This window comes from Aulostomus chinensis, chromosome 14 (assembly GCF_037954235.1).
Source record: "Aulostomus chinensis isolate RoL2024-O1b breed Wild chromosome 14, RoL_Achi_v1.0, whole genome shotgun sequence".
Classification (NCBI taxonomy): domain Eukaryota; kingdom Metazoa; phylum Chordata; class Actinopteri; order Syngnathiformes; family Aulostomidae; genus Aulostomus; species Aulostomus chinensis.
This window is the reverse complement of record NC_141333.1, coordinates 5,459,862-5,601,777: the sequence shown is the minus strand read 5'-3', so window position 1 is coordinate 5,601,777 and position 141,916 is coordinate 5,459,862. Positions and strand designations below refer to the sequence as shown.

The 141,916-nt window shown below is 43.0% G+C and overlaps 6 protein-coding genes and 1 long non-coding RNA gene across 23 annotated transcripts; 3 read left to right on the top strand and 4 right to left on the bottom strand.

The window, feature by feature from the left end:
* The first annotated feature begins 14,822 nt into the window (after positions 1 to 14,822).
* c14h1orf52 (chromosome 14 C1orf52 homolog) lies at positions 14,823 to 18,517 on the top strand. 2 transcript variants are annotated; one of them, XM_086223831.1, is made up of 4 exons: positions 14,823 to 15,250; positions 15,411 to 15,621; positions 16,362 to 16,520; positions 17,660 to 17,807. In XM_086223831.1, exons 1-3 carry the CDS (start codon positions 14,963 to 14,965, stop codon positions 16,517 to 16,519), a joined length of 657 nt encoding a protein of 218 aa, XP_086079957.1. In that variant the 5' UTR covers positions 14,823 to 14,962; the 3' UTR covers position 16,520; positions 17,660 to 17,807. The 2 variants fall into 2 exon arrangements, with proteins under 2 accessions (XP_086079957.1, XP_086079959.1); XM_086223833.1 differs by lacking the exon at positions 16,362 to 16,520 and having other exon boundaries at positions 17,660 to 18,517.
* Positions 18,518 to 27,459: 8,942 nt separating this feature from the next.
* Positions 27,460 to 72,855, top strand: syde2 (synapse defective 1, Rho GTPase, homolog 2 (C. elegans)). Of its 3 annotated transcripts, none has more exons than XM_086223892.1 (8): positions 27,460 to 27,628; positions 36,709 to 36,992; positions 37,434 to 37,827; positions 48,934 to 50,066; positions 55,745 to 55,871; positions 63,882 to 64,063; positions 65,095 to 65,326; positions 68,672 to 72,855. In XM_086223892.1, the coding sequence occupies exons 1-8, from the start codon at positions 27,499 to 27,501 to the stop codon at positions 69,343 to 69,345; spliced, it is 3,156 nt and encodes a 1,051-aa protein (XP_086080018.1). In that variant the 5' UTR covers positions 27,460 to 27,498; the 3' UTR covers positions 69,346 to 72,855. The 3 variants fall into 3 exon arrangements, with proteins under 3 accessions (XP_086080018.1, XP_086080016.1, XP_086080017.1); XM_086223890.1 differs by having other exon boundaries at positions 27,460 to 29,452; XM_086223891.1 differs by lacking the exons at positions 63,882 to 64,063; positions 65,095 to 65,326; positions 68,672 to 72,855 and adding an exon at positions 56,530 to 56,813 and having other exon boundaries at positions 27,460 to 29,452.
* LOC147249530 (uncharacterized) lies at positions 62,125 to 69,390 on the bottom strand. 2 transcript variants are annotated; one of them, XR_015119183.1, is made up of 3 exons: positions 67,773 to 69,390; positions 65,143 to 65,349; positions 62,125 to 63,105 (listed from the first exon to the last, which is right to left on the bottom strand). It is a non-coding gene; the product is annotated as an uncharacterized LOC147249530 (long non-coding RNA). The 2 variants fall into 2 exon arrangements; XR_015119184.1 differs by having other exon boundaries at positions 69,205 to 69,390.
* dnai3 (dynein axonemal intermediate chain 3) lies at positions 72,556 to 100,311 on the bottom strand. Of its 7 annotated transcripts, none has more exons than XR_015119182.1 (24): positions 100,171 to 100,311; positions 99,358 to 99,450; positions 99,213 to 99,251; positions 96,336 to 96,520; positions 95,577 to 95,681; positions 95,059 to 95,199; positions 94,770 to 94,969; positions 94,429 to 94,545; positions 93,112 to 93,308; positions 92,352 to 92,470; positions 91,542 to 91,631; positions 91,211 to 91,300; positions 89,048 to 89,167; positions 87,881 to 87,954; positions 87,332 to 87,485; positions 86,775 to 86,865; positions 84,710 to 84,828; positions 84,343 to 84,403; positions 83,877 to 84,019; positions 83,379 to 83,586; positions 83,064 to 83,155; positions 82,671 to 82,795; positions 81,656 to 81,801; positions 72,556 to 72,758 (listed from the first exon to the last, which is right to left on the bottom strand). XR_015119182.1 is itself a non-coding variant. In XM_086223895.1 (24 exons), exons 2-23 carry the CDS (start codon positions 99,416 to 99,418, stop codon positions 81,670 to 81,672), a joined length of 2,655 nt encoding a protein of 884 aa, XP_086080021.1. In that variant the 5' UTR covers positions 99,419 to 99,450; positions 100,171 to 100,311; the 3' UTR covers positions 72,556 to 72,758; positions 81,656 to 81,669. The 7 variants fall into 7 exon arrangements, 5 of the variants coding, with proteins under 5 accessions (XP_086080021.1, XP_086080019.1, XP_086080020.1 ...); XM_086223895.1 differs by having other exon boundaries at positions 82,679 to 82,795; XM_086223893.1 differs by lacking the exon at positions 72,556 to 72,758 and adding an exon at positions 72,857 to 75,773 and having other exon boundaries at positions 81,678 to 81,801; positions 82,679 to 82,795.
* Positions 100,312 to 100,404: 93 nt separating this feature from the next.
* On the top strand, positions 100,405 to 106,567 carry mcoln3b (mucolipin TRP cation channel 3b). 3 transcript variants are annotated; one of them, XM_086223904.1, is made up of 14 exons: positions 100,405 to 100,624; positions 101,065 to 101,288; positions 101,372 to 101,539; positions 101,892 to 102,045; positions 102,159 to 102,234; positions 102,629 to 102,725; positions 103,054 to 103,153; positions 103,240 to 103,352; positions 103,940 to 104,089; positions 104,189 to 104,290; positions 104,419 to 104,541; positions 104,669 to 104,875; positions 105,036 to 105,166; positions 106,167 to 106,567. In XM_086223904.1, exons 2-14 carry the CDS (start codon positions 101,067 to 101,069, stop codon positions 106,204 to 106,206), a joined length of 1,683 nt encoding a protein of 560 aa, XP_086080030.1. In that variant the 5' UTR covers positions 100,405 to 100,624; positions 101,065 to 101,066; the 3' UTR covers positions 106,207 to 106,567. The 3 variants fall into 3 exon arrangements, with proteins under 3 accessions (XP_086080030.1, XP_086080031.1, XP_086080032.1); XM_086223905.1 differs by having other exon boundaries at positions 100,415 to 100,506; XM_086223906.1 differs by lacking the exon at positions 100,405 to 100,624 and adding an exon at positions 100,655 to 100,760.
* Positions 106,388 to 124,279, bottom strand: LOC147249526 (G protein-signaling modulator 2-like). Of its 5 annotated transcripts, none has more exons than XM_086223899.1 (15): positions 117,936 to 118,639; positions 116,029 to 116,250; positions 115,310 to 115,445; positions 114,822 to 114,961; positions 114,015 to 114,138; positions 113,625 to 113,740; positions 112,684 to 112,839; positions 111,859 to 111,967; positions 111,161 to 111,326; positions 110,782 to 110,873; positions 110,384 to 110,569; positions 109,178 to 109,340; positions 108,061 to 108,246; positions 107,865 to 107,980; positions 106,388 to 107,456 (listed from the first exon to the last, which is right to left on the bottom strand). In XM_086223899.1, exons 1-15 carry the CDS (start codon positions 118,070 to 118,072, stop codon positions 107,289 to 107,291), a joined length of 2,217 nt encoding a protein of 738 aa, XP_086080025.1. In that variant the 5' UTR covers positions 118,073 to 118,639; the 3' UTR covers positions 106,388 to 107,288. The 5 variants fall into 5 exon arrangements, with proteins under 5 accessions (XP_086080025.1, XP_086080026.1, XP_086080027.1 ...); XM_086223900.1 differs by lacking the exon at positions 117,936 to 118,639 and adding an exon at positions 124,168 to 124,279 and having other exon boundaries at positions 106,389 to 107,456; XM_086223901.1 differs by lacking the exon at positions 117,936 to 118,639 and adding an exon at positions 124,047 to 124,269 and having other exon boundaries at positions 106,389 to 107,456.
* Positions 124,280 to 126,596: 2,317 nt separating this feature from the next.
* Positions 126,597 to 133,789, bottom strand: LOC147249525 (alpha-2-HS-glycoprotein). Its single transcript, XM_086225131.1, has 7 exons — positions 133,497 to 133,789; positions 132,508 to 132,618; positions 130,723 to 130,810; positions 130,126 to 130,292; positions 129,539 to 129,646; positions 129,001 to 129,087; positions 126,597 to 127,741 (listed from the first exon to the last, which is right to left on the bottom strand). The coding sequence occupies exons 1-7, from the start codon at positions 133,713 to 133,715 to the stop codon at positions 127,274 to 127,276; spliced, it is 1,248 nt and encodes a 415-aa protein (XP_086081257.1). The 5' UTR covers positions 133,716 to 133,789; the 3' UTR covers positions 126,597 to 127,273.
* Positions 133,790 to 141,916: the final 8,127 nt, after the last annotated feature.

The window sequence follows — 141,916 nt, the reverse complement described above, 5'->3', positions numbered from 1 at the left end:
ACTGGCTCAGAAGACTTCATCAGCATTACCTCATCTGTGTATGCTGTCCAGACTGCCAGCAGCACCGTTGCATCGACATAAAAGAGCAGCGTCTTAGGTCACCTCTTGGATTAAAAAGGACATGCGATTACGGATTTCCTACAGTATGAGTTAATAAGATGGAATTACTCCGTTCATATGCTTCTCAAATTACCCCAAATCAGAGACATCCGACAGGCGTGGGGGGATGGGGGGTGGGGTGGGGGAACAAGCACAGAACACACCAGTTGAGGTCCACAAAAATGTTGGTTTGAAGAAGAAGTGACATGTGGGGGGGGTGCCTGATCCAGTCAGGAGGGAGCCCAGGGGTGGTCTCAAGCATAGATGAGGCAATTGGCAAGCATCATAAATGATTAGTACATGTTCTCTCTCTCTCTCTCTCTCTCTCTCTCTCTCTCTCTCTCTCTCTCTCTCTAGCCTCTATAAGACAGCTTTTTTAAAAGGCGGGAGTGTTTTGCTGGCCATCTGTATGAAAGTATGCATATTTTGATGAAGCGGGGGGGAGCAAATGTTTGTGAGCCAGTAGCAGAATTTGTGTCTAAATCAAAACTCCAAACACCGATGCTGTTCAGTTTTCCACGTGGTGCTTCTATGCATCGCCACAATTTTGGTGCCATCAGTGTCGGTGGGTGCCGTGTCCTCCAGCTCGGCGTGATAATGGTGGTGCCATCTTTATTGCTGAATCTCTGCAGAACCTTGGGTTCTGTCCCTCTCACACAACCTGGCGTCACCCATTCTACACTCCTTTTCCTCCTTTTCCTCCTTAATGTCTAGTTTTTCCAAACTTGAGGCCCAGCGTGATCCTGGCCAGGGCAGCTAATGACTGAGACCGCCATGGCCAGAAACGTTCCCTTCTTGTATGGAACGAGACACCAGAACCAGTGATTGAGGCCATCAAGTTTTTAGGCAAATGTTGAATGTTTGATTGAGAAAATAAAGTGATTTTCTCATGAATGATATAGCCTTCTTTTGTCCATTGGAGTCGCCCCCTGCTGGCCATGAAAAAGCTGACGCTCTGCCCAGTTCCTCAGGTATAACTAGTTAAGTGCAGCCAGATCCGAACATGTGGAGAGTTTCATGTAATAGTTAGAAATAGAAAAACCACGTTTTGACTTGAAGACTTAGAAAACCTTACATCTCCTCTCTTGAGTCTTGAGATGGAAACAAGCTGTAACCCAACACTGACACACCACAACCTTTGAAGTGATTCGCCAAAGATGTAAGCAAACAGCTGCCTATTTACACGTCCAGCTCACAGCAGAGCAACATTAGCAGTCGCTGGGAGTCCAGTTTATAACCACCTGCCCATTCTAACTTGGTTTCTCTCTCTAAAGGTTCTGTTTCTTCAAAATTCTCCCTGACGTTCATTAGTTTAAGGCCACATTTTATCTGTTGATCATAAGCGCAGTGAGACTGCAGGAGAACTGGAGATCTGTGACTAATAAAACAACAAAACTCAGCGGAGAGATTCTCTAAAGCGTTGCAGCGTCATCTATTCTCATGAAATAGATGATTTCAACATGCCGGGCTTCTTCGAGAAGTATAAATATCTTATGGAGACATGAATCAGAGAGTAGTCCAGGCAGAGATAACCCCGGCCGAGGTCACCATCATCAGGACGTCCAGACTGTTTTGAGCTGACTGGCTCTGGTGGGCCCAGGACTGGATGGAAACCCAAACATGAAGCTGGCCAGGACAGGTTATGTGACTACATTATGTAATAAAGGAGACTGAATCAATGTGAGATTCTGTGTTTGGTGTAAAGAAAAAAACTATAGCTGTATCAAAAGCCACTTTTCAGGATGTTGAACCAGTTTGAAAAGTCCTCTGGAGGACTAGAGACTTTATCTATGTCTTTTGTTGATTGATATTTCTGTCTCGTCAAGTGCTGATTATAAATGTTCCGCAAGAAAACAGTTTCCAGAGACTGAAGGCTAGAAGAAGGTGAAAACTACTAGCCTTTCCCTAAAATAAACCTGTCTGCATAGAGTCTGAAGCCCTGTTTCACATATTACAACTTGTTCATTGTAAAAATGTTGAGGTAAGCTGTAAGCGCACATTTCTGGACAGAGATTCAAACTAAATTCTCAGCCAATAAGCACATTTTTCAAACTGTTTGAGCAGAAATAACTGCAATTAAATCAATATTTTCGACCATTTTATTTCCTCCTGCATGACTTCTTTGAAAAAGAGCCAGCAACATACATTTAGCTTGGAGCTAATGGTGACTGACTGCTAAGATGCGCGACAGCAAAAATCTAACAGAGACACTGGCTGGATTACTGAGTTTAGAGCGAGAAAAAGAAGATGTGAATTATAGCAGCTGATGTGCTTGAGAGTTTGTTTGCAGCCTTTTTCGTGGGCGTTCATTAGTTGTTGCATTAGCTACAAGCTAAGTAGACGTGGCTGGCTCTTTCTGCATCCTGGAGTCGCAAAGGATGCAAAAGTGGAAAAACATTCTCAAGTCGAGTCATATAACACGACGACAATTCACAGACACATCTGACATGAACATGTCCACACCAAAAGGAAGGAAACATGGAGTTGGTCAAGTGAAATAAAAAGAGGATCTGGGAACAATTTCCTCCAAATGAGCAGCCTGTGGCGCGAGTAAAGACGATTATCTGTGCCCACACATTCTGCACAGTGCCTGCCGGTGGATTTACACACTGACTACATGCTCTTCTGCAGATCACCAGGGGATGTGAATGCTGTGAGGGAATACACCTAAGCAAAACAAGATGGCTGTATGCAAAAGCTCTACATAATGCACATTGCAATGATGTTTATCAGTGAGTGTGTGTGTGTGTGTGTGTGTGTGTGTGTGTGTGTGTGTGTGTGTGTGTGTGTGTGTGTGTGTCACCAGTGATCTTTCAGAGCCAAATAATCATGCCGTCATTCCAGACTCTTGCTGCTTGTCTACTCTAATTCCTCTGCATTTATTTTTACAGCAAAGAGACAAGGACACTTGATCCTCCTCTTTCACGAGGCTATATCTGTGTGCTCTTTGTTGTCCAACCGCATATTTTTTTCCCTGTGAGAAAAAAAAAAAAAAGGTTCCATATAGGGTCCAAATAAGGACCAGGAGTCCAGGAATAGGTGAGACAAAGCGAGATGTTTCATCTTGTCAGCACTTTGTGTCTTGCTGTTTGTGCTCTACCTGTTGCTATGTCTGCAGGTGGTTCGAGGAGTGCCTGATCTTGTTGAACTTTTGCACGTGTGTGGATCCTAGAATGCATACATCAGCAGCAACATCACCCTCTGCAGATTTATTGACCTGTGAGTTTGTGCTGTAACATGTGTCTTCCTGTGGCAGCCAGCGTTAAGATGGTTCTTCCTGGAAATGCCCTGCAGACAAACAGGCACGGACTGAGAATGCATGAGGCCCCAAAGTACAAAATCTTATTCTCCCTTTTGTCCTGGAAAACTCCACCATTTCTGTTGATTCCTGGTCTCACATGGGTTCAGCTAGTATACAATTCAAGGATTTTTTACTCATTCTTTAAGCACAGTGTTTGGGCTACCCAGTCCTGTGGCCCCTAAGCTGTCTCTTCATGCCTCTGAGAGCTGGAATGGAGGCGTTATGTTTTTTGGGTTGTCTGTCAGGCCAGTTCTCATTCTTGTGATATAAAACCCTTCAAATATCTCTTCAAATTTGGTACAAACATCAGCTAGGACCGAGAGATGGGCTAAGGTCATGCTGACCTCACATGCATGTAATAGCTGCCTCTTTCTTGCTCTGTTGAGCGCCTTGAGGGAGTGCTCTCGTCTATCCTGCGAGACCGACTGGGACCAGGGAGGGCAGCTTCAGGTCCTGCAGCAACAGTAGGACACTGCTGGGCTGCGGCAGGTTCTCTTGGTCCAGTGGCTCACACAGTGGAGGCTGCAGCATACGTAGACTACAGTATAGAGACATTGCCTGGATAAAGTGACCTCACATGAAGAATAAGGAATGGCCAATTTCTAAACTGAAAAAAAAATTAAAACCCCAAAAAGTGAAATACATTTGTTCATCGTGGCTCTGAATCTTCAACAGTTCTGCCAGCCTTTTGTCTGCTTTGCTGCTTTTTCAAGTCAATACAGCAGTTGTTTCAATTCTGTTGCCTCATGTGTTTTTTCTTTTTTTTCCCACTCACTGCAGTGCCCACAACTCTTTCTCATTTGTGTTTAATTGAAATGATTTTTATCCTTTTTTGCTGGTTTAAATCTTGAGACTAAAGTCCCTGATTTTGCAAAGGCACTCTGGACTAGAGGGAGGACATTTAACATTTGTGTTTGAATTAGTCAAAGAGAAGTCTGCAGAAGAACTGGGATGAGCTGTGAATGTTTTGCATTTCAAATCATGTTAAATTCATTAATTTGTTTTATTTATTTATTTGTTTTTTTGTCCACATTTGGTGGTGTTTTGGAGGCCCCTAGAGGAGCGAGGGCCCCAGGCACCCAATCATCACTGGCCTGGTCTGTCATCAATAGAGGGGTGGAACCTATGAATCTCGTGGCTGATCAGAGAATTGTGGAGTTTCTATCTGTTCTCTGTAAAGTTCATAGTTTAACATTTGCTCATAGGTGGAAAAAAAAAGAAAAAAGGTTTTGACATTTTACAAAAGACAGGCTTCTCCTTCAAACTTAAATCATTGAAGGAAATATTTCACAAGAACCATTTCTTTTATCTCACTGAAAGTTTGCAGTTTGTTGCCACTGTTCTCCAAGTACCTAAATGACATTGGTCTAGATTTACTTCATGTGGCCCTGAGATTGTAACTGTGGTCATTCAGAATCAGTGACAGAAGTAGCATGATACTATTATAGCACAGCGACACGTGTTACATACGGAATGTGTGACTTGGACGGAGGAGGTTGTCAGCACAGGTTTCTTTTAAATGTGACCTTGATCCGGGCAGCGATAGCCCGGCGATACGGAGCTGGCGGGGTTCTAGTTGCCAGACTTGTGAGAAGCAGGTTTAACAAAGCTCATCACCACTGCAGAAATAGCCTGACACTTTGGAGCCTGCAATTCCTATAAACCACCACAACTCAACGGAAGACAATATGAGACTGTCCTGCATAGGTGTGTTCAGCGGTAATCATAAGTGGAGCGACAGGGGAACACATGAACGCCAAGCAGGAGCGGGATGTTCTGCACCCTCACACCGTGATGTAAAGTCATAACTAAAGGGTGCAGGCGTCATCTTGTCCTCACAGCAACATCGGACAAGAAAATGATTTTATGCGTCATTCTATGACGTAATTATGTGTTTTGATTATTAGATCAGTCGTAATTACTTCACACGATGAGTAAGATGACTTTATTGTATAAGATCTGCGCAAATAGATATGGTTTCCCAAACCCAACTAACCTTAGACGAAAAAAGGCTGATACACATGTATCAGAGAGCACGTGATGAGCGCTACAGTCATCGTTTCAGCAGTCGGGGTCAATGGAAAACCTTTGGAGAATGTTGGTGTGAAAAGGCGTTCCTCCTCTTTCCATGTTGTTCTCGCCTAGTCAGATTGAGTCCAGGTCAACAGGACATCGTCTGAACACCAGACCCAGGGTCAAACAGACACCTGCTGCCAAGACGAGCCGCTGTATAACTGACAGGCGTTAACACTCCTGTAACTATACTGCTAAGCTGTGTTAAATACGCTGCACTGCGTTAGGGTGTGGTGCTGCCCTGCTGCCTGTATCCCACTGCATCACAATCCATTTGTGGACTTGATTAGCACTCCATTGCCCCCCCAACCGCTGCCGCCGCCTGCTCTTCTTCATCCCCCTCCTCCTTGTCTCATTTCACACTAAACAAAGTCACAGTGGGGTCCAATGCCTGAAGCCCCCTCTGTGTTATCACTGCACAGTCGGAGCCACTGACTAGCTTGATGAACTTGGCTGGAAGGAATCTGCAGGCTGCTCCACTTGACTGAGCAGAGCTAATGAGTCAGAAAATCCCAGAGCCAGGCCTTCAGGGTTCACCATGGGCATCGAGGAAAACAGGTAATTCAAGCAGCAAGGATGAGGTGTGGTTCATGGAGCCCGCTTGGCAGACTTGTTGGAGAAGCAGAAGAAGCCTCTGGGGAGACAAAGCTGGAGGGTTGACAAGGACTCCAAGGAGGAAAAGGCATAAGAGGAGGAGGAGGCGGAGGAGGAGCGAATGACTGGACGAGGCAGGGATTACCTCTTTGATCAGTAAAGCATGTCTGTCTCTGGGGGAGCTCTCCTCTCGCCAGGTGCACGCTGCTCATCAAGACACTGCCAACCCCCCACCAAGCTGCCCCCAAGGTGTGAAATGTGCCCCCAATCCCTTTCATACACGGCCCATCACACAGTGGACCTACAGCAGGAGGAGGATCTCAGATACTGCCAGGAGATCATAAGCTCAGGTTATTTAAACAAAAAAAAGTTAATATTTCACATTTGTCTCAGAGACTGCAAACTGGAGTGTTCAGGAGTGAATATTGCTATAGAAGCATTTACCAGAGGAAATATTTTGCCCTGTTTCTCTCAATGAGATGTAGTTTTTTTTTTTCTCGCGAACAGAAAAAAAAAAACAGGCCCATTTTCCAGAATTAATGAGACATGATTTCATTCTAAATATTGTCTGTTTTTCTGAATTAACAACCTACTCCTGTCCTGAGTCACCAGCTAGGAGGAGTAGCCACGATGCTAATCAGCCTCAGTGCCATCACACAGCAGCTGCTGCTGGGTGGGACATGGTTGCTTCAACCAGCAAGTAGAAATGAACGGCTTGTCTCTGGATGTTGAGTTGTTTGTTGTTTCTGAAAAAACAAACCTGAAATATCTTTTTTTTTTCAGGAAAAATGCAACTTGTTATTTCATTTAAAAAAAAAACAGGGCGGTTTGTTTTTCTTTTTCTTTTTTTTTTGTTTTACATGAGAAACCAAAAAAACATGCACGCTGGACATCTTATGGACTAAAACGGCAAAGCAGACACGAATGTAATGCTTGTCTGAATTTTCCTAGCAATCAGGGAATCGACATTATTGACTGACATCATACTAACAAACTCACAAAAAACTCTCCGACTGATAAAAAAAATGATTTAGAGGTAAGCAAAATACTTTTAAGAGGTTTTTGGGAAAAGTGTGAGAACTACATCGGTATCAAAGCTTTCCCTTGTCCATCATTCCGACTCTCGTTCCAAGTGTCTGAGTTGTTTTGTTGGAAAATTGGGAGAAACCTCTCATAGAGCTAGAAGTTCTTCCATTCTCTCAAATTGCCCATTTAATTGCACCCAAAACTTTTTCAAGTATCTAGTGTTAATTTCTCTTAAACGTTTGGTCAAGTAATGGAACTTCTAATAAAAAAAAAAAGAAACGTGGAAAAGTAAATGATGAAGCCAGAAAGAGCCTGCTGAGTCTGCAGATTCCTGCCGATATGGTAAAAACCCTACATTGTATTAATTGTATTTGTAAATTAATCTTGGTCCTAACATGCGACGGTTAACCTTGACTTGCAGACATAAATCTACAAACAAATGAGCAAAGAAGCTTTGTCAGAGAATGTGCTTCGCCTGCAGGTTTTCCTCCTTGAGAGCATATCGCAAAACTTTTAGGCCTTTAGGCCTTTATCTAATTAACTTAAATAACTTGAGAAAATTTTCAGTAACTACACAAAATTAAGAGGAATTGAGGTAGATGTGAGCTGTGCTCCAGTTTCTTTACATTTACAGTTCCGGTAACTGGCCCTTCCAGCTTTTGTCATGTGGACTCAGAAGCTGACACAGCCATTCTGTGACAGCTTTACGATGCTAATTCTATATTTGCCAAAACAATGACAGCGCTGATCAATCAGAGGGACAAAATGGAACGCAACCCAACTGTAAAGCTGCAGAATTTACATCGCGGTTGAAGCTCACGCACAAGAACTGCGTCACTGTCCAGGCCTGTGAGACCTCAAGAGCTCCGGGAAAGTGGTTCTATGGGGACACGCGTGACGCTCCCGCCCAGCTGAGTGGCCGGCCTGAGTGACAGTTGGCTGGCTGCGAAATCCCCTCAGCTTCATCTCCTGTTTGCTGAGGTGACTGGCGGACAAAAATGAAAGAGACCACTTGAATTAAGCAGTTGAAAAGATGTTGCTGGCGTTAGCTCAAAGCATTCTTCTGTGGCATGTGCAGAACATACAGACGGGGAGGCTTTTCCATGGTGACCAGTCTGTTTAGCAGGCTGCACTGATTCAGCCACAAGACTCTTGATTGTTGCTGTTTTTGGCCCTCGGGGACATCTTTGTCTTCTCTTACATCTTTCTCTTGACTATCAAGAACAGATATGATGGGATTTGATGATTAACTCTGCCACCAGGAGGTCATGTGATAACTGATGTGTGTGGTAGCAGCCTTTCTGACAGTTTTAGATGAAATTTGGTGGAAAGAAAGGTGATATTACAAGGAAGGAGTGATTCCTTTTTCTTATTTTTTTTATCGAGGTGATGGGGATCAAATTATCCTGGATCCTGAATTTATGAAATGGACAAAAGAAGAATATTCTGCTCCCTGAAATCAGTTCTGGTCCAACAATTTGATGGTATGTATTATATTCTGGATCTTTGAGGATGTCTTTTTGTTCATTTGGAAGAAAATTTGGATGTATAATGATAAAGTACATAAATGAATACAGCTGCCATCATGATACCGTACTGATGCTAGAGGGGGGGAATATCAATACAGTATCATGAAAAAAAAATTGCAATATTTTGCTGTATTTCTTGTTGCTTTTTAGTTGGTGTTGTATTATTTTTGTGTGTCGAAAAGTGGACTTTTCAGGGTTACGTGCTCTGTAGCGCCCCGCACAACATCTTAACTCTGCTTCTTTAAAGAACATCGACATCTGGTGAAGAAAATCACGGAGAAACTGAGACCACCACCGACAGCTCATCCAAGAAAAAAGCTCGCTGGGGGCGAGGAGCCCAACTGCCGGAAAATATATCATCTGACAATCAGGACTTCAAATTGGAACTGATGGCAGCGCTTTACCGTAGAGAGCCACAACAAAGAGGGGGTTTGTTTTGAGAGTATCTATGCAGCAGTTCTTTATATGTTAACAAGCTGTGAATGCAACTTGAATGCGGTTAGGCTTTTTTTTTCTGTACAAACATGGAAACAATGAAGAGCCATAATCAAACGCTGACAGTGTGGTTACCTCATCCAGTATACATTTATCACTCTGACATTCATCTCTTAGTAGCACAGTCAAAAAAAAAAAAGAGGAGATGCCACTCACTCGAGTCACTATCTACGTATCTGAAGGTTTTGTGTGTGTGTGGGCATGTTGTGGAGGTTACAGGGAGCGGAGAGAATCAAAGCGTGAGGAAAGGAATCCACGCTGCAGGACTCCACGGAACATGTGACCGGGATGATCACCTTCAACAACCCACCCGACTCACCCACAAACTGTCCCTTTGACCCAGATCTCCCACATCTATGACCAGGAACAACCCCCCCCCCCTCTCTCTCTCCTCTCAATCCTTCACTTTCTCTCCCCTTTGCTGCATCGGTTAGATCCTCCTCGTGCCTCCAGCCATGAGCCCCAACAGATCCTCCAGTTAATGTAATGAGCCAAAGAATGTCACCTCTCAGGTTTGGAATCACTCCGTTAAGTAACCAGAGCAAACACAGAGGTAGAAAGTATGTGTGCACATGTCTGTGGGGTCTGTGAACGCCTGATAAATAGAAATACGGGAAAAGGTGGGGGGTGGGGGGTGCAGGTCATAGAATGGAGGGGAGAAAAAAAAAGGTTGGATGAAAGTCTGAAAGAATAAAAAAGGAAGAAAGCTGTTGCTGCGGTGTCACTTGACTTCTAATTTAAAGAAATTGCCTCCTGTCTGGAAAATACGGAGGCAAAAAGCCCGGTCATGACTTTTCCACCTCAGTCTTCATACAGTTAATTGAGCGTATACCTCCGCCAGCGTGATCCAAACCCAATTTAGTGAGCCCTTGCCCCTCACGTACGTCACCGTTTCTCGAGAATGAAAGGGAGGTGAAACCCAGTGTTTGAATTCTGCGTGAATGGGCAGAGTGGTACTGTACTGTACAGTACTGTGGCAGTATTACTTCCTGCATCCAATAGGGTGCACTAGAAAACACACACTTACAATGTATGAGGTTGCTGAACATCATGGGAAGAAAAAAACCCGGTATAATTTAGTTAGAAATCATCACCTTTTCTTTCTGTAACCACTAGGTGGCACTATGACTTGAGTTCAGCTTATATACACGCTCAGGCCAGGACTTGTATGGAACAGGTGAAGTTCGGAAAAAAATCTTACCATGTGGAGTCCAGTCACAACACGGTTTAGTGAACAGGCAATGATCTTGACATAAGTGTGTCTGTTCTCCCGATGAACTGTTCTGAGGTCACTAATTCAACCTCGCCCCAATATGTCAACAGAGCTTAGGGTCAAAGGTCACCCAAGTGTCATCAGCCAGAGGTTGACTGGACTTCGTTTGAAGTCTGGTTTTTGGATAAAACTAGAAAACGGGATTCATTTGAGGAAAAAAAAAAAAAAGTCCCTCTTGTTGACTGTAGAAAATTAAAAAAGCAAAACAAACACGTAAGACTCCATCCATCCATTTTCTTCTGGACAGTTATATATATATATATATATATATATATATATATATATATATATATATATATATATTTATATATAAAATACACACACACACACATTTTAAAGTTCTGACCTGTGTTAACCAAATGGAAAGAAAACAAGGACATTCAGAAAATGATGAACAGCTCGATTAAGCGGGGAAGCGGAGAGGTGTGGCTTTCCACCTTCATGGGGAATTTCTCACAACGCGGCCGTGCTCTCTTCAGACAGAAGGGGAGAAGTAAACTGAAGCAAATGCCATTTTACCAACTTGAGGCCAGTAACATGGCTGATGGGTTGCTCATCATACAACGAGATTATGAATCTGGGATTAAGATTGTTTCCCATTTTATCAGCGGCTTTACGGGGCTGAGGTTACTGTGGTTATGTTGGTCAACCGAAAAACGAAGATGAGGAGGAAGAAATTATTAAAAGTAGCTATCAAGCACAGAGGAATTGAGGGAGAGGGGAAAAAAAAACAATGTTTCAATCCGTCTCATTTTCTTGCCACCAACTGTGCAACAATCTGCCTTGGCTTGTCTTCTTTCATTCCAAGAAACATGTTCGTTGTTCTGGGAACAAGAAGAATTACCTCTGAGCTTTTCACTTTTCTACTGAATGTTGACACTGACAACAGCTGATTGATTATGCATCTATTTCCTTGCACAGCAGCTGAAGGAAGCAGTTATAGAAGGTTTTATGTCCTGTTGACGTTTGGCTGCAAGTTTTTTTTTTCTCACATTCGTTATGTTTATTAAGAACTTCCATAAGAACACGATCGCTACTTTTAAGCAGTGGCTCCAGATGAGGGATCAATCTCACTGGATGAGACGAAATCAATGTTGAGTTCATAAAATGATTTTTTTCTTGTACTGTCATTATGAAAATGTTTATTTGTTAAAGGAACATACACACCAACTTTTTTGAAAATGCACTTATTACCCATCCTTCCTGGAGACACCCTTCTCTCTACTAGCTGACCGCTGGTTAGCTTTGCACAATGAATGGCGGTGAATGGAAAGTGTTAGCCAAATGCTGTCAAAAGTCATCAAATACATCAGGCTCCAGGTCTTGATTTGCTCAGCAATGATCATCCTCATCCTCGCTTACAAAGTCGGCCATTACTACTTATTGTGCTAAGCTAACTAGCGATCAGCTAGTCTATGTGGGTTCCAGCTCCCTAACGCACACACAGGGGAGAGAAGTGTATAAATGTACAATACGCACATTTGCCCCAAAAGGTGGAATGTTCCTTTAAGGCCTGAGACAGTGTCTCGTGAGTCCAACGTGATCTCCCTGTCAGAAGGGAAGATATGTGCTTATGACCTGAAGCCTTTAGCTTACGCAGAAGTTACAACTTGACACAGTGTCATTAGCTGCCAAAAACATAATGATCTGTGTAAAAGCACCAGTGGTAATCAGGGGCTGTAATGATTTGAAATATACATGAGCAGAAAACACTCATTTCTCTCTCGGTGCCTTTTGTATTCTAATGACTCTTTTTTTTAAAAGGCTGTCTAAGGCTGTGGCCACTTCAAAGTTGTGGTTATATTTTGTGAAGTATATTATATTTTGTCTTCCATTAACCACTCCTAAAAGTAAACTATTTCTCAAAAATGCATTTATTCTCCTCCTAGTATTACTATTTCTGCAGTTTACTGCTACCACTACCTCTGCTGAGAAGAGAGAGACGCAGAATAATCAATCACACAAGTCAACGCTGAGACAAAGGAGACAAGCAAGCTCCTGCCCTGCAGTGCAAAAAGCCAAATATTTTCCTGTAAATGCACTTGCACCTTTAGGATCTGTTCAGACTGGACTTTCAGTAAATCTTGATCCGTAACTGACCTGCACTCAGGCGACTCACCTAAAAATGCAGAACACTTCATTTGAAGCGTCTGCGTTGCTATTATTGAGCATAGAGAGTGGAGGGGTGATATATCTAGAAGATTTATGTTTCCTTGTCGCCGTGCACTTTAGTTGGTGTTTGACCTGTGCACAAGGTCAAAGGCTGGCCCCTCTCAGTCTAGCGGGCTTTAAAAAACCACAAGTCAGACCTGTAATGCTCCAGGTTATTAACTTTCTTTATCATCAGAGGTAGCAAAGTGTACAGGAGGGGGGGCGGCAAAAATTTAGCAGAGGAAGCTGTGGGGAGCTTCAGAGGATCTTCATCGTGAACATTCAAGCTCATCAAAATATGACATTAGTCACTGTTCATTTCGTGTGACGGTCAATGCCACTACAGCTGTAAAAAAAAAAAGGGGGGGGGGTGTTCATTCAAAAGTCAACCTGAAATGTGGGAGTGTGGGTGAACAATGTTAACACTCCTTTTCGATTCCCCACCCCTTCATTTCAGGATGTAGTTTTCTCATTGGTGTGGCAGTGCTGTACTCTGGTGGTCAAAGGGCACAGGTGCATTCATTTCCTCACGCGTGTGGTCCTTGGCCACCACCGACGTGAGAGGAAGCAGGAAGTAAAAAACAGAAAAGAAAGAACAGGGGCAAGCTGGAGGAGGGCGTATGTATTAGTGCATAAAAATACAAAACGGCCATTCCGCAGCTTAGCATGAATACTTCAACATTTGTCCAAGATCCAAATGGTTCAACGTTGCCCTTCTAAGTAGACTAATTAGCTCGAATGAAACTACAGTTCAGTTCTTCAGATGTTGTAAGAATTGTGCAGCATTTCTTTTCTCCTACTACAGCTGTACAGGCTAAAATTGGGAAAGCAGGCGAGAGTTGTTTAAATCCTGTCCCTGACATCTGCTATGTGTCCGTGACACTGTCCAGATTTCTCCCATCCTCACATACCAGATGTTTTGGAAATAAAGGATGATAAATCATACACTACTTAATCCTCGAATAATTACTGGATGACTCATTTATCAGGATGCATTTACGTGCCTCTGTAAAATCCTGTTCAGCAATAAATCAACCAGAGAGAGCATTTAAATTTGGAGTTGAAGCGTGATGCGAGTAGACCCCACCGATGCAACCCCTCAAGACAAAAATCTGTTTTTCTTCATGCTCCTACTGATGAATATTTGCGCTTCTGCATAGTGTGATGCTAATGCAGTGTTAGGAGGCTGTCTTCACTTTGAAAGTGTATATTTTCTGTATTTTTTGAAAAGCATACCCTGCTTTATTGTCTGTTTTACTTGCAAAATGAACATCATGTTGGATTGATGGAGATGTTAAACTCGGGATTAAGACCATCAACTCAGAGGGGAATTTTTTTTATGGAGGTCAAGTCAGAAGTTTAATCATTTTCACACAGATTTCTCAACAATCTGACTTCTTTATCCAATCACCGAAGTTTCCCCTGCAGGCAATTAGAAAGAGATGATTGGGGTGTAATGGTAACTAGACAAACCATTGCAAGATATGGAATGTTCAGTCCATCCATCCATCCATTTTTTACTGCTTATCCTGTTAAGGGTCGCGGGGGGGTGGAGCCTATCCCAGCTGCCTACGAGCGAGAGGCAGGGTTCACCCTGGACAGGTCACCAGTCCATGGCAGGACCAACACATAGAGACAGACAACCATTCACACTCACAGTCACACCTACGGTCAATTTAGAGTATCAATCAGCCTCGTCCCCTCTTGATGTCTTTGGACTGTGGGAGGAAGCTGGAGTACCAGAGAGAACCCACACAGGAACAGGGAGAACATGGAGACTGCACACAGAGAGATCCTGTGCCCGAGCCAGCTCTTGAACCTCGAACCTTCTTGCTGTGAGGCGACAGTGCTGACCACTGGACCACCGTGCCACCCATAAATAAAACCCACTCAACTAATTTACTGTGCAACATTAGTTTCCATATGCATGTGCATTGTGTAGTGGTCTCTCTGTACTTTTATTGTTTTGCCCCCCCCCCCCCAAAATAAAAAGTATACAAAATACAGTATCAGCAGTTCAGTAATACAGGATCCTGAAATTAACTTGTTTGTTAGCCTTATTCTTCACTTTAAATACACAAACAAAGTCATGTGTATAATGACACACCAGGATACTTACCTAAGGATACTTACTTAATGAAATAGCTAAGATGTAAGAGAGATTTAGAAATTTATAGGCCGTTGCCTATTATTTGTTGCCGTTGTTTTCTCGGACCTGCTCCTTTAATGACACCACTTCACGACAATCGCTGCGACTCTACTACCTTCTTTACGACTGTTTTGGAGGCTGATTCAAAATGGAGTAGAAGTGGTATTAAGGTTTCAGTCCAAATGCTATTCCTTCGTTAAATATCCACATTTTTGTTGTTGTTTTGATTTACCAAATTTCTTACACACAAGAAAATAACTATTTTAAACACAATGACTGAAGAGAAGAAGTCCGGCTCTTTAGGTTTCTTTTCGAGCTACGACGATTTGAGCGACAGCAGCGACTCAGACGAGGAGGCTGAAGAGCGGAGAAAGACGAGCCAGACACCTGGGACGAGTGCACCGGGAAACGGAGACCAAGGAAGCCAACGAGCCGGCAGTGGTGCTCCGTTACCCAAACCCGACGAGCTCTTCAACTCCGTCTCCAAACCCGCTTTCCTCTACAATCCCCTGAACAAGCAGATCGACTGGGACAGCCTGACGGTTAAAGCGCCCGAAGAGGTGAAGCTATTTTTATTAGCTTACAACGAATTAACGTGCGATGTGAAAACATTTTACATCAGTAAACATTCATTGGTTAAACCGGTCTCAAGGATTCGCTTGAGTAACCCCTCGATAGAAAGCAATGATCCTCCATGTTGTCTCGTCTGCTGTTCTGCAGCCTCCCAGGGAGTTCAAGCCATGGAAGACAAACGCTGTACCACCTCCAGAGAGCTACGCTGCAGAGCCCGAGAAGAAGAAAGGACCCCCTCCAGGCATGGACATGGCTATCAAGTGGTCCAGCGTGTATGAGGACAACGGGGAAGATGCTCCGAAGGCTTACACTGGCAAAGCCCAGTTCCTCCCCACGGAGGAGCAGCTGTCTGACTCAGGTTAGTTCAGTCGGAATATCTGAGGTACAGGTGGGTGTCCAATCAGAGGAAAAGCCCGAATAGATGAATGCAGGTACTTCTGCACAGAACAGAGAGGTAACTGAAGAAGATGGGAGCATTAAAATTGGAGTTTCCTTTATTTATTTTCATCCGTCTTTAATGAGAACAAATTAATCAATGACACAAAAGAAGAGAGGGCAGGTACACGGAAACACGGACACCACTGTTCATTATAATTTTCTGTGCATCCTGTTGCAGATGTCTCTTAGCAACAGGACTACTGAAGTAACTTCGTAGTCAGAGTCTGCTTGTACTTTAGGAGTGTACTGCTCCACATGCAGGACAATTTTTGTAGTATCTTTTTTTCAGCCCGACATGCATGTACATGAATGCAGTGGTACTTTTACCACTGAACATGCTGAACGTTTGTGTGCAAAATGGAATTCAAATCTCCCTCAACCATAACTTAGACAGACTACTCTTGAGTTTGCATCTGATTTTAATGTATCTTATTTTATTTGATAAGGTAAAAACAGTGGAGAGGTAATTGAGATGTACGATCGTGCAGTGAGAGTGCCACGTACGCACAGTACAACACAACACTGCAATGGAAGCTCAACAAATTTTCTTGGTTGAAATGTTGGTTATCACTTGCGTCACGATGAATGGTGCTCTATTGATTCTTTCCACGGCATTCATCCATGTTGTCCCTCCCAACCCCCGACCCATCTACTGATTAGATGATGACGATGCTGACAAACAACAGCTGTCTGCCAAGAAACGCCGAGTGGAGACCTTCCAGCAGAAGGAGAAGAGGAAGAGGGACTTGGGACAAGCCACATCTGACAAGAATTTTGTAGAAGAGGAGAAAAGGATCCTCAGACAAAAAATAGAATAAGGTCCAAACAACATGGGACTGGTTTCAGAATAAATCAGGGCAGCACACCACCTATATTGGACATTTTAGCTGTTTCCTATCCTCAGTAGAGCTGCTGCCATGATGTGTTTTTGGAAGGTAGCATTGCCACGGTTCCCTAAACAAAATACCGGTGGGATTGTTTCTGCCGGTTTCGGATTATTGCTGAAAATCGTCCCTGTGGCGAACACAAGATTACGAGACAGACACATTTTGCGAGATAATCTTTAAAAAGCAACACCACGTATTTCGCACAACACAAAAGCTGTAGTCCAAATCCCAGGACCCACTTCCTGTTCTGTCCTGCTCCCGCGGCAGACACGTCTGACCAGTGAAGAGAGTGAACTCTCTCACCCAATGCATTTAGGGTCACTTGGATTTTTTTTTCCTCTTGTGTGAAAAACAAAATGAGCCCAGGGGGAAATGCTCCAAGTTATAGCACCATATGATCTGGACCATTACAAACAAACCTTAGGTGTAAAAAGACACTGAAACATCATATTTCCTTTAAGTATTCTGTATAAATTAGCTTTATAAGATGTAATAATCAGGCATGGGATTGACAGCCAGTAAGGGCAGTGTCAACCCAAAAGCCTTGAGGGAAGTCAAGTGATTTAGTAGTTTCATCTTCTTCTTTTTTTTTTTTTAAATCATCCCTCTGCTCTGTTTTTGTGTGCTGAGAGACACAGCCATGTGAGCTTTACTCTCCATAGATTTCACACGGTGTTCCTAAATAAGCCATCACCTTCACTTTACTTCCAAATATCTAGTTTAAGTTTTTTTCAGACACTGCAGCGTAATTTGACGAGTTTATTCTTCTCTCAGTTTTGCCAAGAAACTTTTGAATAAATGGAGGTCACAGCGGCAAAAAAAATATTTATCTATAATGTTATTAAGGTGGTTCATCAGCTTTCCCTCCCACCTGCTGCGTATTGAATATTAAGTGTGCGCTCCTGCCTCCCTGATGTTTTAGTTTATTTGCTGAAATTTCACCCGGCTGTCGTGTTTTGTCTTGTATGATAATATTCACGTCTGAATTTGCCGTGCTTGTATTGTGTTATTGCAGTAGCTGTATATAACAAGCAGTGTAATCTATTAAAATGTTGTGTTTCCCGCTTACAGGCACTAGATGGCGCCCTGAAGCAGCACTAGTAGCTACTCCCCTCATGGTCGTGTCACGCTGTCCAACTGTTTATCACACAACTTACAGCCGGAGTCTTCGTGTAGATGTTGTGTTCTGCTCCGGAACGGAGTTTTAATCTTCAGCCTGGGAGTTTGTTTCATCTCTGTTGAGATAATGAATACATAGAGGCTGTTCAGTCTCATGTACTTTCTATCGCTCCTCAAATCTGTGCTGGAAAACATAATGTACAAGGTTAAACGACACAGTACACTTTTATGGACTCTGTGTCTGTCGCCAGATCTGTTCATTGATGTAAACATTTGTATACGGGTGATTTTATAGCTAGTTCTCAAGTGTGTCCTCTGTGAATCATAAAACCACTTTTATTTTCCCGAACAAAAAAAACAAAGTGTTTCTGTCAGTCATTCTTATTCTGTTCAATTTGACACATGTGGCTGTTAAAATTTTCTACAATCGCTGCACTACAACAAAAATACTTATCTACCTTTTAGAATCTACAAATAAATACAATTCAGTCAAGAGATTCCTGTCAAAGAAGGACTGCGCGGCAGCATCACACACCAACTGCAAAATTAAGTGCCTTCGACTGTAATCGGAATTTGTCATCCTGACAATTGTCAACTGGGTGGCAGCTGAGCCCAGACCTCATACCCGTCACTGCGCCTCCCTCAGGCACACACACACACACACACACACACACACACACACACACACACACAAACACACGCCAGGTTTTACAGTCATCAGATGAACGGTCGTTGAGATGTTTGAGTCCCAGACATCCAGACACACACATTTCCTGCATTCTTAGTAAGAAGATTTGTAGTAAGATTCTGAATAAATCCAGGCTATACATTCCAAAATTCTTCTTTTTTTTGGGGGGGGGGGGGCAGTATTTCTGTTACCACTTAAGCAGATACTGTACATTTTTAAGAAAAAGGGAGATAAAAGGTTTCCACTTTGGAACAGTTTAGCGATCACAGGAATTCTTCAGGCCTATCTGTCATCACGGGCTGACAGGAAATGGCGGTAAATATGTTTTTGATAAAATTCCAGCTTCCAGGTATGTGCCTGTCCTTGTTTGAAACATGTACCTGATCCTGCACAACAGCAGCAGACTGATTTTATCAGTCATATTTACAAAAAAAAGAAAAAGTATCAAATGGTTGTGTAGCAGCTGTACCAGCAATGGCCAGGAGGTCACATCCATACCTGTTATGGAGTTACTCCTCTCCCTGTCAGTCTTGTGGCTGCGAATCCCTCAGAAAATAGATGTTTGGAACTTTCTGGGAATTGTGTTGATAAGATACACACACTGTTGTATCGGTCATCAGGGTCCTGCTGGATCTCTCAAGGATGATCTTCCTGATCGCTTCGCTCATCTACATGTTACAAAAGCTGACTGGTCTCATATTACACTCGTGACTGTCAGATAAACGTTTTCTTTAATAAAGATGCGGTCTTTATTGTGATGATAGACAGATACAAAAAACAAACAAACGCTGTCCTCTCCCTTCAACCCCGTCCTCTATGGGGCGTTCAGGGACCAACTCCTGATCTCCTCAGCATTCACCTAACTGACAACCAACGGCGTATTCGTCGGGGTTATTTATTTATAATTACACCTTGTATTTAGTTTTTGGGATCACATGGGTTCCATCCATCATTGGTGTTTTATGTTACGACAACTCCAGAGGGCACATCAGCAACACCTGAGGCAACAGGACCCCCCGCTTGTGACCTTCTACTCCTGCTGCTGTTGGTTTCATTCCTCCAGAGCCATGGAACTGCCTCTTAGCACCGAGAGGGCTTTGATGGCCTGCCGTTGGGCTCAGCCTCAGATTTCTATGCCCTGTATCCTTATGGAGCCTGGTTTCTGACATTCCCGCAAAGCCTCTGCATCCGACCTCAGCTGGGCAAACCTTGGCTTTCCAGACATGTCGTTCAGCCTCGGCAACTATCTCGGCCTACTCGAGGCTCTCCCGCACCCAGAAAAGAACCGCCTGAAGCTGCAGCTCTTGGGCTGTCTTACTATGTGTGTTTTGGAAGGAACATGGAGGGGTGATGCACCGGTCACCACGAAAATCCTCCGTTCACGTCAAAAATACCACGGCCTCTACACAGCTCTGTGGGCCAATCGGATCTTTAAAAGCAGCCCTGTCCAGGGTTTTTGGGGTGGTTTCTTGATTGTTTCACACTGTCAGGCAAAGTCACAATCAATGCAAAGTGCTTTCTCCCAAAAGTGTTAAAGACTTAAGATAAGGATTTCATGTCAACACACAGACATGCAGGCCTCTTGAAAACTCTTTCATGGATGTTTCCTAGGAACAAACAGTTGTTTTTCACACCCGTGATCTCACCGATGGTGTGAAACAGATGTAGAGCAGAAAAACAGAACCTCTGGAGCTGGAGACAAACAGAAACCTTTCCATTCCTTGATTTCAGTTTCCATTGGAGATGAAGAACGATATTACACACAGAGTTTGTTATTGAGGTGTGGGGTTGCTGTTGCAACTGAAAATAAAAATTCAGGGGAGGGTGGTGTCTTTTACTAGCAGTGTATTTGTATTCGCCCCTGAACCTTTGAGTTAAACAACATCATTTGAGGATGTTTCATAAAGTCTAGGTTTGAATCTAAAGGATTATTATGATACAGATTATTGCTACAAACTTTCAAGCAAGACTGAACATCAGATATATTTGATTTTTAAAAGGGAAATCTTGATATTCGAAACAAAAAAAGCTGCATTAAAAGAGAAAAGATTCTGATATTGATTCTGAGGATGGGTGTGAAAAGTGTTCAGCATATTTTCCAGATGCGTGGAGGTAATGAGCTGTAACTTGGAACAAAGTGAAATCTAGCGAATGAAGTGATACCTCTGACACACATGGTGTGAACCTGAAGCTCAGCTTGTAAAGAAGAAGCAATAATGAATGTCAGTCAGAGACAAAAGGAGCCTTCTTTAAGAGACGCACAAGACAAGAAATCTGACCTCCCGTCTTGATGATAGTCAAAGGTTGTCTGTTGATAATGACACACTGTGTGTGTGTGTGTGTGTGTGTGTGTGTGTGTGTGTGTGTGTGTGTGTGTGTGTGTGTGTGTGTGTGTGCCCTAACCTGGCTGCTGGTCAGTAATGGAGGAGATACTATCTGCATGATTCCTGTTATCTTGACCCTTGTCCTGTGCTTCGCTTAATCAGGTTTAAGTGGGTGCAGCGTGTTGTGAAGACCTGAGGGGAAGAAACAATGCAAATTGTTTTCAAAATGCTTTTGACAAATTAAATTCAGTCCAGTACTGTGTGCCCCCCCCCCCCCCCCCCTTATAAAGCTGATAGAATTAGTCAATGAAATCATTGAAGTCAATGTAAGGGTTTGCTGGTTTTGTTCCAGGTCGCTGTAGATTCAGATCTTTATTTTTCGGATTGTTAATCTGGCAAAGGTCACCTTGATTTCTGTGACATCGTGAGGTGCTATTCTTCTATTTTCCTTTCATGTTTCAAAACCCTTGAACACATTTAGGTAGTTTCTGTTGCAAATTAAAACTGAAGACAAACATGTCCTTGTAAAGATGACATTCGTGCACTCATTGCATATTAATCTTGAATTGTGTTCATTAATAAAGCCCATCCATCCATCTGTCCGTTTTCTTCAGATTATCCTGTCAAGGGTCGCGGGGGTGGGGGGGCTGGAGCCTATCCCAACAGTCTTTGAGTGACAGGCGGGGTTCACCCTGGACGGGTCACCAGTCCATGGCAGGGCCAACACATAGAGACAGACAACCATTCACACTCACAGCCACACCTACAGTCAATTTAGAGTATCAATCAGCCTCGTCCCCTCTTGATGTCTTTGGACTGTGGGAGGAAGCTGGAGTACCAGAGAGAACCCACACAGGAACAGGGAGAACATGGAGACTCACCCAGAAAGATCCCCTTTCTGAGCTGGGACTCGAACCCAGAACTTTCTTGCTGTGAGGCGACAGCCCTGGCCACTGCGCCACCGCGCTGCCTTGATTAACAAAGTAATTAGTTAATTCACATTTTACATTTGGGCACATTGTGCATTTTCTATCTTGGAATAACTGCAATTAAAGTTGGCGAATGTAAACATGCTAATTATCCATTAAAAGAGTTAAGCCATCCTTGCTGCTAGCGGTTCTATTCTCTGTATACAAACTATCAACTCGAAAATAACGAGAATATGTTGAACATGGTTGTAAAATAATGTTACCATGTCCATTAGTTGTGGCTGGCGGGAGTTTGGCTCAATTAGTACTGGTAAATTATGCCTTGACTGAACTATTGTGCAACAAAATGTTAAAAAATCGAATGGCGCTAGCGATCACTTGGACATTGATACCTCCGCCAAGGTGACTTCAGCCAAGCCCAATGTAAGACAATGCTAATTTTCCCTACATTAAATAGTTTGGGTGACATCAACCATACAGTTTTTGTGTAATAACAGACAAATGACACCAATCACACAACCTCCTTGTAAAAGTGAAAAATGTACCATGTTGTTTAAACATTTGTAATCATGTAAGAACACAATGAAACATCTAACTTAGATTTATACATTGTCAGAAGATCATGGAAATGTTGCATATTATACGTTTAGGTGACTCTTTGAGGAAAATGAACCACCTACGATTTCCAGTTACAGCGGTTGGTTTGATTGCTGTCCTTCCAGGCATCTAAACTGAGTTGTACCACTAAAGTCAAAGTGGTTTCGCATGGATTGATAGAATATTGTATGTGTGTGTGAAACTGTGCTTCCATGAGTCGCTGTGCTGGAGAAGGACACAGGAGGTGATGTTTATTTTTGCTGTTCCTATTTAAATGTTGCCCGCACAAGATTCAACCCACATGAGCACACAGACGATTTATGTTAGCGTCACAGATTAATATTGCAGCCATCTGAGTCATGCTTGTATGTAAAGAGATAAGAGCTGATCTTGGTTCCTGGCAGGCAAATATGATGATTGCTTGCATCAACACAAATCAAAAATACGTATTTACACAAATCAGCTCCCTAACTTTGGCCTCTTGTCATTTTTTTTTTTTTACACAATTGTCATATAAAACTACAGTTTGTGACGAACGTGTTGAAATGAGTAGCTCTTCATATTCAGATCTCGCAAAGAAATTGACACAATATTCATTAAGCTCATCACTGCCAGAGAAATGTTGCTGCATTTCACGTTGTAGTAAGTTTTTAAATTTTGTGTCTGTGTTGAATTTTACTAGAAAAACAGAAACTTTGCATTCTCTGAAAGATTAAAAAAATAAAATTAAATAAAATCACTGATGATGAGGACAAACACGGATAAAATAAGCCAAGACATTTACCATGACTGTGAGAGTGTAACGTTAGCATGGTAGGTAGCATGCTAACGTTTTTTTTTTTAACTTTTATTTTGGAGAAAATAGGTAGCTGTTATGGCTTACAGATTATGCAAACAAAAAACATACATAAACTGTGCACATTTACACTTGCTTACCAGAATGTAGGCCTGCACTATCCATGTTGTAATAATTTTCAATACTATTAATCGACTTGCTAGCTTGTTCACATAGCACAAAAACAATGTTACGGATTAATTTGGGCGCAAACCAAAGTGTATGTGGATTACACGACATGTAGCTGGAAAAAGAAGTTGTGGATTATACTGAGCTACACACTTAAAATTTTAATTAGAAGTTTTTTGGGCATTTTTATTTTTGTTTATGCTGCTGTCGCTGTTAGCTGTAAATCGCTATTAGCTTCAAGCTGAACATGCATGGCTGGTTCTTTCTGCATTCTGCAGTCATAAAGAAGTAAAAGAAGAAGTAATACAGGTGGGAAAAAAGAAGAGAGTGAATATCACTTTAAACAGTCTCTCATAATCATAAACAGATTTATTCCTCGTTGACTCAGTCTAATCCGGTTGTCCCATCCATTTGCTATGATAAGTGCCTTTACGTCATATCAACAATAACTTCAAACTTAAAGATTTTTTGTGTCCGCCACATTGAGGTCCTTTTCAATTTTTTATTAAAATTGTAAAATACAAGTGAATCGCTACGCCAATAATGTGATTCTCCATAATGTGAGGCTGCGGGCCCTTAACAACGTTACTCTGACAGCGGTCATCCAGCCTAATTTATACCCTGAGAAAGGCTTGTGTCCAAGGACATAAATTTAGTTGCGGTGTGCACTGAGAAAGGGGGAAGGCCCATAAACCGTGTGGGACAGAAAGAGTGGGAACAATGGGCAGCCATCAGGAGGGGAGACCTAACAGCTGCAGGGCCCTGTATCCCAACACACTCTCACGTGCACGGAGAGACGTGCACCCACATACACAGTCCCTCTTTTTCTTTCACACACACTTTTCCTCCTCATACACTCTCTGGCCAGGCCATCTGAAACGGGGGCAGCAAAGCAGATGTTCTGCCACTGGCTGCACAAAGGGCGCAAGTGACTGGTGGAGGGGGAAAAAAGAGAAAAGACTTCCTCATTTCTTCAGGGTTGTTGAGTCAGCACACACAGCAGCTCCCAACAATATTTTGTGTCCTTTTTGTTCTATCTATTCTTTACTTCCCTTGTGACAGTTTTGTTTGTTTAGCAACGTGCTGAATGCAAGATGGTTGCTCTTGAATACACACTAGACAAGAAAACAATTTCAAGTATGCGAGACATTTCCAGCAAGAAGATTGCGCTAATAGACACGATTTGTCAAAAAAAGGACACGTCTCGTGCCCTGCAGTGATTGTGTTGTTCATCTTCTGCGTCCAAAGGTTTCCTTATGCATCTCCCTCACATGCACCCCCCCCCCCCGCTCTCTCTTTCACACACAAACACACGCTATGCAGCCTGCAGGTTTTGACCTGTAAATAACTGCCCAGACAGGGTCTAGTCAGTCAGTCGGGGAGGCAGGCCGAGGCGTCAGGGCCTACACGGCTCCTGCAGTGCAATAACAGATGCTTATCATGTTTTACTGAGGGTGGCGGTGGGGATGGTGGTGGGGGAGAAGGACCGTGAATGTGGGGGCCCTGTGGATGAATGTCTGACATTAAATGCCCTCAATCATGAGTAGCTGAGAAGTCAGCAATGTTAGGCCTTCAAAGCAATACTTATCCCAGAAAGACTCACAACTGGGAATCTTGAGCTCGCCATGATGTTTTTTTCCCCCTCATGTATTGCTTCTTTGTGATCCCAGAAGTCCAAAAGGGCGAGCCAGGTTTATTTAGCTTGAAGCAAATGGTAAACAACAGCAAAACTGCCTTAAAAAAAAACAACCCACTTTACTTTGCTCCGTAATCCACAAACCCACTTTAATTTTAGTTCAAAACAAAGAGAAACACTTTTGATTTGTTGCTGTCATGAACTTGCACGAGCGAGCGCCACTGGCCTGTGCATTCAGTCGAACCAACTCATACTCGTTCGCGTTAACGCTGAACAGGAAGTGTTATTTTCAGTTTCCATCCATCCATCCATCCATTTTCGCAGGGGAGCTGGAGCCTATCCCAGTGGCTTTTGGGCGAGAGGCGGGGTTCACCCTGGATGGGTCGCCAGTCCATCGCAGGGCCAACACATAGAGACAGACAACCATTCACACTCACAGTCACCGTGCCGCCTTCTTTTAAGATTTTTAGCTCAAATCTAAGCGTTAGTGGATTGTAAAAATGTGTTTTTTTTGGACAGTTTTTCTGTTGTTAGCCATCAGTTGCAATCAGTTTCATGGTTACTATACACGAATTGCAAAGTAGTAATACAGTGGCAACAAACATCTTCCAGAGCTCAGGTATTTGTACTTAAAATACACCTTTTTTGGGGGCAAGTACCGCTTTAAAGAATACTGATTCACCCGGTGTGTGCAGCCGTTCTGCTGCTCATCCCCTTGCACATTCCAAGTAAAGGCATTAGCAAACAAATGGCTTAAGGTTCAAGTGAAGTATGTTTCATTCCTTTTCTTCGCCATCTCAGCTCTCTTAAAGCCGCGGGTTGGGCTGCGAGCGGGGACAGGGGTTACATGCAAGGTCAAAGAAGAGAGGATTACTCAAGATACACTTCAGATAAAAGTGTCAGCGCAATAATCGTCAATGATCCATCATGTGGCGGCCCGTGCTCTCGGGTGGTGTTGTCGGGGTCGGCGAAGTAAAAAAAAAAGAAAAGGCCTTTGTGTGTGTGCAGTAATGAAGATGAAGCTATGACATCCACAATCCCACTTGTTTGTAAAGGTGATTCAGAGCACCGCTATTTCTTTTAAAGCTCCCCACCAAGAGGGCAGGCCAGACGAGAGTTGTTTTCTCCCTGCTGTTTGCTGAAATGCCTTCACGGCTACCGGCGAACGTGGTAATTAAAAGTCCTGGCTCGCTGCTCGTCAACTGAATTTAATTCACATTTCAGGGACAAATATGCGCTGAATTTCAAAAGAAGGTTTGGCGCTGAAGAAGAAGAAGAAGAAGATACTGTTCACATCATTCATACACAAAAACCTACGCACGGATTGCAATCAGCTCACTCACACGATATACAGTATATATATTCTCAACATGCACGAGCAATAAAATTTGATCCAGCAGCACATTTTATGATTTCTCTTCCTCACAATACTGTATTAATATTCCAGCTGTGGACTGTATCGCTGTGTTGATGTACAAAAATTAACAAAAAAACTCCTCTGAAGGCGTCACGACGTCAGTCCCAAGACTTCATGGCTGACAAAAGACGACATCGCAATTTTTTTATCGTATCGTATTGCATCCAGTTGCCAAACACCGTGATAAAAATTACTTTGTGCCGCTCCTTTAATGTGATTCCCATCATAACTTGAACCACATCCCGAATCGCAGACATACTCGCATTCACACGGCGACGAAACAATTTTGAGATTTATGATTTATTCTAACTTCCTACTGTGCTTCTACTGCACCACATTTATGGAGAAAACTATTTTAACATTTCAGCTTAAAATGTTTTCATCAAAAATAAGCAAGCAGAGAGAACGTGTGCTGTTCTCAGATACTCTGAGTAGATTCCTTTTTTTTTAAAAGAAAAAAGAAGTGATGAGTTATGTTTTTCTTCTAACAACTTCAGACTCATTCAAACAATTTTTTTTTTTACTAACTCAAGAGCCTTTTAAGGACTTTATGACCTGCAAAAGGATCCATTAATTTTTTATTAGCCCAATGAAACGTAGAAACAATGGGTTTTTTCACAACCCCTCAGTCAGAAAGTTGTTCTCATAAATGAACAAAGTACTCGTTCGTCATTTTGTTAAACACAGACCTGCTGAAGGAGAGGATTATTCCCATTAGCTGGACAGTTTTCATGCTGCACATGAACGCTGCAGCCTTGATTCACCTCCGGTTTGAACATTTGTTAGTGCTAAATATGTTTTCATGCCAGTTTCTCCTGGTAATTTATGGACGAGGTTCCTGAGCTCTGAGCCATGAAAATATTCCAAATATCTGAGCTGCAAACATGAGGAGAAGGTGATGTGAGGCGCTATACAGGGGAAAGGAGAGGAAGAAAAAAAGAGAGCGAGCGAGCGAGAGAGAGAGAGAGAGAGAGAGAGAGAGAGAGAGAGAGAGAGAGAGAGAGAGAGAGAGAGAGAGAGAGAGGTGGTGCAGTTGAGTAAAGGCAGGCTGGAGCGCGAGAGGCAGCAGTGCGGAGGTGACAGCGGAGAATGGAGAGGAGCCCGGCCGCCCGGCGAGCCTTGACCGCGGCGAGCGAGGAGAACCTACCCGGCTCTGGCGCTCTGGAACCAGCGTGCTGAACGGAACCGGGAGGAATTAACTGGGGGGTGGGGAGGGGAGGGGGGCAAAGGAAAGGAATGGCTGATCCTCTGCGGAGGACTTTACTAGCGAAACTCCGAGGGAAGAAATCCAAGAAAGGAGCGACGGTCGGCGGTGGATACGGCTCCGCTGCTGCTGCCGCCGCTGCAGCGAATGGGGGCCGAGAAGGTAAAGAAAAAGTTTTGCAGGGAGACTCAGACGAGGCTCTACCGGTAGTGTTGGAGCTGGATTGCACGGCAGGGAGAATGAGCACGTATGAGAATTGTGTTGACGGGGCGATGGTGCTAGAAGGGGGTGTAGTAATAGTCCGGGAGAGCCGAGCAGAGGTGGCCGGCGCACGTCCCCCGGAGCGGATCAGCGGGAGCAGGGGTCGGGTTAATGAGCAGCTCCTGGGGGGCTCACTTCAAAGAGAGGTGCAGCAGTTTGGGGGGCATGTGCTTAGAGACGCATATAGGAACCACCGGGGGCCCATATCTGCGGACAGAATCATCATATCGGCTGGAGAACCGCAGAGAAAACACTTCGTCTCCGTGCCGCGACAATGCAGCGATTCGATAGGGTTTGGGGAGAATTCTAATAAAATTTTCTCCTGCACACGGGTAGAGACGCATACAGCGGTGTGTAAGCCACCAGAAGGCCGGGTCACCCCCACTGAGACTGAGCCCAGGGGCCCAGAATATTCCCAGCACATGGCGGGGACTGTAAATGTGCTCAACTGGAGTTCTGACAACCAAACTTTGGAGACGCCGGATTGTGCAGAGCTTCCAACCTCTGGCACCACAGAAGAAAAACTTTTAATCAGTAATATTGAAAGCTTTGAGCCTGAATATGCAGGGGGGACACCAGGGGGTCTCCAGAGCCCAACCTTTTTCCCCACAGAGCTAGAAATATGTGACATCACGGTGACGGAAGGCTCGTTTAGATACCCTTTAGACAGCGAAGATGAGGATTACTATGATAATGAAATTCTGCCATTTTATGAAACTATCAGAGCTAAAAGCACGGGTGAGAGAGCCGGGGTGGCAGGGATGCCCCAGGATGATGACAGCCACAGCGCCCAGGAAACAGACAGGCTTAGGAACCAGCTCAAAGAGGCTTATTACCTTCTTATCAATGCTATGAATGATATCAGCCTGGATGTCCAGCAGATTAGTGGAGGTTTAACTGAGCAGCAAGCCACCTCCTCCTGTAGTAGCCACTCCAGGGACAGCTTGTGCTCAAGGTTGTCTGCTAAAAACATGGACAGCGACTCCTGGTCGTCAGGAGGTGACCACAGCCCCCAGCAGGTGTCTGACACTGACTCACTCCTGCTCTGCCTCAGTGGAAAACTTGAGTCTGGCTTCCAACTTAGGATGAATAGTAAGAGCATGGTGAACCTGTGCGAGGCCAAGATGAAGCCCACCCTACAGCGCTCTGCTAGTGACGGAGCTTTCAGGTATCCAGGTGGACCACTGCTGTGCGTCACAGCTCCTGACAGTCTAGAGCCTGATGGTGATAGAGGAGGTGCAGAGCTAACAGCAGCTAATGAGGGTGAAGTGGCGAGAGCAGGCGAGCAGCCGGACCCCCGGGTGCTCCACAGTGCCGCCAGCAGTGAGGAGCTGCTGCAAGACGCAGGCGGTGAGGGAGGTGCACAGCTCAATGAGAGCAGCGGCTCAGTCAACAGCCTGACTGGCTCCTCAGACAGCAACGCCGAGGCATCGACGCACCAGGGTCACAGGCAGGAGCCGAATGGAGTCCGAGCTCAGGGGGTGGTCAACAAGGGTCACGGCGTCACCGTCAACAAGATGCAAGAGTGGATGCACAAGGGCCGCTTGTTGTCTTCAGAGATGAAGCAACGTATCGAGGGCTCGTCTCTGCACCGCAACGGAAGCCAAAGCAAAGACCGACCAGCTCCTCAGGCCGGTTGTAAACCAGGGGTCCAGGCAAGCAGCCGAGGGGTTAAATCTGTCAAGGCACCTCCGGTCAAATCACCGCGGCAGCCGCAGCAGCCAGGTAGGAAGGCTACACGGAGAGGCCTCAACTCCTGTGGATCTTCTAACTCGGGGAACTCTCACTCTCCTTCCTCCCGTATGATTATTGTTATCCTCCTCCACTCATAGTAAACTCCGTCTGGTGGCGGTCCACCCCGCACTCCTCCTTTCCTGGATGCAAAGCAAAGGGAAGAGACATCTCAGACCTTTTTGCTTTCTTTTAAGATTCTCTAACCGGTGGCGGGTTCTCTCCTTCACACTAATTTAGGTGCATTTTAACACCCGATTAATAGCACAGCAGGTTGATTGTATCACTCACTGTGTAGTTCAGTAACAACTAACTCCTCTGCTTGTTGTGTGGTGTCGGTGGTGGGATTTATTTATTTGGGTTTCAGTGACATCGCATTGTTTACGAAATGCCACACCATCGTCTCAGCGTACGTGTTTGTGATGAGGTATGAAAAAGAAAACATCTGTATCATGAAAGCAGCCGCACAAACGCGAGGTACGTCTTATATCTTTGAAACTTGAACTCAGAGTAGTTTGCAGAGGTGTTTTAAAATGTTGAGAACAATCGCACAAGGTTCATTTAGTGGCTTTTGATATCACATCACCTGACATTCCTCCTCCTCCTCCTCCTTCTCATCTGAGCAGTTTTAGGAGCTGTTGTTTGTTTAAAATTTGAGAGATTGATTTTATTCTCACCCTTGGAAGTGAGCCTGTCCTGATAATTACTATATTGATTTATACAACAAATAGAGATGAACTCAATGATTCCGCTGACCTCCATATATTTCCTAATTGCAATTTTTCCCATTCTCACAATGTCTGAATATTTAAAGTCAAGTTAACCACTCTGTAAATGTGTGTCCTTGCATTGTCATTCTATTTCCATCCTATCAGTGCCATAAAATGCTCTTAAAATGACAATAGTAGTGTTTATGGCAAACATTTCTGAGATCATTTATTGCCCAACAACATTTTTCAATCGTGACAGACCCACTTGGGAGCAAAACAGCTGCACCTGGTTCGGTCTACCTGCTACAGTAGCATGAGTTGGCACTGGTGCCCTCACACTGCAGTGGACGCACACACAAACATACTTAACTTAAATCCTTGTTGACCTGATCTGACTGCAAACAAGCTCAGTAGGACGTTTTAATCGTCTATAGTTCAAAACACTGCGGAAACTTTGCGTGGACATTATTTTGCAGGATGTGGAAACTGCTCTGAAACATATCATCAACTCTTTTCATTCTTCCGCTCATGTTTTTGCCTTCTGTAATAGTTTGTATTCGAGTGTGTCTGTATGTGTGTGTGTGTGTGTGTGTGTGTGTGGTGTGTGTGCTGCTGCAGTCGCTTCCAGAGCAAACAGATGACCTGCCATGTGTGCAGGCTGTTGTTGACTGTCAGTGCAGCTAGAAATAGAGTGTGAGCTCCGAGGCTGCTGAGCGGAAGGCTGCTGTGTTTGACTTCCAGCTGCTGTTGGCCCGGCGTCGCTCCACCTTTTAACGTCTCCAACTCTTCACTTTTCCCCTGTTATCCTTTGGTAAAATACAAACTTTTTTACATAAGTTTCCACCCCCACCCCACCACTTCAGCTATCATTTTTTCCCCTTTCTACGTCCACACTGAGCGTTTCCACAGCTGTGGCCAGAGGAATCCGGAGCAGGACAGAGGCAGGCTCTGTGGTGGTGGGGTTTGAGAGTTGGGGGGGGGGCTGTCATGTCGCCATCCTCCCCAGTCGTTAGCCCAGGACAGCTCCATGGTAACCTGCATTTTAAAGAGACTTTGGATTGAATGTTTAGGATGCCATTCCTGTTATTTAACTTGTTTACATTGTGTCACTTTACTCCTCACCATGAATGAGCAAAATGAAGGGTGGTTAAGTATTTATCAAGGGCAGCCCTGGGCTTATCTTGCCCCCGTGGGCCTCTCAACACCCCAAAAAAGGGCCATTTCAAAACTAAAATGTCAGAGCTCTCAACAGCTTGAGTGAATTGCTTGACTTGGCTTGCAACTTTGCTTTTAATGAATGCAAATATTATTTCTGACTTTCTAAAAATAGGCCCCTTCCTTTCCTTGAGAGTTGCGTGGAAATGAAACCTCGCCAGGAAGTCACAGGCCCAAATATTTCACCCTGGAAGAGTTGGTTTAATTAATCTGGAGCTAATTTGTTTCTGCTCTGACTTGTCCCTCAATTACTACATTAAAAATGTTGATTATTACCCTCAGCTGAGTGTGTGTATGTATACGCGTGCGGGTGTGATTTTTAGCGTGCATAGGCACATCTCCTGTGTGCACATGCAGAATTGATTCTTACCATGTTGTGCTGTGGCAGAGATTTGGCATGCCGACGGGCAGGCAGTATCCAGGTGTCATGTATAGGCCAGACCTGAACTCACTCGATGTTGAGACCGAGCCAGAGATACGCAGATCGACACCTTGGAAGCAGATATTTATTTATTTTCTTTCTTTGTTTTTACCTGTCTTTCTGGCTTAGAGTTTTATTTTTTATTATCAGTAATGATCTCATACCTGGCTGCAGGTAGTTTCATTTAACGGTGTTGCCAAATGAAACGGATGACAAACAGAATAGAGAACAGTGGAGTTTTAAATGTGCCGTATTTCATTGTAGTACCTCTGGATAGAGCTTTTATTCTATTTGCAAAGCTAAAATAACAATAGAGACATGCAAACTATTCCGATCTACTAGCCTTTTCTCCACCTTCGTTAAACCATTGTCACTCACTGTTAAGTTCATCTTTTTTTGGGTGCAAAAAAACATTTTAAATTAAACACCGTGGTGCTGCCAAGATGAATCCCGATGTTTGGTTTTTTTTTTCCCAATAGATTCTTACTCTGGATTTAAGATGCAATGTTGCTCAACAATTACACATGGATTTCTTCTCGCTCAGTGAATCCAAAATAGCTCTGAGATGAGAATGCAGTTGTAATATAAACTTCTGCGATTGTTGTCAAGTCATGTCAGAGTGATGAGGCATTTGGTTCGAGCTCCATGCCAAAAAAACTTGTTACTGAGCTTCAGCCTCTTTTTTTTTTTTTCTTCCTTTTTTTACACAAACACACACGACCGATGGAGGATGAACAATCATTTGTCTTGTCTGGGGTGTCAGTGCGTGGACAGGTTTATGGAGGGTGGTAGCTCTTAACACAGATCGGGTGATGAAGGAGAAACCTGAGGCATCGGGGATCATATACCGGCGTGGTTTATGTCCCGTGCGAGTCACATGATGGCAAACGTTACCATCTTGTATTACCAGAGTTGTATTTGCTCCTATTGGGAGATGATGCGTCTCACACTGAAACACATTCAGAACGGGTGAGAAATGCGGCAACGTTAACAAGAATATGGGTTTCGAGCCAGCGAGTTCAGGAGGAAGTGGTATTAGCGTTTGGCTGCGCTGCCAGGACGCCTCAGCGGGATGCAAGTGTTGACATGTGATGCAACCCTGGACGATCTCTCCTCTGTCCTGGTGTAAAGAGAAAAATCTACTCAGAGAATCCTCATTATCATATGAATGAGTGTCAACAGGAATGTATGGCACACAGCGAAAGGTTCCCTCTCCGAAGGGGGGAGCCTGAAACTCTGTATATACAACAAAGTGTTGTCTGTATGGATGAGAAAACTAACTGGTGTGTGTTTTGCACTTATCAAAAGAGGAGCCTCTATGGAGGAAAAGGAATTCAGGAAGTAAAAGAAAAGCCTATGGGAGAGTTGATCAAGGGTTTTTTTCAAGGAGAAAAAGATTAAGATCAAGAATAATAATTGGAGGGTTTACCGTCAAGTTCACATGGCACAGCTTCATAGCAGCACATCCAGGAAATAAGGTCTTTTCTGCATCCGTCAGGATTCCTCACACAGACGTGCATCCTTCTCTTACCGTGCTTTGGCCATCTGTTACCTTTAGTTCAGGGGTGTGAGAGTTCCACATCCTGGGTTCATCTTCTCGCTAAGCCGCGTTCACTCTTATTGAATTTATATCCACTGATGTTGCTCATTGGCCTCTCATGCAAAATAACAACAAACCTTTCACTTGCTTGAATGCTCTCCTGCCCAACCTGGTGACAAACCAATAAACCACCCATAAAACTGTTGGGAAGCAGTGAAGTTGCTGCCTCTTTTCCAGCTAACTAAACTAAAGGCCCCAGGCCAGGTAGCTTGTGGAACAGAAGTTTACACTTGTTTTTTTCTTTTAAAGAAAAGTGTATTCATAGATTCAGCCTCCATGTTTAATGTTCTCAAGTATAGACAAGTAACATTCTGACATGCTGATAAGACCAGCTGCAGATTACTGCCATGGTTTGATACTGCACAGCACTGAAAGGGTCCAGCAACCAGTGGTCCTCCTCTGGTGCTACAGGAAGGTGCTAAGCCAATGGAGGAGTGTGACAGTGGAAGGAGACAGGCTGTAAATCTGGAACTGTGGTCTGGAATGCTGTTCTTGTCGGAACACGCTTCCTTTTCCAGTTATGAAAGACCCCTTGAAGAAGATGGCACGCTGACAACACCTCCACGCTCAAGCATCTCTGCTCTCGTGTCAGCAGAGCGAGCACTGGCCGAAGCAGCGTCTGCTGGTTTACAACAAATATGCACTCACTCTTATAATCTACATTCCCATGGTGCAGAGTGAAATGGGAACCAAAAAAAACTGCTGGAGTAGTTTGATGTCAAAGCTTTACAAGAAACCTCAGGCCGGTGCTAGACACGTACTTCCATCAGTCGTCGTGACATGCTAACGCTGCCGAGCTCCAGGCCTCGGCTCAGGCTAACACGAAGCTGGCTCACATCCTATAAACAGTTGTGGCTGCAAACCTTTCGTGTATTAAACAGTGCAGAAAGTAAGAAGTACCCAAAGATGTACTTAGCATTCTGCAGCATTGGTGATCTGTTTCGAATTAATGAGGCAGTGATGGCTCGCGTTTTTGTCCTCTGGGATGTTTTTTTTTTTCTTTTTTCTTTTCCCCCTGCAAAGGAAATCCTTAAAAGTGGCCTCTGTTCTAGCCTCTGAAAGCTGTTTTATATACTAGTTGTGTCCTATATAATCACATGGGACGCAGAGGAATGGCATCCCGAAGCGAATCAATTTCATCCCACTTTTTATCATAGTTGTCATGTTTCTCAAGTGGAGGGGGACAAAAAAGTCAGCAGAGAGTAGAGACACAAAGTGGTTTTGTTTTGGTTTGAGGGACTCCAGAGTTGTAATGGTGGGATGGTTGTGGCACTGGAGTTACTGGGAGTCAACAGCTGCCTATTCGGAGGCTTTATAGGTGTTTTCTGACCGGACAGTCGTAGGAACTTTTTTCAGCTTCCCCAACTGCTGGTTATGCAGGAGCTACAAACTTGTAGGAGCGCTTTCTTTCTTTCCTCTTTGAATTCACTCTAACTAGGAATGTTGCAGTGATGTAAGGTGACATTTAGAGTACAAGCATACATCAGGGTATGTGTGTTTGTTTGATGTTTTATATATTGTTTGTGGCTTTCGTCACATTAAAGGGGTAACACAAATTTAAACTGCAGTCCAAAAGCAGCAGAAGAGGAAAAAAATAAGAGGGATCAATATGGGACGGGCCTTCGGTTTCTTCAGATTCTTCCGTAAAACGAATAAAGTATAATGCTTGCATAAAAATTAATATTATGAAAAGCATATCAATTATCATTTATCATATCATGTTATATATTCATATCATTTATTTGCTGTCTTGAGAGACGGGAAGGCCACAGTATCACAAGAACACATGAGAAACCATCTTCTCAGGCTTCAGGTTCTGTATTTGCGTCCAAACCGCTCAGTGTCCTTTCAGGAGGCACAGCCTGTTCCTTCAAAACAACAATGGCGGCACCTGAAGAGGTTAGCGCGGGTGCTTCTGTAGCATCAGTTGGAGCAGATATAAGAGAAAGGAGACTTTTCTCAAAGAAAAAAGATGTTTCCACGCTTCCGTCAACAGTCCGTAGAACCACGATGCTTCTCTCACCAGAAAGTGCTTCATAATGTTGCCTTGTTGATCACAGGGAGCCCGAGAGGCTCCTGAGAGCCTTCTGACTGGTAGGAAAGAGAAAATCCCAATGAAGCTTTGGTCTTCAGATCTGTGTCAATAAAAGCAACCTAGCAAAAAAACAAACAAACAGGAATGTCTGCACAAAACGTTATGTAATGTGAAATACCATGTGATTGTAACCCAGACGCACGTCGATGTAAAAACAGCTGCGGTTTATTGTGACTTCACTCATCCACATACTGGCTGTCCTGTGTTCAATTTCAATTATTTAAAGTGAAAATATGTCCAGGTCTGTAATCAGGTGGATGCAGCCTGGCGTGTAAGAAAATGTGTTTCTCTGAGGAACTTGAGGAAAGGACAAGTTGTCATTAAAGCATGCAGAGGGGCTTGTCTGGGAGTCCAGGATCAAAACAGTCTTTTACACCAGCCTGCTGCTCTACATGTTGGAGCACGACCCTGCCCTCAGCACCTCTCTCTCTCTCTCTCTCTCTCGCTCTCTCTCTCACACACACACACTCTAAAAGCTATGCAGGCACACTTTTGTTGCTTTCTCTGGGACATTGAGGGACCGCATCACCATCTCCATTATCTGTCCTTTTTCGGAGCACATACCGCCACTGGCTGTACTTATCGTCAGCCTCTTCTCTCTCTCTCTCTCTCTCTCTCTCTCTCTCACACACACACACACACCCTCCTCTCTCTGCTCTATTTTTACAGCTGCATCACCAGTGGCTCCTCGCTCCTTTGTCATAGGTGCTGCGATGGGAGATATGTACGCTCTGTTCTTCTTTTCTCGGGTCGTTTCAAGACACATTCTGAAGTTGACACCCACAAAATGGGTCGTCTCTTGTGGAGAAAAGTTGGAAGCTGCTCCAGAGTGATGAAAAGATTGAGCGCGGTCATAAAAATAATCATCCACCCATCCAATAATCCACCCACAAATCGTAAAACGTACTGTGGTCACACAAGAGAAAGCAAGATCTGATGTTCTGTCCCAAAGGAAATGAAGATGAGTGTTGAAAACTCTGTAATGCTGTTATTCAGCATTTTTACAGCTGTGGTTTCTTGATACAGATGTTTTTTTCAACTTGATAGGACAGGATGATAGTCGTCTTAACAGCAGTCATCAGTTGAATCTTCTTTAATGATCATAATCATGATTAGTTGCTTTTTTTGCGCCAAGCAAATGATTTGTTGAACTTCTCCAGGCATGAGGTTGTAACAATCAGATTCTCTCTTCTACTTTCACTCCCTCAGCTTTCATTGAGAATGTCCAAACCCCCGAGGTGGGCAGGACCAATGAGCTTTTGACATGGCGACCGCACCTCAACACCATCACCGTGTCCAAGAAGCGCAACTGGCTGCAGCAGAGCTCCCTTGGGAGGAACCACTGCACCAAGGATGAGCTGCAGGGCATGCTGGGAGCTGAAGAGGAGGGCTGCCAGTTCACCCATCAGCCGCCTCCTCCCAGTCCCTCCCCAGAGCACCTGAGAACCTCAGGGGGAGTTACCTCACGGCCGGCCTGCCTGCACCTACCTCAGGTTAGCCTTGAGGCTATGAGATTTCACTGAATGCTTAGGGAAATGACCTTGTTCGCTTTCTTGATACTTCATTTCTCATAAACTCTGTCACGTAACTTCCTGTGGTTTTAACCCAACAACCCTCCGGTCATTAAAAAAAAAAAGAGCCCTCATCAAATCACAAAGTGTTTTTTTTTTCTTTTTTGTTTAACTAACAATTTATACCAATATTATAATTTCATTTCATTGATTAGAGTTTTACCATTGGCTAAAGCCAAGCTAGCTGCTCTTCCTGATTGCTCCCTTCATGTCAAACTAACTGCCGTTTTAACAGTTTTCCCAGAATGTGTCAGTCATTGGTTTTTCTGTCAGGTTTTGTTTTTTTATTTATTTTTTAACATTTATTTAAAAAAAAAAGTAAAAATCTTTTCTTTTCTTTTTTTTACTTCTATCTGTGTTCAGGTTAGCATCAGTCAGCCTACGGTGTCTCCTCACCCTCGGAATGTGGACCTAGCAGAGGAAAACGATGCAGACGACGAAGGAGAGATCTGGTACAACCCAATCCCTGAGGACGATGAACCGGACACATCTCACAGACCCTCAGTCCGGCTGCTGGTCCCCCAACGCGTTGAGCTCCAGAGGAGGCCCAGCCGGGGAGCAGATCACAGCGGGAAGACCCTGGAGGGTAGCAGCGAAGCCGGACCAGCAGCGCTCGGGGAAAGCCTCTGTGGCAATGGCGGTTCAGGAGACGGCAGTCAGGGGAATGCACATTCCACTGAAGCGCTACATCTGCACAGACAGATGCTTGCGTGCAAACCTCAGGAGGAGGGGGGACATTCCAGCAGCAGATCCACAGGTAAGAAAGAAAAAGAGATACATACTCACACCTCCGCTTGTTCTCACATCCCTTCCCTTCCTGCTCTTTGTGCCTCTTTTTCTGTCTTTTCCTTCCATTTCCTTGCTCAGATTCTCCATAGATAATTAGTGCCTGTCACTTTTCACCTTAGACATTCACTCTTGGCAGATTCTTGTGGTCATGCACACCTTGACACTGATGACAGAGGTGAAAATCTTTCCAATCAAGGGATAAGCGCTCTTATTTAGCTGCAAGTCATTTGTAGCTTTATGGCTTTATAAGTGTTTTACCTGTGCAGCTTAAAAAAAAAGAAATAAAAAACAACAACAACAGTTTGTTCTGGTGCTGTTGTGTTTGATGGAAGTCGACAGGAGGTGTAGCGGTCTAATCACGTCACCCCATATCAGCGTGTCCCTCATTAGTTCAGCCCAGACAGACATTAGCCAGGAGGAATTCAGACCAGGCATTCCTCAGAAAGAAATAATATCCAATTTACTTGCGACTGTACCTCACACAGAGAGTTGTGAACTCTGCAAATCAGTTGGTTTCAAACTTTTATTGTCCTAAATTGAATAAATGTCAGTAATTGTCACGCTAAAAATGCAGCACAAAAGCAACGACCTGCAGCGAAAGACACATCACTGCTAATTATAGAGGTCCCTTTTCTATTCAATTCATGTGTTATGCAGATTTTTATGCTAGGAAATTGTTGACGACTCTGGTCTACAGCGAGGGCGTAATGATGACAGCCAGCACACGGCTCCCTGTCTCTTAATAAGCTGGGCTTGTTTTTTTTCCTAACATCCGACTTTTTGTTCTCTCTGATGTGGCAACACGGTAGTTTGAACCAATTGGCACATCTTGAGCTGAGCCCATAATTATAACTTTTGACAACACTTTTCTGTGGCACGCAACAGCTCCTTCTCGATGAAGGAGCACAGAGCGAAGCTGAGTAGTTTGAGTATGAGGAGTGAAATCTAATACTTTAGCTTTAGTGTTCAGAGCAACAGTTTTGGAACGGAAGGTTGAAACATGTCGGGGAGCACATTTTCCCTCCTGACGTACAGTTTTGAAACCGCAACCTATTACGACACAATGCTCTTCTCTCCATGTTTCAGAACAATAATCAGCCCGTATAAAGTTCCACTTTATCTTGCAGTCCTCCAAAGTTGAAAATTCTCTAAGTGCTGCAGAGACCTCAATTGTGACCACCCACATTTGTGTGGCTCCGGTTCTCATTTAGTTTTCCCAACAATGTTTCAGAAAATTCAGATTATTAAGAGCTTTTGGCCTCTGACTAAGACAGCCAGCGAGCAGATGAATTGTGACCATAAAATATTTGATTTGCCACTAAATGATTACAGGAAAACAGAGGAAAAGTCTTTTAAATACTCACAAATACATGTCTTGAACTCACTAAGAGCTTGTTTCCCCCTCCTGGTTACTTCTTTGTGAATCCAGAATGCAGAAGGAGCCAGCCGTGTATAGTTAGCATGATGCTAATGGCGACTGGCGGCTACCGAGAGCAAAATTGTCAAAAATCCCAATTCACAAACTCTCAAGTGCATCATGTGGTATGACCTACATTTTTTATCCAGCTGTAGACCAACGTCCACAAAACAAGGTTGATATTAGAGCTTGAAGCTTCTATAGCAGGTTGTGGTGAGTCGTCCATGATGGTTATGACATTATGGCTGATAATCAAGTCCTCCGTGGAGAATATGATTGGGATTCTAACCTCCAGAACCACACTGTTGAGCTCCATTATGTCCCGAAACAAGCGTGACCTTGACAGGGTCGCAGGTTTTACTGGCGGACGTGAAACGACTCCGTCCTGGATCCTTCTAACATCTCGTGTGGCTCAGCAAAACTTTCCTTCCTCAAGAGGCGTTCCTCACAGGATTAGGATTAAAGCAGTCCTAAATGAGTCTCAGTGTGCTATCCCGGGAACAGCACTGATCACGACACACAGAGCTAATTAAATAAGCTATTTCTGCCCTCTCTGATTGATAGGTTTCCGTCCGTACGAAATGGGCTGGTATCATTAGGGCCTTTCATGCTGGCTAAGCAGATGAGTGGCTGTAATTGGAGGCTGGAGTGGCTTGTTCAGCAGTTTCACCAGAGAAGAAATCTTGTTCAGAGCTTCTGTTAATAGGAAGGTATCATATAATCATCGCAGAGCCAATTTCAGATCTGATTCATTTTCCACCAGATTGCTGCCACTCAAAGACCTCCGCCTCATTTACATGCAGTGATAAGCTTCCGTGTCCTGGGATGGTAGAAGTGTGCTATGGTTGGTCTCTGTGAAAACGAGAAGATGGAGCTGCAGTGTAGGTTTTTTTTTCTTTTCTCTCCTGCCCCCCCCCGGCTCCGGAACTGCCTCCCTCGTGTTGACTTTGCAATTGATTCCTGTGGGTTTGGTGAGGCCATCCCACACTTCGCTGTGGCTAAAAAAGCAACAAGCCCAGTTACGTGTCATCAAAGAGGAAACACTCATTACTGGATGTTAGTGTTGTCTGTGTGTCTTGTGGATGCGGCGGGCACAGTGGTTTTACCTCCAAAGGAAGTGTACGTTACCGACTTCATGACATTTCCTTTGTTGTTCAAATCTTGTTTTACCTTTTACAAATTGTGTTTGTCTCTTTGTGGTTGCTGTTAAACCAGCAGAATGACTGGAGTGCAATCCTCCTCCTCCTCCTCCTACTCTTTGCTCTGCATTTGTCGGCAGGGCTGACGGGGGTTGGTGGGTGGGTGGGGTGGGAGAGCTGGACTGGAGTGAAAAAAACCCATCATGGCTTCTCACTCCATCCCTCCTCTTCAGGCACAAACAAGGGACAGATCGGGGGAAACCTGACCGGCGATAGTTGATTGTTGGAGACTCATTGATCAAATTGATGCTTTCACTGATTCTGGCTGGTGGTTTACAGCCTGTGGAAAAGGAGGTTTTTAGACCGGAGCAACTATAACTATGGGAAAAAGTACCCTCTCTGACCTGTCCGGACCGCAAGAAATGTTAACCATTTTAGCTCTAAGAAACCCCAATTTGAGGAACTCAATGGCTCCTTCTACTACAGTACTTCGTGTGCGATAATATGATGAAGACCAGCCGACACAGTTCCGGCTTTTACCTTTTTTTAAAAAAAAATTTATAAGCCGTGTAAACGGCAGCATTGTTAAGAAGAAATGGTCTACACCCACGGCTGGATGGCTTACCAACGTTCCTATTGGCAGTGTGATGAGGAACAGAAACAGTTTCCTATGATGATTTGGTCCAGAAGTCCTTCTCTTCGTGTCAGCCAAATAAAAGAAAAATCACAATACTTGAGAGTGTTGCACCTTATTCTGAGGTGATAAATTACCCTTTTCGTGTCATGCTGAAGCCTAGTGGGTGTAATGTTGGGATATATCTGGGGCTTTGTTGTGTTATGGCCAGTTATCACAAATCTACCGTGCATCGCAGCCAAGCTAACAGCATTAAGAATCCACTCCTTCAATGATTTCCCATCTTTCAGGCAGCCATGAGGATGAAAATCCTGAAACTTTCAGTTCTCTGAAACGTCGTAAAACATTTACATACATATGGCACTATTTTATGAGGTAATTCAGGAAAGGCTTTTCAAATAAATCTGACCTTGATCAGCTTTGGTGTCAATTTGACAAAAATGTAGAGTATGTTTACTCAGTTTTGCGTTGCGTTCATGATGCGTCATAAAACAAACAACGTGCCCGTCTCTTCTACTCGTAATGGGAAAGGGGTCACTTGGGTTTACCGGGTTTTAAAAAAAGGGTAAACGATACAAAATCATAAGCCGTCTCATCACATTTTTGTAAAATGAACCCGTGCCTCTTTGTGAATAATGGCCTTTGATCCAGGCTCGTATGAAGTCTTTGACTACAAAAAAAATGGAACAGAGCCGCAGCGCTGCGCTGCGCTTTTTTCATGGCCTCTGTGTCTTCTGTTCTAGATTCTCTATGAATATGAGACCCCACTCCATTAGCAGGGCGGAAAATGCGACAGGCCCTTTGTTGATCAAGCCCAAATAAGAGTTTCTGATGAATTAATGAAGCAGCGCAGATGTAGGAGACTCTCTGCCACTATAGTTTTCCTCTGTGCGGCTGGCTGGTTCTATTTCCCTCACCGGATACACTCCAGACTCCTCGTGTGCTGCCTATTGACTGACTTTTTGTCCATTTGAATGCTCTATTTGTATGGAGGATAATGATTGATGGACTTTGGGGGTAGTGAGCTCCGTGTGTTCCCAATCTCTTGTTCTCTTTAGTGGCTGCTTGGGGAATCTGACTTGGCCGGCGCTCAGAATGGGATCAGAGCTATTTCTGGGGGTTGTTTTGGTCACGCTGGCTGCTGCGTTTAAGAATGAGCCCTTGCTGCTAAAGTTACATGAGAGTTCAAGCCTCTCAGTTCAAACGTGGAATCTAATCTAGGCTGCCGATTACATGGTACGGTCCGGAGGAAGTCAACATCTCAGAGGGGTAACTTTGTCAGGGCAACACTTCCAAAACCAAAGCAGATTCCATAGCTTGGCATGAGATGTGTGTTTGGGTCACATAGTTTTCTCATGGTTCCTCCTCTCTGGTCTGTACTTCGTTTCATCATCACAGCAACTGTCGAAAAGTTCCAGTCTCTGGCGTCAACTATGAAGACTTTTATGATTGTCCTTCCTTTATTATTGTGCTTTAATATTGGGTTTTAATCTTCCTGGTATTTCGTGAGATTCAGCAGTCAACTCACAGAAACGTCCCTACTCACACATCCTGATTGTACTGTTAACTTTGGTTATGACCTGACTCAAGAAAAAGCCTTCACAAGCTAATGATTAACTTCCTAAAGTCTTAAAGTCTCAGGGCAGACGGCTTCTGAATAATAAACGAGACACAAGTAAAAACAGTCACAAAGAGACAGACATTTCAAGGGAATTAAATCTAAATACGAACCGTAAACTATCTTTGGGTCCAAAACAACAAAACTGTAAGTCCACAACTAAAAATACAATGGTCCAGTGGAACCGTTATAACTATTTATGATTTTGGGGTTCCAATTGCTAAAAGCCCATTGTCAGTGAGCTTTCCAAGGGGCAATGCTTGGTGCGCTGTACCTGGAGGCGATGGCTGTAGGATTGATCCGTTTTTGTGGGCCAACTTGGAGGTTAGCGTCGTCATTGAGTTCATCCAACCAACAATCAACGGGTTTCTTACATTAATTGCAAAAAATATTCACCGTGTGAAAGTCTGAGATTTAAATGTTTTGTTAATCACGAGAATCTTCACTTTTAAATTTTGGAAATGCAGTCGCTAGAAGTAGCTAACGTTATTAGAAAGCTAACGTTACGCTATGAACAGACCCCACCATGGATGCAAGAATTCAACGTCGATGATTAATATACAAACTTTTTATTTTTCACCACTTCTTTGAAACAACCTTTTCTAAGACACATAAAGATCTCAGAATTAACAAGTATTCTATTTGCTGACATGTGATGTTGCGAGTAAAAAAGACCAAGTACCTTAAACTCGCATTATCCACGGGCCTTATTTCAGGCAAATAACTATAAAATCTCTTCACCAAAAGTTCAACAATGCTAACTTATGGCTGTTTTATGGAGTCGTTCCTGTGCTTTCCACAAAGACATCCCAAGTAGAAAACATTGGAAACAGGGTGTGCAGAACAGTCTAAAACATAAGGTTTAATTTATCAGAGGAAATACTTTCACATAATCACATCATTATTTAAACTTTGGCCCCCATTTGATATAAATGTCTGATAAAGCAGCATTATATACACGACAGAAAATACCCTTAATGATATTTATTGATGTAACAAAAAAATATTTATTGCAATAAGGACATAGTTTATTGTGCCAATGTAGAACCATTCCGACTAATGCATCTCCATTCGAGGTTTATCCCAGTTTGTTTGCAGACATAAATAAGTCGTTTCTCTGCAGTAATCATGTAGCTGTTCGTTCCTTGTTGTTTGGATCGGGGCAGGGCACTGAGGCCAGCATGGCTGCAGACTGTCTAGAATTAGCAGCCGCTCTGTTGGTAGAGTTACAGCAGAGCTGGAATGCCTGCAGTGGTCGGAAAGCTAAGCTACATGAGAGCTACGTTGGCAGGGGGCCATGTTGTGCGAGCGAGAAGGCCTGCATGCTTGGATATATTAGCAGGGGTTTTGTAACCATTGTGATGAAACAGGCGAGCTCCCGCGACCCCTGAAAGGCCTTCCAACATGGTAAGTTTTAGAGCCAAGGGAAGAGGAAGCAGCAGAGATGGACCTTGAAGTGAGAGAACTGGACGACTACTCTTGTTTTTCAGCTCATAATGGTCAGCACATGTTTGTAAGCACACAGTCGCGTACAGGTGGAGTGGTTTTATCAGGTAAAAGAGACTATCGTTCATGTCTGGCCAGATTATGATTCATGTCTTATTTTCTCTCTCTCTCTCTCTCTCTCTCTCTCTCTCTCTCTCTCTCTCTCTCACACACACACACACACACACACACACACAAAACTGTATATTCTCATAGGCCACATGGAGGACGTTTCACATTACCCAGATATTATATGCATTTTGGCGTTTGTTAGAGCGACGATGTGGCTCATTGACCACCTGTAATACAAGTTTGCAGTCATAAATCCCATATTTGATAACAATCAAGTTGTCTCGCTCACACACACTACACACCCTCCTCCTGCACCTGTCTGGAGCCAGCATTGTGTAAAAGCCTCGTCATAAATTCCTTGGCTTTGTGAAGAGGTGTTAGCGGCAGGCTGCTGGAGGTAGACTTCAGGGTCACGGAGGGCATGTGTGTGTTTGTCCTAATGCTTGCACATAAACATGCACTCTCTCTTTGTGTTACAGTAATGTGGTGAATGCGTGCGCATATTTTTTTAGGTTTGGGTTTGCCAGCTCAGGTGTCACCCAGTGGAATGCAGACCCTTTGCCCTTTAACCCAGGAACACGGCCCTGGAGGGTAGGGTGTCAAACCATCGCCCCTGAACCTTAGCTAGTGGAGTGTTGTGTTACTCTCCTGCCTGCTGCCACAAGGCCAAAGGCTAGAGGGATCGCAGGTGTGTGTGTGTGTGTGTGTGTGTGTGTGTGTGTGTGTGTGTCATTAACAATGTAGCGGTCCTTAGCTGTGTCATTGGCAGGTTTGCTGACTTGCTCCCGTTCTTGTCGATCATCTTACAGTTGCGACACTCTTGATGGCTGTCAAATATGACGCGACGGTGTCTGACAGGTAAAAGTGTGTTAAAGCAGGTTAACGGACTCAGAAATGAGTCGCTACGTATCACGGTTCATGCTGGGCCCTCGTCAACACAAATGCCACCGCTGTATCTCCTCCACGTCCTGGTAGATCCCTGATCTTTTAAAGTTTAGCACCTTGATGATCATCAATATCACAATATTAACAATATTTTCTGATATATCAGGAATGAACCCCATATTGTCTGAACCCTGGTTATCATGAGTTTGAATTTTTTTAATTTTCAGGTTGAATAAGTGTCCTTTTTCATAAAGTATGAAATATGAGACATGTTAATGCGGTGCCAGTCATTCAAGCAATGTGTTGGCATCAACACTGTGAGTTGAAAATGCGTGTTTGAACACAAAACAGTCACATTCAACGCAGCATCCCAGCGAAGACCTTTAACTTTTGTGCATCTGAACTCAGATATCTGGACTAAAATGTGGTTTATAACAATGGATCCTGTCCACATGAAACAATTCAACTGAAAGTAGATAAACTGTATTATATGATGGATTTGACATGTTTGTGGATAAGAAGTCAGAATGAGAGAAAATGAAGGAGACGTAAAATGGCGAGTATTGATGTTTTGGTGGGTTTGTCTGTGGGATTCTTTCATGAGCATTTTACACTTTTTTGACTTTTTTTTGGAAACAATTCATTGATCGTTTTCATGTAATAACTGACAGATTAATCCATGATAGTCGTTAGTTTTAAGAGTCAATTTGTAAGTCATTTTTAGCAGAATTTTATTGGGTGTGTTACAAAAGCGTCATCATAGTTAAGCCAAAAACGGCTGTTTTGATCTGTTTTGGCTTGTAGTTACATTTCTCTCTCTCTCTCTCTCTCACTGGAGCTGAAGTTGGTAAATCGTCAAAATGAGTTACTGTTTCATCTACAGAGGTTCAGTCCTGAAAGCCTTGTTTCAGAGCTGTGTGTGTGTGTGTGTGTGTGTGTGTGTGTGTGTGTGAGAGGGAGCCCGTGTGACCACTCCCCAGATGTTGTTTGGTGAATTAGCACCTACAGTGCGCTCCACCCATGCTCTCCCTTCTCAGAGCGCCTCTGTGTCTATTATTGGCAGGAAGCTGTGACAGGGAAGGCTACTCAGCTTGGGGGGGCTAAACATGGTTTGGTGAGGAATGTGAGAGAACAGCCGTGTTCATTTGTACATTCACCAGCCGCTTTGCCAGCCTCCCAGTCCAACATCCAGAACTCTCCATGCCTGGACAAGGGGCGCCTTTGTTCCCCATCTGTTGGCTACACCCTGCCCTGCTCCTGCCCCCCATCTTACCCTTCTCCTCATCCTGTTGCGCCTCCTCTGCCTCCCTCTTTTCGCTTGTGGGCCCTCACCCCAGAATAGCATAGCAGGTCCCCTCTGAAAATAGAGCTGGTGGTGATGTTGGCAGGGTCAAGCTCTTTCTTGTCTCTCAGACAGAATCGCTTGTTTTATGCAGAGAGAGAAGTTTGCCTGTAGAAATGAAAAAAGAAAGAAAAGAAAAGAAAAGTAATTTAATTGGAAAAGAGAAAAATCCAATATCAATATTTAATGTCTAAATAATTCCCCAGCCTCTGGACTTCCTGTCTTTTTACTTAACTTTTTATCACCTGGTTCAAATTAGGCCAGGTTTAAAAGCAATCTTACAGAAGCTAAACTCTTCCTAGCGAGTCATGAGATCCAGACTTAATCTGCCATGAACCCATTCCACGAGGTGTCCCCCCCCCCCCCCCCCCCCGAGTGTAAGAAAGGCAGGTAAGCCACAGAGGAAATCGTATTAAAAGAGCGCTGAATGTGGAAAATTGCTGTTTTCCTTTTGGAGCTGACTGTTGGGCAAATAGCAGAACGCATATAATTTGACAAATTCCACTTACATCAAACATGGTAGTTCTGTGTCAGCTCTTCCTGTTTCCCTGCAAGATAGAGAGTCTTTGAACTGAAGATTGACGATCGAGGCCAGCAGCCGAGTTCTCAAAGACGATGTATCCGAGTAGTCCCACACGAGTGTGTGCACAGATTGTGCACATTTTCTTTGTATCTCATCCAAACTTGCGTTTATTATTTGTGCAGTGACATTGTGAAAGTTGCTTTGGTGCATTGTGTCAGCTTCTGTCAGCAGATATTAATAACTGGAGGATTCATTGACTATGCAAAAACAAAACAAAACACAACGGAGGAGACACCTTCACAGTCGTCCTCGTGCAGCTTTTAAACGATATAAGAACGTTCTTGTTGAGTGACTATGAGAAGGAAAGCTGCAGCTGAGTCTCGTAGACTAAACAATGGTTGTCACTCCTACACAGAAATGTGGAAAACCCTGGAATTTGATGTCGTAGACGTCTAGTTTAGCCTACGAGCTCCGCTCTAACTGGATGTTCCTCAATGCCAGCCTGAAGCGGTCGGTGTCTCGGGCACCTGATTGGCTGCTGGTTTCCTGGTGCTGCTAATGACTTTTCAGTTCCATTTCTCTCGATCTGAGGCCTCATCGAAATGGAATTTTTATTATCAGCCTGAATTCAGCAACCTCTTTTTTTAAAGTGTCTAAAGGGTTCTCTGAATTAATGTCAAGCAGTGACTAGATTATGAGGTTGTGTAAGTATAATCAGTAGTGTGTAGCACTTTTCTGTGCAACTTTGAATTATGGTTAAAAACATAATGCAGCTCATGTCTGTCTCTACCCGACATTCCAACTCTGTTTGATTTATTCAAACTAGAAATACAGTCAACTCAAAAACTTTGGGCTTGAGGTACGAGGGTTGGAAAATTCCAGGAAGATGCCAAGTTGGAAACTTTTGCAGCAATTAATGTCTGTGTGTGTGTGTCTGTGTGTGTGTGTGTGTGTGTGTGTGTGTTGTCAAGAATAAACTTGGAAGAGGTAATTGATGCTGACTCTATTTGACTTGTCACATCTATTTGTGAGTAGAACTTTAATAGAATCCTTTACTGAATGACAGAAAACATTTACATTTAGTACTTTCTAGGGGCGGCACGGTGGTGCAGTGGTCAGCACTGTTGCCTCACAGCAAGAAGGTTCCGGGTTCGGGCTTGGGCAAAGGGATCTTTCTGTGTGAGTCTGCATGTTCTCCCTGTTCCTGCCTGGGTTCTCTCTGGTACTCCAGCTTCCTCCCACAGTCCAAAGACATCAAGAGGGGACGAGGCTGATTGATACTCTAAATTGACCGTAGGTGTGACTGTGAGTGTGAATGGTTGTCTGTCTCTTTGTGTTGGTCCTGTGATGGACTGGTGACCTGTCCAGGGTGAACCCTGCCTCTCACCCAAAGGCTGCTGGGATAGGCTCCACCCCCCATGACCCTTAACAGGATAAGCTGAAGAAAATAGATGGATTGATGTACTTTCTAGTTAACCTAAACATCAGTGACCAAATATATTTTACTTGATAAAAATATCAAAACTGATACAACTGTGTGTAACCCTTGTTGTCAAATATAGTATATATAGTGCACAGTTCAATATAGTTAATGTATATTACCTCCAAAATGTCCACTTTATCCTCAATACCCATGATTTCCCATATGTTTGTGCTTGTTCCTTATTATTCCAATCAATTCCTCTTTAAATCATCTTTTTGTGGCCCTCCCCCACAAAAATCTCAAAATTCTTGAGCTTAACTTTCCATGAAATATAGTCAGAAAGTTTCCGGTACTTGAAACTTCAAGCCGTCGCAGCCCTAGGTGGTCCCTGTGAGCTTCTGCTGACAATCCAAAAGCTTTTCTCTAAACTTTTCACTGCCAAACAATTCAGCAGTAGAGTGGTTAAACTTGGCCAGTGGAAAATTTCAACCCAAAATGTCAACCTTTCTCTTCTTGTTCTGTTTTTATCTCTCTAGATGTTCCTGATCTGCCCAACACTGTTGGCTTCTCTCCCCCCTCAAGCCCGAATCCTGCTAAGAAGAGCAGCTCCATCAACTGGTCCTTCCCAGACAAGATCAAGTCCCCGCGCACCGTCAGGAAGATCTCCATGAAGATGAAGAAGCTCCCAGAGCTCAGCCGCAAACTCAGCGTCAAAGGGACCCAAAGTAGCAGTAACAGCAGTAACAACAACGGAGGGGGTCAGGTAGAACACAGAACCCATTCTCTCCGGACCACCGGTGGTGGTTCTGAGGCCATCCCTGAAACGTCCGGCCCTCAGAGACTAGCTGCATCTGGGCAGGCCAGACGTAACGTGATCTCACGCTACCACCTGGACAGCAGCGTGTCCACGCAGCACAGCTTCAGCAAGAAGAAGAATAACGGCAGCTCAAAATCCGCCAGTAAAGGTGGATACCTCAGCGATGGTGACTCACCAGAGCTGGTGGCTAAATCTGGGAAGCACGGCTCTGGCGAGGGGAAGGGAGGAAAGGGTAAGGAGACGGAGGCAGGAAGCTCCAAACTTAATGGCACCGAGCTGGACATTGATGCTTTCCGACATTACAGCTTCACGGAGCAGCCCAAGTGCAGCCAGTACATCTCTGGACTGATGAGCCTGCACTTTTACGGGGCCGAGGACCTCAAACCGCCGCGTATCGACTCTCGTGACGTCTACTGTGCCATCCAGGTGGACTCGGTCAATAAAGCACGGACTGCTCTCCTCACGTGTCGAACCACCTTCTTGGGTATGGACCACACTTTCAACATCGAGCTGGAGAACGCCCAGCATCTCAAGCTGGTGGTGTTCAGCTGGGAACCCACGCCGAGACGCAACCGCGTGTGCTGCCACGGCACGGTCGTCCTGCCTGCGCTCTTCCGGGTGACACGCTCCCACCAGCTGGCGGTGAAGCTGGAACCGCGGGGGCTGATCTATGTCAAGCTTGGCCTGATGGAGCAGTGGCAGAACTCCTTGGATGGCAGGCCAGATGGCGAGCGGGAGCCCCAGGTGTTTGGCGTGGAAGCGTGGCGGGTGGTGGAGAGAGAGGACACCGGACTCATGGTGCCGCTGCTCATTAGCAAGTGCATCAATGAAATTGAGAAGAGAGGTTGCCAGGTGAGTGTAACGCTTCTGTAATGTTTTATGAGTTGAGTAAGTGTCACATACTATAGTAGTCCACCAGTGTTTTTATCATTCGTACTATAAAATATGTCCTTTGTTAATTATTCTGTGTTGAAGTTGGATTTTATCAGGAAAAAATCATTCAAACTAAAAGATATCGACAGAGCAACATTAATTTCATCATCATATAAAACAGAAAAGCGGCAAATCCTCACGTATGTGAATCTATTTTCACCATCGGTTATTTGACATTATTTTATTTTATGAAATTCGTGTCAACACTGAACATTGTCATGTCATTGAACTTTGACATCTTCAAAAAAGTGTTGCATTGTCTGAGCAAATTAAAGAATTTGGAACCAAATTATTATGAAAGTTTATGGTTTGCGGGACTCATAATAATGATAATTAATCGGTTCTTCAAATAGTTGCTGGTCACTCTTCTGTTTATCAACTACACTGCAAAAAAACATGACTTGCAAAGCATTTTTTATTTAATTTGTACCTAAAATATCCCTCTACACTTGAATCAGACAACATCACTTCACAGGCAGCATCTCCGTAAGCTAAAGGCTCTTTTTTTTTTATATGTTAATTTCATATTTTATGAGGTCTTATGTAAACTTTTTTAAATGATTGTTGAACAGAACTTGCCTGGAATCTTTTTTTTTCTGTGTAATCGGTCAACTGACCAGTAATTTCAGGTCTGTATTGCACGAGGACACGCCAGTACACGTGGACGAGAGCCACGCTAAAGCTCTTCTGTAAATTGAAAACAGACGGGGATTCATTTGAAAAGAGGGCTGGAAGGATGCAATTATATAATGCGTTTTTTTGTACGGGAGTGAAAGAATAGCGAGGGGAATAATTTGTCATGCAGGAGGATGCTTGGTGGCGTGAGACCAGCGCTCGCCCTGCAGCCTTTACAGGAAGGAGAAGAATGGCGAGGGGAGATATTGTGCTCTTGATGATGTCACTGCCCTCAATTCAGAGACAAGAAAGAGTTAAAAGACATGCAGTGGTGACGGTTGCGGCGGTGGCGGGGATCATGTGATCCACATTTTCTGCGTTGTTGGAAGCCCAGCAGCAGAGTCCAGAGAGTAGAGAGGCGACGGCGTTTCCTCTAATTACAGCTGAGACAGGAGCAGTAAAAGTGTCTGGTCATTGTTCCTGATGATGGCTGGAGGGGGGCCATGCCAGGGGGCGGCGGACGCTCGGTGCCAGCAGGCAAACATTAGACCTCTTGAAGGAGAGCGTCTGTCAAAGCCTGCCTCAGCCACGTGCGGCTGTTGACTGTCTGCCACTAGTTGTAAGAGCTTGCTGCTAAAGGTAGCCAAGTGTTTGTTTGCTGATGTCGAAGGGCGTAGGATCGGCTTTCATCCGTTGATAGTTTGAGCCGCCCTTTCATCTTCTCTTAATGCGGTATCGTTGAAGAATTTTTGACCATCTTTATCAGTTCTGGGGTGGGCAAAGGTTTGCATCGTCTGCTGAGCACCGGCACACGAGAGTTGCGTAGAAGCCTAATAAACTAGATTTATTTGGGATTAATGATGAAAAAAAACCTCAACGCGGTGCTGAGATGCAGCTTAAAACAGTCTTCAGGTTCAGGGGTCCCGGACCCCCACCCTGAGGAATACCTGCACCCATACAAACCCTGCTTACAAAATAGATTTTTAATCACATTGAAATAAAACAACGCTTTCCACATGGAATTGCAAGTACAAACTGATAGTTTTAGTTTTCTTGCAAAACACCAAAAAAGAATGCAGTTTGAATCTTTTCCAGTGATAGAAAACTCAATGTGATTGGAAAATATCAAAAAATTCTATTAATTTTTGATATCTAATTGTTAAAAAGGTGAAGCGATTAGTCAAGAATATAACTGTCAGATGACTAACGGATCCACTCGTGTCAGGCTTCCCGGTCTCACCTGAGGCTCACCCGAGGCTCACCTGAGGCTCACCCGAGGCTCACCTGAGCGGCCTGGTCACCTGTAGCTCACAGCTTTGTGTCTGCTGGCTCACATTTCTCTGGTTATGAAATTCTTTCTGCTTTGTCTAGTCCTGTAATAATTCATACCTGATCCTCTCTCTCTCTCTCACTCTCTCTCTCTCTCTCTCTCTCTCTCTCTCCAGCTCTGTTTTTCACTCACTCTTAACTCTGTTTGTCTGCTCTCCCTCACTGACGTTCCTCCAATCGCCGTCGTCCTCCTCCTCCTCTCTCTCCCACTCCCTCTGTTTTCTTGCCTTCTTTCATTACAGCGCTCACTTAGTATCAGCCTGAGATCAAGTACAAGTGACAAGAAAGCATCCCCCCGGGCTGCAGGCAGACAGGGGTTAGGACAGGGCTGATACTGGATCCCAGAGGAATCTGCAGGTTGTGTCAGTAAAACACGCACAGCCAGACGTGTAGCAGTGTGCCTTTCCATCTAATGATGTGGGCCTTTAATGGAGAGTCTCTTAGAATCACACGACCTCGGGGCTCCTACAGGCTTTTAAGATGCTGGATGATTGTGGGTGTTTTGAAAAGACTGCAGATAATACTGGAGTTATGTATGGGAGCCCACTGTGCCCATTTAAAAGAGACGTTTTTACTGGGGGGTATCCCAGTAACCTACAAACTGCCATACATGGTAGCTAAAGATGCTATGAAGTCCCTGCAGAGGCACTGTTTTTCGACTTTAAATGGTTTTTGACTTGATACAGATGTGATCTGCAGACAAAAGCCCTCCTCAGCCTCTGAATCAGGACCACTGCTGGCTTCCTCTATCTGTAAAAGACGTAGCCCTCTGTTATATAAATGCTGAGTAATGGTTTTGGTTCTGACATGAAACAACACTTATTCCCCATTTGGCATCTGGCACACAAAAAGGAGAGATTGTGCTGCTGGAAAACAGCTGTAAGCTGGAAAACACGGGAGAGCCTATCAAGCAAGAGTCCTGTGTTTAGCTGCCCGCCGAGGCGCACGCGGGATGCATGTTAAAAGCTGACAATTGTGTGGGCAGCTCTTCAGACGCACAGGAGGATAGCTTTTCTAACACGTTTCATAATTTATTAGCCAGAATACAGAAGAGTTCAAGTGAGAAGATGTCGTGACTCATTTTCTTCTCCCTGTCACAAATGCTGCACAATGTGGGAAAAAACAATTGTCACATTTTAAATACTGAACGAATGAAAGACGCTGATGGCTTCTGTTGTTTTCCAAGAGGTTTTGCCTCATTGTTCAGGCCTCGGAGGGCGGATCAAATCACAGAAGAACTCATTTATACCCAACTGAAGAAAATCTGTTGGAACAGATGATGTGTTGTTTTTTTAAGTGAAAAAGCAAAGTTCCAGCTGCTCGTGCTTCGTCTTACATGGGAATTAGCTGGAATTAAATGATCTTTGTAGAACGTCTGGTTCCTTCATCTCAACGTCAGTGGTATTTTTGGATGGGTTTTCAGTGAAATACCTGAAATAAGGTCTGTGGTTAACCCAAACTTAATATAGTTTTAAGCTTTTTTTTTTTTTACATCACACATCAGTAGATGGAACTTTTGTGGAGCACGAAGCTAGTTTACATGGAGGTCATGTGTCTATGTTTCAGAAATGATGCTTACACGATTGTACATCATTTCTGGGACTCGTTTAAGCTCGGCTCAAACCTGTCGTCTGACCTCCTTCGCTGTAGGGACGTGGCCGATCCGGTACTTGTAATCAAGAGGTAAACATTGAGCAACGCGCTGCGACATGCAGCAAAGTGTCTGCTACAGTCGGCACGTGGGCAGTATGTGTCAGGCTGCATGTAGTTCGCTCTTTGTGGAAGCAGAGAGTTGGGTTGCATGTTGTTTTTGGAGGGTGAAGCAGAGTGCAAGAGTGCAAATCAAACTGGTACCAACAGACGCTCCAGGCAACATTACTGGACAAGACAAAGTAATATGGAGCCATCCCAACTTCTGTGAGTTCTTAAACACATCCCTCTTTCCTAGTGGCATATTCCAAGTTTGACAGGCGTTCAGCATGCCCCCCCCCCCTCCCACCCCCCCACCTCTGAGGTTGGAACTTTCCCTCCTCCCTGTTGCTCATGAACGCACTATTAGAGTTGTGAGACACATGCCGGGTCTGAGCACGGCCATGTTTAGAGGAAGCAGAGAGGCTGCAGGAGTGACTCCCTCCGTCCACTCCAGAGAGAATTAGTCTGCTCAAGCAGCCTTTCTTTCCCGCTTTGATGTCTCTATTAAGTCATTAAGCTGATTTCAGACAAACAAGAACTTTCTGATCCCATCGTTTGTCTGACAGCCACCAAGCATCCACATTCCAGACCGGGGAGCTGGTTGTGTTTGACCTGTTCTGCATACAGGCCGTGGCTGTGGTGTTGCCCGGCAGCAGCCATACCAGTGCTTAAGTGCAAACCCTCCTCTGCTAACAGCTGTTACCCTCCTGTGCTGCTGGGCTACCCCCCCCCCCCCCCCAAAAAAAGACTCTTTTTTTTTGTATCTGAATGGACTTGTTGTTCATTGTGCCCAGTGACTTCTGTTTACTCGCACACAAAGCCAAATCCCTGCCTAATCTGTCCTCCTCTCTCCCTCTCGTGTGAGGTTTAGAAAACACTGCTCAAGTCGACACGGAGAGCTCACAAATAGTTGGTGTGGTGGGTTAGCGCTCCTACGCTGGAGAGGCCCGCAGTGTGTGTGTGTGTGTGTGTGTGTGTGTGTGTGTGTGTGTGTGTGGAACCAGAGCCGACCCGCCATTCACAGCCCACTGACTTAACACGTTGCCAGGGCAACCACACCAGTTGGTCTGCAATGCCACATACCAGACAGACACATGTAGGAGAAATTATGGTATGTCTGTAGCCGGGCTTAATCCCAACGTAACTAGGAGACAATTGGTGCTGAGTTTCAGCTCTCATATGTCAGGAGGAAATAGTGAGAAGTTTCCTTTGGCCACGCTCTGGAGGTTTAGGTAAAGGAACGTAAATGGTTTATAGCTTGGTGCCTCCATTTTTAATGCTGCGCTGTCAGCCGGGTTTTTAGGAGAGAACAATGTTTATCCATTCAGTCATAAGAATGTGACACTTTTATTACACCTCCGAGTGTGGCTGGGCACTTTTTCCTGTTCTTCATTTTAAGAGCACAGCAAATCACACAACACTGACAGGTGTGTCAAAGTGATGCCGCTGCTGAAAAAGTTTAGTCGAGCGTGACAGTTAGAGGGAGGTGGCACGTCTTCAGAGGGGAGAAATGATCGCATTCTCTTGCAGAAGAGCAATTCATGATCAATAGTGCTGCACGTGTAAAGTCTGCCTAGCATTATTTAGTGTACCTGCATCGTCTCTGACTTCTCAGAATTATGAATTAATCATCAATATCTGTAACACTACAGCAGTCTGAGTGACATTTTTACACTTTTAATATATTAATTCTTTGCATTACTATATTGCTGTGTAGTCTCACCACACCACAAAATGGCTACAGCACTGCTCAGCGTTTTAAGGTGAAAAAAAACAGCTGCTGTTTCTTCCAGATACAGGATTTGACTCGCTGGTTTTCTCTGGAAGCAGCTACGCCTTTGCCCAGCTCATAGCTAGAGTGTGACTTGACTTTGATCAGCGGGGTTGTAAAAACCTCTTTGTTTTGGCTCTTGCGTGATCCATGTAAGTTTATTTAATCTATATGTCGTGTGTTTTTCAAGGTGGTGGGTCTGTACCGCCTGTGCGGCTCTGCGGCTGTAAAGAAGGAACTGCGTGAGGCGTTTGAGAGAGACAGTGACGGCGTGGAGCTGTGTGAGAACACCTATCCTGACATCAACGTCATCACAGGTAACCTGGGACACGAGGGGCTCACAAAGCACTGGGTCAGCACACACGTGCCGCGTAATTAGCAGTAGTTTTTTTTTTTTTAGCCTGAGGGGCAGCAGCTTTCAGAGTTTTTTTTGCCTCCAGGGTTTTTGACCAAGGTTTCTGTAATATTTATTATATTGTATCATTTTTAAGTTCTTTTCTTTAATTCCTTTTGTGTTAGTGTGAATATTCAACTTCATACATACAAACACCATTTTTTCCTCGCAAATATGACCTTACAATTCAGGAACAAAATATGGCTACAAATCTTGCTAACGCCGCTTTGGTCTGGCTTTGATTCACTCAGCATTCAATTCTGGGATTTATCGGCTCCCATCTGCATCGATGTAAGCTCAAAACCCAAGTGAACGCCTTCATTTGTGGTCACCAATTCCATTGGATTTTTGTCATCTCCACCATGAATGTAACCCATCTGCACCCAGCCAGCTGTCTTATATCCTTCTGTCAGCATTGAGTTTGAAAAACAGACCGGAGCAAAAGATATATATAATAGTCACCACTGTCACGGCCCTCCATGCTGCTCTCTAATGTTTGTGATGAGAGAAAAAACACAGCATAAAGACACTCTTCTCCCCTCAGAAGGCAAGGTTCAGCTACAGTTTTTCTTTTTTCTCAGGTTTACCCAGATTAAATAAACACCACATGGATGTGTGCAGTGGAAGTTGGCTACAAGACACTCTGGACAGTCAGGCTAAAGAGGAGGACACAGAGCTGAAGAGCTCAGGTTCTATTGAATCAGTAAGGAGAGCAAGGTGTTTGAGCTCTACGCTAATACCAGAACAAATGGAACATCACTCAGATGGAGTTTAGCATTGATCCAGCGCCGTGGATGAAATGTTCTGTAAACGTGTCTGAACTAGTAGGCCTGCTCCAGATAGGTCAGCGTGTGTGTGTGTGTGTATGTGTGTGTGTGTGTGTGTGTGTGTGGGTGTCCAAGAGTGTGTGTTTGTAGTAAAAGCATTCCAGCAGGCAAAATACCAGCATAGGCCGGTGCCTGAGGGAAGGGCACACACACACACAGACACACACACACACTCACACACACACACACACACACACACACACACACACACACACACACACACACACACACACACACACGTAGACACACTCACAATTCGCGCTACATTCAGGCCATTCTTTCTCTGCCAGGTTGGTGGTTTATACTTGTTGTCCCTTCTGGGTCAAATCAGACTGATTATAAGGGCTCTCTTAGCAGTGCCACTTATCTGTGTGTGTGTGGGTTTTTTTTTTTTTCAAAAAAAATTACAAACAAACAATTTACTTCAATAATGCAGATAATGGCATTGCTACTGAACTGCTTCTTTGTGCTCTGCTGCTATGAAATTAAAAAATTGAAACAGTGAGTTAACGCTTACAAAAATAGCAGTGTCACTGGATTGATTCCAGCAGTGCAGCAACAAACCGTGGGGGGGGGGGGGATGAAGTTATATAGAAAGGTAATCGGTCATTTTTTTTCTTCCACAAAAAAGAGGAAGGCCATGTTCATTCAGGAGCTGCAGTTGGTTTTGGGAAGAGGCCCCGTATAGGCGTCGTCCTATCATGTCTGCTTTGATCCACATGCATTTGCATGGCAGGGCAAAGAACACAGTTAACAGTTGAGCGGGTTAGAAAAAAAGGGCCAGCACCAGAGTGGCTTGTTGGTTTTTGCTTGCTGCCTAAATTTGCTCTGCCAGCCCGAATGAGTGGAAGAGGACGGGGGGGTGGGGGGCATAGGAGGGGCGGCGGACACGTCTGTATGACTGGTGAAGTCTTCCTGGTTGATTGACATAGTTGTTCTGGTACTGGAGTGTGTTTTCTCCACATTTCTGGATTCTAAATGAACGTTAAACGGCCTGTGCAGTGTGGCTAACAAGCAAACAGCAAACGGATGAGCTAACAGGGCCGGCTCGTCACACTGCTAATTTAAAAGCGGAGGTAGTGAAAGGGATTAACCAGGGGTCAGAGTTCAATCCCAAAGCTTGCAAAACATGCCCAGTGCATGGCCCAGCATTGTTTCAAATCACACTCAGGGCTCATTCAAAGAAACACACACACACACAAAAAAAAAAAAAGGCGGGGAGGGGCATCATCTCGAGTGAAAAATCAAGACAAACAACAGCAATGTGGTCATGGTTTGTGTCATGGGAGGAGTCAAGGTGGCTGATCATAGAGTTTAACAGCTGATAGACTCAGCAGCAGCGCCTGCTCTGCCGGTACCACAGTGGACTGAACGTTCCTCCAGCAAACGGTTCTGAGAGCGATTGTGTAGGTCTGCATCAGCAGTGGGACCCGGTGGCGGTGAGCGGAGAAGAACCTGGAAATACTCTGATCAGAAGCTTTAAACCTTCATTCATGCTGGACACACTGAGTAGTTTTGGTTGTAGAAGGCAGTTTGATGACATCAGCTCCCACTGCCGGGAGAACTGGTTCAAATATCTGTCCTCTGAAGATGAAACCAGTACATTGTGGAGCCCTGTTGGTCGGCAGCCCACTTGCAGTTATTGATGCTAGTTTGGTGTCTTTAAATGGCCTGGTCTGAGTCGTCTTTTCCACAGCTGTACTTCCTTACTTTGCCCCCACCTTCGGCAGTACTCCAGTGAAGACATGGAAAGTCATTAACAAGTGCCCCCTTTGTTACCGAACAAACACAGATGGTATTTGGCTCACGCATGGGGGATTAGCTGAACCCTGGGCCGGCCAGGGAAGCAGGCAACCACTTTACCAAAGGCGTCAGGTCTTTGTAGGTGTCACCACACTTCTTTACTGGTAGAAGAGAAAACAGGGGGCAGCCATATCTGATAAGTCCACGTTCAGCAGTAGAGGTGGTTGTTCTAGGAAAGATGGAGGAACCGCAGTGGGAAGCTTTACCATGCCACCGGACAAGGCAGGGACTCACACATCTCCAGCGGCCCCCCTAGTACTGTGGGGGCGTGCAGGCCAGCAGGGAGGGGGCAGGATGGAGAACAAACCCCTGTTTGTTCTCCAAGCGAGGCGTTGACTGCAGCACTGACAAGAGGAGTGACCTTCAGCTTTGTTTAAACAAGAGGTCAAAGGTAGAGCCGTGCCCCAGTGCATTGTGTGCCTTGTAGTGTTTGGTGGCACTTTTGGAGCTTTGAAATGGAGAGAAAAATATTTACATCAAAATAGTTTTGCTGCTATCACTTTGGGTTTGCAGGACATTTTATTTTTTGCTGCTATCAGTCGAGGTTGAGATAAAAGGGCATCTCCGCTACATCAAAGATTTGTGTGTGTATGCGCATATGTCCATACACACACACACACACACACACACACACATACACACACGTATAGGACAAAAGATCTAACTTGAATGTGGCAACTCAGTAACAGTTTAATTTATTCTAATTTTGAGGCCATGCAACTTTATGTTTTCTCAATTTTATTACTACATGGACACAGGGTTTAAAGTTTAAAAAAATAGTAAAGAAGTAAAATGAGGGAACAAGTTATATCTTGTTGTCTCAAAATCTCAAAAATATGGCAAGAATTTCTATCTTGTGGCCTCAAAATCGCTAAATTGAAGGGACAAGTTAGACCTTGCGGCCTCAAATGAAGCCCTAACAGTTTGAAAGTGACTCTCAGACACTCAGTGTGTGCGCGCGTGTTGTCAGTTTGAGTGTGAAAGAAAGTGAAGCACCTGCGGGGAAGGCACACCTGTTCACCCCTGAGCCCATGACCTTGTGTGTGTCTGTGCGTGTGTGTGTGTGTGTCAGTGCGAGTGTTTGCGCTCATATGTGCATTTGCGTGTGTCTCAGGCGCTAAAACACAAAAGTAAACACAAGCAGTGACTCATAACAAGGTAATGATTTACCTGAACGGCTGTGTTCTCCTCTCTTCAGACGAGTGTGTGTGTGCGCACGCACGCACACTAACTCCAACTGATTGGTGCGTTTGTAAAGTTGTTGAATTGAAAGGCGCGTAAACATGGGTGTGCTCATATAGTCCCTTTAGGCGTGTTTAGGATGTTTAGTTTCAGGACAGGATATTAACATGAGACGGCGGAGCTGCTGTTGTGTCTGGATGATCTGCCTCACAGCACAGGGAAGGTCAAAGGGTCCACCTCACTGAAGTTTCCATTATGAAGGAGAGAGAAAACCCACACAAGTGGTACATCTCTGCTGAGACATGGATGGAAACACATGGCTCATTCAGACTCCCGGGCAATCAGTTTTTCCTGCGATGAAACAAGCAGATTAGGATTATCTTTTGAGTAAAGTCTCATTTAAGATTGACAACGTGAAGCCGGAGGATGTTCACAAAGCGTTTCTGTGTAATCTGTTTTGGGAATCAGAGTGTCTACAGGAGCGTTCAAAAAATGAGAATGTTTACGCTTCCTTATCGCATTCGGCTCATACCAGATTTCCTTCAAACCCGATGACAATAAAAGATAACGGAGCCATTCAAGAATGTGAATCAGAGCTTAAAAACAAAATAGAAACATGCCACCACGTCACAGACACCCACTCACAGCACGCCAGCGGACATGTTGATAGCATTTTATGAAGTGTAAAGTGCATGTTTGCCTCTGGCTCTGTTAAAATTTGACTCAGCTGTCAGCGTGCAGATCTACCTGAGATGGGAGGGCTCGTGCTTGTTGAGGTATGTGTTGTTTTTCTTCAAAAGCACCACTGACAGGAAGGCAAAATCTAGGTTTGTGTGTGTGTGTGTGTGTGTGTGTGGTAGATGGTGTCGGGACGTGACAAATCTTGAGATGAGAGGAGAGAGGCTTCATATCTTTTTGAGGGCGGTAACTCTGACAAACACCCATATTGTGACAGTTATTTATGACATCCGCCAAAGAGGTCGGGTGGTTGTCACGAAACTCGGCGGAGGGACAGAGGGAGGAGACATTTTGGGCCAGCTCTGTAAAGCACTGTGAGATAATAACTTTTTAAATTTTTTTTTAACCCTGGCAGGTTTTAGACGCTCAACAGAGAGGGCTTTCATATTTGTTACCTTCGCCAAAGAAGCTCATTGCTTCGGTGGTGTTTGTCTGATTATCAGCAGGATCACACAAAAACTGAGGCCAGTTTTCACCAAAACTTGGGTGAGGGGTGTAGCATGAGCTGAGGAAGAACTCATTACATTGGAACAGGAAGCGGGAAAGGACATGTTTTTAATACGCTGTACTCTTCCTAGACAATCCAGATCCGTCTCGTATTCTGTCAGCCATGGGATCAATTTGGGTGCAGCAGGGTTGTTCTGTGTGTGTCTGTGTACAGCACATGTTCTAAGGAGGGGCGTGGACTTCATGTCCGCGTTGACAGCTAATTTCAGATTTTTCAGTGCTTTATTGAAGTGAATCTAGATCATTCTTTCTAATCCCGTATTCCAAATCCGGAATGCTCGCCGATCCGCTGGAAAATGAATTGTCTGTTCATCGCCTCCCCCATTTTTTTTTGCTTCGTTTTCAAAGATTCACTTGTTTGTGACTGGAAACCCTCAGGCTCCCCGAAAAGAGTCCAGCTGGGATTAAAACTGCTAAATTGCGCCGTCTGTTCTCACTGCTGAGCCTAAAGGGATGTGAGTGGATTTACAGTAAATTGCATTGTAGTTTGCTGTAAATAGAAGTGAAGAGATGGAGCGGCAACACTCGGGGTTAAGTGCGATGAGGGTGATGTGGAGGTGATAAAGTGGGAACTTCTATTTTCAGTTTCCTAATCAGACACGAGTGACACTGCAGTGAGAATAACTATGAGCAGGGTAGTGCTTGACTGAGACAGCTGTCTAATACAGCTGTTCGAGCTCTCGTGAGCTGAGGTGGACGCAACTAAACCCAGCACTTGTCCTGGAAGGATGATGTCAGCGATGAGGTAGATGATTGTCACCTCACACGTGTCTAAGTCGCGGGGAGTCGGGCGTTTTGGCGAGCCAACGGGTTGTAAGGAAACGTTACGCAGTGAAAATAACGGGTGGGTCATTACGTTCATGTAGAATTAAAAATCAGGAGTGGTGGAGCCAATGGGACACCTGTAGCTGCTGCTGCCTCACCTGAGCCTAGCAGAGCACTCACCAAGTACCTTTGTTTCATTGTAGTTGTAACATGGAGTCAGTTAGTCTTTCAGTAACTTAAGGAAAATAATGGGGCTTGTTTTTTTGTTGTTGTTTTTTTTTAGACTTTATCATCTAAATTCAATAAATGGCAGAAAGCCGTTTTGCTCACTTGATTGATTGTTCATTTATTCCAAGCAAGTTAAAACGCCCTGTTTTGTGTTGTTGCTGCACCACTTGGAAACATTTTCCTCATACTTTTAGATTCTTTTTTTACTGTGAAAGTACAAACAGAGATAAAAACCTGATTCTAGGTGCATTTGGGGAAATGTAGGCAGCAGATCTTGACAAAGAAGAACACCGCATGCATGCGATCACAACTCTGGTTCTGCTGCGTTGATTTGGATTGCTTTGTTTTGAGCTGTCATCAAATCCCAAACACCCACAGGAAAAATTTTTTAAAAAGCCGCAGCAGCTACAAGAACCGACTTCACAATAAACACAAGACACAATGAATATTTCAGATAGTTTGATGAAGTCACAGGAGAGCAGATGTTAATTCTGCCTGCGAGGAGAAGTGTTGGCTAGCAACAAAACAGCCATCAGCACTGGCAGTGCCATGGCTTGCTGATATCACCGAGGCATATAAAAACAAGACATCATATGATAAACATGTTAGCGCAGGCTCACATAGTGGAGCGGCGGCGAGCTCCTGCATCTCGGGGAATCAAACCTGAGCAAAGAATATCTGCTCTGGCTTCAAGCGCGCGCCGAGGCCATCTGATAGAAGGCCAGCGCTTCAGTGACGCCTTCAGTGTTACAGTTGTTCCTCAGGGGAAGCGTGATGCAGTTTTAGTTTTCCAAGCAGTACCAGCGTTTAAAAAAAGACCCTGTGGAGAAGCTCCAGCGAGGATATACAGACTCCCGTCTTGCCTTGCAACATGGGGTTGCCGGTTCAGTTCTCCCTCCTCGGTGGGACATGGTGTCCTGGTCACTGTGCTAGCACCTCCTCTGGTCAGTCTTGGTTGCCAGGTGCCATGTGACCCTTGCTGTCAGGAAAAAAAGATGAGGCCAACAACTCTACTTGTGACAGGGGAAGCACGTGGTGGTGTAGGATGGTGGCCAGCGCAGCAGAGGGGACGGAGCAACAGCCAGGACAGCTTGGAAGAAGATACATCTAAAAAAAAAATAAAAAAATGCTGAGTTGAGTGTTGCATTTGATTTTAGCAGCTCAGCGCACGTAAAACGGTTCACTCGTCTCCTGTTTCACGTCTGTCATCAGTCCATCGCGTCCTCTGCTGTTCTGAATGTTGTGATGAACCACAGGCTTCATCAGTAGCACGTTTGATCAGACTAAGCACATAAAACGTATCTTTTTACCTTTCAGAGACAAACCTTCAGTATGTATCTTTGGATCATCACCAGTGCTGCTGATTACTCAGCTCCCAGACTTCTATGAAAACTGATCCAGCAGAAGAGAAAGAGAGCAGACACCACAAAGAGCTGTCACGCTGCCAGAAGCCTTTTTTATTCCCGTATTTATCCCCTAGCCTTCTAACCCCCCCTCTGCCTTTGATGAAAAGACATGCCAGCAATATTTCAGGGGCTTAGCGCAGACAGACAGCAAAGGTTTCATGTTTTCTGTAGCTGCGGGAAGTCACAGGTGTAAATGCACCGCCGTCACAGACACCAGGCTGCAGGGTCACGCCCAACTCCCACAGAAACAATGGCCCTTCGATTTACTGCAGAAGGACAGTGTTTGAATTTTAATGCCTTTTAATTCTCAACGGCGGTACTTCATAGTGATATATTGTTAGGGATTTGTCAGGAGGTAATTTGAAGTTCAAGTGTGGGTAAAGTTGAATGACCCTCAGCGATTAATTTACGATTCTCCACAAATGAGCATCTGCTGAGCTCCTCGCAGGTTCCGTCATGGTGTGTTCTCATCTGCAGGGGTGTTAAAGGACTACCTACGCGAGCTGCCCTACCCTCTGATCACCAAGCAGCTGTACGAGGCCGTGCTGGAGTCTATGGCCACCAGGCCCCTTCGCATGGGAGCCTCGGGCAGCGAGAACGACCAGGCTGACTCGGAACACACTGTCGGCCTGCTGGAGAACCTGCCGGAGGTGGAGAGGGTGAGGAAGACACGCTCAGGGATCACGGCGGTCGCAGACGCAGCTTTGAAAGGGAGGCTTGTGGAATAGATAATGATGGTGATGATGACTCCGACCGCAGGCTTTCACTTAGTGATCGTTGTGGTGGTTTGCAGTGCACAAGCCTGCACCAGTAGAATCACCTCATTCTTTACTGCCCTCACTGCGGCATTTGCTGCTTCAATGATCGATGGCACAAAAGGAAAACTATCGTCTGCCTGCATATTGATTATATAGATTTACTTACTCAGCATAAAAACTAGCGCTGCAGACGTTACTGCTTGCAATTAATCTTGAAACCGCAATGCGTTTGTTTGACTTTAACACAAATTAATCACATCACTAAGTTTGACCACTACTTCCTCCTTCACGCATGGATGTTCCCCGCACACCGGCGCGTCCCTGCGTAGTCTGCAGTGTACGACGGGTCACCACAAGAGAGCCAGAATTCCTCGAGCCTCTCACGGGGGAGCGGAGGAGTCACTCGTACACCGTGGAGTTAAACTCTCCAAGGAAAATGAATATTTACAAAGCATCAATTCACGGAGAGATTTTTTTTTTAAAAGAAAGGTTTCCAATAATAAAAAAAAAATCCTTTTTATTAGTTCTGCAAAAGTTTCTTATCCAGTACCACCCCCCCCTCCCCGCTAAACACCACTAAATACTTGTGACTTATCCCAGGATATTACTGTGATTAATTCAGCTGAATGTTTTAATCCAGAAGTTTTCAGAGTCTGAGATGCAATTAAAGCCCCCCCCAAATTTAAGGACATGTCTTTGCTGCAATATTGTCTTGTTTCCCAGTGCTAATGATAATATTACTGCTACAGGTGGTGTTACGAGTGCTTCTGCTACAATAGTGGCTCGTGCAGTTGACCATAGAGCAACTCAAATAGCTAACAGTGGGCTGCTACAACTAATAATTATAATAATAACATGTCTTAATTCTGCTCTGTGTGTGTGTGTGTGTGTGCGTGTGTGTGTGTGTGTGTGTGTGTGTGTGTGTGTGTCAGATGACACTACGGAAGCTTCTTGACCACCTAAAGCTGGTGGCGTCTCACCAGGAAGTGAACAAGATGACCTGTCAGAACCTGGCGGTGTGTTTCGGCCCGGTGTTGCTGAGTCAGCGCCAGGAGGCGTCCTGCCACACCAACCGCGTCTTCATCGACTCAGAGGAGCTCGCCAGCGCGCTGCACTTCAAAAAGCACATCGAGGTCCTGCACTACCTGCTGCAGCTCTGGCCAGGTAACTGACTGCTCCATGGATTTCTGCAAATAACCAGATACATTTTTAGATTCTGATTTGGTGGCTTAACACTCAGATTATAGATGGCGGTACATCGGCGTCCACCAGCCCTCAGCCTGAGGTCGTGTACAAATCACTGCCAGCTCTGTGGCTCGGCTCTACAAAGCACAGGGCTGCTTTGATCGTTGAGGTTATTCACCACTAGCACACCAACATTTGATAGGCATCAGCCACCATCTGTTGGCTCCTTGGAGATGAAACTGTCCACAGAGTGCTTCATCATGGCAGACTGAGCCAATCAGAGCCTCTGAGCCCTAATGTCAACCAAACTTTTGAGGCGTGGTCCGCTGTCTAAAGATAAATCCCCAGCCAAGGACAGCACCGGTCATCGGTCTTCCTGCCCAGCTGTTGTCTGCCAGCTGCAGCTCAGTGTGACATACGGAGGAACCTGAAGCTGATTAATGAAAGACCTGAGACTCAGGAAGAGGAGCTGTGAAATCGGAGTTAGTCACAGAAGCTTATTTGATACATTTATACCCTCACCTCTAATGAATTCATGAGCCCCTCGGTGGCCGTTGACTTCAGGTCACAGATAGGAGGAGGAGAAAAGGACCTCAGCCAGGAAGGTTACACAGAGTGAAGAACCTCCAAGTCTGGTTCCCTCATCTCACAATCAGCAGGAATTTGAAAATTAGAACTGAACTGTTTTAACAAACTCGGCCACTATTTTTTAAAGATCTTTGCCAACTTCATGTTGGACAAACTCATGGTAAATTCAGGCGGCTGGAATTTGGAAAGTTCCGACTTCCAAATTAAAAGCCCAAACATACCGACAACAAACAGGCAACATGGCCGCCTCCATGCAGTCTGCTCGGTACGTGCTATCAGACATTTTAGCCAAACTGTTACAAAGGTTAGAAAGGCAATGTGATATCTACACAAAAAACTAGCAGCCGGATGAAGACAAATGGAGGACTGCTTCCTCTCATTTACTTTTCGCTCTCTCAAAATCGTCCCTCTTTCCCTGTGAGATCATCCGAGTTCTTGGAAGTTCTCAGCGAGTTCTTGTAGCTTATTTGGAAGCTTCCCACTGTCCAGTCGTCTCTGAAGGATCCATGTCATCCAAGTTCTAACCGACAACTCGACCCGAATGTGCAGATTAGAGTACAGTTTCAAGAATTTACTGCTCATTTGCCCAGTTTTGGTTTAAAAAGCAGCTAACCTGGTGACCAAAGAGAGACGGTAGGACGGTTTAGGGATCAGTTCACACACCGGCCGTAATAGATCCCAAAGAGATTGACCAGATCTTTGTTCTAGAAGTTGGACACCAGTAATAAGGCTTCACGAGTAAGAATTTGTAGTCTTTTTGTAGTCTTTTTTTTTAGAGAGAAGTTGGTTGGTCTGACTCAGTCCAGGTCGGAGCGTCTGTTTACACCTTAGGTGACATCTCCACTCCGTCTTCCTCCGCGACGCATTGCTCAGGACGCGTGGACTATAATTAAAAACATTCCAGGCTTAAACCTTAACCTCCTCAGGCTTCACCCTAACATTTCACGATCATTATGGGTTATTTTCAGCCGCCTCTTCACGCCTCTCACTCACACACACAACTGTCTGCGGCGTTGTCACTCGGCATGCGTGTCTTTTGAGTGATTGCTAGGACATCTGACGACTTTGTGCAAAAAAAATTGACACTCCAAGCGGGACGCGCGAGAGGCAGAGGAATGTGTGTGGAATTGTTGCACATATTCTCAATGTAAACTTTGGTGTTTGCCAGCTGGATGTGTGAGTAAATGTGAGCAGATGGTTCGACAGAGAGAATGTCAGGAAGAAGACGGGAGTGTGAGACTTTCTGTGGAGTGTGCGGGCTCTTGTTATTGTGCTGGTGTAAAGGAAGGACATGTTTAAATCCGCCAGCAGTACTGTGTTCAAAGTACATTTCACCCTGTAATCCTACGTGCAACACTTTTGTCTTTTATCTGTCTACTTTAATCAAGTCATGTCACTTAATCACATCGTGTGTGTGTGTGTGTGTGTGTGTGTGTGTGTCATAAATAGCTTATTTCCCGCAATAATCCAAAATCCAATGCTAAGATATCATTGGCTTTTTGGTGGGTTGAATCTGCGGCGACACAAACTTCCTGCTCAGTCTGAGACGTCGTCTCTTCACTGCTCCTGCTTGAGCCTGCGAGTTATGAGTAACAAACAACGCTAATGACTGAAATGGAGTTGTAGCGGCTAAAACGGCACAAAGAGGAAATAGCAGATCTTTTCAACTTCACCTCAAAGTGGCTTTTAGTCCTAACATGTGTTGTTTTTTTGTTGTTGTTTTTTTGTCCCTCTTCGATCCAGTAAGGGAGGGCTAGCGGTCTCAGCAAATGTATGTACACAAAGCAAAAGGCAGAGACAGGTAACTGGACTGTGCTGGCTGTGTTGGAGTGCTCACCCTTTTCATAGCACAGTCAGATGAACTTGTCAACAGGTTTCCAGTGCAGCTCATAACAACCAGTATGGAAAGATGGTATCCAAGTCACTGAGTGCTGTGGTGTGGCTTCAGCATGTGTGTATCTGACTCTGAGCATGGCGTGTTCCTCTACCCGTCACACGTATCAGGGCTCCGACCTCTTGAACTTCTCTGGGGCCCCGATGAAGGTTTAGTGGAGTCCAAAGCATGTTTGTGATATTTCCGTCTGCTACTCCAAGTGGAGTTTCTGATAAGAATCAGTTCAACCAGTTTCACACACTCGTGAATGGTGTTCAGCTCTAATTGTACGTCACCATGTTTTTGAGATATCTGAGATCTTTGTCTCCTCAAGAAAAAACGATGGCGATGTCCTTCAGCAGTGAGAAAATACTTCACGTCTTTTCAAGTGTAGCGCTGTAAGTCATCGTCAGTACTTCAGTACAGGTGGAGAAACAGTCTGGTGTGGAGCCACTAGTAGAGTTTTACTGGAACGACTCAGCTGGTGGACGCCTGCGACTGTCGACACTTCCTGCGTTGAAGCGTGGGATTGTGCAGCAAAGCCTTCTGGGGGAACAGTTGTAAAGATCCACCATTAATCTTTTTAGAACATCTGCCGTAGAACAGGGATGTTCTTGCTCATTTTCCCACCAGATATGGAAACTTGGCCTGCCCTGGTTTCCATGGGAGGCAATGGGCTTAGCACTGACCACGACGACTAGGTACTAGGCAGAGAAGTACTTTATAAAGAAAGTCTGTGTACCATCGCAGAGACAGATATCTCAAAACTTTGGTAAACAGGAAGTAAATATTTCGGTGCGAGCCTCTAGGACCCTTTGGCGTCTGGTAACTCTGCCTGTCTGTGTCTCGTTTCTTGTCTCCAGTTGTGGACCCACATGGTCAGTCCTCCTCTCAGACGCCTGCAGCCTCGTTGCTTTCTGCATCCTCTGACTTGCTGTCAGCCCCCCCTCTACGGCGGAGAAAAGAGCGCCCCCAGGTGCTGAACCTCACTGAGGCAGAGATGGCGGGTGTGTTACGGCCCAAACCAGGACGCCTAGACAGCCCAAGCAACCGCTACGCGGGCGACTGGAGCGGTTGTGGCGAGAGCTACTTCCCGTCTGAGATGTTGCTGCCTCCCAGCAAAGAGGAGGCGGACTATGATGACGTTCCGTCAGAGGATGTGGAGACAGTTGAGGAGAGGCCGGAGAAGCCTGAGGAAGCAGAGGAAGATCAAGAACAGAAGGACCCTCAGGAGCAGGGAGAGGAGGCCATGAAGGAAGAGGAAGAGCAGGAAGAGAAGGAGAAACAAGACGAGAGTGACAGTTCAGGCAACGGGCAGCTGATGGAGGAGGCGGAGGAGGAGGAGAGGGTGTGTGATCACATCTTACCGCCACGGCTGCCCAAAGAGCACACCTACCAGGCGTACATGAAGATCCAGGACATCAGCCCCGTGCTGAGCAACCGGGTCAACCTGAGAGACCTGCAGGAGAGCATCGACACGCTGATAGGAAACCTGGAGAGAGAGCTCAACAAGAACAAGCTCAACGTGGGATACTGACTCCTGGGACTCCACAGACCGGTCAAGGTGCTTCAGGATAAAGCCACAGCGTTTCCATGGAGACCCTTTGATTGTGATGGCACGCCGTGCTGCTGCAGAAACCTAAAGGACGAGATGAAAGTTAACGGGGGCACTTCTGGTGTTTGTACCTTACCCACAGACATTCCTTCATGTTCTTATTTTCCTTTGAGTTCATTGACTGTCTCACTTTATGTTGCCGTTTTTTTGTTTGTTTGTTTTGTTTTGTTTTGTTTTTTTCCGGTCCGGTTTTGTTTTTCCATGTTGTTATTGTTGCTTCTCTTCTTATTAGAAGAACCCATTGACCCCTCAGGGGTTTAAAAGGTGCCTTAATTGTGTGAAGGTGGTACGTCAAGAGGAACATCCACCCTGAAACATTCTGCATCCCCTCCTATGATCTCAGCTCGCCCGGTAAACCAACCTCGGATGCTTTATAAACCGATGTAACATTCATATAAGCTACTGAATATTTTATGTGGAGGTATGAAATTACCTGGTACTCATTTGGTACAAAAGTTAGCTGGATTATACTGATCATGAGGTCGGATATCCAGTAAATGTAAAAGTCTCATTGTGAAACGTCCCGCTTCTGTCAGAGATTCCTCATAAATCATCTCTTGGCTGGCCTCTGAAGCAGCGACTGGACATGGAGTTCTTCCACATCTTCCAGTGGTCACGGGGGGACCTGGGACGCATTAGACCTCGCAATTGAATGAATAAAATGTGCAAAGAAAACAAAAACTTCACCGCATGTTTTGAAGACGAGAGAGGGTCTACATCATTTCAGGAGCGGAAGAAATTCGAACCCCGCTATTACCGACACTACGCACTGTTGCCCTCTCAAGCTGAGCGGGGAAAAAGTCAGGGATTTTCCCTTGAAGTTGAGTTTCCAGCATCCAATTCATAAATTTTGAGCTCAGTATTTATTAAATTGGATCGTTCGGTGATGTAAAATTGCACTTTTCCTACATTTACTGAAGACGCAAGAGATAAATTAAGAGCAGGAGCCAAGTAATAAACCAATTTTATCCTTATTTTATCGTGGCTACTACATTTCCCACAATGCACCCCCGCCCCAAAGCAGTTTTACAGTCTGTGCGAGACCCCTTTTAGATCTGTAACCCCCTTTCAAGCTAACCAAGATCACAGGAGGAACGTGTAAATTCTGTTTTACGGCGGATTTTCTCTCTTAAGGCAGCGGAGAGCTTTTCTATTGAGATATGAAACAGTAAATGTTGTACAACATTAATGCACTTACGAGGCGGGCAGTAGGGTAGATCGTCATTATAGTTCATGCAGTAAAAACTACTTTGGCTGTGAACTGAATTTAAGGGAGAAATGGCTGCCACTGGAACCTCCTCTTAAGGGTTAATATGAGAGAATACATGATCATTTCGGTTTAGATACCTGACTACAAGTGTAGCCAACGCCCCGGAGAAGTGCACAGATGTATTTGATGCAATGCGGGCAACTGAGGACAGAGAATAAGTGTTTCATGTGGCATAACATTTGGTTTAGGCAAGGGATTGTTTGACATTTTAGGATCCTCGTGTTTCAGCTGCAGCTACGAGAGGCTTAGCTTAGCTTAGCTTTAAAAGGTACGCTTTGTAGCAGGTGTGGACAAGCTGGTGCGTCATATTTCTTTGTCCAAACTGGGGAGGTATATTCCCAGAAAGTTGCCGCTCCCTCGCACGGCTAGCTAATTAGGGCCTGAGCCCGGAGGTACTCTGGGGCGAAGACCCTATTAAATTTGCTGGTTTGAGCTAGGTTTGCAGCAATAGCTTAGAAAATTTATAAAAATATAAGTAGTTTGCCTAATTAAAAGAAAAAAAAAATAAGTTTCTGTTTTCTAAATTTACTCCCTAACTGATTTAGCATTCATCATATTTTCGTTTGTTGTTGTTGTGGTTGATGCTAAGCTAAGCTAACCGCCCCTGGTTCCAGCTAGCGTTGGACAAATAGTCGGAATTAGCTTTTCTCTTAAAATGTCAAACGATTTCTTAAAAACCACCAACAGTTCAACTGCTTCTGCTTCTCCCAGTTTTTTTTTCAAAAGAGTGAAAAAAAGAAAAAAAATGATGCAGCCAAATGTGAAGCACAATTTTCAGAGCGACAGTGTGAACTCTTAGCGCAGCGCTGTGGTTAGTATGACTTAGTTAGCTGCCTCAATCGACAACGGACGTTTTCAGCAATCCAGGGATTCAGAATGATCAGTATTTAACCTATATGAATATGTATATAATTATATAAATGTATTCGGAGTATATTATTTTTACAGCTTATATTACAGTGACGTATTTAAATACTTCGGATGTAGTGTTTGTGTAGAAATAGTCGCTTTTCCTCTCTTCAAGCTACCTGTACACATCTTAATGTGCTGGACTAATGGTACAACGTTAGCTGTAAAATATATGATAAAATTGTGCTCTCGCAGAAAAAGTGATATTGTTATTTTTGTTATATTGTGTATATATTTGACCTTGTTATTGTCTCTGGTGGACTAAGCTGTGTTCGTGTTATTTGGTGTTTTGCGTGCGTGTGTTTTTTTTAAGGTTCTGAACGTTGCATGGTCAAAAGCTTTACTGATATAAACAAGGCTGTTTCTTTTTTGCCTTCGTATTCAGTATTTATGTGTAAAGAGACTATTTTGTAATGTATACTCATTTATTTGTCATCGTATGTTCCTACAATAGACAGACGACTGCATTGTTTCAATTTCTTTTCTCTCCGGAGGAATTAAAGGTGCATCCTTCAATCTCGACTGTATATTACATTCACCGTGAGCCTGAAGTCATTTATTTCATCTGTCTCCCCTCCAGCTATGGACACGAAAACAGAAATGACCACTGGAGATGAAATCCTCCATCATTTGACTGAAATCAACATGTCTCCAATAACTCAAATCAGGAACAAAACTGAACATTTTATATATATATCCTCCTTTAAATTGTTTAGTCTCGCTGAGCTGATTTATAGCTTCACACTTAAAAGTGAATTTGGACTTGTTTTTTTTCTCTTTTTACCAGCTTGGATTCTTAACTGCGTGACGCTAAACTTCAACAGTGCTAAAAGCCATCACACACAGGAGTAAATCATTCAATTCGTGACGGTGTCATCCTCTTTTAGGGTGTCAGTGAGCCAGCGTGCACAAAATACCAGGACCCTGGCTCATCTGACTGGAACAGGGCCTTAATTAGGGTAATTAATTACACCTGCGCTCATCTTGAAACGGCGGGTCATGCAGCAGCTGTCCGTCACAGTCCTGCTGGATCAGTGGCAGGTGTGTCAGAGATGCGGCGTTGGCGCTGAGCCACAAGTAGAGGAGCAGCCTGCATCCATTACCGCGTCCACGTGTTCCCCCGCGGTCGATACTGCTGTCTCGCCCTCTTTGTCCTCTGGAGAGAAAATACCACACAGAAAGCAAAACAAAACAGAAAATTGCTTTGTATTGATCCTGAGAAATGTATGATCATAATAAAGTATATTATTTTACATTCACTTTCTTGGGCATTTGCGATCTTTCTTGTTTCAAGACGGAATCGAACACAGTGGGGTTTCATCTTTTCAGACATTCCTTTTGGTTTAAGTAGTTATTCAATTTTCCAGAACAAATCACAACTTTTAGTTCCATTATCATGTGACTCTGAAAGAATTTTATTTGAATGACCCTGAATCAAACATTTATCACAACCCAGTCGAATAAACGTTTCATTTAAGGTCAGTTGAGTTCACGGCAGTCACATGTCGAGGCTGCCAAAACAAAGACGACGTTCCTGTGCAGAGTTGGCGCCAATATGGAACGTGTTCTCTGTTTCAGTACCAGACCCTCATCAGGTGGACGGTTTTTCGTAACGAGGAGCCATCGAAGGCAACCGATCACGTACTTATTTAACCTTCTGGACCTACGTGGTGACGTTCAGGGACACGATGCCCCTGTACAGCAGCACGTGTCCTCTGGTGGAACATACAGGATGCAGGAAGTGATATTTGCACCACAGTGCACGCATTCGTGGCTTCCTTCACGCAAAATCCAAATATTATCAGGCTTCTTTCCTCACTCTACTTACAGCTACACACTCCAACGTGTGTGTGTGTGTGTGTGAGTGCCCGTTCATTGCTGCTTGTTTTACATCGGGTTTGGCTTGTCTTGGTCCGCCACCTTCAGGTGCATCTAATTATGTTATTTGACGCCATAAACTCTCAACTAAGTCCAAGTTCGTCAAATATCACTGTTTACAAAACTTCAGATTCAAGCAAACACTGAAAAACAGTCCGTCCCAAGTCGTTCTAACGCGAGGAAAGTGGGACAGAGAGGAAAATCCTCCCCTGAAGGCTGCGTCTCAACCGCATCTGTAATCAAATCACACATCTTTATTCTGTTCTCCTCAATGTTCTTAATCAAGATCCTCTCTGTCTCTGAGCCTCTTTTGAAAACCTCTGATTTGGGTTAATAGATATTTATGATGGTCGACGTGAGCTCATCTCTACTCCACCAAAGCACAAAGTCATCTTTGTCTTAAAAACTGGAGGGAAAAGACACATCTGAGTGTATTTTGGTGGCTTCATCTCTTTGCTGCAGGAACACTGTAACCCTGCCTCGTGTGAGTGGAGATAAACAAGTCAGGGAATTGCCCTCGTTGGCTTGTGGGAATCTCCCAAACTGGCTTTCGGCTTCAGGGACATTCCCAGGACGCGGCTGCTTTAAGCCGTCCCGTAAGATCCACTCCCGTTAGGCTTCGCTTTCACTCATCCGTTTGGAGACATTCAACCAAATCATGGAGGAAAACATGCTCAAAAGACTGCGTTCCCCCTCCTCGACGGGGCTCCAGCTGAAGTGATACACATCTCTGGCATTTAGCAGAGGTCCGAGCAGCCAGAGGCCTTTCAGCGCTCTCGTGGGTTTCGGCTTCGTTTGATGTCACAGGTTCACATCGTCTTTTTATGGACAGCTATGAAAAAGCTTTGGGGTACAAAGTGTACCTGCCTGCAGCTGCTTTATATTCCCACTCAGTCAAGAGAAAAGAAGACGAGAGAAAGAAAGAAAAAAAAAAAAAAGGGTTCACACAGGAATTTATGTGATAGAGCCAAGAATGTCTCTGACAGTTGGAAAATGTTTATCATTTTAGATGTTATGTTAAATATTAATGTCTGACTTCTTGAATTCCACCTGGAGGAGGTTTTATATTTACATGAAAGGTGCTATTTCAAAAAGGCGCTGCTCTCCCAATAAAAGCCGGAGTGAAATCCCATCTGAAGACGGAGGCAGACATAATAAGTCTCCTCCTGCTTGGAGAGTCGGGGTCACCACTCGATATCGCAGCATCTGTCAAGAGCGAACTGAACTGAACTTTTGTTCATTTCTTATTTGGGAGAGTGTGGAGATACGGGAACAGCGGAGGTAAACATCCTTGACAACCACCTGCGTGTGAAACCAGACCTCCATCTTCCTCACTCCTGTGGTCCCTTAATCTCTGCTGCACATCAACCAGACCAGCTCACAAAACGCGCTCTCTGACGGAGCTTTATTATCGTTTAATGTCTGCTGTCGTCAGCCACACGCTAAAGGCTACATAGACAGAGGAACCGGGAGCGTGGAGTTCCTGCGAGCTGAGCTGCGCGATGAGCTGTTAGGGTTAAAACGGTGACCAGAACGAAAACTTGCATCGATGAATTAATCACAACAGAAAATAAACCAAACAATCATCCTGAAAAAACAACAACAACATTGTCCTGTTTCATATAAAATAAAATGGTGACAACATGTAAAACAAGAGAACATCAGAGTCTTAAGAAACGTATTAGTGTGTATGTGATACGTACAGTATCTCTGAAACAACCAACGTGTGTGTGTGTGTGTGAATAAAAGCATATTAAGGCTAAAATGTCGACTGGTTGGGACAATGTGTGACTTAGAGAACAGATGTAGTGAAAATACCACTGACATATTGACAGTATAAAACAATGGCCTCTGAAAACTGGAAACCTGTATTCCTTCAGTGGCCAGCAGGTGGCGACTCACACAGTCAGATTTGATCAAATCTACAAATCTTAATTTATCAACTCAGTATATATTTTCCCAACAAGTTTGTGTACTACCGCTTCTTTTCTTTTTTTTTTAACTTAACATTTCTTAACACAACACTTAATCAATTTGATCAGTTATGACGTCATCCTGCAATATTTGTAGGAGAGAAATCAAGACAGGAAAGTCAGTTTATGCTTCGGTCCAGCTTTTCTAAGGGCGTGTTTCCACTGGCTCACTTCGGCTCGGGTCGGGTCGGTGCAGCTCGGTACAGGTGCGTTTCCACTAGCACTGGGTACCACATCAGCCCGGGTGGACTCACCGGCCGAGAGTTCCCCAGCAACCATGGAGGACATGGACGCAGCGTGATGCCTGGTTTTTGCTTGAACTGAAAGTGAGGGAGGACAGACAGGCAAGGCTTCAAGCGGCGAAACAGAACACCCAAGAAAAGTATAAAAGACTTCCATCACCAGTATTCCACCGAGGCGGAATACAAAGTAGACGACGCAAGCGGGTAAGTTACCCAATCAGCGCCTCGCTATGTGTTTACATCACATTTTAGTCCCCGCTCGGCTCGCTTGGAACCCCATGGGAGCGGGGACCAAAATGGTAACGGTTACTACCGTGATGGGGCCAGTGGAAACAAGGCCAAGCCGACTCCGCCCGATGTGAGTGGAAACGCGCCCTTCGTGTGTAAATGATACCCCACTAATAGTCAAACAGATATAAAGCAGTGTCTTTGGGTGTGGCGACCTTGTCATGAGCAAGTCTCTACCACAGCAGGCTGAGTCGAGATGGAGGAACGACCCTCAAGCATAAAACAAACAAACAAAAAAAACATCCAGCATCGACTGACAGGCCAGACTGAAAGGCTCTCACCCAGGAGGGGACGAAACTCGGGGCAACGTCCCTGCGGTGACCTTCACCTCCTTTTATACAGTTTATGGTTGTGATTGAAATTTAACTTTTCTTGTAATTCTCCACCTTCTGAAGATGAGTTTAAACGTCGTCTTCCTCTGAGGGAATTCTATTCCACAAAAAGTGCAAATACATCCATATATAACTGAGAATTTCTTGCTTTAGAGCAGCAATATACTCGTTTTTAGAAATATATTTCTATTCTTCCCCTGATATCTCAGAATCCATAGATCAGAATACTATGTATATATGTTATTATTATTATTATTAAGGAAGCACAATATGCTCTGACATGACATTTGCAATGTAGTGCCTCAATCTGTGTATCTTTCTGCACATCTAATGAGGTACAAAGTGCAAAGTCACATTCATCACGCGGAGGCAGTTCTCCATTGTGGGTTCAGTAACGTTGCCGTGCGTGTCGTGTAAACACCCGAGGGCTCAGTCTGAGGAACTGCTGCTGGGAACCTCAGCGGCCTCGCAGACATTCCATGCATGCAGCGTCCTTCAGTAGCCGGGCTATTAAACACATTTTCCTAAGTTCCAAGCCTTTCTGATGTGTTTTTTGGAGGGTCTTTTGTTCCCCACCATCCAGCCCCTGTACTTGGCAGTTCATCTGAGGGCCCCCGTGCAGATCTCTTGACACACTGCTGACAGATCCGCCTGTTCTGGACCGCCGTGATGATGAGAGAGTGGACCGGAGGAGAGTGGAACAAGGAGGGGAGAAGATGAGGACAGAACGAGAGGTGAAAGTGAAGAAAAGAGAACAGAGAAGCAGAGCGCCTCACATAACGCAGCCCCTCTCCTCCGTCCTCCCACCTCTACCTCCATTGCTCTGTCACTCAGGACTAGACTATTTCATTTTAATAAGGCTAATCCCTCACAGAGGTAAGCTGCTCATCACCTTGCTCCCTCCCGCTCCTGCAGAAGAGAGCAATCTCCTTTCAGGGTGAGGACAGGATGAGGGCTTTCTCCGCTTGGTAGAATAGAAAAATGTGAAAGGTGAGACTGAAAAGAGGCCTTGATGGAGGCAGCATCAGAAGATTCGGGCCTCCGTGGTATGACAAGTTTACAGGTGGCACCTTTAATGGTGATTCATCCTCCAAACAGCTTTTAACATCAGGCTGATAGAAGGCGCCATGTTGACTTTGTTCTCCACGGAGAAAGTGGACACGGTGGATATTTATTGTCTACCATCACCTGTCAGCAGTAAAACTTCATCTACCTGCTGCTTGTGGAGCAGACCTGATAAGATGGACTCTGTAGTTCTTTAGTCCTCTTGAGCTCAAGATGTTTTTCCCTCCTATGTAAGGCTTATGACAAACTCTCAAGAGCATCACTTGGCGTAATCACGTTCATCCAGCCGTTACTCAGACGACAACGTTCCAGTTTGGTGCTGCCATCACTGAGCGCTGAACCAGAGGTTCAGGTTCATCTTCATGAGCTCAAGAAAAATATTAAACTGCACTTTTTTGGTGATGTATCGCTTTAAAAGAATGGTTAAATACTTTGATCCAGGCAGCACGGTGGTGCAGTGGTCAGCACTGTCGCCTCACAGCAAGAAGGTTCCGGGTTCCAGCCCCGGCTCCAGCACGAGGTCTTTCTGTGTGGAGTCTGCATGTTCTCCCTGTTCCTGTGTGGGTTCTCTCTGGTACTCCAGCTTCCTCCCACAGTCCAAAGACATCAAGAGGGGACGAGGCTGATTGATACTCTAAATTGACCGTAGGTGTGACTGTGAGTGTGAATGGTTGTCTGTCTCTATGTGTTGGTCCTGCCATGGACTGGTGACCTGTCCAGGGTGAACCCTGCCTCTCACCCAAAGGCTGCTGGGAGAGACTCCACCCACCCCTGACCCTTAACAGGATAAGAGATAGAAAATGGATGGATGGGCTTTGATCCAGAGATCAAGAAGGAGATATAAGTCTTGTGTCCAGGATAAGATGTGAAAAGTCCACCTGCAAGCATCGCTGAAGTTCTCTTATCAATACGCGAAAGCTAGTTTATTCAGTCTGTAAGTGTTTTTCCAGTCTTGGTGCTCAGCTTTGTTAATGGCTGCTAGCTTCATATCAATCTCCTCATCTATTATTTCTAAAACTTCCACTGAAGAAAAAAAGATTCTGACACTGATATCAGAGTTAAACTTCGACTGTTTGTTTTGGTTTCCACAGTCTCCTTCAACTGGTCCTCGTTCTTGACCTCACGGACGTTTTCATGGACACGGAAAAAGGCCTTGATGGTTCTCCAGGTTCCTCTGATAGTTTGGATGACCCAGTCTGATGGGACGACATTCTGGGTTCCATCAAACTTTTCCCAATATGAATCATCACCCAGCTGCAGTTGCTGATGGACTGAAGCGGCAACTTGCGTCGTTGCCATGGAAACGGTTCAGTCTGAATTTAAAGAACCTGCAAGTACGCGTGAAGCAGAGCTAAAGAGTGTAAACTGTGGTGGTAACACACACAGATGGAGTGTGTCGCTGTAGACTGTGTGGTGAAATGACAAGAATCTGAACTGTTGAGAGCTTTAAAATTAGAGAATGAAAAGGAGTCAAGAGGAAACATTCCAAACTAATGCCCTGGTCACCTGATCTCTTATGAGGTCAAAGGTCAACTAATGAAACCTTCCACCGGCCTCGTTTTAAAGAGACACGGCTTCACGGTTTACGATGATGAAACACAGTGTGGCGGTTTGAACAGAGATTATTTTGGCTACCCTGCAGCTGTTTGAGGGTGAGATGTAGAGAAAAGGATTTCCTGAAGTGCAAACTCTCATCTTCCTCTTCTATCATCTGTTTTCCTTCGATGGAAATCTAGTTGCACTTAAATACATCAGAAAGCACTTTTCCTTTTTCTGTTTTTTTCCTCCCATGTACATCAGTGTGACTTTTACCTCTGCCTCAGGCCAACTCTGCTGACTCGGTGTGAAATGTGCAGGGTGCCCCAGTGTTTGGAGATTTAGGTCTCCCTGTGCAGCGGGCCCTCGCTCCACCTTACACCCTCCTGAGCAGGAGCAGCTAAGAGGCCAGCCAGAACAATGCAGAGGCAATGGCTTCATTCGCCAGGCCAGATTTACAGCCCCTCCTGCCCAGCACCTGCTCATATTGTTTAGCCGGATTTAAAATTTTTCAAGAATTGAGAATAAAAATCAGACTGCAGGTTGTCCATCCTGTATAGACACCCCCACTTTGTAAAAACACTCTTTTAATGTTTGGGAAATCTGGACTTGGATGAAGAAATCAACAGAAGGAAATCTGACATCATGAATACCCTTCATGCCAGTGGGGGTCCCTGGATTTATGGCCGTGCTGCGGCTGTTGTGCTGTCCATTGTCCGAGACATTAAAGAAGTGTGAGTGTTGAGCCGTGGAGCTTAATCTGCCCACATCTGTGCGTGTGTGTGTGTGTGTGTGTGTGTGTGTGTGTGTGTGTGTGTAAGTCCAAATGCCAAGTGTGTACGCATGCTTCCTTAAATTGCAAAACATTCTTTACATCAACCATTAGAATAATAACTAACCAGCCAGGGTGAAGACATTCCCTGTGTGTGTGTGTGTGTGTGTGTGTGTGTGTGTGTGTGTGTGTGTGTGTGTGTGTGTGTGTTGGTTTGCAGAAGGCACATTCCTGAGCTGGCCTGGGAGAAAGTGAGAGGCTCCGAAGAGGAGAGAGGGCCTGAAAAACAGAATTCCCAGAGAGGTTTGAGGAGGGGACAACTGAAGAGCAGAGGCCCCTTTTGTCACCGGGGCCTTATTGGTGCCTCAGGGGCCATATGGACGCCTTCCCCTGTGCACCCTCACATCAGCCCATTCTTCGCTCCCCTCCACCCCCCCCGCTCCGTGACAGCACCGTCTACGTGAATGAGTCATGGCCCAAGTGAAGACGAGCTGTCGCACTTCTCTTTCACTGTTCTTCCATTTCATGCATCTTCTTTTTCTTTTCTCTTTCCTCTCCTTCTCTCCTCCCTCTCTCATCCGACATTCAGTCATTTGCTATGCTGTCGTGAATCTCTTCTCTCAATCCTCTCTTTGCTCTTTTGAGTGCGAAAACTTGGCAATAGACAGTTGCCCCCAATATTCAATTCAATGCCCCCTCCCTCTGTCCCCTCCCGGCGCTTTTCTGGCCGGATACCGGCTGTCAGTGGGGACTATGGGTCTGCTCTTGACCTGAGGTGGACCTGACACTCATTTTGTCCTCTTGAAGAAGTGAATCTAATGGAGGCCTGAGATGTACACTTCAAGGGAAACAGACAAGGCAAAAATGAATCAACTTTATGAAATTCTTTCCCTTGTGGTGAAAAAAGTCTTGGAGAGAGTAATGAGGAAACTAGCGTTGGTGTAAACGGGACCTTACTTCCTTTGGGACTGTTTTCAAGGTCTCAAACCTTTGACGCTGCGCGTTCAGGTGCGAGGTACTAGCCAGTGCAATATTCAAATACAAAAAGAAATCAAATGGAAAAATACTATTTGTGATTTTTTTTCTTCTGATTTTGTGACGGATAAGATTTGTGATATTAGGGGGAATATTCATTGATGCATAATTATATGATACTTATCAAAGATGCTAACTTGCGTCAGTAGGGTGTGGAGGGAGGACCATCCAGTCTGCAGCACCTCAAGATTAAATATGATAATCGTCCATGTGTACACACCTTTAATGCTCCTCTATATTCACTGGGTTGCTGTCTATGTTGCACTAAAGTTTAGGGTCCTCAGTAATCCCTTCTTATTAAAAACATTACTATGTTTATCAGCAGCATTCGAAATGAAAGATGAAGAACTGATTTATTAAGATCTATCAGCAGCAACAAATAAATATCATGCAGCTCAGAAGCCCTGAAATTATATCCTCCCAAGGTCAGATCTTTGAGGTATTCCAAACCGTGTCCCGAGGGAGTGCTGGTGAGGAGGGGGCGAGGGGATAGCATTACCCAGTAACTAGATCCACTCAGGAGCCTCAAGCCCCAAAGACTGTCGCAATATTGATGTCAAATCAGTTTGCTGGTAATATTTACAAGACAAGTTGGTGTACATTGACACAAGTAAGTACAGTATGGTTACAGTATAAGGCTTAGTTAATATTTAGTTACATACAGGCGTTCAATCAGCATAATTAACCCATTTTTGACCCTAGCCCCAACTCAGCCTCCCACCAGATGTCAACCATCTTTGCTTTAACCCGTTTGTGGTTTAAACATAATTATTTCATAGAAGTATGTTGATAAATAGATTAATAATGCATCATGAAAACAGAAGCAGAGGCATTTCAATCGGACGGATTTTTCAAAAACAATTTACAACGATCAAATGTATAAGAAATAATCTAAAAACGTCACCTTTTTGGGTGTTTTATCACTAACTTACAGATGTATGTGCTATCAGCTACCGTGCGTCTCTGCTGCAGCTGGTAGCAGGCTGGGGTCCTTCAGGAAACTCCTCTCCAGCATCAGGTACTCACTGTACTCCTTCATACTCTCGTCCTCCAGCATTTTTACAGGTTTGTCAGGCTCCTTGGGACAAAACCAAAGAAGAATTTCAATACGATAACACAAAAGATCATTTGGAAATGCGTACTTGTTCAAGATCTGATGTTTTCCGCTCTGTGAAGCAGAAGTGGTGAGATCACGATTAGATACAAGCTTGGAAATGTGAAGTCTTTCACCACTCCTTCATAACTGGACCTCTTATTAAGGATCCACTCTGAATCTAAGAAGTCACATTTCTAGCAAGTGCAACAGTTTGAAAATTAACTTAAATACAACAAGTATTAAACACCACAGCTCTCATAATCATATCAATCAAATGTAAAAGTATATTGATGTTTATTGACGACGAGGTGTCGCAATATAAAATTATGCAATCCCCACATGACTGCAATTAATAAATATGGTTGTAAACCAGCACAGCAGTATGAGCTCAAGGAAAAAGTAAAACTGCTTTGACATTCAACATGTGATCAACTGACTGGCCAAGATTCACATAAAACATTTTATCCTTGAGAGATTGAGGTAAGCAGACAGTCTGCCAGGCACTGGCTGTCAATAACTGCTCTCTCTCTCTGGTGTCCAGGATCAAGTAACTGAGGGAATTAATTAAATATGACGCTAAGGAGGGGTGACAGCGAAGGGGGTGTTTCAGCTTCTAGAGTCAACTCTGAACTCAGGAATACACTTCAATGGTAACTAAAGGTCATTTAGTGAATCTCACTGTACATTCAGTCAGTAAGATCAGAGTTCAGCGGAGGACACAAGGTTGCGTTCAGTGGTTGGAAGCCAACTGTAAAGCTCTTTTCCAGTTTGGCTTCTCCAGTATGCACCGTGATTCAAACCAGCAACCTTCTATAAACAAACTTAAGTCGTCAGAGTCTACTGAGAGTCACCGGCTCACTGTTTTCTTCTTGGGCTCTTCAGCCTCCCTCTTCTGTTTTCCAAACACTCTGACTCGCTTCAAAAAATCCATCAGCCTCTTTTCCTGGAGCTCCAAGCACTTCCTCACACTGGAATTCTGCAAACAGACACAAGAACACTGGAGCTGTGATGCATACTTTTCAAGGAAAAATCAATCAAACACAGTAACACATAATCACCATTTCTCAGTGACCATGTGGCCAGAGAGTTTCTACTGGGAAAATGTGCACAAGCTGGAAATTAATGACATAAAGCAGGAAAGGACTGCAGACTACAAGTCTTAACTTTATCCATTATTTATTGATAAAAGTAATAAGGAAAAACATCGTGCGTTATAGTCACAGAAGTTGGTTGGACTGTCTCACCTCTTTCCTGGAGGGAACAGAGAATGTCCTCGGGATTTCAAAAACACGCACCATTCCAAGGTCATCTGCTACAGCCAGAAAGTGCTGCTTGGCTGTAGGCACAAAAAAGGTACAATAAATGAGCAGCAAGGTTGAAAAAAACAACAACACACATCTCCCTTATCACCAAGGCTGCCATGATATAAATAAAATCAGAGGGAGGAAGAAGCTGCTATATTTCTCAGCGCTAGCAGGGGACTGCTGCAGAGTTTTCAGGTGAACAGTAAATAAAAATGAAATATACTGCTGTAGTGTGAAGAGACAGTCGGAACTCACAGGACACCATCCAGGGTTTGATGCAGGTGATTTTGGCACTGGTGATGTGTGCATAGACCTGTGCTGGTTCATGAGTCTTCTCCAGCAGGTTCCACGCTTCAACGCTGCCGTCATCTTTCCCAATGAAGAACACGGCTGGTCGGGACAGAGACCAGCATGCAACAGTGCACAGCTGCTCGGAGCTCGGTGAAAGGATAATAGGGCCGTCCTAGAAGTCAGTTTCCAAGGAGATGAATAGAGGGATTTGATTAAATAATACATCTGAGGTGTTAATTATTCAATATTATGCACAGGGTTCATTATTTTTTCATCCTTAAAAACCTAATCAAGAACTTCAGCTGTTGCAGTCATTTTGGTAATACATCTAAATCTATGTAGAACATAGCAGGCAAGAGAGGAGAAGAGAGGAAACCAGCTTTTAAATCTGTCCCGCCCACTGAGAGACTACTGGTTGCAGTCACTGAATTTATTTATCTATTTTTTTTTGCAGGTTCTCACCATGACTCCTTCCTTCCAAATAGCAAAATTGCAGCTCCCAGATGGCGAAGTACCAGTCAGAATGATGTCTTTGAAGAAGGGCGATCGCTGGACAGTATTCACCAAACCATGATGGATGTTAAAACAATGGAGGGGTTTGGCACCTATGAAAGAGGAGAGATGGGCAGATGAGGCGCATGTGTACTAACAGTAGAATATTGCGTATTATGAACTGCTGTTAGATGTTAAAGTCACTATTTGATGTACTCGAACTTGCTAACTCATAACTAACACATTCTCACTGATTTAGAAACCTACCTCTCAAGATTCTATAATCTACATGAAAGTAATCCTGACAGAATTATCGTTAGGATTTGGTTTCAAGACACTGAGGACACATTCAGCTCTGCTTTAGGAAATTAATTGTCTGACATTTATGTAAAGTAATGTTCTTTTCAGCTGTTTCTGGTAATGGCGTTGTACTCACTATGTAGCCGTCCAGAGTCGTCTTTCTCCAGTTTCCAGTCTGTGTAAACAATCTCCCCATCCTGGCAGTAAAATATTCACATTATGAACATTCTGCGAGGAAAGATCAAATAAACCTCCATAATCTAGTTTTATTCATAGACATTCTGTTACATTGGGAAAGTATAATTTAGCACATCTGCCAGCACAGTTAATTTCCTGAAACAAAACACAATGATTACCTTCCAATTTTCATTTTTCCATTATGTTGATAATGTCGCATGAAAATAAAATAGGAGACAAATGGAGTTACATTCAAGGTTGCAGAAACAGTTGAGTGGTGTACTAAAGATAAATGTAGCACGGTGTTCTTGGAGGAGAGTGTTTACCTCTGTTCCAAAGTAAATCTTAGTACTGACGTCTTCCAGAGCTGTGAGTGTTTTAGCCGAGGGGGCTCTGAGCTGGCTGTAGTCTGGAGGTACCTCTGAACTGTCATCAGGAGCTTCTTCTGTCAGGACACACAGCAGGAGAGAGATTGTGATGAATTAGGTAGAGTTGTATCACTTTCATGGGTAAATTCACACAAACTGCAAATTCTTTACTTTGTGCAGTATAGTTAAGTGGTACTTAAGTGACTTTCAAACTGCTGTGTTTGTCTTGTTAGAAGATGAAGAAAAAAACATCACAAAAACAGAAGAAGAAGTAGTCACAAGTAGAAATAGAAGAAGTCACAACTTTGGTAGATTGCAAAGAAAGATAAACAGTAAAAATAGACAAATTCAGCAAGAGAAACAGAAATGTTAGTGCAGCTGGCTGTGTAATCTGACCATGAACAAAAAGATAGGGGAGAGGAGAGGAGAGGTACAGCTGAGGGGAGTAGCTTGGTATAACGGAATATGAGGGGAGTGGTAAAAAAAACCAGGAGAATAGAGGTGGGTGGGGGTCGGACTCGTGGAGAGAAGGAAGACGCTGATGGTCATGAGGTCGTTTTGATTGCAAAAGTGTAACTGTGTGTTTGGGACAGGACCGAACTATCAGCTCATACTCTCTTATCAGAGGGCCTGCCCCAATCAAGTGTCAGCTTGTTACTGTACGCTGCTGGAGGAGTTCTTGAAGGTCAGATTAGATTCCACTATCACGCATTTTCTGAAAGCACTTCTGCTGTTTCGGAAGATTGTAAAGTTTAGAGAACAGCAAAGATGGAGAACTTTGCCTGATATGGCGGTGCAGTATATTGCTACTAAACTGCTGCTTTATCCCCACTGGAATTTGTTTTGATAAAGACAAGGAAAAACACGAGGTCGATACTCAGATAAGGATGCCAAGATCAAAATTAAGATATCAAAATAAACACACAATAAGCATACAAGGAAAAATACTCAGATAATTCTACGTTTTTTTAATTTTCATTTTTCATCACATTAAGAATGACTTCGATGGTGATGAAAGCTGATTTGAAACAGTCTAAGGTATAGCCACTGCCAAATGAGGATAACTCTTCCTTCTCTACTGTAGATGCACGTGAGAGAAAATCAAAACCCAAATCCAAATAGAGAGAAGACTGAAAGACCGCATGGAACAGCCTCAGTCAGTATCAATCGCACAGCCATTCTTTAAATCTAATAACAGACTGTCTGAGAGCGATCAAAACAACCTAGTGGATTTATTGCCTCAGTTAATGAGTGTATTAATTTTATAACCACAAACCATCAAAGTTGTGTTTATAGAGGCAGACCTTCAGTCAGACAAAGACAGGTCTCTTCGTGACCAGCCAGGACACACATGATCATCCCTTGTCCCTCCATCAGCCTCAGCAGCATATTGCAAAGAGCTGACAGTTAGCCAGGCAAATGCTCTGCAACTATGAGAGCCTTGTTTTGGAAGTATCACTTAATAAAGAGCTATGAAACCAGAGGAGAGCAGGAGGAGACGGGCCGAAAGAAAGAAAGAAAGAAAGAAAGTGAGCCCTGCCTCACTGATCACTGTGCTCACCCATCTGAAGAAGAATTCAAGAATCTAAGACGGAAAAAAACTCATAGTTGTAAACCAGCGACCTACCAACAACCCTTCATCTGTTTGTCTTTTTTTTTTTTTTTATAAACTATATGGATGTCCTCTTACCTGTACTCACTTGAAAATTATTTTGAAAAAAATCTCCACATCTAAGTTGTAAATCTAGTCAAAAAAATGAATATTGTCATGCTATGAATCTGTTACGAGGGCATGTAAATAGCAAGGAATTGAAAACTAAAACCCAATGATTGTTACATAGGTGTCACACATCAGTTTGTTGTGTCTTTGGTTTTTAATATCTCTATACTTTACATTCTAAAATTGCAAATGTTGAGCTTTCTTTTGTAACAGTTGTGTATGATGGCGTAATGTTGGTGAAGGTGGGGTGGGGGGCAACAGCCAGAAACAAATAAACTGCAGCAGTCAGGTAAAATCTCTCACCTGTGCGTGTATTTCCATTACAGGTGTAGTTTTCTAGGCTGAACTTCAAAGGGGCATATTCACCGCCGCCATTGATCTTTGGCAGGGAAACCTGAGCATGACGTAAACCAGCCTGTTAGACATCTGCAGAGCTGTCAGAAGCCCATCAGGCTCAATACACCCCATTAGAGCCATTTAATATAATGAAAAATACATTTTGAAGTTTTGAACCTTTTAAGCATGACAGACCAAGGAATGGAACAAAAGTAACAGCCCAAACACTCCAGGACTGTCCAGCTGGTCCTTACCGTACCATAGAAATAGCTTTATGTCTTTTGTAGTATTTCTATGAAATTTAGTAGTTATATTCAAGGAGCTGCTGAAAGGATTCTGTGGTATACTTGCTATCACGAGTTAGCCGTTTTTGAATAAGATGAAAATGATTGGTTTTTAAATTTGAAAACTGATAAAACTGCCTACAACTAATGCTCATTCATCATCAACACTTTCATCTAGAAAGTGTTATGATTCTGTAATGCTAACAAATCATGATATTTTGCACCCTGACCCTTTAGTACCCTGAACAGAGGTTTCCATGTGCGGTCCAAATGTTTAAAAGTGTTGGGGACCCCATACGTCATCATCCGGGTCTTCTGATCCACATTCTGCTTCCTGTCCGATGCTGACTGAGACAACAGTTTTGGTAATCGGATGTCCCAGAACAGCAAAGAGCTTTAGACAAAGCAGACAAACAGAATGAAATGTTCATTTCAAAACTAGCAAACTCCACAAGTACACAAAGAGTTAATCAATGACATTGTCTATTCTACCCAAAATATAAATAAGCAATCTGTCATTATATAGAAGCTGTAACCTCAGATAACATGCATGATGATTGACAAGTAGACAACTACAGTACAAAAAGTCCAGACAAGCAAACTGACATCTGAACATAAGTCACTAAATCCACCCAGAGACAGGAGATCTGATGCACCTGACAACCTTAATATATGAATCAGTTGAGATGCAGACATATAAATATATCTGCCAAACATATGCCATCACTCTTAGTTCCACGCTCACAACATTCACCATCAGAACGGCACAATTTCCTGTATATGGCCTACCAGTCTGGGGAGCAGGTGACCACCTGGACTGAAATGCTGTATTTGTTCTCCACCGGTTGGCCTGTTCTGGTCACCTAATCAGATAAAGAGGGAGTTACAAAGGAAACAAACATCTGTCAGGCTTAAGGAGCTGATAGCAGCAAGCAAGGTTCCTCTGAAGATATATGGGAGCTTGACGTTCCCTGGGGGCACTTTGATGATTGCCTTATTTTACTTATCCAGATGAGTGCCAGCAGTTGTCGACATTTATTATTGTTGGTTGATTTATTACATTTATTACAGAGGCGAGGGAAAAGCACCATTGTGAATGCATTCCTTATTTATCCAACAAGAACATTTTAGAAACACTGAGCGACATGCTCATTCAATGATTTATTGAATCTATGTGAGAGTGACGTTCATTATTACTGCTTGGATATGTTTATGGCTGGCAGCATTGCCTTTTAGAATTAATGTTCCTCATGTTTTCGCTTGGCTATAGACTAAGCACCATAATTACAGCAGAAAATACTTCAGTTCAATAGGCAAATACATCAATGTCATCAAAAGACTTTACTTTTAGCACGGCAGAAATGTTTAAGTGCAGCTGTCAGGAAAAGCAAAGTACGGCAGTTTGAGAAGAAAAAACACATTTGGATTATTGGCACACTTTGTGGTACTTGAGACGTGGTGTTATAATTTCAGCAGTGCTGTACATATTGTCCATGTTTTCCAACTCTGCAACCAGGTCATATTGCCCACTGCCACAGCTAAGTTATATTCTCGCATTCATAGTATCTGTTCTAGACTCACTGCTTCACTACATCCACGAATGCTCCGGTTGGAGCTGTTTAGTGGCTTTTAACTACAGCCAGATAAGAACTCAATATTCTAAAGTTAGATGTCAAACTCAGAGCAATATGAAACTTGACACACAAGAGTGTTTGCATTAGATACAATAAGGATCAAGCAAACACCCAAGAATGTTTTGGAACCATTGATAAATACATTATCACAGTAAAAACACTTGAATCAATCCACATAGGTCAAATGAAACACTGGTTTACTTTATGGAGCAGCGCCTACCCACTGCACTACTGATAGAAAAAAGAATAACCAACTCCGTGAGCAGTCGTGTTCTGCCCATTTGGTGTCCCTCCAGCCCCTCTGCCCTTCAGTGTCTCCTACCTCAAATGTTTGTGGCAGCCAGTGGACATCCGTAATTGGTGCTTTGTGGCTGCTCTCTAAGGCAGACACTGCACAGAAGCGCACAACGGGAGTCTTATTCTCTTTGTTGTCATTGAGGTCCTGATGGGAGGTCAGACACAAAAGGCACAGCATGTACAGTGAGCTCTGACAATTCAATTTCAGGAATTCATACAGTGGAGAACCCCTATGTTCTGAAACTGCAGGCAAAAGATATACTGATTATGGAACCATGTTGGCAATTCTACTTGCAAAAATCAGAATCTTTTTTGCAACATACATGCTCATGGTGCTACATGCTAACTGTGGCTGCTCATACATCGTCTAGTTTGGCTGCATCTGTGGTTGGATCGGCCATGTAAAATGGTGGGAAACTAAAACATACACACGGCAGGATTTTCATTCTCCATTTATCTGATAATGTAGCAACAGGTGCTGCTGTAGTGCAGCTTTCACAGCACTCGGCGTAGAAATAAGGTCTTGTTTACACTGCAAACACAAGGGAGGGCAGTGATCTGATTTGCCTGTGTGTTATCTTCTCTGGGGACAAACTACGGTGGTAGACGGAGGGCTTGTGTAACAGCTGGAGTATGTGAGCTGATGCTGTTGACTCTGGGAAATGAAGAGCAAACAAGGATCAAGAGAATAGAAAAGAAGCATAGGGAGGTGGTAGAGGGGAAAGCAAAAGACAAGAAAGAAGTGGGGAGAGGGATGGAAACAGCTGTTCCACTGTAGAAACACACAAAGAAAATGGGGGCAGGGTGATGGAGGCATATGTGTCTATTTAAATACAGATCCAAGTGTAAAGCATCAGGGGAGGTCAGGCTTTACGGGTTGAACTGGTTTAATATTTGGTTTCTGAATGTTTAAACAGGCTGTGGTGGACTTAATGTACTTGCTATGTTGTGGGTTTGAACCTGAGCCCCTCCCTCCCTCTAGCACTCCACAGAAAACCATTTAACAAGGCAGATATGCTGTGGCTATCTTCATTTACTATGACGTTAAGACAAGAGAAGTCTCCTGTAGAAGGAGAGCCCTCCATTGCCAGTAACAGGACCCATTATCTTTGTGCTGTAGGAGAAAAACTCGTTTCAAACTGCAAGGAGAACTTGGATGGAGCAGAGGATAGAGTGCTGCAGGCATTACTGTCTCCATGGGTTTCCTTGACCAAAAGCCAATTGGATTTTTACAGTGGTTTTTCGATTGCTGTTGAAAATAAGCTGCTGCTAAGAAGAGTTTATGAGACTCAAATGTTTTGTGTCACAAGATAATCTTTCAAATGAACACCACTTTCATGATTTTAGAGGTGTAAATGCAATCGATAGATGTGTAAAGCTAGCATCATGCACAACCTAAGTTGCAGAAGCATGACTTCACTGCATTTAACTTTGTGATTCTTCAGCTTTCAGCTTGACGACAACTGCTGTTTTTGAGGCACATAAACTTCAGAATTTTCTGTTTTATTCTGTCGGAATAATATGTTAACATATACTAAGCCAGTTAGAACCACTAGCCTTATTTCAAGCATTACCAAAAACCCATTCAAAATCCCACAGACTTTGAGATGAGGGGACTGGATGTTCGACAATGCTAACTTACTGTAACAGATTTTTTTGACTCCAACACGACTTTACACTATCTAAAGTAATTGCCCAATGGCAAGCTTATACACCCAGTATGGCTTTGGTAAACTAGAGTAAACCAAAGATAAACCCTCTTTGAAGTTTTAGTCCTCATTGAAGAGGCTTTTCACTCACTTACAGACTGTGTCAATCTGACTGAGGTGCTTTCCTTACGCAGCAGGGTCTTGGCATTACTAAGTTTGCAGAACTAGTTATGACAGCTGTGGCTGGCTTGAAAAGAACCATTAGGCCACTGCATTCCCATCTAATGAAAGGGTGAGGACGAGGAGCAAATTCAGGACACAACGTATCATCAAAAAGCTCCAGCCTGTCTTTACAGCAAATACGCTGCATCCTTTGATAAACAGAGGACCCATGCATGAATAAACCGAGCTGACATCACCACGAAGAGAAGAATTACGGTAACTGAAACCACATGTAAAACACCAACACAGATATGGAACACCATATATTATTATTATATCAACATAATGCTCATTAGAGACGGGATATGGGTACTTACGAACATGTCACTGTTGACAGACACATGTTTACCACCGGGATGTGTTCCCTGTAAGTGTGCGACATGAGCAGATACATCCCATAACACAACCTGCAAAACAGTATCAAAAACCCAGGATCAAGCAGTGCAAACACACTTTCATACATAATAAAACCATCTGATCGGACATTGATAAAAACAGAATAAGTACAGTAGAATATGCTTCTCCATCTTTGAATATTAATCAAAATAAAACCGAGGCATCTGTGAAAAAATGGAGGATTTAGAAAGAGGTATGGAAGAATGCTAGTGGGTAAAAAGCAGCAGGGCAGAGCAGAGTCAAAGTCAGCACCTGGCCGTTCACGCAGCCGCCAACAATAATATTTGGATCAGAGGGGCAGAACTCAAAGGCAAGAATGGCGTCTGGGCATTCCAGCAGCAACTGAAACACAAAAACCCATACACAGGGCAGAAATATTGCATTTCAAAGTAGAAATTTCCATGTACTGGATGCTTGCCATACCAAGTATTTATTTATTCTGGTCTCTCCATGCAAAGTTCAGCGTTTAATCCACAAAACCAAATGCATACGGTAGATTCTATTTCATCATGCATAAGGGGAAAAAGACCCAGAAGAAGGATGGTATTACAGAGCAGTCATTATTCAGCATCATGTTTAAATCTACTGGTTAAATTTAGAACAAGACCAGACTTTTTCCCTACTCTAAATAAATATATTTATTTCAGTTATACAACAAATCTGTTTCCTCTATGCAGAAGTCTGTGCTACTTTCATCTCTGCCTCAGCAGAGGGTGGAAGTCAAGCATGACAAGCACCAGAGCAGGAATACGTCATGCTGAACTCACATTACTTTTGAGTGATTCGGTTGCTCGCTTTGAGCAGCTTAGTTATTGATCTAGTGCTCGGGTGAAATCAATAGATCTCGAATTTTGCTAAAGCACTTGTGGGTCTTGGATGACAGCGCAAAACTAATCCTTGCAGCTATTTTACACTTAAAAGTCTCAAGCACACACAGAGTAAGAAAATAGAAACTTTGTTCATAAGCTACCATGAAGAGAGAAATATAGAATTTACTATCTTTTTCCTATTTGTACATACTGTACTTTTATTTCAGAGGCAACACTCATATACTTGCCATACCTGGGGATTAGAAGGGTCAGAGAAGCTGTAGAAGAGTATTAGAGCAGGTCCAGCGACCAGCATGGTGGAGTCGTTCAATCTCTCCTTCTTCTTCTCAGTCAGAGCCACAGCTATCACACCTAGCATGTCAAAAACAAATAATAAAACACATCCAACTGCTCATTGGCAAAGCAGATGTCTACTATGTTTTTAAAGCCTCTTTGACTCTGATGATTGATCGGTGGATCAACTTCAATCCCTACTTTGAAGCACAAACATAACAGCCACACCGGTCAAATGGTTTGGCTTATATGCATCAGCCCATTCCCAGTGGGACTTCAACACAGGTCATTGCTGAGCTCTGCTTTTCGAAGGAAACTAGAAAAATTAAGTGATTGTGATGATGTCAAGATACTGTCTTTATTTTTGTTGAGAGTTTTCTACTGTTAAATCCATCCATCCATCCATCCATCCATCCATCCATCCATTTTCTTATCCTGTTAAGGGTCGCGGGGGGGAAGGGGGCTGGAACCTATCCCAGCTGACATTGGGCAAGAGGCGGGGTTCACCCTGGATGGGTTGGCAGTCTGTCGCAGGGCTATCCTAAGCCATTAGGGAATCAGTATTTTGCTCAAGGATACTTCAACATGGTCACCGGGGGAAGTGAGGATTGAACCAGCAACTCTTTGGTTGCTAGACAGACACTCTACCTCCAAGCCATGCTGACTACTGTTAAATCCTTGTAAAAAATCTGTTCCTTGACTGAACATTAGTCCTTTACCATGGATGGTGGGATGCCAGTTCATGCAGCTGATTGTCTTGTCCTGGGCGCACTTCTGGACTGTGAAGGCCTGATGGAGCATCAAACCTTCAGAAACCTTCCCAGACCACTGTTCGTCCTCAGCCTCTGTCCCCAAAGACTTCCAGTCATCAATGAAAACATTCATAATTTCTTCTTGCTGAAGGGCTTGCAAAACCCTGCAAAAGGATAATATTCATTTAAACTTGAGATTACCTCCACTCTTGTATTGAGTCCCTCCATAGTTCTAGTCTTTGAATACTCATGGTGTTCACTTATGTCTGACTCATTAGGATGCGTAGGAACAGAAAACGAGGTAAATATGCAGTAACAGATAAGGGAAATCACATCAACTTCCTTTCAATCTCATCTTATTTTTGTGATTTTTTTTGGATATCACTTCATGACAGAAAGAAATGCGTTGCCAGGTAAAAGTGGTGGCAGCTTTGTTTCCCCTCCTGTTTGGCAGAGTTCCACTAACAGGCAGCGACTGTGCAAGGCCTTCAACTGTGCATGCTGCACTTATAGTATTTGTCCTAATTAGACTTTAAGGACAAGTGGGTGCTGACTCAAAAGAAGCGTCCTGGCTTCTATTGATAGAAAATACAACTGTTTCCACTGCCGCTACACAAGGACATATCAAACAGAGAACACATCTGGTTACATTGTCTTTGGCACACTTGGTCAAGTCTGAGAGATACAGCCCAACTCAGGAAACCTCTCTTGAACACCCTGCCCTGTCTCACCACTAACAATGCCCATGCCATTAAGCCCTGAGCCTGGGAAACAGACCACATGCGACCCGTTTTCCTGTTACTACATGAGCCAGAGTGGACCTGAATGTGTCTCAGCTGACAGGAGGGAATCCAATAAAAGACTCCTCCAGCTTAGTATTTTCTGTGTCAGTCAAGCCACTTAAGTCCCTGTTCACTGCAAAACCCAAAGTGTCCATTTGTGCCAGGACGTCTGTGTGTGTCACCGCCTCCCTCTTTTAGCATGCCAGCAGCAAGCGGTCATCCAAATATGTGGCTAGACTCTGCAATCCCCAAGCAAGACTATAGATCCCTCTGTTCATTTTATGAACATTCTTGGTCTCACTAAAAGGCCAAAAGGCTGCACAAGGAGGATAAGTGGGGATGGGAAAATAAAAATAAAGGAAAATGCTGCCATTGCTCAAACTGGCTTAACACCTTACAGAGGGGTGACATAATGTCTGGTACCATGCTCTCACCCTGTTCTGCAAAATATCCCCTTGAAAACAGATAGAATTCACCATTAGTCCTATATATTCGTCTTTACCTGGGAGTCACTAATTTACAAAAATGCTTCAAGCTCTCAGAACACAGGAGGTTATCTTTTTCATCTTCATTCAGTTCTCTTGGTGTGTATTGTGTAAAGTTATTCCTCAGTATCTTCCTGTAAAGAAACCAGAAAGAAAAAAAAATCACAAAATGAATGTTTTTTGATGAATAAGTCTGCAGTACAGTCTTCTCCACGTACAAGGCATATAGAAATGAATTTTGGATAAAGCGATCAGTGTAAAGTATTATTTTCCTAATGCACTAAGGCAGGTACAATTATTTTTCACTGACAGACTGTAAATCACGTTTTCCACAGAAGCTCAAATTGGTTTTATGTACCACTGTGTCTGGGCACTGCTGCTCTGGAGTCTGGGCACAGCCTGCATCCCGCAGTCCCTCTGCATCTGCTTGATGCTGAATCGGCTGTCCTGATAGGACACACACTCCAGGTAGCCATCCTTAACATCTGCAACATTGCGGTCGGAAAAACAGAACGGCATTCCAAACTTCCTCCTCTCTCTGGAGAACCTGAGCACCAGCTGACCACGGAGACAGAATAGACGGGTGAAAAATGCAGGACTAAGGTGAATGAGAAACACCAAATGTGTTTGATTAGATACTACGGTACCTTTTCTCTTGACTCTTGGACAGATTCCTCTTTGATCTCCTGTTCACTGCCGAGAGACACCCATTGCTTTGGTTCTGGTGTTTTATTAAAGTCACAAGAAAACTCTTCTGGTGTCATTTCTGGTGTCTCGGGCTCAGGGGGCTGCAGTACATGTAAAAAAAAAAAAAAAAATCATAGAAATAATGGGGGAGGATGACTAATTAAGATGTATGACTTGTTAATAAACCAGAGGATTATCTTTTTTATCATTTGTTTAAGCCACTACAAATCTTTAAAAATATGATGAACCAGTACAAAATTGACATCCTTGATCCTTTGATACAAACCACTACAGTTACTGATTAAAATGAGTAAACACCTAAATTTTGAAAGTCACCAATAGAAACAAGTGTGAGCAAATGACTGCTAATTTACAGAATAGGTAGTAGTTTTAAGAAAAATGTCACATATTCAGTGTAATGTTATCAACAAAGACCAAAATTTGGAAAGATTCATAAACAAAATAACTGTCACCTTACAATTATAATTCTGTTTTTTGCTTCTGGAGTCAGAACCAGGTAAAAGCTGTGGCCATAGGTGAAGTCCCTGTCAAAAACCAGCAAGATCTCATTCTCTGGGTAATTCTGTCAACAGGACAAATATAGAGCAAAGTCAGATTAACATTGGAAACAGACTTTCTTTTCATCTCCTTTTGTTATTTTAACGTGACCATATGCTCTCTGGGTTCATTAAATCAGGTCTTTTTAAAGTTTGAGATATTGGGCCTCCTCTTAAACAATGCCTGGAATAAAACACCCCCTTCCATTCCTCATAGTTTAGTTTCTGGATGCATATACTCTCTTGGATCATTATTATGGTTTTTGATCACATAGTCTGTCAAGTATTTAGCTAAACTAATCTAATATTCCTCATTTACATAACTTCAAAGTACACCAAATACATGAAAACAGTCTATCCTGAGACACCCCTTCCCCAACTATTGGAAAGAGGGAAAAATGGTTACATTCTCCTTTCATCTCTCAACCCAACTAATATTCTTTCACCTCCACTCGCTGAGTCTTGAGCCCCCCTGGGGACACACACCGCGCCCTTTGAAAACCTCTTCACAAGAGTAATGTACGTGATAGAAGAGTCAAAAATCCTCTAAGACTGAGAGGAATCCAAATAAATAGAGTTGATCAGTCTGTTCCCACAGCTCTTAATATGGGGTCTGTGCACCAACAGAGTGTCTTAGCAGTAGTGTCAGAAAGATCTATATAACAATGGATGATCTTCACCAGCACAATGTGCTTCACTGGGCTGAAATCGGACACTGCAGCTCTGCTCTTAATGTCCTGTATGATGTCGTCTTTTTTCAGCAGCTTGTAAGGGTTTTCCCCGGTGACATCTTCATCAGCACGGCAACCAAAAACCTCCTGGGTGGCAGATGTCAGGACCATGGGGAAGATGTCATCAGGGTGACCTCGGTGAGAGTGCACAATCAATATAGAGGAGAAAGTTGGTAGGCAGAGGAAATTATAGATATAGATGAATTTTAACTTTACGAGCACACTAAGCTCAAGGGTGGGTGAAAGCACAAACTGTTTTGGGATTTAATTTGTGCTTCGGCTCCACACAAGCATCATTTTGTTGTTGTTTTTAGGACATTAAAGTTAGCCAGGGGATTTGATTACCATGGTGTTGATGTACTAATGACCTAAGTGTTTAAATGCAATGTCTACAACTTGGATGTACAAAACAAATCTGTCACCATTCTTGCATCAGTGCTCATGTTGAGAAGGATCAAAAGAGCTTTTAAAACAAACAAATTTATAATTAATTGCGTCCTGCATTCGTAATAACCATATTCACCTCCCAAAGACAAATTAGAAGTTATAATCACACAAACCAGTTTTATAAAACAGATACTGAACAGAAGGAGCAACAGAGATATATAACTCTACAGAAATCAAGGGGTGTAGAAATATATACCTATTTATATATACATAGCCTAAGCTCTATTAGAGCTACGCTCTGAGTTCACAATTGGGCAAGCTTAAGAATATACAATATAGAATTAATTGCATTACAATATAATGACTAAAAAAGTAAAACAAGTCGCAGTGTAAAGTAATAAATACAGTAATAATGAATACATTACAACTTGAAGAAGCATGTAGAAAAACAATATGATCTATACTGTATTGTATAAAACTTGGAATAAAACCTAAATATAGTGACTTGAGTACAACATAAATAACAACCTTGTCAACATATCAGCCAAAGCAGCAACATTTTGCAACAACGATATCTGATCTAGATGAGAAGATGCAGCAGTAAATGGATGACAGAGTGCTGACAAAGAGGAGATGATGAGAAGGAATATGGAGATGCCACAGTTAAACCTCACTTATCAAATGACATTCACACAATGGACAAGGTTACAAGTCACCCAACCTACACACACCATGACATATATTCCTCTGATCAAACACACACTCCGACACCTCTGATCCTTCAGCTGCCACTCCCTGCAGGGCGGACCATCCCACAATATCACAGGATGTAATGCAATCCTTGTAAATAGCCTACACGCAATATCTAAACACACTCAGTTGAGCAGTTACAGCTTGACTATACTAGCATATAAAATACCTCAAATAAGACATTAACTGGTTGGTTACAGGCTTATAGCCAAGATGGTTACTATATAAAACCGCAGTACTGCACCATCGCCACCACACAGTTACTCCTAATAAACAATCTCTGCAGACTCGTTCTTATATAAGGGCCGTCCAGGGCTCTCTACAGCAAACAGGGCTCTGCATAATGACAGTTTTCCTCTTGCTTGTGGTCTTTCTCTTCAAAGTCTTCCCACAAGGTTGCTGAGGGGACGCAGGGAATGCTCAAGTACAGCTTAAGTAACCACTTCCCAGCTGGGTGTGTCGACCTTTTCCTCTCACACCACGTCGGCTTCACACCAAATCATTGTAGTGGAAATTCACACCCTTCATTTCACAGAGGTATGTGTCAACTATGGTATTTGTATTCATGGGAAGTATTTGCTTGAGAGACAAAGAGAGCACAATGCTCCATAACCCTCTAAATGTAATAAAACATCATTTGTAAACATCACTTAAGATGTATTTCAAATTTGTACGGCCTCTTTCTTCTTGCATAATCCACTCTGACTATGAGACATTTATAACTGCAGAGGACTGGTTTGCCGCCATCGACCTCAAAAATGCATACTTCCGGATACCCATCTGGCAGAGCAGGCTCAGCTTTGAGTCAGAATATTGCAGTTTCTAGTCCTGATCTCAGGCTCCCCATACATTCAGCCTATGCAAAGATGCAGTCCCCCTCATTTATCTGAATGATCAGCTGGTCTGTGCAGTCTTGGAAGAGCAATGCTGCCTTCATGTGGTCCTGCAGCACTGTGCAGGAGAGGAGGAAGAGGGAGAGGTCAGATGTCCTCTTCCTCCTCCACAACTGGAGTGGGCAACAACTGAATTTAAAATGTGGGAAGTGAATATTAAGTGATTTAAAACCATTGTCGACTGACACACATTTCTGACACTGGCAACTGTCATTTTCTACTTCAGAGTGACCTAAACTAATATGCTAAAAGATGTATTGTTTGTGACCTGGATTTGACCAAAAGTGAGTTCTCATGCATGTTGAAAGTAAACCAGACCAAAGGGGATCCACGGCTGATTAGAGAACATGTCTAAAGGCTATGCAACAGAACCCTCAAGATCAATCAGAGGAATGCATTCAACTCCTCAAAGACATCTGATTATTACTCAGTGATTTGTGTCCTACATTATCCAGGTTGTTATGGCTTTAAAGTGCTTCTCCTTGCTAAGACACTGGCCCTAAACAAATGTAGGTGATAAAATGGGTCGAACATTGGTCATGCAAGCTTGGACATTGAGTATGGCTAAGTAAAATTCAAAGAAAGATTTATAAGTAATATTTCAGTTGTCTGAGTTACGGCAGGACTTTATGAAAACAGTAAAAAATACATAAATTTCACAACCCATTTCTATCTAATGAACATCAGATTCATGTTCACAGTAAATGCTAGGCAGATGAAGGAAGGGTTTCTTTTTACCAATAGTTAAACCGACATAAAGTTAATGAACATGTAAGAACAAATATAAATCTCTTACCAGGTTTCTCTAAATGAATAGGTGACTGAATCTTCTTTTCTAAATGGGAAGTTGCATTCTGTTTCATTTACAATAGTTATACAATAGAGATCTGTGTGAAATAATCATGCATACATTTACACTTTATAAATTTCAAAAGATTCACCTTTGTCTTTCTTCTTCGAGCCGGAACTGCTGTTTGCACTCTTTGGTGTCTTGGGTGGCATCTTTGCTCTAAAGATGGCTTAGTTAGTCTGGCCTACAAAGCAAAGTGGAATAAATACATGAGCATATTAGCATCTAATCTGAAAACACTTTTAATGAATAATTTAGATTGAAATATAAATAAAATTTGATGAATGAATGGATGTATGGATAAATAAAATATATACACTATGACTCTTTCCTGTCCCACCAATTCATTATGAATGCAACCTGTCGACATCTCGTGGTGAACTTGAATATTCTCTGTTTTCGATGTTTTATTTTTTCATACTGTTGAGTTATTTACCGGTCTGTGCAAATGATATGTGGGTTGTAAATACAAATTACAGTTTCAGGTGCCTTTAATAGAACGAAGTTAGCAACATAGCGTTAAAATCACCTCAACTCTGTTACTTATAGTTTAAAAAAAGTAAGTTATTTGCTCTAGTTAATTTCCACCGCTTCTCATTTTCACAGATGCAAAGAAAATAATCGTGTTAATACTATAGGTACTGATGACACCATTGCATTAACAGTATAAAAACACTGCTCGTACTACTGCTAACAAGTTTGAAAAAATAAAACTTACTACAAACGTTACTCTCTCTGATTCACCGATTTGTTGAAAATATTTGCTATATATTAACTTGTAGTCTGCATTCGACATGGTTTAAGTTAGCTAGTGTCCAAGTGAAATAATGTTATGCTAGCTAGCACCAACTTGGTTTAAAAAAAAGTGGCATATAGCATTACTGCAAATTAGTTATTAAGTTACCTTCAATGACAGTTCGGCTATTTGTAGAAAACACTGACGTCAGTCGGGACTCAAACACCAGGCAATGACCAAATAATTACAGATATCACCGGTAGTTTACACTGATAGTTTTAATTCCTCTTCAACACTTTCCGCTCTTCGCTCATTAGCAGGAGTGTTTGGTTTCCAAGGGTTACAGGAGTGCGGGGCTAAAAGCGTGATTGACAGATTCAGGAGCCAATCAGATCTCAGCTACAAACCGACGCGGTAATCGTCTTTGAAAGTTACCTGAGACAAATTTGACGAAGTTCCTGATGAGTCGACACAAACTGGGCAAGATTAACCGGGTTCCATAAGGTTAGAAATGAGCCCCCTTTGCAAGAAACCACTTAAAGTTATGAATTAAACGCAAAAGTAGAAGATATTAGAGGCAGGTGGATTCAATTGCTGTTAATTTGCCTGCGCCGTGACATCGGTAAGTCACCTTTCAGGCTATTACGTCTATCGCTTCTTTCCTTTTCACTGTCATTTTTAATCTTAGACGATATACATAATGAATATTTCATAGTTTTTCCACAATGGTGGAAACGGATCAGGTTTTTCAACGAGAGGTGCGTATTATTCTTGGATACGCCATACTTAATTTCCTCTTGTTTGCAAATAACAATGAAACCATTTTACATTTATATCCTCCTCCTCCTCCTAATCCAGGAAATGATTCTATTTTTCGAGTGAAACACAATGAGGCAGTAGTTAAAACTTTTAAGAGACACACTCTAGTTTAATCCATTCCTTTACACTACAAAATAAATACACATGTGAATGTTGGTGATCTGTTTCTCTTGAGACATTCAGGTGTAATATTGTGATGTAAGTAATGTAATGCCAGTTTTCAACCGTTTCCTTCATTTTTAGATATGGAGGAGTCCAGTGACTTGTATGACGTGTATGAGACGGATGGCCACCCTCCGTGGGCAGACCACCAGCATCAGTCCCTGGATGATCTGGATCATGTGGAGTGTTTGAGACGGAAAATCAAATACTACTTCATGAACCCCTGTGAGAAGTATCACGCTCGTGGCCGAAAACCATGGAAACTCATCCTGCAGATTATCAAAATTGCCATTATCACCATCCAGGTGGCTGTCACTACCCCGCACATGATTTCAGTCCCTTTTGTTGTTTCAACAAGATGACAAAAAGTCTTTTTTTCTTGTTGTAGTTGGTGTCCTTTGGGCTGAGCAACCAGATGGTCGTCACGTTCAAGGAAGAAAACCTGATGACGTTCAAGCACCTGTTCTTGAAAGATTACAGTGATGGAAGTATGGATACGTACGCCCTTTACAGACAAGCGGATGTTTACGACCACATCAGTTACATCATTGAACAGGTAGCTTAAATGCATTTATTTTAAAATGTGCTCTTTTTTTTTGGTCACGTTTTTTTAATTATTTTTCCTTTCGGATTTATATAAGCGTGAATGATTGCTGGAATTTTATGACATGTTAATGTGGCCTGACAAGCTCCTGTGACAAGCTGTCGTGGGACTTTGGACAGGTTTCAGTTACTCATTTAGTTTTTGTAGATTTTAACCATACACATTCTCTACTGTGTATCACAAGATCCTAAACTGCTGCAGCCGTCTCTTCATAAAGTCACTCAAACTGCACTGTTGTTTTATGAGTCAAACTGTCAACAAGCTTGACTCTTATCATGACTGGATCTCACTTGTTCATTTCTAGTATGAACTCCTGCACAACACCACTGTAGGAAATCACGAATATGAGAAAAAAGGTTCCGTGTACACCCCCCTCTCGCTGTGTCAGGAGTTCTACAGAAACGGTTCCATCTACCCTGGAAATGAGACCTTTGAAATCGATGCACACGTGGAAACTGGTAAGCTGGAAGATTGTTATAGATGGTCGCTCGATAATCACTTTCACACAGTGGATGATGAATTTATTGTGAAAGGCTGTCTTTCATTGCTGTTGTTTTTTTTGTCTCAACAGATTGTATTAAAGTTTACCCCAAGTATCATCAGTCTTCGCAGGAAACGCATCCTCATTTTGAACTGTACTTTAAAAGGTAGATACGATGCTAATACGTGTTTTTTCCGCACCTGTGGCAAACACTTTCATGACCATAAATTCTCTGAATCATCTGTTTACTTCTGAAAATACACTTTGAAATGCATGTCAGAAATATTTGCAAGACTATACTGACAAATTATGTGGTTTTGATACAAAATTAGCATATATGAAAATAAATCAACACGTTACAGGGATTTTTTTTCTCAGTCGAGCCTGACAGGCCCACTTGTACTAAGATTTAGGTATTTGTTTCCATGATTTTCCCACAATTTCCTGGCTTCACTTATATTTCAAAAACTTTTCCAGGCCTGGAAATAGTTATTTTTAAATCCACTAATTTTTTCAAGATTTCCATAATCGTTTTTGTCTGTGTGCTCTGTGTTTTCCAGGATGCTCTCCGTCAGGATCACATTTGTCCTCAAAGCCATCAATCTCCAGACAGTCAGACATCGAGAGCTGCCCGACTGCTACGACTTCAATGTTATTGTGCGTGACTGGTTTCATCTCACACACTCTGTCTCTTCCCCACAGTGATGACACTGATTACTGATTGATAATTGATGCACTGGTCCCGTCATGGTGAGAAAGATTCCTTGTAAACAGCGCAGATAAGCACTAAAAGCTTTCTGAATCCTTCCGAAGCTCCTCTGAGGTCACATGTTGTCTCAACGAAGTCTTTCCATACTGCACCTGCTATTTACACAAGTCAACATTAGTTTAACACCAGGCAGGTGAATGTTTAGCTTGTGGGTGTTAGGAATGTTGTAAATTTGAGCCACGACACCCTCCTTCAGTTTCTCTCTGCGGCTAACAGATCACTTTCGACAACCAAGCCCACAGTGGCAGGATAAAGGTCGACCTGGAAAACGACGTGGAGATTAATGAGTGCAGGGACTGGAAAGTGATCGGAGCTTGTAAGTTTGTGGAACTGAATTTCATCCAGTACGTATATCTGCTTCCTCTGCAGGTGAGACTAACCTTAACATCTCTTATCCCTCAGATGCTAAAAGCATATACCTGACCTTGGTGTTTGACTGCATCATCATCATCACGTGCATCACCTCCTTCACCCTGTGCACGCGCTCAGTGATCAATGGCGTGCAGCTGCAGCTTGTAAGGAAACTAAACTCCCTATGAAGTACAGCCAGTACTTTTATCCTTGCCCGTATTTTGCTTCGATGAAATTGTATCTGATACACATCTCAATACCTCCGCCAAGGAAGTCATGTGATTGTTGTGGCTTCAATGTGATGAGTTGTTTTGGCTGATTTTCACAGAACTTGGTGAAAGACTGTTGCACGAGCAGGAAAAGAATTCATGATATTTTGGGGCATATTTGTTTTCCGGCAGCAGCTTCAGGCCGGGGGACACACGTCTTGAGATTGTCTTCAGATTGTCTGTCCGTCGTATCGTTGTTAATGCAGGATGTCTGGAACACATGGAGGGAATTTCTTTCCATTTGGCACAAACGTCCACTTGGATGAACTGAAAAGATTGTTGTAGTCAGAGGTCAAGTTCACTCTCACCACACATCACGTCATGTTGAATTAGGTTTGGCTGTGGTGGCTTTGGGGTTGAAGTATGTGCTGTAAGCACCTTCAGGTTATTAGAGTTCATTGTATATAGTTATTCCTTTGTACACCCCTTCAACCCCGATGGCTGTGTTTCACAGATGTACTGCATGTTCTTGTTCTAAACAGGAGTACACAATCTACTGCAGGAAGCACTGTGGTGAAGAAGTCCCATGGTCGGACAAGTTGGAGCTGGTGAACGGCTGGTACATCCTGATCATCGTCAGTGACGTGTTAACAATCACCGGCTCTGTTCTCAAGATAGATATTCAGACTAAGGTAACCACCAGTTAAACCCTTAGTTTAATGAATGAATAAAGCATTTTTCTTAATGTACTTCATTTAGTGTATTAGCTCAGTCTGCACCCTTTCTTCAAGGTCCTCACGAGCTACGACGTGTGCAGCATCTTCCTGGGTACAGGCACCATGTTTGTTTGGATTGGTGTCATCCGCTACATGGGCTACTTCAGGAAGTACAATGTAAGACCAAATTATTTATCACGTGGGTTGGATAATACTGTGTGAATGGAACATGTGAAGTTCAGAAAGAGTTGCTAAACTTGTGTTAGCTGGTCGATTTTTTAAAACTGTTAACTCTATATTTCCAGATTCTCATCCTGACACTGAGGGCAGCTTTCCCGAACGTTATCCGTTTCATCTGCTGCGCCGGTATAATTTACCTGAGTTACTGTTTTTGTGGCTGGATTGTCCTTGGCCCGTATCACGAGAAGGTAAGCAGTGTTAACATTCTATTAAAAAAAAAAAAAGTGTTCTGGTTATTCCAATCCTCAGTAATCACCAAGGGCGACTTACAGTGATAATAACAATTCTCCTTTTGACCTCTTCTCTTCATGGGAGTTCCGGACCTTGAACACGGTGTCAGAGTGTCTTTTCTCGCTGATCAATGGCGATGATATGTATCCCACCTTCAAGAACATGAGACAGAAGAGCTACCTGGTTTGGATATTCAGCCGAGTCTACCTCTACACCTTCGTCTCGCTTTTCATCTACATGATCCTCAGCCTTTTCATCACAATCATCACCGACACCTACGACACTATCAAGGTATTACCAAGGTTATTTACAACTCGTGATCCTCTCAGTGACTGGCATTTTCTGTTTTTTATCTAAAAAAATTCCCTTTTATAAAATTCTTTACATGTGCTTTCATCTTTTACAAAGACACACTGCCATCTAATGCCACCTTCTGATTTGACACTTGTAGCAGCAGCAGCAGAGTGGAACCCCAACCTCAGAACTGCAAAGATTCCTGTCAGAGTGTAAAGATCTCCCAAACTCTGGAGTGTACAGACTCGACAAGAACAATTGCTGCTTCTCCAACGGCTGCATGAACAGGTAGGTCCTTGATTGTTGCTCTGGCGCAACTTTTGGGATCCCCTCAAAGGACCAGTGTGTAGGATTTGAAGATAACTAACATTTAAGCCAGACGGCATCAGTTATCAAAAACTTGTCCAATATCGGTAGAGCCAAGGACACGTGATATTTTAGCGTAACCTCTCCTCAATGTAAAACAACAAAGTTGCTCATTTTCAACTGGAGACATCATTTTACCTTTTAGAGGTTGTAAGGCTCAAAGCGGCCCCGATCCACAACCCCTCTGTTTACATGGTGGCGTTGAGGGTTCATCAGCTAAAGGATATCCCTTATCAAGTAGCAGGGAAGGGAAGTGGATGATGTAATCCTCAATCTGCATGCGTTTGTCAAAGCAGACTCAACCGGTGCCACTAACCCTCAGTTACCCATGTCGAGGTTCAATGAAAATGGAGGAAAACGGCATACAAACCAAGGCCTGTCTTGTATTGACTACTGTGGCCATGCACACGAACACAAGCTGTATTTATCGCACGTGGAATGTGTGGTGATGTTCAAACTCAAATATCACTTTGTCCCTAAATGCCCTTTCCTTGGTAATTTTGCAATAATTCCACTGTTTCAAAGCAGAGGCCACGCTTATCTAATAGATGTTCTGCAGTTACAGCCACTGTAAAAGACCTTGTCAGGCTAATGACCTAGCATCGTAGCATGTTTAGCCAATACGAGATATGCAGTCAAATGAGCTTCATGTAACCGTGGTGATGGGTTGTTCCTGTTCTTCTGTAAAGCGGGGAGGGTGTCCCATAGTTTCTGCACCCGCTCCATTAATGTGGAGCACCCCTCGGTGGTTGCAAGCAGTGAAGGGCAAGTGGACAGTGGCTATTTGTGGGTTGGGCCTTTGCGTTCTCTTTCACTAGATGGCGCCAAATCATCCCCTGATCCTTTCATAGTTGTAGTTAACCTGGAAATGCATGTACGTGGTCATTAGGTATAACTAATAGAATGATTTTCCTCATTTCAGGTTCAGGAAGCATCAAGAGAGGTTGACCTCAGAAGCATAGCATGTCTTTGTTTTGGCAACATTTTACAGGTTATGTTGCACTTTAAGCATTATTTTTAAACAGAAAATCTAAAGGAGGCACGTGTGTAAGTGGGATCTCAAACTTTTTCTCCTCTTGGAGAAGAAACCAAGCTCAGGGCACAAAGAAAAGGGAAATTCATTTGATCGCAATACCACGCACAGAACACTTTGTAAATATGTATTTGTATTGATGAGTAGCAGAAGGTTAACATGAAGTTGACATTTTTAAATGTTGTGTGTTTTTTTCCAAAGCATGTGACTTGGAAAAATCCCAATGATGTACACTGAAGATAAATAATCGAGGTTGAATAAATAAGTTGAAGTGTAAATGGAATGAGATTTTATTTCTCCAAAGTCAGGAGAAATTAATATAAAAGCTAAGACATTTCTCACTTGTAGTTTCCCCTGTAGAAGTCTTGTTTAGAAGAAGAAAAAATCCCATTCGTTAGTTGATGGCAATTTGTACAGTACATAAACACTTCCGTCACTGTAGAACTGAGAGTATTCAAACACAAGACAAAGTGTAAATGTCCTCCAGTCACCTGCAGCGGTGAATGTGGTCACTGTTTTTTGTCCATTGACACTCTGATGAGGAAGTTTTTGTCTGGACAAACCTCAGTCCACTCTTGGAGTCACTTCCCTGGATCCATGTGATCCTCAGCTTCTTTTCTGTTTGGCCTTTGACATCGCAGCGTTTACATCAACAGATAAAAAGACTAACACCCATAATTTCTTTGAGATGACACATTATTCCAGAGCAGGCGTCACTGGTACCGACATCTCCGATAAGACAAGTCATTGTGTGGCACCACTGGTGGAAGTACGTGGTGACAAGTAAGAGATACCAGCCAGCTAAAAAACAAAAAACAACCACTTGAAATTTCCCACAATCTTACACTCCCATCGGCCTGTTTAGCTTTATCATCCGTGACTTTGAATCCTTGTAGCATTCCTTGTTTTCTCATCAGTTTCTCAGGAATGCGTAGGTGGAATGGGATTTAAAAAAAGAAAAATCTCAGTTTTCAGAGTCAAAACAGATGCTGGATGACATCACTCCATAAATCAGTCTGGTTTGGATGGAGTGACGCCAGATGGTGGCAGGACCCGCTGCTCCTCCATTCTATTGGACTGAGAACGCAGGATGAGACTGAAGAAATCCTCATCGGGAACGGTTGGTCCTCTGGTAGCTGAAGGTGGAGCAGCACACCTCTGGTCGTTCAGTCTGGAGCCCTAAAACGTCAAGAACGGGACAGTTCATAGGTCGTGTCAAGCAGCCATGATGTTCTATTTACCTCAACACTCATTAGCACAGATGTCAGAGTTTGGTTACTCTTACGCTCATTAGATCAGTGGCTGCTACCCACTTGGTATGACTTTGACATGTTTAATTCTACTAATTTGAGCGCAAAATTCTTGAATTCTTTGGAAAGACTTCTGTGAGCACATTTCTGAACCTGCTCCTTCATACACATAAAGTTGCTTTGTTTTGTATGGTCCACCGGAATTTGTGCATCCGTGACATCTAACAGGGCCAAAAAGAACTCAAGCTGACCTGAAAACTGATGTTAAAACGGCAAGAATAAACCCAGCAGGACACGGTCAGCATTTCACATCATGATAGTGAATTTTTCCTCTCACCTGGCACTTAACTAACATGTCAAAGAAGACGTCATCTCCCTCGGGCTGATCAGCGCTGGCCTCGATGCGACTGTACAGGGAGGGTGTGTGAGGCGGATCTGTACTGGAAATTGGGGCTGGAAGGAGCAAACAAGCATATGTGAGTGGTGACATCAAGGGAGAAGACAGGAATGGGCTATGCATCATATGACATCACCTTGTGTAGGGGCTTGATTTTCGCTGGAGGTGGAGGGTGTACGAGGCGGGCTGGAGGTGCTGAGTCTCAAGCCAGGAAAATGGCTCAGGCTGACTCGTTGGTCGTCCAGACGACGGGCCTGGGAGCTGGCCAGCAGCTCCAGGAAATGACCAGGATCCTGCAATGGTGTTTTGCACTCCAAAATAGCTAGAAATTGGATGATTTATAACATTAAAGAGTGGTGTATCACACTTTTGCCAGTTACAACAAAGATCTGCGTCTTAAATGCTGCGAGCCGATGGATTCAGGTAGACCTTCAGACAGGAGACCAGGTATTAGTGGATGAGAGTAGAGCAGTGATGTAGTTTAAATTTGGGGGGGGTTAACATTTATCTAAATTTTGCAATTAAATTACTGGAATACTAACATAAAGACATAAAAATTACCATATTTTATAACCAAACAATACAACACCGGAGCCTTGTATACGTTTTCTTTTGCCATTTGTTGTTCCCCATGCTATCCAGTAGGTGGCGTCTGCTGAATCCATCTTCACATTTCTTACCAGCATCTTATTCAGTTTTCCGGAGCATAAACCAAACAGGCCAGTGGAGACACTGACATTACAGAACATCCAAGCTGTGATACTGGAAGCTGTTCTTCTCCTAAACTCAATCCTTCGAGCATCAAACAAATTCTTCAATCCAGTTTCACCCTCCAGAAAGCACAATTGATGATCAGCTTCGATTCATGGCTGATTAATAAAAAGTTCAATGGTTTTCAGGACTCAAACCTCCATCAGGAATGAAACTACTACGGAAAAAGTGAAGTTAAGATGTGTTTGATGCTCGCGTGAGAGTGTGGAGTGGCACCAACAACTCACAACATTTAATGTGAAGAAGTTTGTGCATTCACACCATATTGGCCCTGTTGAGACCCGCTCTAAACTCACGTCCTCGCTCTATATGCAAATAAACATGTTGCCTCCAGTCTGCTTATTATTCAGTAGAGCTTCTTTCCATGCAATTTGTTTTGGGTTTCATCATTTAGCCAAGTAAGAGAAGTAGGAACACTCTGCTACTGTAGCTAAATATGGTGTGAACACAGATTACAAACACAAAGGGGCTCACGGACTCACATTTCCGCTCAGCTACAGGTGGGGTGGAGGAGGGGGAGGAATGGGTGGGGTGATGGCTCTGGCCATCCAACAGAGAGCACCTTTGGTCATCCATCCTGTTGCCCTGGAAACGGGAGAGGAGGTCGAAAAAGCCATCCTCTCCAATTGTGTCCTGTGGTCCCAGCTGTTATATTGAAAATAAATAAACTCAATTCAATTTGAGATGGAGGTAAATCTTTTAATAAAGACAAACATCTTTTTAAGACCACTTTGGCTAAAGACCTACTGGCAAAGAGGTATGAAGGAAAATTACTACGTATGTTCAGTGTTGATTTATTTCCATCTAAATTGTTGGGGGGAGAACTGGTTATTACTGTAGTACTTACTTTGCAGCCAGAATATCACCTCAAAAATGTAAAGTGATACAGGGAAGCTATTGCAACCCAGAAGTAACTCCCGAGTCCTCTGGAAATTAAGACCTACTGCACATTTGAAGCCACGTTTAAGATCAAATTTTAAGACTTTTTGAAAAGGTCTAAAACTCTGATGATCAAATTCAAGATCTGGCAGGAATTCCTATTCAGTTTGAGATCTATCTTCTTTAGATTCAGTAAAAAAAAATTTTATCACTGTTGGACAATCAAGAATCCATTTAGATTACTTGGGAATTTTTACAGTGATGAAATCAAAATATGTCAGAAAAGTCATGGAACGGTAGCAATACACTGATGCAGTTTATGTGCTTCGTGAAGTTCAAGCGGTTTAAATCTGTCCGTGGTCACAACTGGGAAAATGCAGTCGGAACACTTCACGGATGTGAGTAATGACCACGCAGGTCAGAGGAACATCAACATGATGACTGGAATTACTGTTGGCACTATCCCACGGCAAGTTGGCCTGGAGTTCCTCCTACGCTGCTCTCATTTGAAAAAAACAACAGCTGAGGGGTTTCCAGCTTGGCACTCAAATGCTACAAGATTAATTAGCACATTTGTTGGAGTCTATTTTCAGTGATGGATTTGCTGGTTAGGACTAGGGCATAAGAATTAATTCAAAATAAAACTACAGAAGCCATGTTTACAGCGATCAAAGTTGTGTCACTAAGAGGGAGCTAAAAGAAATACAAACAAGAATGTTACCAGACGTAAAAAAAAATATATTTGGCAGGCTGGACAGCATCATGGGACACCGAGTTGTGAGTGGGTGCAATCTTGTGTTTTTAAGTACCTCAGGAGAAGCTGGTGAGTCCAAGTCGGTTGCTGAGTGTTCAGTGCCGTTTTCATGCTGGCCTTTAGGAGATGGTTTGTTGTTCTTATGCTTCTTGCTTTTCAGCCGGTGAAAGAGGAAGAGCTTAGTGGAAGCCTTGATGGTGTTATTTTTTGATGACCTGGGGAATATATCTTCCTCCCAGTCCTGCAAATACAGAGTGCATATAAATGCACATTCGGAAATTGAATTGAGGGAACAAAAGGAAATGTCTTCAGTGTTTTGGTGTGATTTTTTTTTATGTTTAACAGAAATTTGAGAACTCTTAAGAAACCAGTTTGTTTTACATTTTTTTAAAAGTAACTGGCAGGATAAAGTTAGTAAAACCGTCACGCTTGGTGACTCCGATTTATACATACAGGATGTGCTGATGCATCTCCAGTTGGACTTCTGTCAGGGCTCAGGTCCAGGTTCTCTGCGTTGCCTTTACTTCCTGATGGACACCTCAACCCTAAAAGACAAATTTTAGATTTTGTATAAGGATAGAAAATCATTCTGGATGTGTGTGTGAGGACCATTTGTATGGTTTCATACTGCTACAGAGCACTTGCAAAGATTAAACGAAACCCAACTCAGTATTTACAGCTTGACAGAAAAACCTTTTATCATGTACTCCATGTTCCTTGCAGGTTTGATAGTAGTATATTATCCTGGCTTGAACATATACTGTTAGAGACTGGTTTGCTGCAATAAATCAGCTTGTTGCTCCATGTTTAAAATGAGGTGGTGCAGCTTTACCTGGTGGGTTGAGGTGGTTCCGGTGGGTCACCGGCAGAGCATAGCTATTGCCCTTTGTACTGCGGAAGATGCTGGAATGGATGTGTGTGTTGGACTTGAGGCCGACAACAAGCCGCAGGTCGGACAAGTTCATCCTCGCAGTTGACTCACCGCTTTTGTCTCCAGTCTGCATCATTGGCAACATGAAAAAAAAAAAAAAAAGCTTGTAGGGGGCAGAGACAGTGTACAAATGCTGAGGTAGATGTGCTTCTCATTATGATACTGCTGCGTACAAGACAGTAAACATCAGATAACGTGCAAAAGTAGTGACATTTATTTTTGGATCATGTCGCTTAATTATGCATACATTCTCATATCATAATATATAAACATGTGAGAGTATCAAGTATTCATTTCAGCTGGGGCATAAAGACCAAAAGATTTAATGTCTCTGATCAAGAACCATTTAACTGCTTTAGAGACCCAATTTTAACTTATCATCACTAAGTTTAATTATTAACAGAGGGGTCAAGTTGCAGAGTTCATGGATGATTGGATCATCTTGTATGATGTAGGTAATAGTACTATTACTCAGGTAGTATTGGTATCTGCAGCAGGGAGAGCTGTGCTGTCCCCCATTTAACCACTAGATGGGGATGTGGCCTAATGTCAGCTGCTTCATTGGACTCTGAGGGAGGATATAAACTGTAAACAGTCACCTCTTTGGCAATTTCCAGATGTTTTTCAGCGAAGTGCATGGCTTGCTCATGATTCCCCAGGGCAGTGTGGGCATTTCCTAGACTCCAGTAAGCTCTTCCTTCTCCAACTCTGCAGCGAAACATGGAAGAAAACAGGCAGAGCAACTTTAGCTCAGATCAAAAGAGGTCTGGTATTCATCAAGCCAGCACAGTACCATCACATGAATCGGTTATATGAGTTTCTGCTCATTTCACAAGGCCAAGCTGCTATTCAACAATGCTTTATTTATGGTAGACCTAAAAGTCTAGTATCTGTACACATGTAACAGCCTGCAAAAATGTAGTGTGCATTACTAACAGTAGTATAAGCGTAAATAGACACAAACCAATAATCACCGGATTTAAAGCCCCAGTTGCCTGTTTTATTTCACTTTATATGACTTACATGTCAGCATTAAGGCAGTTTATACCAGCAGAAATCCTGATTCCTTTTCCCAAGACTACAAAAATAGTGAAGTATTCCCACAGTAGCAATTGGAGGAGAGAGCAGAAGCATCTACTAAGTGCTCATTTATAGTCGCTCGCTTAGGTTATGGCCAATTATATCTGCTTGTGCAAGCATCCTTTCAATATGTAGGTGATAGAGGAGGAGTTCATTAAAAATTTAATCCGTGAAAGTACATTATACCTTGTAAGTCAACATATATTTTGAATAACAATTCCAAATACATTCACACACGTGTACATTGGCAAGTTCAACTTAAATCACATTCACAACCCGCGTGTACAGTTCGCTACAAAGTTGGTAGAAAAATTTGAGAAAACAATGGACTTTCAGTCTGATACCTGTCGTTGAGGTCCTGAGCAATTACCAGATGTTTGAGGTGATAATCAATGGCTCTCTCATAGTCCTGCAGCAGCGTGTAGGTGTTACCAAGACTGTAACAGGCCTGGGCCTCCACTGCTCTGTCCTTCAAAAGCCTGGCCAGCTGCAGCGTCCTCCTGAGGGCGAGATGGAGGAGGAGAAGGAACAAAAGGTCAAGGAATGTCGAGGGTGGGTGCAAAGGAATGATAGGTATCAGATTTGTTTCTTTTTCCTCTGTTGAGCTTCTCTGTCAAGAAATTGCTGAGGTAAGGGATTAGAAAGTAGTTACTGCCCCATAAAACACTGTATCTTTGTGAAGCGTTATCTTTGTCTGTGGTTGTTATGAATGACTGTATTGTTTTCTCTATGGCCAAGATCCCTTCTAATTTCTCATCATGTAATCTTATTATGGTTGTAATAATCTCAATCAAGGAGGTTTTATTTTTCACCCACATCTGGTTGTTTTCAGAATAATGCTAAAAACTACTGGGCTTCTTTTCACCCAGCTAGGTTGAGAGGTGCAGCATGGGTCCAGGGGAGAAACAAAAAAAACAGACATTTGGAGCAAACACGTTTTTAAACATCATGAGAAAACTGTCAGCTTGATTATGCAAAAACTACCAGGCTGAAGCTGAAGAAAATACACATCAAATACATTTTACAAAAAGGTAGTTCCTGTCATTTTCTTATCCCAGTGAGTTTGTCCCAGTAATAAATAAGAAGTTGGATAATTACTGACTATTTGAAGCAGTAAGACAGGGGGGTTAAATGCCATGGTTAAAAATACTGGATTAATGGAATTAATTTAGCATTTTGTTGTTAGAAAGAATGTCACTGTACTTGTTTCCTACAATGATCACACAGACAGCTGCCAATGGCCACCACAAGCCAAAAACAGATCTTGTATCGCAGGGTTACTTACTTGTAATGACCAGCCGCTACTTCAAACTGACTGAGGAATATGTGGGCGTTGCCAAGGTTACAATGAGCCCTCCTCTCAGCAGACTTATCCCCGAACTCTTTAGCGATAAGGAGCCGCTGCCAAATGGGACACAAACAACACGGTGCACATTTCTGCCATCACAGTCACGATGAACAGGAAACGTTCTCATGTGCTCATGATGGGGAATGTAGAAGCTACAATCTCAGGTCAGACAATATTTATACCATCCTAGCCAACTGGAACAATAACAGCTAATACTACTTTGATGATTGTCAGTGCATGAAGGAATTTAACAGGTACAAGCCCATTTGAGGCTGGTACAATGTAATAGGCGCTAGTTTTGACTGTCACTATTAGTTTGTTACTTACCTTTTCATGGGCTGCTACAGCAGTTTCAAACTCCCCCAGCAGGTAGTAAGTATTACCCAGGTTCCCATAGGTGCGACCTTGGGCTGCCTGATCTCCTAGCTCTTTCACCAGGGCCAGATTTGCCCTTTGTAAGAAAAGATAATCAAAGAGATGTTTTATATTTCACATTAGAATACATTTTACATCTTCTAACAACTGCATTAGCGACCCAAAAATCCTGATAGTGGTGTTTGTTTGTAGCGATAATCTTGATGGGCTTTAATTCAGGTCTCATGGACTTTTGTTCCCCACAAAGATTATTTTCCATTTTAAATTAATCCAGTGTAGAAGTCCTAATAACCTGTGGTTGAGGGAGACCATGAATATGCCATCTTCCAGGTTGGCCCACAAAAATGTGTCATCTCTGCAGTACTCTTATTTAGATCCTGACAACTGAACAAACTCCTTGACAAGGAAACAGTTTTTCCAAGGTTATAAAGACCTCTCATACTGCCACGGGTGGTTGTTTGGACAATGGGTGGACATTATCAATAGCGGATTTCCTTGTCGATCCAGACGGCTTAGATTAGCTTGTACTTTCTAACAGAGGCCTTTGGTGTGACTCAATGACAAGCAAGTTCGTAGTCATGACCTGGAATGCCTGTGTAAAAAGTTCCATCATACAGTATGTGGCCAGCGGGCAGATCAAACTTGTCTCTCCAGTTACAATAGGTGACTGATTCTACAACATCAGGCAACTTGTACCATTGTTAGGAGCCTGCACCATAAATCATCCCAGTTTAGAGGTGAATGGTGTAATAAACTCACTCATAGTACTGTGCAGCTTTCCTCAGGGCTATCCTGGCTTCCTCTGGAAAATCTCCTGGCTCTGTACCACTCCAGCAGATGCTCTTGCCCTTGGCATGGTAAACGTTCCCAAAATTATATAGCGCTCGAGCTTGCCCAACCTACAGCACGCACACCAGATTTTAGAGAGACGAAAACCAGATTGACCAGTGTTGTAATTATATACTTAAAATACACTGACAGCAGACCTGTTTGGATGTGGAAGGGCAAACTTATTCTAGATGTTCGTACTCTGAAACTGAGTGTATCTTAACTGTTCAGTGGTTGCAGAGAATGTTGTGTGCTATGACTGATACGTACTGTATATTCTGTTGAAGCCAGTCAGCTTTTACTGACTGAACTAACTAACTAACTTCCAGACATAAAAGTCCTGAGGGAAATTTCCACTTCGAACAAATTAGCTGTCATCTTTACGCAATTCCAAAATATTCACCAATATAATAACCCACCTTATCATACATTGCTCTGGTGATGTCTAAATGTCTTTGGCAACAAACTACTGCTTCATTGTACCGTCCTAAGAGCTTCAACGTGTTCCCAAGATTGCCACTGGCTTTGGCCTCACCAAGTTCATCTCCAATGGTTCTATGAGAAAAGAAAGGATCTCATTCATAAATGTCACGTGATAGCAAAATAAATGCAAAGGAGAAAGCCATCAACTCGTGGAGGGTGAAAGTTTCATAAAAAAAAAAAAAGTTCTGAATGTTATTAAAGGAAAATGGCAACATTTTGGGGAGAAAACATATTGATCGACCTCTTGAGAGCCAGACAAAAAAGGTACATACTAGACCCTCCTCTGTGTGTATATTTGGGAGCTGAGACCACAAGGAACCAGCTGACCGCAAGTTATTAGCCTAGCACAGTGAACGGTAGTTAGGTGGAAAAAGTTAAGGAGTGTTCTATGAATCAGGGCTGCCCAAAGAGGGGTAGAGTGCCAAACGTGGACTGCCAAATTAAAAAAAGAAGAAAAAGAAAAAAAGGCAGGTATGCCAAAGAATAATTATACAAATATGGGGGAAAATGTGCAGTGAAACCATCATGAAAATATGTAGCATCCCTTATTATTGTTTTTCTTGATAATTTAAACAGTGGAACATCAGTGGAAGTTTCTATGAAGGTGACTACAAAACAAGTTACTATTACTGTTAGAATTTGTGTCACTATTTACCTCGTAAGTGTGAGATCATGCCGATGGTACTCCAGGGCTTTGTTATACTCCTGCAGGTGAAAGTAGGCATTGCCCAGCTGGCTATAGATGGCGCTAAGGATTTGAAGGTCCTCAGTTCCAACCTGGATTGCAGACTCAAAGAAAGTCACGCCGGCACGATAGTTCCCAGCCTTACAGAGCCGCTCGCCTTCCAGGGCCAGATCCAGACACGATGACTCCATCCTGCAGGGAAGTGGGGATCTACGTGAGAGGTGAAGTCTAACATATGTCCAAAATCATCAATTCTGCCAAAGTAGGAAAATTCCAAATTTCATGAAAAGTTGTTGATATAAATGGACAGTCATTGCACATGGCAGTTTTCTGTCTATTTCAGTTTTAATACTGAATGATATAATGGTTTTCCATATTGAGACCTGAGATTAATCTTTTCTCAAATCGCGAGCAATCGCATGCAGCTCAAGAAAACAAAAACAGTCTCACACACACACAGACGATCAGACTCTGTAGAACAGGAGTCAAAAAACACGAGTCAAACCGAAGAACCAGGAGTCCCAAATCTGCAAATCCAAAATAGTACAGAGCATTTCCTGTCCTGAGCACTGAGGCTTAAAAACTCCCAAAATTACCCTGGAATGAAAATGTATGGCTTACACAAGTAACCTCAGATGCCCTGTGGTAAGGACTAGTATTTCATGACTCCCACACACTTCCTAAGTAGAATACCGTCCTTTTAAGTCTGACTCCCTCTGTCAGGAAACAAGAAAATAACGTGAGTGAATGTGTGGGATTACATCATAAGATCAGAAAACAAACTGTCATAGATGAGTGTTGAGCACATGATTCACAGCAACAGCGCTGTGACGGGACAACTTCCGGTAAACTCATTTCTGGTATTACAGTTGTCAATAAAGTTTAATTTAATAATTCAAATAATGCAATCTATTACTGTGCATATTGGCAAATACATTTACAAGCATGACGTTTACTCTGAACAATCATTGGGTTACGCCAAGGTCGGGCAGAACAATGAATCAAAATTTAATCAAAATCGCAATATTGCTCATCAACTTTCAAATTTTGAGGGTACAATATTTGCTGAAGTCGTACTCTGTGTCAAAACAACATTCAAACTTAATATTGTGGCGCTGCAGAGATGTTCTTCCAGCATATTCCACAGACTTAAGAGGACATCTTTGTTTGATACACATCCATAATCAAAATCACATAATCTACATTTTAATGGATTTTTCAATAAAAATGCGAGTTAAGATAAGATTTAAGATGTAAGTGGGAAGGGAAATCATAACAAAACTACAATGTCAATCAAAAATCGCAATTTCATATTTTTCTTTTTTACTCTAGGGTGTTGATGTCACCCACCGAGCCCCGAGTGTCGGGCATCTACCTCTCAGTGGCTTGTCTGTGTACAATGTTCTAGTCTGACTTGAGCCCACATAAGAGGAGACATTTACCCAGAATTAGGCCTTACAGGCTGGCAACACCTCCTCACAGTCTGCCCTCAAAAATTCTACCACAGCTTTATGAAATTGATGGTTAGGGTTACATGCGCTCCTCCCAGGAACTGAAGGGAACACCATGCAGTATCTATGAGTTTGCCATTTTCTCTAAAGTCAAATAGGCAGATGATCTTGTTTGCAAAGAGGGAAATTTGATCAGAGAATTTAGAACCTCTGGTTAAATGTCTGAGTTGTGCGGATTCACTAGTTTCTGTGCAGCTTTACCGTAAAATTATTAAGCCGACTCATTAAGTCATCCAGATCTAACAGGACTGTTAATCCAGTTAAATAGACAAAGCAAAACCATTAGTGTGTCTAGATGTCGATGTGTGTGTCCTGACATCTGACAGAGCAATGTGAAGCGACATGCGACTGGCCAGACTCACATACCTGTTGCCTCCTCCCATTTTGATGCACTTAAGGCAGTCTGACACGACCGACATCTCAAGCTTCTCAATCAGTCTCTGAAGCAAACGCTGCTCTTTCAACACAACGCCCTTTACCTTAAATTTCATGTGCATACACATTACGCGGCCACAGTGTCCCGCTTTCACCAAAGTAAAGAAAACGCAGCTTCCGTGGATCTGCTGCTGCCCCCCGCTGCCGTCTTTAGGGAAGATCTGCTGACCCGAGGCAACGGCGAAACAAAAGACTTAATCCGCTCAGCGTTCACATTGACCTTTAGGGTCTGGTGCCAGACACCTTTTGTTCAGTCAAACACAGATTAAAGGCAGGTTGTTGCCGAGTAGAAATCACAGTAGCTCGACAGGTCAACCAGGCTGCCATGTTGAGATGATGATGGCATTTCTCTTTCACTTAGCCACTGATAACCTGCCTCTCCAAACCACCTGATGGTGTGTGTCACTTCCAATTAGGCCAAACCTCAGTGTTAATTATAGCCACTTTAAGTGGCTCCAGTCAATCCTAAGGCTATTTGCTCAACACTCCGTGAAATAATCATTCAGGAGCAAGCATCCTGAATGGCTGGCAATACTTCGACTGTCCTCTCAAAAAAATAATTGTCGTCCACGATAATATAAATATTAATGAGTTACTCATTCTCCAATTTCCATGATTCTTGGGTAAATCCAACAGTCATTACAAGCCCTTCTCCACGGCTACTTGTCACTCAGCTGTGGGCAGCCAGGAAAATCCCCTAGTCTGAATTAACTAAAGGTGTCTGGACCAATGGGAGGCAGAGCAGATACGCTGCAGTCATGAGGTTGACCGCGAGGAGCGGAAATGACCATGTGACACTGACGCCACCTAACCCGCTTCGGTCAATCATGACAGCAAGTGTTAGAAACCACACCGTTGGGAGCAGGGCTGTCCAAACTGGGGTTCAGGGGCCCAACTGGTCTTCATTATATCATAAATAAATAAGTAATGATAACTGGCTTGATACGAAAATACAGTAATCACACAAATTCTACAAAACTTTGTTTGTGATGGGGTTTTGTATGGTAAAAAATGCTCTCATAATACACAGGATGTCAATGAATTTCTTTTTCATAATTTGATCAGGTGACACTTGAATGTCAGGTTGACGGGTACATTTTAAGTGACATAATATTTGTCTGGTTTTGGCCTGCAGCCCACTTTAAGTTTTGGCTCTGATCAAGACCATGTGAAAATGTTCAGACGAGCTAAAACAATGATCCGTAAAAATCCCTGGCTCCGACTGCTCGCTGCTAGCGCCTCTTCAATGCAACTGCACCGTCTTCTGACAAGCTCCTACCTGGAATCACCGTCACTATCAGCAATCTAAAACTCGACCAGCAACAATCTGTTCAGCAGCGTGTCCTGCAGGCTAGTCCGTTACCTGTGACTGAATGCAGCGATTCATTCAGAGGGAACTGTGCCAGTGGTGCTAAGACTTGTCTGGGCTTGTGTGCAATACCAAACATTACAACGGCGTTGCAGTACATGTCAACTCTTCCCCTGCCGAAAGCACCTGCAATCAGGTGCATACTCTCCCATATGTTTCACTTGCAGCATGAAATATTGATATGCTGGCTACCAGTAATGTCCTCCTGTGGTCTATTTAGAGTCATTTGTCAGTCAATAAGGGGTCACGTTACACAAGAGCCAAGATACACAACACTGTTGTACAACAGCAAGTCCAGAATGGGCTCTTAAATTACATTTAAATTAAATACACTCATATCATATTAAATTACTGTTCAATCTTAGAATGACTATGTTGGAAAATCCCTTAAGTATCAAAGGTAATATAATAATAATAATAATAATAATAAAAATAATATGTATAAATTATTACCTCTCCCAAGGGCATCATGTTTTCACTGTTTATTTATTGAGCAGCAGACTTGCGCACGCACACACACACACACACACACACACACACACACACACACACACATAATTTTCTGTAATCCAACCAACAAATTTACATTTTAGAATGTGGAATCACTGTTGGAAAATATGACCTAAAAATAACAACTGCACACTGTCTGTAACCAGTGGATTCCCCAAAACATTGCCAGTATTTGAACGTAATGAAGCCTGGGCAATACATCTGAAAAATGTGTCACGATAAAATGATTTGTTTGGGTTGAGATCCATCATTATTGATCCGTTTTTCGTAAAGATCACGAGGAGCAAGGCTGAGATTGCTGTCACGGTGGTCTGCAATTAATTCAAATAAAACTACAGATACAGTATTGTACAGGACAGTTTTCTTGGTGCTATTGTTGAGGAGTCTATTTCATATTGCTATTGTTTTATTGCCCAGGTCAAGCTGTAATCCACATTCACATTTGTTTTAACTACAGAATATGATGCTTCGCTCTTTAAAAAAAAAAAAAAAACACCATTAAGATATCTTTATATATTACATTTCATTAGATCAAATGTAGAATGTATCAATGTTCTATAGCTGTTGAGCTTAATATCCAACCTACCTGTGGCGAACTTGGAATAAATGCTCCTTGTCCTGTCCACAGAGCAGAGAAACACTGCCAGACATGACAGTCATCGCAGCAGCAGCCCGAGCACCAGCCTGGCTGAGCACAGCCACACTACCTGCACCATGATGGATTCCTGTCAACTACCAAGCTCAAAGATTCAGCACACTAACATCCATCAGCCATGGGACTGGGAATACAGAGAACCACCACGCACCGATTCCAACAAACAATGTGAGAATTCAGCCGTCACCAACTCCTGGTCCCAACACTTATCTTGAAACTGGAGCTGAGACGCAAAGGTAAACACACAGTGACACATCAGTACTCCGACATCTCATTCGTTAGCAAAAACAAACACGATTAAGCGGCTTCGAAGGGAAGCAGATGGAAAAGCACTTGAATCAGTAATATTCACTGCAGCTCAACACGTTATCTTGGGATACACGATGTTGGATTTTTTTTTTTTGAGGGGGGGGGGGTGCAATATTTAACAACTGATTTAGCCAATATTAACCCCTGCCAATATTATCTGTACAAATCATTTCCATAAAAAGATTCACATTTTTCACATATGACCAATATTTGCCAATACAATACAATCTTGACATTATGACATATCCCTAGTAATATTCATTTCTTGAAGATGCAATACTTTGGGGGTAAATATGGTGGATATTTACAGTGCTCCAACGCAACTTATTTAGAGTTTGGTACTCAAAGGAAAGGGTTACCTCATTCACCTTTTCTCACACACACACACACACACACACACACACACACACACACACACACACACATGATGACGCAGTTGAGAGTCTTTCTCAAGCACACCTCAACAGCCAGAGACTGGAGAATGACACCACTAACTTTCTGATGACTAGGTGGCCTCTCTACCTCCTGAGTCACGCTGTTGTTTTGCAAGATTCTGTTTGAATAAAAGCAGATACATCAGCAAAGATGCATTGATCAACTCAGCCTGGGGCCCGATGGGCTGCCGCTGCCACCAGCATTGTGGAGCACAGACTAAGAGGAAGAAACAAAAGAGATGTGCTGAGGCATCAGCCCAGTCAGTGTGGGAATATATCCATAGTCTACTGTAAAACAGGTGCAGTTCACCTCCCTCGTCTCCTTTGAGTGGATCAGTCCAGGTCATGCCAGAAGTCAAAGCCAGGACTATGTTTGTTACACGTCCGACCCTGCATGGAGTTAATGCAGGGTGTGTGCAAAGAAAGCCCACACCGGCCCGAACCTCTGAAACCTAACAGGAGGGATTAAAGAGGTCTGCACGAAATTATAACTACCTCCTCAAATCTGGCTCTCTTCTCTTCACTCACTCACTCACTCACACACACACACACACACACACACACACACACACACACCACATTTTGGTGATCATGTTCTCAACCCTCCCTTTTATGCTCACATCTCACTTTGTAATAACGGCTTCACTTTTTTTTTTGACCCGCTCGCATATTTCATAACAATATTCCACAGAACAAGCACTGAAAACATTATCCCCTCAGTGGGGGTCAGAAATCAATGAATAAAATCTAAATAGAAAGAAAAAGAAAAATCGCTTAACTGCAAGGCAGCAAAGTACAAAAACTACCATCAAATAGGGGGGAAAAAAAAAGTTCTCATATGTATTCATTTAATTTTCACCGGCTAAAAAAAGTGATGTGATTTTTTGCTGGAGTCTGTACCCAACAAGTCTGGGTAATATCATTCGAAAGTCAAACCATCTTCCTCTAAAAAAAATAAATAAAAAAACAGAATAAATTTTAAAAAAAAGTCTTTCATTTATCATTAATTGATGTGACATTTTACCTCAATCAAAAAGCTCCTGCAATTTAAGCTCTTACTCTTGGGTGATTTTGCAATTTTGATGATTATAAATACCTTCTCTCAGCCACACAAACATTTCACCCTCAGAGTTACGTTTGAAACATTTTCAGAGCGTTTATCGAAACTTATCAAGACGCAGGGAAGAATGTCAACGTGTTACTACAAATCCGCCCCCATTTGCCCATTCAGTTTCACTTCTCTCAACATGCATTACATTTGAGTGACATACATAGTCCAGAGGTTTATGCTAGCAAAAGCCAACAGGATATTTGCATGAAATTCCTGAGAAAAGGGTTGATTTTGAAACAAAATTGGCAGTTTTTCAAAATCTCTGCAGGCCTTCATCCCAGCTCTCCAATAACATGACTAAGACAAGTGTGTATTTTATATATGCCATGAAAGTTTAATTTTTTTTTTTTTAACTCCAAAGCTGAAAAACCACCTTGTAACATAACAAATATGTTTGTGAGCAGGAGAAAGGAAATTCTTCAGGGAAAAAAACAAAACAAAAAAAACATGCAAAAGAACTTAAAACTGCTCTTTGGGAGTTCTTTTCTGTGAGTAACATTTACTTAGTCACACATGTTCATGATAGAAATGTGGCACGCTCGTAAACCATAACCATCTCAGCGTGAATACACCCAGCCAGCGCCTCTCCAATTAAGTGATGCTCTGTAAAGAGTGATGGCCATCTTCACTTTGAAGAAAGTTTATGTGAAACCATCATTACAGACTCAACTCCCAAAGTCTCCTTTGGAGAAGAAATTGAAAACTGAGCTGCAACACTGGGCTACTTTGTTACAGAATTTCCAAAAATAATTGAAACAAGTTGCAGGGATGCAAGATCGGTCATTATTTAGCATGTGGATATGGCACCTGGGACTAGGAGTTGACAACAGGCATACGACAATTGTATCACGCGACATTACAATACCACTTTGGTACTGGGGGCAGGAATTTTAGAGGATTTAAAAAAAAAACATAACAGGACATATTGCTGTGTCGACTTTACTGCACAGCCTTCATCAGTCTGGTGGGCAATAGTTCAATATTTATTGAACAAAACATGTAAAAGTATAATTTGTAAGAGTATAGTGTGTGGGCTTTTCCCAATGGTATGGAAATAATGAAAAATTCTCTTTCAAAGTCACTTTGTTGACATGAGTCAGTATGAACAGAACTTGAATATGATGCAAAATATTAACTGAAAAAAAACATAACATCTGTAAAAAAAAAAATTTGTTTAAATCGTCTGTTCGTCAAATTAGCCGTAAAGATGTCAGCATTTCGGGGAAATCCCAAATAAACCAGGAAATAAAAACAACTATAATTAAACAGCTAAATGCTATTTCCATTGCTTGTACTAAACCAAATGTGCAAAAAAAAAAAATCCTGTATTTAATCCTTTTTATGGAGATTTGTGGAACTAAAGTCCATTATTGACGTGTTTTGATGGAAGTCTCATGACAATACACCTTCCGAGTATTTGGTAGAAAACTAATTGAGTCACATTAGCATCAACATGCCAACACACGTTAGCAGACGGGACCGACAACAAACAGAAGTCTTGACATAAAGTCAAATACAAATCAAAGGAAAGAGTTTTAATGTGAGCAAAACAAGCTCGTCGTAGGCTCACTTTCACCCAACTGGAACAACAACAACAAACAAACAAACAAAAACAACAACAAAACTTTTAAGTAGCGCTAATTAGCAAACCTACCTCAACCTGAAGTACACCAGCGGGACACTAGAAACATGACTTCAGCTTCGGTAAATAAATTCAGCCACTGGTAATCTTCCGAAACTAGTTTATTTCCCCAGGTGTTTACACCGCTACTCACTCGTCCATCTGCTAAGGAGGAAGATGACTTCGTTGCCTCGGGAAGCAGAAGTTAGAGAAGCCACTCCTCGCCCAGAAAATCTGCTTTCAATTAGGAATCTGTGGCTGCTGCCTTCACGGACAGTCGGATACTCGGCAATTTTATTTATAAGTGTACGTTCGTTAAAACGTTTTTTTTTTTGTGTGTGTGTGGGGGGGGGGTGGGGGGGAGGGGGGTCACAATGGGATTGAGGCTTTTTTGGGAAAAAAAAAGAAAAAAGACTTGATATAGGCATCCTTTTGTACAGCAGCGTGTGACAGAGCTGTCAAATAACCTCCAAAATAAACAGTAGTAATACGGCACGACGTCACGGTTAGTTTTGTGGATCTCTCCCGCCCCCTGCAGCACAAGGTAAGAACAGAATGTGCTGTCTCTAAAACGCACCACCTGAAATTAAATTATCCCTTTTACACACGCCTGGTGTTTTGCTGCGTTATAATTCAGGGAAACCAAAGATATATATATATATATATATATATAAATAAATACTCTACGATTTTTTTTAAACTCCCTGTTAATGTACACGATGTGTCACAACAATTTAAACAATTCAAATAATTTATCATTTCAAAATAAAATTACTTCAGTAAATACAGTGATGTCAACATCTATCTTCATTGATATGTAAATAAAAAAGAATATACGTCTTTATGGAGCCCACTGTAAGCCAAAATACAGCTTGTTTTGTTTGTATAAAGTGCTTTTTTTCCACATCACCCCTGTATCGCATACCACAACAGTCAGAAGTGAAAGTTGTAATTACCAGGACAAACCGATGGCATACGTTCCAAAAATATGTCTCATGTATAATCATTGAATCCCCCTGTTGGATTAATGCTGTCATGTAAATCTGTAATCTCTGTAAGGGAGACAGCAACAACAACAACAACAACAACAACAACAACAACAACAACAACATAAATACATAACGCTGTCTCCTGGGAGTGGGATATTTTGGCGAGATAAATGGCACAAAAACAAGAGACCAAGGTTCAGATGGTCTCTTTGAGGTGAATTTCTGTGACACTGGGGGTTTCTTATGATCTGCAGAATTCCGAGCCAAAACTAGGAGGGGATAAACAGTAAAGGATGGATTATCTCTCCTCCATCTTTATTTAATACCAGCAAACCCTTGGTTTTACCCCTCTTTTTGTTGTCTTCTGATGGAGTAGTCCGGGTGTTATCTCCAGCTTCCTCGCGCATTGATTTCAAATGCAAATCACTGATGTTACAAGGTCATCAGTGAATGGATGTCATGGCAGAATGATGAGGTGCTCTTATCAGGCCTGAGTTGCTATCCACTAACCTTTTAAACTACTTGTCCTCCGAAATGTGCACGTTGCAGGTCTTGAACGAATGCCCTTTGCTGCTCATCTGTGGGTCAACTCTTTACCTCCCATGTTTCTGGTGTTGTATCTGTGTATTCTCCATTGCTTTGGCTGACACATTTATCTGATTGTATTTGGATAAATGTTGGTTGTGTGTTGCTTGCTGCCTTCAAAAAAAAAAAAAAAAAAAGAACCTGTGTGAAAGAGGTTCTCTCTACGCGTCAGGGCTGCCAACTCTTTCCACTTGCAAACTGAAGTGTAATGGTGGGCTGCAGGGCAAAAATCAAACACACTATAGGTTGTTAAAATGCCAAAATGTTACGCAGTTGACTAAAGACCTCACAGAGAAAATAAAGAGTATTTTTGTAAGGCGTTTGCAGGAAATTATAGGTCATCCAGATGTAGTGTAACACAAGAAGTCAGAGCTTAACGTCAGCCGTGCAGTTCTGAGCAGCTGATCAAATTCTGAAAAGAATAATAGGAGCATTTTTACCTCGCAAAGAAAGAAAACAGCACGAACGGTGATTTATATCATATGTGAAAATATATATGTATCACTATCATTATTGCTAATTTTTTGTTTTTTTGTTTTTTGTATTCTTACACGTTTGAAGGCCAAATCTAATCTTATGACAGGCACCGCTTTGGCCAGCCATGCTCGACGCCACACTCCATGTAATAGATGACTTATTGCTCGTCTCCTCTGTGTTTGCCTGCTCTCTGCGATGGCTGGAGTGGACGCCTTGACAAAAGTCCACATTGGGAAGTGACAAACTCAAGCTTTTAAAGCTTTTATGAGATGTCTGCTCCTCTGGTCTTTCACCTCGGTGCTATATTGCTCAGACTGTCCTGGTAGAGAAAAGATCAGATAATCTGATTCTTCTCTGGCCTCTCTGGACATGAAGTACAGTATTTTTTTTCCCCAGCTGGAGATTTGTTTTTACTGTGGTGTGAATACTCTCAGTTCTTTTTTGACTATTGCTCAGATTCTTGTCCAGTTCATGCATTCAAACAGTGCCTCTTACTTCAAGAAATTTCAAGCAAAATTTAATTTCTACCACAGATTATTTTAACAATAAGACGATGTTACACTAGTTAATATTTCAGATAACAGAAGATGTTTTTCCTCCACTTTGATTGCAGTAATCTGAGATTGGAGCTCTTTGCTTGTTAAAATTTCAGGAAATTCATTCATTCACCGTCTAAACACAAGTCCCTTTATCACACTGGAATGCTGCAATGTGATATTTTGACTAAAAATTTGACGTTTTTTTTTTTTGCAGTGATTGTCACTCTTCTTTAATATTTCAAAATGTTCTTCCCACTTCTCATTGCTTTGTGTTTGCTCAGTTTTTTTTTTCTGTGCTCCCATTAAACCTTCCTGGTTAGAGTCAAAGGAGTATTCGCTGAGCCGACCCACATGGCGTGGTGACACATTGCAGATGTCTTTGAATTCTGAGAAATCACTGCAGACAAATATTTACTTCAACCAACAAAACAGTTACTGTATTATCTTAAGTGAATAAGTTGAACTATTCGACATTCAAGCCAAGATTTTACTCAAGTTTGAAGACATTTTAAGACACTCTCATAAAAACGGTTTAGCACCAACTGTTCTGAGAGAACAAGGATTTACTATAAGAAGATAATAATATTCCACTTATTAAGACAAAATGTTAAAAGTGTAGGTTTTTGTGACAAAGCGAGAGAAACTCATCAGTTAAAGCACACTTGGTCCTTCAAACTGTGGTGTATCGAGAGGGACCAGGACAGGAGCGGAAAGGAGAGGGTCCACTCGGGAACTCAGTGAGGAAGATGGGGTTGTGGGTGGGTGAGGTCTCCACCAAGGCCTGCCGTTTCTTGCGGTCATGCCTCTGGTAACGGAAGTTCAAGGGTGGGCGTAGCGCCACCGGCCCACCGATCTCTTCAGAGGAGGAGCCAAAAGGCCCAGCAGCAACTGGTGGTCGGTGTTGCTGATTTACGAGAACTTCAGCAGACTCGCTGGAAGATGACATAAAAGGGTTGGAGGGTTTAAATGCGACTGAGGGGTCAAGTGGTGCTGGTTGAGCGACATTTGGCGGTGTGGGGTCGGGAAGGTCAGGCTGCGGGGCATTTCCTGGGTCAGCGATCAGAGGCGGGAGGGTTGGGAGGGGGCGTATATAGATGTCGTGACCCTGCGGCTGCACCGGTCTGAAGACGTCCACATTCTGAGGAGGGACAGAGATGATCACTTCAAACTGAGATGTCACAAACCCATTTTTAGTGGCAGCAAAAAAGAGCTCCCATCATGTAATATTGCATTACACACCGCAACTCTGGAACGGAGTGAAAAGACAACATAATTATAGTACCGCATGCAGTATAATGCCACGCTATACAATTTTAAATCTAACACATGCATATGACACAAGAATGGAACATGAGCTATGACAGAATGATTACATGGCCAGTGGCACGCATTCAGAAAGTTAGATCTTTTTAAAGGTCGCTTCAGTAAAATTCGGAAACAAATCAGAACAGGCAACATTTATCAAATCAAGTTCAGGCACTAGATTATTATGTTCCTACTTGCACACCCACTTTGTGGAGCGATTGGCACTCCATCTTGCATTTTACTGAGGTTTTTGCACTTCGCTCACCTACTGATTTACATCTTTCACTGCACTCTGATCTTCTTTTTGGAGAGGTTTTTTTTTTTTTTTTGCTACACTTGTTAAACCTCTCCGTCTCACAAGTCCTGTTCTGTAGTGACTGCACTAAAGTTAATAATCACAGGTTATGACAGCCATTCGAAGTTTATTTAGCGAATGCAACCCAAATCTTGAAGAAGTAAAGTTTGACATGAAGCGTAAGTTGGAAAAACAGATTAAAAGACATTCTTAAAGGAACACACACACACTTTTTTTTTAGGGAATATGTCATCAACTTTTTGCTTAGCTTAGCACAATGAATGGCAGTGGGTGGGAAGTGTTAGCATACTTCTGTCAAACGCAATCAAACACAGTTTTCCCTTAGCCTGCCCTAGTATAATTAGAGCTGTACATAACATTCATTAAGAAATAGAAATTTAAAAGTAAGCTTGTTCCTTTTAAAATGGACAAAAGATCAATGAATGACAATAACAACTCAAAAGTAAAATCAAATAAATGAATCAGCATAATAATAGTAATAAAATACTGGACATGTATCATCTATTAATAGTACATTAAAAATTAAGAATTAATTTGAATAGTTTTTGTGAATGAACTCTTCAAATACAGCATAAAGTTGAAAGTAAGTAAATTTGACTTTTATTTTAATTAATTAGTTTGTGCTAATAGGCGCTGAAGTTCTTCCACTTGTGACAGAAAACATGGAACTGGTAGCGGAACTGTTTTATCAAAATCTTATGAATTACAGCAACCGTTTTGGTTTCATTCACTCTGGAATAAACACATTGCTGTTTTGTTTTGTTGTTTTTTTTTACCTGTATTTTGAACATCTCACAGGACACATGGACCTCAGGATGGGCGTTCAGGTCTCGGTGCACAGATCCTGCACAGAACCCTGCAGTCTAGATGGACATCATGACAGTGTTGACTCTCTTTGGAATTACGGGTCATTAAATGGAGACAAATGCAGCAGGAGGGTTAAAAAAAAACAACCATGTCTGCTGCTGACATAAAAAAAAAGGACCAATTACTGCATCCTTTTAGGGCTGTCAGTTAAATTAATCAGGCATGTTATCGCTTGTAATTGGACATAACCTGCTGACTGATTGATGTATATTTAAGTTTCTGGAGCCACATTAATGACGTGCAATAGTTTAAAAAAAAAAAGAGTGGACAAAGAAATGTGTTTCATTATTAATGGGGCTGTTGCAGACGATGTTTGACACCCCTTTAAGTCAATAGATGATATGCAACTCCTCATATGTCAAGTGTTGATAATACACAGGTTCATCATTTTAGACAGTGTGTCTCGTATGTTTAATGTGTTGAGGTTTCTGGGTTTATTTTCAGTACCTCTGTGTCGGCGGCGCCTGTCAGTTGCTGGCAGGTGCCTCGCTCAGTGACTCCCTCCGGACACTCTTGGACTGTGTATTCCACAAAGGTGGTTGTCACTGGTGCAGACTGAAACATAAAATTAGCATGGTTAAGGGAGCGACGTTTAAACAAACACAGATGGAGGCAGAAACAGAGCCTTGGTGAGGTGGTGTGCTGTAATGTGTTAAAAATATTGGATTTGAATCCCAAATAGCAATCAGAATAAGTATGCAAAGAGGATGAATGTACTGAAAAATGGCCAGATAGTGCAACTGTGCTTTGCTGCCATATTCTTGGTTATGTAGACTGTATCGTTTGCCTCATGGCATAATTGCCAAAGTCATATTTTGGCCAACTCTACTCTCCTAAGGCTGCTGAGTCACTGTGCCTTACTGGCTTAACTTGGCCAAAACATGACTCAGGTGATGCTGCTATGAGGCCTATATATACTCTATAAGGTGATTGTGGACTCTGATCTGGCAGGCGGAAGCTCAGAGGTGTTAAAGACACTCAACACATCAACCCCAGAGCTTCTTCAGAGCTAACAGCTGGTCAGCTAGTCGTACTTGGACTGCAGCTCTCGTGATCCTTTTCACTCCCAGCCCAGCACCCAGAGTCGACTGTCGCTTATAGGCTGCCAGAGTGACCTGAGCAGCAGTCGCAGCCTCCAGGCTGTCCTCGGGAAGCAGGACAGGGCAGGTCGGGCAGGTCTGTTGGAGTTTCTCTGGGGGATCTACATGGTCCAGAAGGTTAGATGACAAATTGTTGAAGCATTGGCACCTACAGGCAATTAAAATGAAAATGTTTTGGAACGTTTATCAGTATTGCGCAATGCATGTGTCCCTGTTTATAAGTATGAGAGGGTTTGCTTTGCAGGCAGTGTCAGTCACTGGATGAGGTTGGAATCAAAAACTGAAGCGTGGAGATGCGAGGACCTTGTGTCTAAATAATAAATCACAATTTATATCCTTGTCTAACAAGGGCATAATGGTACAAAAGTATTCATAATATGCTTGATATTACAGAAAGTCATGTCTGCGGAATATTTTCAGATAATCTATTTAAATACTGTATCTCCAAATGTTAAGAAAAAGAAGGGAATCCAGAAAAGTGATCCAGAAAAATGTTCTCTGGATGACTGGTTCCTAGCCCATGCATGTTACCTGGCACGAGAGCGCAGTCGTAGCTGTACAGGTAGGAGTAGCCTTCAGGTGTGTGCAGGATGGTGGTGTTGCAGTTTCCAGAGATTTGCTGAAAATGATGAAGCAGTATGGGCTGTCACTATTTGTTGCAGAATTAAAATCTTATGTTCAGTTTATGTTTTGTTGAGCTTCTGTCACTGTGATTATTATGATTTGTGAGACTCTTTTTTTTTTTTTTTTTCATGTGTACTTCTGTAGTTGTGAGGACCAAAGTTTAGACCTTCATTGGGAAGACATTTTTGGACATTTGTCCCTCCTGTGGCGATAACACTTGGACTGTATCCTTTAAAGACAGTTAAGAATAGATAAGAGTTTAAAAGCAGTTTGTAATTTCGGAATCTTACGATCTCTCATCCAAAAGAGTAACAAGAGACTCTGGGCTCTGTGTGGTGATGCAAGTATCCATCAAATTCACAAGACAGTTGGCTCAAAAGTGCAAGTGGTTCTGAAGTTGCTGTGTAAATCTAGTAACTAGTTGCAAGCAAGCATATATAATATTCAGAGGAGAGATGTCCCCAGCCGGATACTTCACCCAAAAAGAACAAACCACAATTCTTAACAAACACGAGTTAAAATAATCCACAATACAGTTTAAAACAGTCAAAGTCAGGAGGGAAAGCTGCGTTCTCACTGTCAGTTGTACCAATGTCCACACAATTGTTACGTCATTGACTTAGAGAACTGCGTAGGGGACACAGTGTACGACGAGTCACTGGCAACTGAATATTCCTGGCCTCTTTCAGAAGGTGAATGAATGAACAAATGGGCTTTGGCGGCTCCTTTATCTCGCAGCGTCAGAAACGTATACGATACTTAAATGCTGAAATGTTTGCAATGTGTGAAACGTGTGGTATGGGCTCATGGACGCATTCACAACCACACACAAAGACGCAGTAAGTCCATGGTACAACAGCATCATCTGTGGACCAAACTGGACTAAACTTGTCAGGGCATGTCAGCTCATCTCTTTCCCCGCCCTCTTGCTAGTGATGTCACCACTGAGTCCAACTCGCAGCTGCGACATGCACACACGTTGACTAGCTCGTCCTCTCAGCTGTATTTGGAACTGTTCGTATGTCACATGAAGCTGCAAAAAATTAATTAAATGATTGATTCGTCAATTGGAAGTAATTAATTACCTACTTTGAAACTCAATTAATCATGACAGTCTCTCTTTAGAACAAAAATACCAAAGTGTTGCTGTCTTCAGACTCTTAAATATTCTCTTTACTGCAAAGGTTTGCTTTTCTTTTGTCATAGATGACAGGAAATTTTAGAGTCTTTGGGTTTTGAACGGTTGGATATTTATTAATTTTGCTATCTTAAAAAAAACAAAACTCATGAAAACATAAATACAAAAAAACAAACAATGAAGAAGGAGCTTGCTTTTTTTTTCCCTGATGCAGAACAATTCAGTTGTCTCACATATATCAGATTGATTTTAATAAGTGTAAATTACTCTCTTGAAATGGGCCTGAGCAACTGTATCATCTAGGAAAACGATCTGCAGCCATACGTTGGCAGATAGACAATTTTTAATTACTTGAATGAGGAAATTCCCACAACAAAATATGGAACAGTTGTTTTTATTCTATTTAAGCAGAAATGTTACAAAATACATTCAAATTTAAGATTACGAGCTGAAAAATTAATTTAAATGTCCCTCAGGGTCCTAACAAGTATAGTCCAGGAATACAATTTTTTTGTTTTTGTTTGTATTTGCGTGTGTATTTGTGCAGCTCCTACTGTTTCCATGAATGGTCTGACATCACATCGTTTCCATGGTTTCGGGCTGCCTATGTAACACTTGGTCTCCAGAACATCCAGGTCCAGGTAATACACATTGCCTGCTGGGCCCTGACATGCACAATACAAACACAATTTTTTTTTAAAAAAAATCAAGAAATGTGCAAACATTGCTTGGAGGTCAGGTTTTCCAGTAATATCCTGCTGTGTGTGTCTTTGTTTATGAACAGAGGTGGCTATGAGAGGTCTCTGTTGAGTATTCACCCGGATACAACTGTAGGGACACATTTCTGTCTTTGTAAATTCCCTGTAATTTCTATTTGAGTGATAGCAGTAAACACAAAATGTCAACATTATGAGCTGGTGTAACAGCGGCCATGAAGTTGACCTGAGCCTCTTAAAACCTGATGTATTCTGCAGATGGACTCCAATAGCCTTCAGCTGCATGATGCTCTGAGAGCCTGTCATGTAAAGTTTGTCCTCCTAGTCCTGTACTGAAAAGACCCAGAACTTTATTTACCGGCACTTTGATACTGAAGACCTTTTAGATATCTTCTCATTTCACAGTTTGAGGTGTTGTATTTACTCAAGCAACATGGATGATCATTCACGATGGAAGGGTTGTGTTATAAAATCAATAAAGCAATATATTTAGTTATATTTTTGCCAATGCTGCATTGATATCTCCATATAATGTGATAAAAGAATATTATGACCCATGTGTGCAGCATATTGTGGAGGCTGTATTGCACAGCGGGCAGTGAGAATGTCAAACATGCTGCTCTGCAAATATTGTTCTAATAAACTGGAGCGTAAATTTTGTAACTCGACACAAAGATGTTACGTCAATGTGTACATCTGGTTTGCAGGGTCAGCTTTCAGTCTAAAAACTTCTCCATCTCGCTTCTCTCAGTCAACAAGAACAAATCAAGAACATTACAGTAACCTGCAAGCAGCTTTTCCTACCAAGTGTTTGCTCCTTTACTGACCTGAGCGTGCAGGTAGACGTTAGCGATGCGGTTGAGGGCAAACTTGTACCCTTCCTCTCGGTCCTCGTTGATGTAGGTGACAGCCAGCCGAGACAGCTTCTCCACTGCTTTGTCATTACAGGGAATAGGAGCCAATTCAATGGGCTCCAGTGAGAAACCCTCTCCACACACACACTGGAGGGATAATAGCAGTAATAATATGTAGATTGAATTGTCCATGGTGGCAGAGGGTGACGCCGGTGATGAAGCAGGTTTAAAGTGAAGTTTGTTCTCCCGTGTTTGCGTTGAGTCTAGGCAATGACTTTTGGAATCAAAACAGGAGGGAGGTGTTGAAACGAAGCCAAGGACAAAGTTTATTTGATGGCAGGGGGCTGATATTTGTGAATGAATGTTTTCATGAGTCAAAGTTTATTTAATGGCAGGGGCCTGACGTGAATGAATGATTCCATTTAAACTCAGGAGACGTTATATAATGATTAGAATGCACGAAGAAGAAATAAGGGATTTCTCCTCCGGTGAAGAAAGTATTTTTTAGTATTTCAAGTATTATTTGTATCCCTAACACAGTAAGTAAGTATTTGTGTATTCATGTTTCATGGAGTAGATCAATTACGGACATTGAAATTGACATCAGATTTTTTTTTTTTTTTTTAAAGCAAAACTATGGGTCTTTTTAAAAAAAACTGTAATATGACTATCCCACCAATAGGGGACACTGTGTGTCTGGTGTGTTGAGTGGAGGGCTGCTGGGTCACCAGAATGATCCAGTTGTGTCCAGTTAATTGCTTCCTGGATTAAATTGGTGTTACCTTGGATCCTTAAACTGATATTTGTATTTTTCTGTCTCGATTTCACTCTTAATCTCATTGGAAGCATTTTGCAGAGCAAAAAAGAATTTATTCAGAGGAATGCACAAGTGGTGGGTGTTGGGGGTCATACCTTTGACAGAGGCTAAGCAGTTGTAGAACTGATGTTTAAGGGGACTATTCAATACTTTTATACAAATAATGTATGAAATGACAGCAGGTTATGTTAGAGGAGTCACTCAGTGATGAATCCTCCATTATCCTCAGATTCTACATCCTCCAGGGGTTTTATAAAGTTTGAAAGTTATTTTCAGCTGAGCTAATCAGCTCTGTCTGTACTCTTTGGATTTACTTGCAAAGTGTTGTTAGATGGATGAGATGAAGAATTTAAAACGTGAAAACTGCTCATTCAGTGGTGACATGTTTAATATTTTCATGTGGACTGTAGTCAAGTCAAGTGAAGTCAGTTTTATTTGTATGGCGCCAGATCACGACAAAAGTTATCTCACGGCCCTTTACAAGTAGAGCAGGTCCAGTACTACACTCAAGTTTCAATTCTCCATCAGCAAGCACATCCTGCAACAGCGGCGACGAAAAACCGTCCTTTAACAGGCAGGTATGTCGAGCAGATCCAGGATCAGTGGGGACGGCCTTCTGCTTTGACCGGTTAGGGGGAAAGAGAGCAGGAGAGCGGGGCAGAGACAAAGAGAGATAATGGAGGAAGACAGATAAGCAGAAGGAAAGAGTGGGACAGAGAGAAAGGGAAGAGACTGATGGATAGACGGGGACGTGAGCAGGTGGTGGTACGGGTGGCAGCTTGAGCCTCTTCAGGTCTGTAGCCTCCTCCAGCAGCATCAGCAGTCAGGGATATGGGAGGTGGGGAAGCACAGAGGCTCCGGGAAAGAAGACGAGTTAGTTACACATATGAGTACAGGAGGACAGAGAGGAGGAGAGAGAAGCCCAGTGCACCATGGGAGATCCCCCAGCAGCCTAAGCCTATAGCAGCATATCCAAGGGCCGGCCTAAGCAGCCCAACTATAAGCCTGATCAAAAAGGAAGGTCTTAAGTCTGCTCTTAAATGTAGAGAGGGTGTCTGCATCCTGGCCTGAAACTGGGAGACGGTTCCACAGGAGGGGAGCCTGATAGCTGAAGGCTCCAGCTCTCATTCTACTTCTAGAAACTCTAGGAACAACAAGTAACCCTGCATCCTGGGAGTGAAAGGGTCCAGCTGGATACTGAGGCATTAAATGAGACAGATGGACACAGCATTTCAAGAGTTTACGCCGTCTTCTTGAAATGAATAATATAGTTCTTTTAAAGACAGTCAACCGAAGTAAACCTATAGAATGACAACAAGAATTAATTGTTCAGTTCAGAAGTTGTTTATTTAAAGCCCTCAAAACTTAGTTTCCCTTTTCTGATATCAATTTAAAAGAAATGTGCTGGAATAACACGTCTCTCTCTGGAAGGATACAGGAGTGTGATGTCATTCCTCGCCCTTTGTAGTAATGATCAGCTGTGAGTGACCCAGTCTTTACAAGATGATGGAGCAGGACGCCCACCTCCTCTCTGGACTCGGGGTCACAGTCCAGTGATACCTCAATGGCTTTCCTCACATAGATGTGGAGCAAAGACGTGCTGTTGAGCTCACTGACACTGCACTGCCTCCTACAGCACCAGAGGAAGAAAGAGATGAATGAAAGGGGGAGTCGGGGGAGAGGGAAAAGGAGGAGGAGGCGTGGGGGAAGTCTCTTCATTGACTGGTGGTTGAAAAAAATCAATATTTTTATTCTTTAATGATTCTCATCTTGGGCGGTATGGTGGTGCAGTGGTCAGCACTGTTGCCTCACAGCAAGAAGGTTCCAGGTTCCAGCCCCGGCTCCAGCACGGGATCTTTCTGTGTGGAGTCTCCATGTTCTCCCTGTTCCTGCGTGGGTTCTCTCTGGTACTCCAGCTTCCTCCCACAGTCCAAAGACATCAAGAGGGGACGAGGCTGATTGATACTCTAAATTGACCGTAGGCGTGGCTGAGAGTGTGAATGGTTGTCTGTCTATATGTGTTGGCCCTGCGATGGACCCCGCCTCTCGCCTGAAAGCCGCTGTGATAGGCTCTACCCCCCACGTGACCCTTAACAGGAATAAGTGTAGGAAAATGGATGGAATATTCATTTTCTTCAGTTGGACTATTGTCACTTGCAGTTTAAGGTAAAATAGTGGATTATTGTGTCCATGAATCCCCCCCATGAACACATTCAGGGGAGGCTAGTAGGGATCCTCCCAGTGCTATCCATGGCCCCCTTCTTCTGGCTGGGAGGACCAGCAGCACAGGTGCTGCTCATCAGCCATGCCTGCAGCCAATTACCAGCCCAGCTATAAGAAGAAGCCTGGACCTGCATGCAGTGCTTAAATGTACTGAAGTCACGTGGTTACAAGTCTGACAGGCTCACTTGGGAGTTCTCTGGCCTTTTGCTGACACTCTAGTTTTTGCTCTGCAGATTTTTACTCATATGTTATTTTCCCTTCACCAAGAGTTCCCCTGTGACTCCAACGCCTCTCCACAACCACTCCATGACTCCACTGCCTCCCAAGTCCTTCTCCGTGATTCCTCTGCCTACCAAGGCCTCCTCCGTGACTACACGACCACCCCGCTGTAACCTTGTTTGTCTCCTGGACTCCAACAGTCTCCTTCCCGCTCCGCCTTCAGTTCCTCCGGGAGAGTGTACTTTAAATAAAAAAAAAACTTTAAAACTGTCCAGTAAGACAGAACTTTTGCTGCCATTGTCAGAGACTTCATACACATCTGAGCAATAAGCCTAATTTCCAGAAAGTTGTTGTTTTCCTGAAAACTGTTGGTCCTGGAAGCTGTGTTTCATCGGGTAAATCATTTCATACAAAGCTTATGATCATAATTTTGTGTCTGTGTGTATTTCATGTTAGAGATTTATTCAGTTTTGTGCTGTTCTCGTTGAAAGGATATAAGTAAACCTGGAGTGTTTAAAATTTTCAACATCAAATTCAAGTGTAGTGGGTTCTTTTTTGCAAGCATCTGCCCGAGGATAATCATTTAATCCATTTCAAATATTCACTAAACCTGGTTGAGCTCTGAACAGAGGCTGGAGGAGGGGGACAGGGAGACTCACTCAGCAGAACAAATTCGGCTAATATCACAAGAAAAAAAGAGCTGCCTCAATGTTGAGTGTGTGTGTGCGCCTTCATACAAGAGAATGTGTTCTCGTGTTTGTCTGTGTGCACATGTGACTGTGCAGAGCCATGCTTGCATGCGTCAGTGTTACCGGCAGCCAGTTGTGTTGCTGCAGAAAGAGTCTGTGGGGGAGAGATAAGAATGGCGAGGCTGCTCCAAGGACTCGCTCTAACAGCACAACGCCAGACCCAAGTTAGACAAACCTCCTTTGATGTGAGCATAGAAAAATCTCCCCTTCTGCTCGCTGCGGAGATGCCAGGCAGGCTGCGGTGATGCCCAGGCCCAGATATGATGGGGCTGCTTCCACTGGGGCCCCTGCTGTTCATTTGTAGCAGTAATGAAGAGGAGAAGAGGAGACATTGGTTTGAGTACATAATATTCACTGGCCACAGGCTAAATACTTTTGAAAGATTTCATTGGACACGTAAGCCTATTCAAAAGCATAAAGTTCCAATCTGCCATGCTCCAAATGCTGTTTCAGAGTAGTTCTTTTCTCCCACCTAGAAGGTCATGTTTTCCATGCCGTTTATTTGTTTATCAGCAGAATTTTGCAAAAACTTTGCGCAAGGTTTCCAGCAAACATGATGATGAGGGATGTAGTAGGGGCCCAGGAATAACCAATTCAGTTTTTGGGCAGATTAGTCATATCTCTTCCTGGTGGCAACAGACTCTGACAAGTCTTTTTTTTTTCACACTTTGATGTCCTCCTCTTAGTGGATCAACCAGATCCATGACAAGTGTTGTCAGAAACACTTTTCAGTGGCGGGTTACAGTCAAGTTGGAGTTTTGTTTAACATCATTGTGACCAGGTGTCTCATTTAGTTATTTCACCGTAGAACAAGACACGTCAGACATTTGATTTACATCCAGCTTAAACGGCAATGAAACATTTTGTGATTGTTCTCTAGCGCCAGCTAGCGGATGCAGGAAGTGATAGCTGTACCACAGCGCACGTGTTAGTCTACTCTTCTATGCAAAAATCCCCCAAATCCTTCCTCTCATTCTGCAGAAGTCACACACTCTGATGTCCTGCTCATTGCTTCATCCCTTTTCATGTTCTGTATGTGGGATTTTTGTTTTTAAGAAAAAATGCAGCCAAACTATTTCTCTTTTCTTCCCAAATAATATTTTACTTGAGACAATTTGCCTCAGAGTAATTACATTCTTGACTTTTGCCAGTACTTTGTCCATCTCACTGAGACGTGTGAATGGCTACAATGAAATTACAAGCTGGCAGGGAGCCTTTATGAATATGTGATTTTCTTACCACGATGCTGCTGCTGGGATGTTTTTTCTTATCTTATTGGTCACCGTCCGCACGGGGGGGGGGGGGGGGGGGGGGGGGACATGAGATAGAAAGAGTTCAGGAAGAGAGATAATTCTCTCATTTAATTGGTTCTAAACTTTTTCCTCCCCTGGGGGACTTGCTTCCTGCACTGTTGTGGCCAAAACATGAGCATTGATGTAAACCCCTTAAATTTCACTGTAATTGGTCAAGCTATGTGCTCATGGTAGCATAACTGTGACAGCTGCTTGGTATTCTCTGCAGCAGTGAGCTCAAATCCCTGTTATTTTACTTGGATATAGAAGTCACCACCCGTCATCTATTCATGTTTTTGTTCCTGCAGTTTGACGCAGATGCCTGAGTTTGTGTCTGTGTGGGGGAAGAAGAATATTTTTGCACATATGACTGTAGCTGTGATTCTAAACTCAAACATTCTTGTCATTTATCATTTGTTATTCACTGTAGGGGCACCATGATATACTATTCTCGATAACTGTGATATCATTACAAAAAGTAATAATTGATATCATATATATGATCCACATTTCAAAGGACCAGAACAATCTGTTTCCAGGAACTGTCTGATACACACACCAACACGGTTGTTGGCATATTATTATCCATAACACTAAACTCAATTTGAGTGTGCTTCAGGTAGATGAGTATTCCCTGATACTGATGGATTAATTCCCACTCACGGGTTCCACTCAGCAGCGTCATCGCCACACTTGGAAAAAAAAAAAACATCCCAAAATAGGTTCTCTTGAATATATTAGAAGGGAAATACTCTCATGTACTCCTTTCACGTATCAAACTGCAATTTCACGCTGATGTCTCAAGGTGGCAGCAGAGCAAAGAGCCATTTATTTATTTGATTTCCTTGAATTAAAGGGAGACGCACTCACTAGGGGCCCACTGGGTCAAGCTCCCAGAGCAGAGTGTGAAATGATCCGCTAGGCTCGAAAACTGTGAGAAAATGTACACTTTAAAAAGAAGTGAATAAATGCTCGATCCAGCAGGCTGTATTATGTTGAATAAACTATTAAGATTAGGTTTAATTTCTTAAACTTTCAAGTTGCATTTAAATTACGTTGCACGAAGTTTTCAGCACTTAAAGCCTCTCAGGTAAGACCAGTTGTGTGCAGACGCTGATGCTACGGAAAAGAAGAAATGTAACAGCTAAATTGAATCGAATCCTTTCTTCCCTCAATTATATATTTTGAAAAAACAAAGCAACAAAAAAAAACAACTTTTTTTGTCAGGTAGAATTCTTGAATATGAATCTCATTTGTGGTCTAAATCTAAAGTCGCACGATTATTTAGGGTACATGAAAACACACTGATGAATGCAATCCTTGAGACATCATCAGCTTGAATTACTATCCAATTGCAATCTTGTTAATCATGTTAGAGTCCTATATTCACTTCTGCTTCGTGCTGCTTTGGTCCCAGCCAACCCCTGAGGAAAAAAATATCTGGCTCTTTAGCTGAGAGACGGCTGACTTTCCTCATCAGATAGCAAGCGTCTTTATCTGTTGTTTGTTGCTGCAGCTGAAAATTGGGTTGTTCAGAGCAGTGAGACTCACTATAAAACCAAAACAATGAGTTAAAAGAGACTGTAAAACTGTGGAACTGAGTCACAACTCGATCTCACATCAAAGATAGTCATTTAAAGCATTGGTATCATAAAAAGAAATATGCATTAATGCCGCTTTGATGTTCTCGCGCAATTTAGCAAAACACAATTTCAGCTCTGCATTCAAAGAATTACCTGTGAAATTTGAATGAAAGGTTTGGGGAAAAGAACACTCCCCCCAAAAATGAAATAAAATAAATAAATAAACATCATGGGAAACAGATGAGTTGCAGAGCCATTACAGTAAATGAGGCTGTAAGCACAGAGCATCCCTTTGGTCCTTGAGAGAAAATACACAGGAATATAGTCATGTCAGGGTGTATTGTACAAACCTGGAGCTGCAACGATGATGCTCAGTATGAGAGACTGCTTCAATCACTGAATGTGATTGAAGTACCATGTGTGGTTCTCCAAATCTTGGCTCTCATGATGCACTGGCCAGAACACGTTTTATCTCTTCAGCCAGCTCTGACAGACCTGTCACCTGCTACCCATCAGTGCAAGTCAAGCTAATATAGCTAATTTCTTGGCAACGATATTACGGCTATTTGGAGAATGGCATAACTCCTGTAAGCAATCTATATTTTGGACATGTTTGTATGTGTGATGCTGAGTGTGTACAAATGTGTTTAGGTCAGAGATGGGATTGGGAATTTATCTGATTTGGGTGAACTGTTTTTTTTTTTACATGGACAGTATACTGGCCAACTTCATGCACATCTGAAAGATGGTGCCAATTCTGTAGCATGTGCTAGACCATGAAACAGCCATAACGTCATATGAGACATGTCACAGATCCGTATACGAAAACATTTCTCTGGAATACATATAAATTCACTGTAATTTATGTATATTCTGCATTCTCTGTGTACAAAGAAGTACTGTATGGTTTACTGCAGCCTCATTATGTAACTGAGCATAATGCCAACAATGCTGGAAATCTGGTTTTGCAATCTGGTGCAACAGATGTGTATCAGGACTGAAAAAATATGGATCAGTGCATGTCTAGTGTGGATGCGTGTCAGAATATATTCTTCTGTGTCGGACGTGCGCGTGTGAAAGAGGGGTTAAGGGGAAGTCACTGAGTCAATACATGACCTTGTCTAACCGACGGGGTATCAAACTCATGACAACTAAAACTTTTTCAGCCCTAAAGCCTATTTGTACATCCATACAGGCCTCTTTGATGTCGGCACTTAAAAGCACCACTAACTCACCCTGGAGGAAGAGACTGGCACACAGAGGATGCTCTGGATGTCTCGGGTTTGTGTGTGTGTGTGTGTGTGTGTGTGTGTGTGTGTGTGTGTGGGTGTGAGGGAGTATGTGTACGCATGCTTGGAAATGCGTGTTAATGTGTGCGTGTTTTGCTTCATGATAACAAACCACTTTTTAACTTCTAGACTTTGCACCTCTCATCCCTTTTATGTCCATCTGCTCCGGATTCTGTGCTGCAATATTTTTAAGGGGGTGAGATGTTTTAATAATAAGCCCT

Bases quoted from the DNA above. Each gene is read 5' to 3' on its own strand.
- c14h1orf52 (XM_086223831.1), top strand. From the start codon at position 14,963: ATGACTGAAGAGAAGAAGTCCGGCTCTTTAGGTTTCTTTTCGAGCTAC. The intron at 15,251-15,410 runs GTGAAGCTATTT...GCTGTTCTGCAG, and splicing joins CGGTTAAAGCGCCCGAAGAG to CCTCCCAGGGAGTTCAAGCC. The intron at 15,622-16,361 runs GTTAGTTCAGTC...TCTACTGATTAG, and splicing joins GGAGCAGCTGTCTGACTCAG to ATGATGACGATGCTGACAAA.
- syde2 (XM_086223890.1), top strand. From the start codon at position 27,499: ATGGCTGATCCTCTGCGGAGGACTTTACTAGCGAAACTCCGAGGGAAG. The intron at 29,453-36,708 runs GTAGGAAGGCTA...TCACTCCCTCAG, and splicing joins GCGGCAGCCGCAGCAGCCAG to CTTTCATTGAGAATGTCCAA. The intron at 65,327-68,671 runs GTAACTGACTGC...TCTTGTCTCCAG, and splicing joins CCTGCTGCAGCTCTGGCCAG to TTGTGGACCCACATGGTCAG.
- dnai3 (XM_086223893.1), bottom strand. From the start codon at position 99,418: ATGCCACCCAAGACACCAAAGAGTGCAAACAGCAGTTCCGGCTCGAAG. The intron at 83,587-83,876 runs GTGAGAACCTGC...ACTGACTTCTAG, and splicing joins TTTGGAAGGAAGGAGTCATG to GACGGCCCTATTATCCTTTC. The intron at 75,774-81,677 runs GTAGCTGATAGC...CCTCACTTTCAG, and splicing joins AGCTGCAGCAGAGACGCACG to TTCAAGCAAAAACCAGGCAT.
- mcoln3b (XM_086223904.1), top strand. From the start codon at position 101,067: ATGGAGGAGTCCAGTGACTTGTATGACGTGTATGAGACGGATGGCCAC. The intron at 101,289-101,371 runs GTGGCTGTCACT...TTCTTGTTGTAG, and splicing joins TTGCCATTATCACCATCCAG to TTGGTGTCCTTTGGGCTGAG. The intron at 103,353-103,939 runs GTAAGGAAACTA...TGTTCTAAACAG, and splicing joins ATGGCGTGCAGCTGCAGCTT to GAGTACACAATCTACTGCAG.
- LOC147249526 (XM_086223899.1), bottom strand. From the start codon at position 118,072: ATGTGTATGCACATGAAATTTAAGGTAAAGGGCGTTGTGTTGAAAGAG. The intron at 113,741-114,014 runs GTAAGTAACAAA...CCCATTTGGCAG, and splicing joins CTGTAGCAGCCCATGAAAAG to CGGCTCCTTATCGCTAAAGA. The intron at 108,247-109,177 runs GTGAGTCCGTGA...TCCAATTTCTAG, and splicing joins ACCTGTAGCTGAGCGGAAAT to CTATTTTGGAGTGCAAAACA.
- LOC147249525 (XM_086225131.1), bottom strand. From the start codon at position 133,715: ATGGACAATTCAATCTACATATTATTACTGCTATTATCCCTCCAGTGT. The intron at 130,811-132,507 runs GTAGGAGCTGCA...CATCATTTTCAG, and splicing joins TCAGACCATTCATGGAAACA to CAAATCTCTGGAAACTGCAA. The intron at 130,293-130,722 runs GTAACATGCATG...TGGACCATGTAG, and splicing joins CGACTGCGCTCTCGTGCCAG to ATCCCCCAGAGAAACTCCAA.